The sequence below is a fragment of the Eretmochelys imbricata genome, chromosome 3 (assembly GCF_965152235.1).
Source record: "Eretmochelys imbricata isolate rEreImb1 chromosome 3, rEreImb1.hap1, whole genome shotgun sequence".
Lineage (NCBI taxonomy): Eukaryota > Metazoa > Chordata > Testudines > Cheloniidae > Eretmochelys > Eretmochelys imbricata.
Window position 1 is genome coordinate 80,184,754 of NC_135574.1, and position 133,581 is coordinate 80,318,334.

Sequence of the window (133,581 nt, forward strand, 5' to 3'; positions counted from 1 at the left end):
TAGGTTTGTGGTTTTGTTTGTTTTAAATGAACAAATTTTGCTGAGTTTCAAGAGCACCTCGAATGAAAGGCAGTAAAAGGCCAACTCCTGAAAATCATGTGTTTTCCACAATGGTAAAGAAATATTTTCTAGTAGAAAATAAACCATGAAATTGTTGGGTTTGTGTGTTCAGAGATCGAAGAGCAAGTTATTTAAATGAGTAATGCTCAAATGTGTGATCAGCTAAGAGCCTTTCCCTGTAGAAAAAGACAAATCGTTCTCTTTAATGTTTGTCAGAAAGGACTAAGATTTTCCACTATATCACGGGTATTAATGCAATCCTTGGATGTATCAATAAGGAGTAGTAAGTAGGAGTAAGGAAGTGATTTTACCTCTGTCTTCAGCATTGGTACTAGAATAATGCATACAGCTCTGGTGTCCACATTTTTAAAAGAATGTGGAAAAATTGGACAGGATGCAGAAAAAGCCACGCAGAGTTATTAGACACTGGAAAAATGCCTTACAGGGATACTTTAAAAGTTCTGTTTACCTTATGAGAAAGAAAGGTCAAGAGGTGACTTGATCATAGTGTAATAATTATCTTCCCAGGGCGAAAATACCAGGTGTTAGAGAGCCCTCTAGCACAGTAGAGAAAGGCATAACAAGAACCAATGACTGAAGTTGGGTGGGTTTTTTTGTTTTGTTTTTTTAAAATAGTTTTTAGAAACATTACCTTAACTTCAGAACAAAACAAGTAAGTTGAAGCAATTAAGTTCCCTGCTCCCTGAAGTCCATGTAAATGCTAGTAAAAACAGAGAGCTAGAATGCCAAGTTGGATCAGTGTTCAGTTAAGGCCTCATGGCATTAACTCGGTTTTCTGTTTTTAGTGGACTTATCAACTTGTCAGACCAGACTTCTAGACTGCTTTAATGTGTTCCAAAAAGAAACAAACTTCTTCTTTTTAGAAAAGGACACCCATGACTTCTTACCTTGCTGATAAAATATATAATTTACAAAAGGGGTTAAAGACAGAACCTTCGCAATTATAAATGCCATTTAAACACTTTTCTAAAGTATCAACAAAACCAGAACATCAGCATAATTCTATTTGTTAATTTAAACTTGATTTACTAGGAATAATCCCCTTGAGCCAGTAGCTGACCTCCAAAACATTGATGTTTCCTGTGGGATATCAAGGAATAATAAGAAACATGTTACTGTAAAGAAAAAGCAAGCCTGGTGATGTGTGAAGTTTGTTCCTATGTTGTCAGTTAGACAAGCTTGTAGCAAGTACTCAGCAATAATAAGATAAATGTCCAGAGACCTTTTTCTAACAGACAAGCAGACAACTCAGCAGTTCAAAGAGATTTTTTTTAAGCTAATTCACCAGCGGTATGGGCTGATAAAGCAGTATTAATCTCCTGCTTTAAATCAAGTTTCCGTCATAAGGATCCATTAATCTCTCTAATGTTATCAAGTGTCGCAGTGGCAGGAAATTATATTTCCAAATTGAATTTTGTTCTGTTTCGGTGTAGTAAAGAAATATTTTCCAAACTACTAATAGGATGCATAAAGCTGTGACTCTGACAATACCTCTGAATAAATACAAGCTATAAATTAAAGCTACTTTCTTCCAAGAGCCAATGTTATAGCAAAATAGAGGACAATGATTACCCAGAAAAGAGTAAGCAAATACTGTACAAGATTTTAAATGAAATATAAGGCAGCAGATGGTTAACTTTTTAAATTTACCTTTTTCGAACAATTGGCTGTAAAGGTTAAAAACAATCCAGCTAGTTTCCTGGTGCTAATAAAACACATATTAATTCTTACCGCATACGCTTACTCTACAAGATGTCGTATCTTGCAGCTACCTCCATTAATGGAAACCGATATAGTTTACAGGAGTCTTGGCATCTAGTGTCCTTTTGTTTCAGTGGAGACAAATTTACTGTAAGTAAATGTCTATGGGTTAAATGGATTATGCTAGGACTACAATGTATAACCCCAAGCAACAAAGCAACTTCATTTTATGACCAGTAATAGAGTTACAGTGAAGATGGGGTGGATGGCAGAATTGTAGCAGCCCTTACGTATTTTACAGCCTTCTTTTCCCAAGAACAATACAGCAATTTCAATAATGTTTCAATAGATTTGTCCTGCAGACTTCTTTGGATTTTATCTATTACTGATCATGACCATCTTGCTGAGTGCTATTAAACAGCACTTGTAAGAGTGAAGCCAAATAGCAAGTTTTTGATCAGAGGCAATATCTACAAAATTGCATAATGCTTACCACAAGAAAGTAAAAATACATACCTATAAGTTAGAACAATCTAATTCAGCAATGGACACTGGAATGTTTCCTAAGCTATTTCTGTGCATCAAGACTCTGAATATACAGTGGATTTGGGGACAGATCCAAAGCCAATGGAAGTGGATGAAAAGACTCATTTACTTCATTGGGCTTTGATATAATCTAAGATGCTGATCCAAAGTTAAATTGTTTATTTTTTTTAATAGAAAATTGTAAATGGAGATTACCCCACTCACCCACAGCAACACACGCTGTGTTATAGACACAACATGATTTAGTTGGGGATTGGTCCTGCTTTGAGCAGGGGGTTGGACTAGATGACCTCCTGAGGTCCCTTCCAACCCTGATATTCTATGATTCTATGAAAATAGAAATACATGATCTTTACCACTAAGAACTTACACGTCTTTGTTTTTCCGTGATCTCTGATGTGATGAGGGAGGGTAACAGGCAGCAAGGCAGGCATGGGGTGAGGAATGATGAACAATATAACTGTACGTTGACTCAATTTAGAGCTCAGTTATTACATGATAGTGATTGTCTTGCTTCTTGTGGATGTTGTAATGCCTTACACAATAGAGCTCTTACTCTTACTTCATTGAAAGTCTATTATAGGTACCTCGATGGCACTCATCACTGTAGCAAACTGATCACCTCTTGGTCTTTATCGTATTTATATCGCAACACCCCTGTGAGGCAGGGAATTACTATCATCATTTTACATATGGGGAAGTGAGGCACACGGAGACTAAGTTACTTGCCCAAGGTCACACAGGAAGTGTGGGGAAGAGCAGGGAACTGAAACCAGATCTCCCAGATACCAGGCTAGTATCTTAACCACTGGATCTCCCTTCCTTTCCCTGTAAGTCAGTGGTTCTCAACTCTGGTCCACCGCTTGTTCAGGGAAAGCTGCTGGCAGGCTGGGACGGTTTGTTTACCTGCCACATCCGCAGGTTTGGCCAATCGCGGCTCAAACTGCCCGCTGTTTGCCGCTCCAGGCCAATGGGGGCTGTGGGAAGGGCAGCCAACACATCCCTCAGCCCATGCCACTTCCCGCAGTCCCCACTGGCCTAGAGCGGCAAACCGCAGCCAGTGGGAGCCACGATCGACTGAACCTGTGGACGCGGCAGATAAACAAACCATCCCGCCCTGCCAGGGGCTTTCCCTGAACAAGCAGTGGACCAGAGTTGAGAACCACTGCTGTAAGTGAACAAGTATGAAAGGAACCTGTTCTTTCCAGGTCACCAGAGAAGCTGCTTTGCTACACCCCTCCTGAAAGAGTCTGCAGCTACACTGCCAAAGTGTCTCACATGTGAAGCTCCAGTCAGGAATCTGGGAGTAGCACACTTCTTCATAACCACAACAAGGTGTTTTGCTCCAAGTATCTCTCATAATATGCCAATGGCATTTTGGGATGTATATGTAGGGGCATTGCCAGCAGATCGAGGGACGTGATCGTTCCCCTCTATTCAACATTGGTGAGGCCTCATCTGGAGTACTGTGTCCAGTTTTGGGCCCCACACTACAAGAAGGATGTGGAAAAATTGGAAAGAGTCCAGCAGAGAGCAACAAAAATGATTAGGGGACTGGAACACATGACTTATGAGGAGAGGCTGAGGGAACTGGGATTGTTTAGTCTGCAGAAGAGAAGAATGAGGGGGGATTTGATAGCTGCTTTCAACTACCTGAAAGAGGGTTCCAAAGAGGATGGATCTAGACTGTTCTCAGTGGTAGCTGATGACAGAACAAGGAGTAATGGTCTCAAGCTGCAGTGGGGGAGGTTTAGATTGGATATTAGGAAAAACTTTTTCACTAGGAGGGTGGTGAAGCACTGGAATGCCTTACCTAGGGAGGTGGTGGAATCTCCTTCCTTAGATATTTTTAAGGTCAGGCTTGACAAAGCCCCTGGCTGGGATGATTTAGTTGGGGATTGGTCCTGCTTTGAGCAGGGGGTTGGACTAGATGACCTCCTGAGGTCCCTTCCAACCCTGATAGTCTCTGATTCTATGATTAATTGAGGAGACTTCATTCTCAACTCACCAATACTTTTCTTGGAAGACACCAGATCAGTGTCTTTTTCCTATACTAACTCGTGTCCAATGATAAGGAAAAAAATATAACCAGGATCACATGCTCTTCTAAACAACACAGCTTGAAAGTCACCCTGAAGGGCTTTTCAAAATATATTATGAGGGGCAGATATTAACTTTTCAGGGTCATTTTTCGGTATGGAGTGGAGTCCCAACAAGAGACCTCAATGGCTTGCAATTCCTCTATTTTGTGTTGCCCAAATTCAGCAAAAGTACATATAAATCATAATCAGAGCAGAAGCATATCAGACTTGGAGTCCTCCAGCAGGAAAGCATGGCCTGCATTCTTTGTTTTACATTTAGTAGTCTGAAAACACACATTTTACCAAGTTATCTAGAATTTTCTTGATTAGTGACCTATCCTCTTCATTGTTTACCACTCCCCCAATTTATGTGTCATCTGCAAACTTTATCAGTGATGATTGTGTTGTTTTTTCCCCCCAGATCATTGATAAAAATGTTTAATAGTGTAGGGACGATAATCAATCCCTGCAGCTACTGGGAACTAATTAAAACTCCGTAAAGAAAGAACCATTGTTTATTACATTGTCAGGGCTGGCTCTAGGGTTTTTGCCAGCCCAAGCAAAAAATTTGCTCCCCCAAGCTCCAAGAGCACAACTGCCCAAGCAAAAAAAAAAAAAAAGGGGGGGGGGGGGCGCGGAATGGCTGGAACGCCACCCCTGGAATTGTGCCGCCCCAAGCATGTGCTTGCTTTGCTGGTGCCTAGAGCCGGTCCTGTACATTGTTCATAATTGTCTCACTGTGACCTTGTCTTTCCTCTGTCTTTTTGTTGTAGCCTGTTATCGCTTGTCTAATATGTAGATTGTAAATTCATCAGGGCAGGGATTATTTTTCATGCAGGTACAGTATCTAGCACTATAGAGCTCTAATCCCTGATTGGGGCCCATTACTGCTACTGCAACACAAATAATAAATTGATTCCAGAGTTCTCCATATAGTATGCACTACAATAGAAGAAAATGACCTACACCTCCCGTCCCAAGGTCCTCTCATTCTGGTTTGCAAATAGATGGGCCCTTTTCTACACCCATAATTTGGTGGAAATGCCCTCCCCCCCATTTAAAGTATCTTAGGAAGCCATCCCACCAGAAAACATTCCCGAATGTGGAACCCCATTTCGCTCCCCCACCAAATTACACTGGCCTGAGGTGCAGGATGTACAAAAGTTAGTCCGGCCCTGTGCCAGTGACAGGTTTAAGGTCAGACATCCTGCAAAGACAGAAGTCAGAGCTGTCTGATGCTGCAAAAGGAGAGGTAACAGCAAATAATTCATGATAATTACACTTAAAAGCATTCCCATAGCTTAACAATTCTTCACATAAAACCACTCCGAAAAACAAAACCAGATGTCTACCCCGGCACTAATTTTACCTCACTAACAACTGCTTTCAGCCCCTGAAAGATGTAGTTTTAAAATATTTTATTGGAACTATTTGTTGTATCCTTCCACCTGTAATGCCAGGTCTCTTCAATATCAGAATCCAAATTCTTGATGGCTCTAAAGTAGAAAGTTATAACAAAAACATTTATAATAATCAAATAGTTACACAATAGGTTTTCTATACAGAAAACTGTCCACTTTGAAGTCTGATATTTTGGGAACTTCCACTTGCTCTATATTCCACTGGAAATGTCCCAGGGTGGCAATAATCCGAACATTTATATAAAACTGGAGTTTCAGATAACCAGGGACCTCCAGGGCTGATGAGATGGGAGAGAAAGAGGGGATGACAGTTGTACCAGGGTCCAGAATTATGGGGTGAGGCCCAAAACATCTGTAATATCTGTGTAAATAAAGTACCAGTATTTAGGTTAAAAAAATCAATTCAACTGATTAGTAGAAGCAACAAGATGAATACAAGACTGAAATATGAGTTAAAGATAAGCAAAGAGAATGCTGTAAGTCTGTGATAATAAACAATGCAGTGAAGAATAAAAGGTTTCTGTATGATTTATTTTAAGATTCTCAACTTATAATGGTGTTTTCTTGCCTTTTTTTTTTCAGCAAATGAATCAATAATGTCATTATACTGACCTATCTTGCCAGATCACTTTCAGTTGCAAGAGTTGCTAAGTTATTAACTCTTCACTGACCCATGATTGCATGGCGGTAATTCTTCACATGTTTGACCACACTAATGATCTTTCTGCACTGGCTACAGACTCTGGCATGCAGCAAAATATTGGAAGTGCAACAATCAGGTTGGGGAAAAGGTTCTGCAGAGAGATTTCATGCAGTCAGTGAAATGGCGATTATGATAAATGAAGGCGGGGTAGGGATTGGGGTAGCTCCCTTTTAGGGACACCCAGCCAGCCAGCTATAAAATCCCACTTAGTAGTTGTTCTCCACTTGGTAGTTGTTCTCCACTTGCTTTACCTGTAAAGGGTTAAAAAGTCTCCCTGCATAGGTAAAAGAAAGGGAGTGGGCACTTCACCAAAAGAGCCAATGGAAAGGCTAGAACTTTTTAAAATTTGGAAAAAACATCCCCTTTGTCCATCTGTGTTGTTCTCCTGGATAGAAGGGACAGAGCAGCAATGCTGTAAGAAGCTTTGGGCCAGGTATGAAAAATCATCAGATCATATCTAGAAACTACTCATTTAAAACCCCAGATGTGTAAGTAGATCAGAAAATGTCTAGGAAGACATGATTAGGTTTATTTCTTTATGGTTAGTGGATTCCTCTGTGCTAACCCCAAATGCTTTTGTTTTGCTTGTAACCTTTAAACTGGACCTCAAGAAAGTTATTCTTGATGTTGAATTTTTGTAAGTGGGTTTTTTAAATTTAGCAATAACCTGAGTTTTCAAATGTATTTTCTTTCTTTTTTGTTTTTAATAAAATTTACCTTTTTTAAGAACGGGGGGGTAAAAGAACTTGAGGGTACCCCACAGGAAAGAATTCCCAACTGAGCCTTCCTGGGTTCTCAAAGGGGTTTTTGCACTTGGGTGGTGGCAGTATCTACCCATCCAAGGTCAGAGAAAAGCTGTAACCTTGGGAGTTTAATACAAGTCTGGAGCGGCCAGTATTAATTAGTAAAATCCTTGTGAGCCCCCATCTTCTGCACTTTAAGTGCCAGAGTGGGGAAATCAGCCTTGACAGCGACAGTACTTCGGGGCCACTCTTTTCTTTGTCAGTGCATCTGAGAAACACTAATTCCTCTTTTACGTCACCAGAGATGTCAGTGGAATAAAATATTCAGAAAGTCACTGAGGACAACTTCATCCTTTTCCTGAAAGGTCCATAGAAATTCAATTTTTTGACAGAAACATGCAAATGCAGCAAAACACCTTTTGAGGCCACCTATGACAAAGTCCACAAGGAGAAAGAAAATACGGTCCTAAAGACGGTCCTTTACAGGCTTGTCTTGATCACCTCCATCATCTCCTCTGTTTTTGGATGGGTGTATTGCTCCTAGAGGATTGATGTCAGTGTTTGCTGCAACACATGCTTTGTAAATTTAATTCCATTTCTCATACAATTGTTCAGTGAGAAGACCCTCAATGTTGTCTCTTTCAACATCAAGTGTAGCATCTCAGTGCTGAAGGACCAGATTCTTTTCACTGATGGGGATTCGAATTTTCAGCCAAACTGAAGCAAATAGAACACTTACATTTTGACATGTATTTTACTAGTCTAGGAATATCACTTCTGCTTTTAACAGTCAGGCTCAATTCAGTCAACTCATTCTATGTCACTTGTAAGCCTTTCAGGTTCTTGGCAAAAGAATGAATACAATCAATATGTGCAGTCCACCATGTACTACACATTGAATGGAGTTAATCAGGAACATTTTTTTCAAAATTTCCCATCACTGTCAACTTGTGTTAAAAATCTTGTACAATGACTGGGAGATATCCAAAGAATACACTGTAATACAGCCAATGGACAACTCAGCTGAGTCAGCATGACCAAGTTCAGTGTATGTGATGCACATGTTGGGGGTGGGGGAGGGGGAGAGGGGTTTGGAAAGTGCCTGAGGATTCAGTCAAAGAAGCCTGAGCTCTAGTGTACTTTTCTGGCATATTGGCACCATTCTCATAAATTTGTCCATGACAAAGTTAGAAATCTAATTCATGTTCTGCTGTGATGTTGTGAATCAGTACAGCTATTTCCTCATCAGTCTTCTTGGTCAAGTCTCTCAAGCACAAAAATTGTTCCTGAATCACAAAGTGACCAGCAAGTATTTGAAGAATGTTTGTTCCTCGTGGGAGCTGGGTGGTGTTGCACTGGAAATTATTGAAAAGCATGTGGCTTATTTAACCTCATCTAGGATTGTTTTCATGACTTCCCTGTGCATTCTTGAATAAAATTTATTTTGCCTCTCAGGTAGTAAGTAATGTACCTGAACTCTCTGATCTTACACCTGTGCCTTTTACCCACAGTCAGCATGGTCACTGAAAATCTGGCCCTGCTTGGCTAATGAATCAATAATACCCAAGAAATTGCCATTAGATTTATCACTCAGCTTGCAACTTGTGCCACAGAAAGCTAATCCTCATTCTCCAAGAAACAAAATAACATCTAAAATACATTTCAGAATTTTCTTCCACTTTTCTTTTACATTTGCAAAATCTGTCTCCCATAACAAGTGGATGGTTTTATCACCTTTCAATCTTCTTGGGTCCATCCATTTAATACGGCAAGCTCTGTGTGTGCTGTTTTTTCCATAGTCAGGGATTCACCTGTACAGCTGGTGCCAGCTGCAACCTGCAGCCACCCAATTAGCTTGGCTAATGTTGGAAGAACACCTTGTGTTGTTGCACCCTGTGGGAAAAGTTGACCTGGAATGCAATAAATAGCATGTCACATCACACTATCCAGACATGGTTAACTATTTCTCTGTTAGGAAGAGTACAGGGGAGAAGTGCATAAGGAAACAGCTTTTCTTTGGTATCCCTTTCTGGATGGATTTTTATCTTCCAGTTATGAAGCACAAGTCTACCTATCTATGTCATCCTGTTTTACAGGTCCTGCACTTGAAAGGATGTTCTCAATGGAAAAATGAGGTAGTTCACGTCCATCCTTATCCTATAGATGTTGTTCCTTCTTCTCCTAGTCCTGGTCTAGATGAAGTGCATCAGGAGGAGGATTACTGTCATCTTTCTCTTCTTCACCACTCCCTAATTTCCATCCAAAGCATTCTAAAGTTTGATGTTGTGAAGGCAAAGGCTCTAACAGGGTTCAAAAAAGAACTAGATCAGTTCATGGAGGATAGTTCCATCAATGGCTATTAGCCAGGATGGGCAGAGATGGCGTCCGTAGCCTCTGTTTGCCAGAAGCTGGGAATGAGCGACAGGGGATGGATCACTTGATGATTCCCTGTTCTGTTCATTCCCTCTGAAGCACCTGGCATTGGCCACTGTTGGAAGATAAGATACTGGGCTAGATGGACCTTTGGTCTGACCCAGTATGGCCATTTTTATGTTTTTAAAGTTATTTTCCCTGCTTCTTGTTCTGCAATTTTTCTCTGCTTTTCCTTTCTTTTTTTCCCCTGAACCTGACTTGTATATACTTGTATTTGACTGAATTCAACTCTATGAGGGTAAACAAAGTTCAGTGCTGTGTTGCCAGCATAAATGCAATGTTTCTACATGGTTTTACAAAAGGTAGATCGTGCCAGACCAACTTGATCTCCCTCTTTGAGAAGATCACTGATTTTTTAGACAAAGGAAATACAATAAATCTAATCTACCTGGATTTCAGTAAGGCATTTGATACAATTCCGCATGGGAAATTAAGTAAATTGGAGAAGATAAGGATTAATATGAGAATTGAAAGGTGGATAAGGAGCTGGTTTAAGGGAAGACAACAACAGGTCATGCTGAAAGGTGGACTGTCAGGCTGGAGGGAGGTTACTGGTGGGGTTCCTCAGGGATCAGTTTTGGGACCAATTTTATTACTGACTTTGGCACAAAAAGTGAGACCACGCTAATAAAATTTGTGGATGACACAATGTTGGGAACTACTGCCAATAGGGAGGAGGACTGGAATATCTTGTATGATATTCCAGTCCTCCTCCCTATTGGCAATAGTTCTGGGCACCTTGTAAACTGGAATAATAGAAATGAGAAATGAGATTTAATAGTGAAAAGTGCATTTAGGAACTAATAAGAATTTTTGCTATACGCTGGGGACATATCAGTTGAAAGTGACAAAGAAGGAGAAAGACCTGGGTGTATTAGTTGATCACAGGATGACTATGAGCTGCCAATGTGCTGCAGCTGTGATAAAGGCTAATGCAGTCCTAGGATGCATCAGGTGAGGTATTTCCAAAAGAGACAGGGTAGTCACTCTCTCACCATTATACAAAGCACTGGTGAGACCTCATCGGGAATACTGTGTTTAATTCTGGTCTCCTGTGGCCAAGAAAGAAGTCAAATTGGAACACGTGCAGAGAAGGGCTACTAGGATGATCCAAGGAATGAAAAACCTATCTTATGAGAGGAGTCTCAAGGAGCTTGGCTTATTTAGCCTAACTGAAAGAAGGCTGAGGGGAGATACGATTGTTCTCTATAAATACAACAGAGGGATAAATACCAGGGAGGGAGAGGAGTTATTTAAGTTAAGTACCAATGTGGACACAAGAACAAATGGATATAAACTGGCCATCAACCAGTTTAAGCTTGAAATTAGGTGAAGGTTTCTAACCATCAGAGGATCGAAGTTCTGAAACAGCCTTACAAGGGGAGCAGTGGGGGAAAAAAATGAACTGGCTTCAAGACTGAGCTTAATAAGTTTATGAAGGGACTAGTATGATGAAATTGCCTAAAATGGCATGTCGCTGATCTGCAACAGCTAGTGACAAATATTTCCAATGGCTGGTGATAGGATATTAGATAGGGAGCACTCTAAGTCACTACAGACAGTTCTTTCCCAGGTATCTGCCTGGGGGATCTTGCCCCCATGCTCAGGGTCTAACTGACCACCATATTTGGGGTCGGGAAGGAATTTTCCCTGGGAGATTTTCACCTTCCTCTTCAGCATAGGACACAGGTTACTTGCAGGTTTAAACTAGTGTAAATTGTGGATTCTCTGTAACTTGAAGTCTTTAAATCATGATTTGAGGACTCAGTAACTCAGCCAGAGGTTAGGAGTCTATTAGAGGAGTGGGTGGCTGAGTTTCTGGGGCCTGCAATGTGCAGGGTCAGACTAGATTATCACAATGGTCCTTTCTGACCTTAAAGTCTAGGAGTCTCTGACAACATGGACAATGTCCCTACATCTAGGGCAGTGGCTACCAAACGGTGGTTTCCAATCAGAGCTGCTGCCAAGCTCTCTCTCTCTCTCTTTCATCTGCTCTTTCCCCTACCTCCTCCTCTCCCTGCAGCATGCCAACGAGAAAGGGGAAGGAGGAAGCCCTTGGAGCAGTCCTTCCCCCGGCCTAGAAGTGGGAGAGGGGACTGGGAACCCTGAAGCAGTCACCCCTGGCCTGGGAAATGGTGATGAAGAACCCTAGGAGCAAAGTTAAGCAGGGTGAACAAAATTGATGGGGCACTGGGAGCTGAAGTGGGCACATGGGGCCAGAATTATGGAAATGGGGGTGGGGGGCAGCCTGGAATGCCTAGTTTTTAGATTCCACAGTCACAGAAGAATGGTACATTTTACAAAGCCAGCTTCCCCTGCAATGTTGTGGGATGGCCTCCACATACCAAGACAAAGAAGTTCCACAAGACTGCAGCAAATGTAGCTATATTTTTTCCTTTTCAAATGAGCTTTTTTTTATTATTAAATGCTGCTCATTTCGACTGTGGAGTTAAATATTTGTTCCAATACAATGGTCAAGCTAGCGGAAATACTGCAAACGGAACACAATTTAAAACTGAGAAAATAGCACTAGTCACTGGGCTTAAAGATTTGTCCTTACACGAGGAAACCAGTGTTTCATTTTGTAGCTGATGTAAGGAGCCAAAGGACTTTCTCCCCCCAGAGAATCTTTTTGAAGGCTGAAGGTGTATGACTGCATCTGTTGTTCCAGCAGAAGGCTTTAAAATACACTGTACTGCTGGCGGAGGGAATGGGGGAGGGAGAACAAAGCTATTTCAATCTATGAATAAAAATTCTGACATACAGATACAAAGTGTTTTTTATTAAAATAATTCAGCATCCTCTGACTACCTAAAATAATCCCACCCGGAATAACTCCAAGATGAGTGACCATATTTTGGAAAAAAACAGTTGTCATGTATTGGATTGAGAATCACAGCCTGTAAGAAGCAAGGAAAGATCCCAGATTTTCTTAGGCAGAGACTGTGTAAGTAACAGATTGGATCTAAAAAGATCAGCTCTAGTTCAGCTACAAGGTGTTGGGCTCGACAGAGTTAAGGACTGGGTAAAATTCTATGGTCTGAGTTATTTATCCAGGTGGCCAGTCAAGATGATCACAATGGTCTCTTTTGGCCTTAAATTCTATGGCCGAGGACTTGGTTTATATAAGACATTGGACATAAAAATAGATTTAAAGGAAGGGTTGGATCAAAAAGTCACCAGAAAGGGATTACAGAGTTAGCACTGATGCACTAGCCAAGTAAGCAGCGTCCTTTTCTTTTGGATGGAAACTTCATGATTGCTATCGATCTTTCACCTTGACGTTGGATTAGTGCAGTATACTCCACATGGTGCTAAGCCTTTCAGCCCTCTGAAGACTGCAGACAGTAGAAATGCAGTTGCCCACCTATCAAGCAGTATTTCTGAAAGGAAACACACTACTCCAGTAATCTGAAAGTTAGGAACTCTGTTTTAACCTACTAAATCCTAGATAGTTTGGGATCTACCTGCCTTATAAACTGCCTCTCACCTCCCAATTCCGTGGCAGGTGTGTTTTTCTGATGTGCTGAAGGTAAAAAACCCCAACTGTAAATGATGGGGTCTGCTGAGAGGATGGTCTTCGTAGGGCAATTTCTGAACTTGAATGTATTTTTTTCTTATCTTTCCCCATTGGCTCACCAGATCCAAAGGTGATTGTCTCCAAAGCAGACTGCAAGAACATCTGCTCTTCAGTGAAATGGGATGATTCATTAGCTACTGTGTTTTGCCACTAAAGGCATTGAGTTGTGGGAGGGAGAGGGTCAGCAACTGATGTCTGGGAAAATATTTTGTTGGCAGGGTGCCATTTTCTAGTGTTGATCAATGTATTAAACTATAGCTAGATTAATAAAATTCCTGGTTAATTTTTTTTTTTTGTATTACAGTAGCACATAGAGGCCCCGTGGGCCCATTGAGATCCTTATTGTACAAACATAATAAGATAAGCCCCTGCCCCAAAGAACTTGCAATATCGAAAGACCAAAACACACACACACCAAAAAACACTGTGGAAGAAAAACATGCACAAAAAGACAAAAGTGACTTGACCAGATCAGTAGCAAAGCCAGGAATAGAACTGCAGTGTCCCGAGGCCCAATGCACTACCTGCAATCACTGGACCATGCTGCTTCTCAAGCATAAAGACAGCTGAAAGAGGCTAAAAGCCCTTACTGCCTCTGTGGAGCAAGGCAGTCAAAACTTGTATAACTGGGGTATAGGGTCTGGAGGCAAGTTAGTCACTTTTCTGACTGGGTTGATTTGAAGCAGAAGCAAGATCTGCAGCCTAACACTTCAAGGAAAGGCCAGGGATGTTTTCTGTGGAATGGGGTCTGCAATGAGAACAGGGTTTCTTATTTTTATGCTACTGAAAAAAGTACACATAGCTAAGAGCTGTAATTCAATTAACGTAATGATCTCTTCAATAGTCTAAATCAAATCAAAATATTAATACAAATTATTGCAATGTATTGGAAAAGGATGACTTTTTACATTAAAGGGTTATCATAGTTTTTAATGCACTTTTTCATTACCTCAGCTCACTTTGCATTTGATAACACTATTATTAGAGTCACAACAGATCATCATCAAATAGAAAAGAAACCTTAATGAATTTTAAAAAGGCTGTAAGTAGGCTTGTCCAGTGTTTTGAATGTCATTCTTAAACCACCAGGACCTGTTCAAAGCGACACAGATTCCAGCTCTGTTCAAAAAAGTCATTTCCATCAAGAATGATAAACTTAATGCAAGAAAGCACCGTCTGTTTGAATTTCAACTAGCTTGAGTTTCAATCTTTGTATGGAAATTGCTTTAGAGTAAGGTCAGGAGAGATTCTCTCTTCTTAAAGGGAAGACAGACTACCACTGTTCTAAGTAGTTTTTAAACCACACACACAATTAATATTTCAAAGGCCTTTTCTAGACTAGGAAGGTGGGGTTGAAAATGTTTGAGCTAGATAAGGCTCAAAGGTGTAGATGTGGTAATGAACCATTAAGTTCTCTGCCCGCAGAATTTATGTTCACAGGAGTTACCGTAAATAACCTAGTCAGGTGATTTTTAATTATAAATGCTCCTAATAGTCAAAGAATGATGCACTCTAAGAATGGGAGTTCTTTCATATTGGCAACCTGTGCCCCATCACTAGAAGCCCAATAGGCTACAGCAAACACTATAGAAAAAAATGCATCTCACAGCAGGGTAGGAAAAACTCACGCTAAGCAAAAAACTCTCTGCTGAATTAGCAAAAGGCCCACTATAGACTGGAGTCAATTGTAAAGAAACAAACCCTGCCAAACCCTATTTATTGGTCTTTCCTTTCTCTCCAGGTGGCTCTCCCAATTTCTGTGGTTGTGAACAACTTTTACACTCCAAACAGGGGGTGGGGGGAAGGGGAAAATCTACAGACTCAAGAATTTCTTTACCTCAGGGAGACCTGGCCAGTCCTCCCACTCACCAGCTAGACCAGGGGTGGCCAACCTGAGCCTGAGAAGGAGCCAGAATTTACCAACGTACATTGCCAAAGAGCCACAGTAATACGTCATCAGCTCCCCATCAGCCCCCCCCGGCCCGTGGCTTCCATCATTGGCAGCTCCACCGATCAGCGCCTCCCCCTCCTTCCCTGCACCTCCTGATCAGCTGTTTCGTGGCCTGCGGGAAGCTTGGAAGGGAAGGAGAGAGGGCAGAAAGGGGTGGAGTGGGAGCAGGGCCTGTGGCAGAGCAGTGAGCACCCCTTGGCACATTGGAAAGTTGGCGTCTGTAGCTCCAGCCCCGGGGTCGGTGCCTATACAAGGAGCCGTACATTAACTTCTGAAGAGCCGCATGTGGCTCCGGAGCCAGAGGTTGGCCACCCCCGAGCTAGCAGTATCTGTGGCCGAAGCATCCCCATCATTTCAGACATTAATTCTCAGAGCCATGAGATCTAATTTCTCACAGGCATCATTCTACCAGGGCAAACAACCCTTTGTAGTCTGCTTCCTGCCTTTAATTTCCTGTTTCTCCCCTGCTCATGCCATCCAGCTGGAGTGTTTCTGGCAGATTTTGCAAGGCAAAGCTCATTGCAATGCCTATCTGTAGGTCAGATCATTAACCCAGTCCTGCGTGGGGTTTGTATACCCTATCATATATTGCCATTCTGCGCCGCAATAGCACACAAATATTCAGAACAAGTCCAAATCCTAACAAAACCTGCATCTATTTACATTCCTAGCAGTATGGGGTATGCTTGGAAGCGTTAGTCTCTAAATATTTGTATAGTAGACTCACAATATATAGTATTTTTCTAGCATTAAATGCACAGACAAAGCACATTAGCCACTTGTGTATTTGTTGAAATCTTTGCACATCCACCCCACCCCCCCATATCACTCTTCAAATATGCAGAGTTTTCTTTCCACTTCACATAATTTGTAGACCAAGATGTTTTTTTTATATTGGACAATGCTAGGGTTCAGTTTCCTGTCACCAAAGTGTTTAAATTTGACTTGACAGTAGCAATTGCTTTTTAATCTAAGCAAACTGATCTGTCAAAGGCAATCAGTACAGTGAAGTTATCCCTTGAGAATCCTAATAATCCAACAGTTGAACTCTTGGCATAGAATGTCACAAGCACTTAATGCAGTACGTATATACAGCTACACAACATTCCTCCACAAAAACTACAGGCTCAGTTGTGCACCACTTAATAGTTCCGGCACTTCTTATGAAACAATAGACCTGGTTTTGGCCTTTGTCTATTTCTAATTATATTAGTATGAAATTCTCAGGCAAAAGTAAGGACACATTCAATGCCATGAAGATATTTATTACTAAGCTTCTAAATCAGTTAATATTCAAAAAGTGTTTGAGAGAGCTCTCCCTCGGGGCAGAGTAAGAGTTAGGAGTAAGGAGTAAGAAGGTACAGTGAAAACTGGCCTTAGAGGAAACATCTCTTGATGGCTCATTACAGCCCCCCGACATTTAGGTCCCAATCCTGTAGACACTAAGGTATGCGTTGCACTCTAAATGCATGAGAAGGTCATTGAAAAGGAATGTGTTCTACCCACATGACATGGCACAAAGGGAAAGATTAGAAATAATGGGCATCTAATAACTTTCTTTGCAATCAAAATAGAATGGAAAATTTTTGACCTCCAAATCAAAGCTGTCATGGTCTCAAAATTACAAATTAAACATTTTACTCACTCGAGCCGTCATCTTAACTCAGTGGTTTATGTCAAAGTTTTTATCTTACCTAAAATAGCTCAGCTATCTTTAAGTAAACTAAAAGAATTGCAAAATAAACGGCCGCATCATTTCCTAGCTCCCCCCCCCCCGCCGCCGCCCCTCATTCTGTGGTCCCTCTTGTCTGTACACCATGCTTAGTCGGTAGAGAAGTTAGTTCCTTGATTTAAATTTTGCTGATCTTAGACAAACTGGAGTGGGTTTCTTGAATTGGTTTGTGTACTGTATGCCTATAAAACAGATCACGGTCTCTGCCCTATCGCTGTGTATTACCTCTGGTCATAAACCGATGTGTTGAACTGAAGAGAATACTTGTATTCTTACAGCCCAAGGACCCCTAAGGAACTTGAATTATTTTAATTTGAAGCTTTGACTCCTAATATCAATTTACAGCTGCAAGTGGCTAATTTTATGTTTTAACTGGACAAATAACTCTGTTGTGTGGCATGCTCAGAAGTTCATTGTACCATCTCATGTGTAAAAAAGTTAATCTGGGGTTTACTAAAGTGCTGGTGATTTCAAAAGGTTCACTGAAAAGTTATCCAGTTTCAAAACACTGTACAAGCTAATAAAGGCATAAATTCAGTACAAAAATCTCTCTGTCCATGCTGAAAACAAAGCTTCCTTTTCTCTGCGCAAAAGTAGCTCAGTTACAAGTAATTAAAAAAAAAAAAAAAAACAAGAAAGTTAGATTCCTCACAGCCTGGAAGAAATAATCAAATTTACAGTACTTTGCATTCTCTTTAATGTGTTTATTTCATTTTATAAACATAATTAAGAAAATAGTACAAGCTTGCTTGAAAAACACAAAGATTTTTCTCTTGTGAAACTGTCTCCCCAATTCCCCATTCTCTGTCCCAAGGGCCTCAGATTAATTCAAAAAACACTTAGAAACGGGCCACAGGCCACCACACCTGTATAGCTTGGCACTGAGACAAAGCACATAGCTCCTTCTCCCTCAGTTCTTGTTTAGCAGCCTGTTGACTGACCTTGCAATCAGCCACACAGCTGGATTTTTCAAACATTTTTCTGAAGCGGGAGGAAAGTTTTCTCTAAGACTGTGTCATCTCAGGAATAAGAAAAGGAAAACACAGAGGGAACTGAGCACTTAACAGTGGGAAACAAGAGATTCCAAAAACAACAGCCAGTTGCTAAATGACCACTTTAGGGCTGCAGATGCTTGGCTCTGTTAAATGTAAAGGGTCTGCCCCAGAAAGGTTCCCTGGGGAAAAGGTTCCTATTGGAGGACAACCCTGAAAACCTTGTGTAACTTGTCTACTGACAGCAGCCAGTGCCAGATTCTTCAGAGGGAATTAACAGAACAGGGAAGTTATCAAGTGATCCATCCCTGGCTGTCCAGTGCCAGCTTCTGGCAGTCAGTTGTTTAGGGACACCCAGATCATGGGGTTGTATCCCTGCCCATCCTGGCTAATAGCCATTGGTGGACCTAGCCTCCATGAGCTTATCTAATTCTTTTTTGAACCCAGTTATAGTTTTGGCCTTCACAACATCCCCAGGCAATGAGTTCCACAGATTGGTTCTGTGAAGAAATACTTCCTCATGTTTATTTTAAACCTGCTGCCTATTAATTTCATCATGTGAGCCCTAATTCTTGTGTTATGTGAAAGGGTAAATATCACTTCCCTATTCACTTTCTCCACATCATTCATAATTTTATAGACCTCTATCATAACCCCCTTTAATCATCTCTTTTCTAAGATGAATGGGCCTAGTCTTTTTAATATCACCTTGTATGGAAGCTGTTCTATATCACTAATTATTGTTGTTGCTCATCTCTGTACTTTTTCCAATTTTTAATATATCTTTCCTGAGATGGGACGATGCAGTATTCATTAATACATGGATTTCTATAGTGGCATTATGATATTTTTTGTCATATTATCTATCCCTTTCCTTATGGTTCCTGACATTGTTAGCTTTTTTTAAATGCTGCTGCACATTGAACAGATATTTTCAGAGAACTATCCCCAAGACTTCAAGATCTCTTTCTCAAGTGCTAATTTAGAACCCATCATTTTGTATGTATAATTGGAATTATGTTTTGCAATGTGCATTACTTTGCATTTATCATCATTGAATTCATCTGTCATTCTGTTGTCCAATCATAGCGTTTTGAGAGATCCCTTTGTAACTCATCGCAGTCAGCTTTGGACTTATCTTGAGAAATTTTGTATCCTCTGCAAATTTTTCCACCTCACACCCTTTCCCAGATCATTTATGAATATGTTGAACAATCCAGGTCCTACTACAGGTCCTTGAAGTACCCACAGTTTAGCTTCTTTCCATTCGAAAGCTAACCATTTATTCCTACCCTTTGTTTCCCATCTTTTAACCAGTTACTGATCCATGAGAAGACCTTCTCTTTTATTCCATGACTGCGTAGTTTGCTAAAGAGCCTTTGGGGAAGGATCTTGTCAAAGGCTTTCTGAAAGTCCAAGTACAATATATCCACTAGATTGCCCTTGTTCGCATGTTGACACCCTCAGAAATTCTAACAGATTGGTAAGGCATGACTTCCCTTTCTAAAAGCCATGTTGACTCTTCCCTAACATACTGTATAGGAAGCTGTAGCAAAGTGCGGCAGGGCCCCTCTGGCTCCTGCCTCTGCTAGGTCCACAAAGTCACTCTGAGACCCTGGGGTAGTCACCACTGATGCAGTTTGTTCACAGACTTCTTCCCACCACCATTTCACCATGTACAGTTGGCCCTTCCCTCCCTCTAGCCTGCAGATGGTGAAGAGCTACTTCCCCACTTCCACTCCCTGCCTTTTCCCTTTCTTTCTGCTTCTCTTCCCTTTCTTTCCCCCTTGGCTTCCTTCCCCTGAGGCTTTTATATAGCCCCAGGCTAATTAGCCAACAGCTGTCTCTGCTTCCCCAATTCGGGCCAGGTCATCTCCAGCCCGCTCTAATTTAGTTCCCTAAAAAGAAGCTGGTGCAACAGAGGGCTGAATCAGCAACGTTTTGCCCAGCACCCTGTCACACACCTCCCCACCTTCTCCAACTGCCTGGTTCGCCCCTCCATGTCCTTCCCTTCCTCTACCGAGGGGGAGAGGGCTTTACGGGGGGAGTCTCTTTCCCTCTTTCAGGTCAATTCCAGGGTTTGCAAACTACACTACATGGGGTGGACAGCCCCACAGCTCTGCTGAAACCCACAGGTCCTTGTGCCATTCACAGCCCCTGAGTGTGCCCCCGTTTTTCCCCCCTTCCCTTCTGTCATGGGTTTGTGGTTGGTCCCAGCCCTCTCTCAGACACTCAGGGCCTCCTGTCTCCAAAGCTTGTCCACTGGGGCCTGGTCTCTTCCTTTGGGAGTCCGCTAATAAGGGCCTCTGCTGGGCCTTGCTCTCCAGTCAAAGACTCTGGGGTGGACATTTCGTCCATACCTTCCCTCTCCCTTTTCAGGCTCTATTGGCTTTTTTGCTCGGGGGTCTCTACCCCCATCCTCAGGGAATCTCCTCTTTTTCTTATCTTGGGCTCGAGGGGCACCTGGGCCGTAGTGTATTGCCTCCTATCCCCAGAGATGCATTCTATGTCCATCTTCTCACCAGGAATCCACCAGTGGGCCTCACCAGCTTCCTTTGTGCCAGAGAGCAGGCCAAGGCAGAGTCCACCAAGCATTGCTGGGGTTTCCTCCCCACCATTACCGTAATGGTGGACAGCTTCCGCCCCTTCCCCTGCCCTCCAACATTTGCCCAGCCATAATCCATGTCCGGGCAATCCCCCTTCTTGTGTCCCGGTCATCTGCACTGCCAGAGACCGCCAGTCTGAACCCCATGGGGGCCCCTCGGGAATCCTCCTGTTTGTTCTTTGGGCCCTTCCCGGGTGGGGGTTTTCTGGACAGTCTCCCAGTCTCCACTTCCCTGCTCTGCCATCTCTCCTTCCTGGTGAAGTCAGTCTCCACATGCTCCTCCGTAAGCTTTAGAGCAACCTCGACCATATTCGGCTGGTGCCTACTCACCCACACCTGTATGTTCTCGGGAAGGCCCCATAAAAACTGCTCTAGGAGGAGCTCATCCATGATCTCCCCCACTGTCTGGGCATCCGGCCTCAGCAGCAGATAGCCCAGTCCATTAACTTTTGGGTAAATGCCCAGGGCCGCAAACCCCCCCATCTACCTCGCCAACCAGAACTTCTGGTGGTACTTCTCTGCGGACACAATCCAGGATGGCTGCCTTTACTGCTTCACGATTCCATGTAGGCTGCTTGGCCTTCGCCGGCTAGGTAGAGAACCAGTCGCAGGGCTCAGGTTGCCCTGTCCCATCCAGCCCCCATAGCTACTAGTTCAGATATGCCTAGGAAAGCATTGGGGTCATTGGTCAGGCCCATTTTACACAGTCCTAAGCCCAGTACCCGAACACCATTCTCTCCCATGAGACTCACCACTTTCTGCAAGAGCTGCTGTTGGATGCCGGCCTGCTCCCAAATGAAGTCCTGCAGGCTCTTCTGCTGTTCTGCCTTTCAGGTGAGCAAGGCCTGTCTCTCCAGCTGCTGGGCTTGCTGAAAACTCTGCATTGCCTTCTTCACCTCCTCTTGCTGCTTAAACCAGCCATTGCAGGGTCTCCTCCATCTCTGGGCTACCAAACACTTGCTCTAGCATGGAATCCTGGACAAGCCCCCATTTGTAGCAGAGCATGGCAAGGCCCCTCAGGCTCCTGCTTCTGCTAAGTCCACAAAGTCACTCTGAGACTCTCAAGTTAGTCACCACTAGTGCAGTTTATTCATAAGCTTGTTCCCACCATGTAAAGTTGGCCCTTCACCATCTACAGATGGGAGGGAAGCGCTACCTCCCCTCTTCTACTCCCTGCCTTTTCTTTCTGCTCCCCCCCCCCCCTTGGCTTCCTTCCCCTAAGGCTTTTATACAACCCCAAGCTAATCAGGCAACAGCTGTCTCTGCTTCGCCAATTAGGGCCACATCATCTCCAGCCAGCTCTAATTTATTCCCCTAAATGAGAGCTGGCATGACAGAGGGCTGAATCAGCAACCCTTTGCCCAGCACCCTCTAACAGAAGCCTATATGCCTGACTCAGGCATTGTTGTTCTAGTGGTTTTATAAATCAGGCACTGCAACGCTCAGCATCACAATGCCTAAGTCCCTTTGTGGATTCAGGCCTTAGTTAAAGTTGTAGTGACCTATGCTTTTAGCTTTGGAGATGCCCGCTTCAACCCCCAGTCATGGCCAAGATGGCAGTCACCACCAAAGCAGGGACTTGTCTGGGAGGAGTTTCAAAATCTGTAACGTTTTGGCAACAGGCAAGATTTCCTAGCTGACTCCAAAAAACTGAGAACAAGTCAACTATTAACAGAGGACTGCTGCTAGCCAGAAAGAGGCTAAATTTTCTGTTTGCTCATTAGGTAAATTAAACTGGTGGTCTCTAAGGCTCAAAGGGGGAGAGGGTGTAGAGAGAGAGCGTAGCTAGATGTGAGAAAACAGAAGTGTAAATGTTATTCTGAAATCCTACCTCATGATACAAATGCTACAAACGAAATTTTTATTCCATGAACATGCATTGCTATAGCAGCAGAAAGAGTTTGGAGAAGTCTATATTGGAAGAACATAGTGGTGGGCTTAACAATGTCTGTTTAAAAAATGTAATGTTTTTCAAATTGCTTACAATGATTTTATTAAATGTAAATATTTGTACAGTAAGCAGTTGTTTGGTACTCTCTCTTTAATAAGACCTGCAGTCAGGATTTTGACTACAATTGCCCTGGGATTTGACTAATCTTTCTGAGACAGAACTTTGGCCTGTGCTACATCAAAGAGTTAACCAGAGGTGCAGAAAGGGGAGTGTAAAAGTTTGCTCCTGCGGGAATCTGTGCCATTGCACACAGGCAGAATTCATGTCCCTTGCAGAATTTTTTTTCTCTGCAGAAAATGCATTCTGCCAGAGAGGCACTGCAGTTATGCCTTTCGCCCACCAGGGGCTGCTATGGTGCCAGAACAGAGAGCAGCTCCCACATGGGAGCAGCCCAGCTTTGGATAGGGAGAAGAGGCTACTTTCCTCCAGTGCCCTACCCCTGGGGCCAGGTGAGGAGACATGGGTTATGGAGGGAAGGGACTACTTAGGGTACATGGGACTGCTACATGGTCCCACACTTGAGAAAGGCTTTGAAAACTGCCCAACGTAAATACAACCACAAAGGATTTTTTTAAACATGAATTGCCAGATTTCTTAAGTGGAATTGGCATTAAATATTTTTAATAGTACAATCTTAGAATCCTCAGAAATTAGCCTACAGAAGATTTAGCTCAAAGAAGTTATTTCCCTCCTTCTTCCACTTTTAGCCCGTTACTGTATATTCCATGTGAATTACAACAGTCGTAGTCATTAGGTTACTTCTCACAGTTTATGGTTTTAATGATTTTTGCAACATTAGACGCACAACATTTTCAAGCATCAAAAACCAGCCTTTCCTATCTAACATTTTTATAAAGATAATAAAAGCTAATGAGCACTCATGATCTATGATCTGACAAGACATCTGTTCTTTTCTTTCTGAGATGATAAAACACCTACTGTGTCTTGTTCTGGCACAGTGGGAGAGAACAAATATGATCCAATTAATCATTTTAAACTATAAGCTATATTAAGTTATAGTTTCTCAACAGGCTTGTCATACTCTGTTAATAGCTTGCAGGTGTTCTAAAATAGCCTTTGCAATATGATTATTAAATCTTGCTTTCATCATGTGGTCAGCTCCACCTAGTAATCCTGTTTATGTATATTAAATACAAAAAAAAATGGTTAATGCACATTTAAGGCTGAGCTTCAAAACCTGCAGAAGCAAGGATAGGGAATTCTACATATCATGGCAACAAAAGCTCTACTTCCTAACACGTATTTTGATACAGTTTTTCATTACATACTCATAAAAAACTTGGCACTGATACATACATATTTATAGAATATTTGCCTGCTAGTGTAACAGAATAGAGCCCTTTATCCACACCCTATTGTAATAATTTTGTACAAGCATGTCTTGTAAGGTGTCATTTGAAAACTCAGTTTGCTGGAATCATCCTGATAAAATATGTATGGCAACATATAATTTTACATACAAAGATTTCCCTGTATGATAACACATGTTCCCAATCCCACAGCTCTGACTAAACAGAAGTTGGTAAACAGGTCCATCAAAAACAAAGGAACATGTGTTCCGCTTAATTTGCATTTAAGCAGTAAACAGCAAGTAGGGAGGGAAGACAACAAAAGTTCAAACAGGTGAGAAAAAAGCAACAGGGACCATCCTTCCACATAGACTTTTTGTCTCCAGGTGCCCAGCTAGAAATGTTTCTCAAGACAGGGACTGAAACTACAAAAAAGGAGGGACAAACACCCCCAGGCACTCCACTCTTCCCGCCCATTGCACTCACTGCACCTGAAGGGACAAAGGAAGCAGTCAGACTCTAGGGGAGGGGTCCAGACCTACAAGGTTTGGTCAGTAAGACTGCTGTGAAAGCATGTGGTGAGAAACTTTGCTTCAATCTGATATAGTTTGTTAAGTTAGGTAGTAGTAGGTGTCTTATCTTTATTTTTCTTGTAACCATTTCTGTCTTTTATACCTCATTACTTGTACTCACTTTAAAATCTATTTTAATAGTTAATAAACCTGTTTTACCTAATCCAGTGTGTTTAAACTGAAGTGTCTGAATAACTATTTGAGATAATCAACTGGCATATTATTCCCTTTAAGAAATAACAGACTTAAAATATTTTGTTCTGTCCAGGAGAGGGCTGGACATATATTTTGGGAGGGAAATCGGAGACTGCGGTGTGTTGGGATCATCCTGCAGTATAACCAAGGCTGATGAGAGCCAGAGTGCAACCCAAGTGTGGCCGGAAGGCTGCATTACACACAGACATTCAGGGTGTAGCTTGCATGCTGGAAGGCTGTTTGTGAGCAGCCCCAGTGGGAGCTACTTCAGCAAGGCATTGCAAGGCACTCAGGGTTGCAGGGCAGCTGCTCATTAGTCTGGATTGTACCCTGGTATGTCACAACAGATTAATTAAGTGGAAGTACAGACATGTGGACAGTGAAATATTTTATTTCTCACCATTTATCTGTGTCAGAAATGGTGTGATTGGTGACACTGTAGAACATAACAGAAAACAGTTGCCCTTTGCAATTTATCATACATGTATACCACCGTCCAAATACTTTAGGAATATTTTTCTGAGAAGAGCATTTATTTAGCTCAACTAATATTTACACTGTTTATGTTTAGTGTATTGTATGTAGACATCTGTGACCTTTTAAAAGGGGAGGGGCAGGGATGCCACCTTTGAAATTAGAATATAATAATTAGCTCCGATCTTTTTAAAGAAAGATATTTAAAAGGTAGTATCCCTCAACATAGGAGAAGTATGGTAAAATATGCAAGTCTCTATCTTTCTGTAGAATAAAACTGCAACACGTTTGCTCAGCCACCTATAATTATACAAGAATCCATGTATAAATCAAGTTATTTTAAAACAATGTTTACTATTTGTTTGACAACACTATTATGCCAACAGGTAAAATCCCTTTAATACATTACCCCTGTATGTTTTGGTACAAAGTGGTTAGATTGTCCTATGGATCAAAGTATTTACTTCTTTGATAAGAAATTACTTTTAAAAATAGTGGATTACTTGTGTGAGCTTTGTCCTCCTTTTCCTATGTCAATTACTGTCCTTTTAACATCACTGCTTGCTGTCCAGGATCGTTAAGAATATGTAGGGATTTAAAGACTCATTTGAAGATTTTTCAGACCTCCCTCCATATACATGATAATATTTCTGCATCAATGGACTGTTGCAAATCCATTAACAGAAAAGTATAAGACAAATATAAATACAACTTTGAAAATTGTGCATTCAGTCTTATGCCATTTGATGTTTAGTGTTTTAGATATTTCTTTTTAGCAGGCAGAGTTTTATGCTCTTTGCAAACAGCTGTACTCCACAATGAAAGAGAAAATGTGAGAAGTAAATGTTTGACAGAAATTGCTTAGTCATTACAAACCAAAAGCACTTGCAAGTTAAACGCCTGACATAAGCAAAAAAATCCCAGGTTAGCTAGAAAAGGCAAAAAGTACAATTTTGTAGGGAGTAATGCTTATTTTACAGAAGGAAAACAAGATGGCAGTAACACTATTCAAAAGTCTTATGGTGTAGGACTTCATGTACAACCAGGGAAAAAACTCTTATCAAGATGGATGAACTGTGCTTGTGTGTAGGTGGGTTGCCCTCTATACAAGCATCTTAGGGGAAAAAATGTCAAGACAGGAGAGTCCTCCAATAGTTTAAAGAAGCTTTTTTCAATGTAATGTGAAGTATTACTCAGGAGTGGTATGTTTTCTTTGCTAATTCTCTATGAGATGTGGCATAGGATTCTTAGTTATTACAGTCTCCTTGGTATCTCCACACATTCAAGCTTTTTCCTTTGTGCAATGTGAAAGCCTACTCAAAGCAACAGTCTTTGTCAACACAATGAAAGGTATATACTCATGCAAATGATGGTGCAATATGATTGTTCAGACCATTAATATATGAATTCGGTCCAGACAAAAACCAAACACTGGACAGTCACAGATTCTGCTAAAATATTAAAATTTAATTATACCCTTTCCACAGAGGACTATCTCAAGGCATGAGAAAAGGTATTCTTCGAATAAAGAACAGATATACATCTAAAACAATATATATAAGTTCTAAACGGCAAATTGACAACAAAGTCACAAATACTTTAATATTTAGTATAATATAGTGTACATGTTCATATAGAATATAAATTAGATCTTAATTCCATCCGCCGTTTACTTTTTCAGTGACAATGGTCTAAATTTTTACATTATATACATTAAAATACTAAAATGTTAAAAACCTTTTAATATAGGTACAATTCAATAACTGGGAAAATACATTAGATCTGTCATTTTGTACACTATCTAAATCAAACTTTCTATACAGTGTTCTCTGCAAAAATAAATGGCACTTTTACATGCAACAAGACACACAATACAAGTGTGTGTGTTAACAGCATATTATGTGAGTAGGAGGGAAACTATAAAACTCATTCACTCACACAGTTGAGAATCAGAAATAAAATTGGTGGGAAACATTGTGACAAACCTTCTCTTCTTCGTGTTATTTTAATGCTAATGAAAGTATACTGCTTTCAATACTAATCTAACATTAAAAAACAAAGATACAGTGTACTATGAAATTTAAGTCATGTAACAGTATCACAGACTTACTTAGACAACATAATGGACAGCAAACAGATCCTTTATGAATTTAAAAAAAAAAGTCAGCCCTGTCTCTGGGTCACAGCATCTAGGCTGCTTTTGTGTTGACAGTTTCCAAAATTACTTCTGCCACTCTGAATTGTGCATCAGTAGTCAGGTGAGTTTTCCGGACTTCATTATGCCATTGTGTAACCATAGCTTCCACAGTGTAATGCCACAAGAAGCCTGTTCTTAAGGGTTTCTTTGCTTGGGTATTCAGGTAACTTGAGCATGTTGATACTAAAATAAAAGCATCACCATTAAATAGGAGAAGTAGAAGTAAAAATTTGATTGTTTTGTACTAGGTAATTAACATGAAACTGTCCTCTCAAATATGTATTCAAATCAGAAAACCCTGAAGTTGTCATATTTATGAAAAAAAGCAGTGCTGCATTGCAGTACCCGTCAGCATTCAAATGTACTGCAAGAAAATAAGTTCCTTGTGGTTTAAAGTAAAAAGCAATACAGTAATTTAGCTTGAAGCGTCCCTTAGTGATATTGTACTGCCTTCCATTAACTACATGGGAGTAGTTAAGGTTTCTCCTTCAAAAATATACCTACTTATGGCTTAACAACCAGTTTTATGTTGGATCGTGGGTATGCTCCAAACTGACCAAAGGTTTTCCTTTTAATTAGGTTGTACAAGAGGGTTGTACCTGAAGTGTAAAACAAATAATGAAAACAATGAAAGGATTCTGCTCAGTTTCTTAATGCATTTAAATGAAACTATTTAACATACCATGTACTTGATGTTGGTAGCAAATTTGGAGTGTATGGCACAGCTGCAATTGTGAAATTCTGCAATCCACTGCCACCCATTATATGGGCAAAGCCACCATGAGGAACCCTGGAACTGAAAGCATCCACCAATTATTAAAACATTAAAAGGGTACTTGGGAGCTGAAAAACCAGCACACTGTAGAAATCTTGTATTGCCACGGCTAATGACCACCTGCTAAAAAATGGTTACCGACCTTTCCGCAACTATTGTTCTTCGAGATGTGTTGCACATGTCCACTCCATTAGAGGTGCATGTACAACTCATATACAGTTCGCAGATAACGTTTTCCCCCTCAGCAGTACTCACTGGGGCAGCTCAAGCACCCTCTACGGCCAAGCGCCACTGCATGCCAGTAGAAGAGGACAGAGTCGCCCCCAATCCTCCTCAGCTCCTTCTTACTGGATAGATTCTGATAGAGAGAGGAAGGAGGGCGGGTTGTAGAATGGACTGGGCAACACATCTGAAAGAACGACAGTTACAGAAAGGTAGGTAACAGCTTTTTCTTCAAGTGATTGCACATGTTCATTCCATTATAGGTGATTCACAAGCAGATTAACATGGAGGTGGACTTGGAGTCTACCCGATCATTGTAAAACTGGCATTGTTCCCGGACTGATGGGAAACTGCATAATGCGCAGTAAAAGCGAGTACCGATGACCAGGCTGCTGCTTTGCAAATATCTAAATAGGTACTTGGACTAGAAAAGCTCCTGAAGATGTATGTTCTCTACTCAAACGAGCCAACAATCGTGACATGACATTAGCTAACTGGCAGCACAAACAAATACGAGAGAAAATCCTCTGAGTGGAAACTAGCATGCCTTTCACCCTGTCCACAAATCACAACAAATGACTGCATTGAAGTTCTAAAGGGTCTGGTGCTATCCAAGAATACGGCTTTCCTCGCACCCAACAAATAAAGCTTCTCCTCATCTGTATGCATGGTGAGGCTTCAGGAAAAACATCAGGCAATGTATTTGCTAATGTGGAAACTGGAAGCCACCTTGGTCAAGAATTTTGGGTGAGGGTACAGGTAAATTTTATCCCCATGGAAAATTGTACAAGGATGTTCTGAAACCACGGCTCAAAATTCACCCAATCTCCTTGTTGATGTTATAGGAACCAGAGAAAACACTTTCACAGAGAGGTAGAGTAGGGAGAGCATGTCGCAAGAGGTGCAAAGAGAGGTCCCCCTGATTTTGTTAGTAAAGTTGAGATCCCACGGGGGAACAAGTCTTATACTCAAGGGTATAATCTGTTCAACTCTTAGAAATCTGGGCACTGCCTTGAGAGGTGGGCGGCTGCGGAGCAGTGGCTGTTGGCTGGGCATCAAGCTCTGAAGGCAGCGTCCTGCCAGCAGCAGTGCAGAAGTAAGGGTAGCAGTACTTCAACCCCCACTTCAATAAACTTGCAACTCGCCCCTCCCCACAACTCCTTTTTGGGTTAGGACCCCTACAATTACAATAATGTGAAATTTCGATTTAAATAGCTGAAATAATAAACTTTACGATTTTTAAAATCCTATGACTGTGAAATTGACCAAAATAGACTGTGAATTTGTCCAGACGTCGTGACCATTCATGGTGAGGGAGAGAGACCTGTGTCGGTGATCTGCCAACTTGTTCTACTCTCCTGGAAGGCAAACAACTTTGAGGTGAATGGAGTTAGTTATGCAGACTTCCCAAAATAGAACTGCCTCTGGCACAGTTGGGCGGAACATGATCCTTCTTGTCTATTTATATAAAACAGTGTTTAACAGACAAGATATCAACAGATTTTTTTTCCCAGAATACGTGGATTAAAGACAGAGAAGGCTAGACGACATGTAGTTTCCTGATGTTTATTCGAGTCCTCAGATTCCCATTCTTCTCAGATAAGCAGCTATCAGTGCCATTCACTTTGTAAAAAAAGCAAGGGGCTGCTGATATGGCAAATGGATGTTGTCAAGGTTCCTTCCCCACTCTGAATTCTAGGGTACAGATGTGGGGACCTGCATGAAAACCCCCCAAGCTTACTTTTACCAGCTTAGGTTAAAACTTTCCCAATGTACAAACTATTTTACCTTTTGCCCTTGGACTTATCGCTGCCACCACCAAACGTCTAACAGGGATATAATTTGGAAAGAGTCTGTTTGGAAACGTCTTTCCCCCCAAAATCCTCCCAAACGTTACATCCCCTTTCCTGGGGAAGGTTTGATAAAAATCCTCACCAATTTGCATAGGTGACCACAGACCCAAATCCTTGGATCTTAAGAACAATGAAAAAAAATTCAGTTTCTTAAAAGAAGAATTTTAATAGAAGAAAAAGTAAAAAGAATCACCTCTGTAAAATCAAGATGGTAAATACCTTACAGGGTAATCAGATTCAAAACAGAGAATCCCCCTAGGCAAAACCTTAAGTTACAAAAAGACACAAACAGAATATCCATTCCATTCAGCACAGCTTATTTTCTCAGCCATTTAAAGAAACCAGAATCTAACGCATACCTAGCTAGATTACTTACTAAGTTCTAAGACTCCATTCCTGTTCTGTCCCTGGCAAAAACATCACACAGAGAGAGAGAGAGAGAGAAAGAGCGAGAGCGAGAGAGCTTTGTTTCTCCCTCCCCCCAGCTTTTGAAAGTATCTGGTCTCCTCACTGGTCATTTTGTTCAGGTGCCAGCGAGGTTGTCCTAGCTTCTTAACCCTTTACAGGTGAAAGGGTTTTTCCTCTGGCCAGAAGGGATTTTAAAGGGGTTTACCCTTCCCTTTATATTTACGACAGATGTACTGTGAATTGGTAATATGTTCCATTTGCTATGAACCCGAGGAACTTGTGGTTGTCTGGACAGATTGCTATATGGAAGTAAGCATCCTTTAAGATGAGAGCAGTGTAGCAATCACCCTTTTCCAGAGAAGGAATAATGTAAATTGGGTGACTGTGCACAACTTTATTTTCTTCAAGTACTTGTTTAACTCTCAAATCTAAAATAGACTGAGACAACCTTTTGCTTCAGGAATAAGGAAAGAGCAGGAATTAAAAATCCTGCCCTCTGAGGAATAGAGGAACTTCCGCTATTGCTCCCACTAGAAAGAGATTGGTCCTCCTGCTGAAGAACGAACTCATGAGAGTGGTCCGTGAAAAGAGGTGGGGATGTGGAGACAGGAATAAATTGAAGGAAATATCCCACATCCACCATGCGCAGGACCCACTGACCCGATGTGAGTCCTAGCACACAGGAAGTGGGACAGAAGACTGGCAAAGGTATGGGTAGGAACCGATTCATCTGCAAGTACTGGTATGCTGCCCTCAACGAGCCCATCACAATGCATGTTTAGACTGGGCCACTGGTTGAGAGGAACCTGCTGTTGCAGATAACTAGAGGGGTGATGGTAGCTTCCTACAATTCCTGCCTCCTTTTCTTGGCAGGTCTGGGGGACAAAGTACAAAGAGCTGATATCTGCAAGCTTGCTGGAGCCAGAATTGCATCCTCTGTTACCTCTGTGTGTAAATTCCAAGGGATTTTAGTGCTACCCTGGAATCTTTTAGGTAATGCAGCCTAACATCCTGTCTTTTCAGAAAAGAGGGATAAACCCTCAAATGGCAAATCCTGGATGGCCTGCTGTACTTCAGGAGCAAGACTAGAACAGAGGTGGGCAAACTACAGCCCGCAGGACTCTCCTACCCAGCCCCTGAGCTCCTGGCCCAGGAGACTACCCCTGGCTCCTCCCCCGCTGTTCCCCTCCCCCACAGCCTCAGCTCACTGCGCCACCAGTGCAATGCTCTGGGCAACGGGACTGTGAGCTCCTGTGGCAGCGCAGCTGCAGAGCCCGGCCAGACCCGGTGCTCTGTGCTGCATGGCTGCCTGTCCTGGTGCAGCCGCGCCGCTAGCCACTGGTGCTCCAGGCAGCGCAGTAAGGGAGCGGGGAGGAGATTGGATAGAGGGCAAGGGAGTTCGGGGGGTGATCAGGGGCTGGATAGGGGTCGAAGCGGTCAGAAGGCAGGGAACAGGGGGGTTGAATGCAGTCAGGGGACAGGGAGAAGGGGTAGTTGGATGGGGTAGGGGTGCTAGGGGGGCAGTCCCAGGTGGGCCCTCCATACAATTTCAAAAACCCGATGGGGCCCTCAGGCCAAAAAGTTTGCCCGCCCCTGGACTAGAAAATTACAGCGACAAACACCTCCTCATAGAAATAGCAAATGCCATGGAACGAGTCTGGTGCATCCGAACTGTCACAAGCTTACCTTTCGCGACCATGAGAGTGAACTCCTGCCTGGAGTCCTCTGGTAGCCTGTTCTTAAACTTCACGATATTTTCCCATAGGGTGAAGTCATAGCACAGTGATAGACCTCAGTGGTACAAGAGCCAAATTAGCATTCAACATCACCCAAAAGAGCCACAGGTAGCGTGAATTCATTTTTTCATTTACTACAGAACTACATATTCACATTTAAACAGTATAGGAGGGGAAATATTTAGTTTCTATTGGGGTGTCAAATAATCACAGTTAACTCATGTGATTAACTCAAAAAAAGTAATCACGATTAAAAAAAGTAATAGCAATTAATCAGTTTTAATAACACTGTTAAACAATACAATAGCAATTTAAATGTATTAAATATTTTGGATGTTTTTTCTACATTTTCAAATATATTAATTTCAATTACAACACAGTATACAAAGTAGAGAGAGTGCTCACTATATAGTATTTTTATTACAAATATTTGCACTGTAAAAACAACAAAAGAAATAGTATTTTTCAATTCACATCATACAAGTACCATAGTGCAATCTCTTTATAGTGAAAGTGCAACTTACAAATGTAGATTTTTTTTGTTACATTCCTGCAGTCAAAAACAAAACAATGTAAAACTTTAGAGCCTACAAATCCGCTCAGTCCTACTTCTTGTTCAGCCAATCGCTAAGACAAACAAGTTTGTTCACATTTACGGGAGATAATGCTGCCCGCTTCTTATTTACAATGTCACCTGAAAGTGAGAACAGGAGTTCTCATGGCACTTTTGTAGCTGGCACTGCAAGGTATTTACGTGCCAGATATGCTAAACATTTGTATGTCCCTTCATGCTTCAGCCACCATTCCAGAAGACATGCTTCCATGCAGATGATGTTCATTAAAAAAATAATGCATTAATTAAATTTGTGGCTGAACTCCTTGGGGGAGAACTGCATGTCTCCTACTCTGTTTTACCCGCATTCTGCCATTTATTTCATATTACAGCAGTCTTGCACGAAAAGCCAGCACATGTTGTTTGCTTTAAAAACACTTTCACTGCAGATCTGACAAAACGCAAAGAAGATACCAATGTGAGATTTCTAAAGATAGCTACAGTACCCAAGGTTTAAGAATCTGAAGGGCCTTCCAAAATCCAAGCGGGACAAGATGTAGAGCATGCTTTCAGAAGTCTTAAAAGAGTAACATTCTGATACGGAAACTACAAAACCTGAACCACCAAAAAAGAATATCGACCTTCTGCTGGTGGCATCTGATTCAGATGAAAATGAATATTGTCGGACCACACTGCTTTGGATTGTTATCGAGCAGATCATCAGCAGCAGCACGGACACATGTCCTCTGGAATGGTTGTTGAAGAATGAAGGGACATATGAAACTTTAGGGCATCTGGCACACAAATATCTTGTGATGCCAGCTACAAAAATGCCATATGAATGCCTGTTCTCACTTTCAGGTGATATTGTAAACAAGAAGCAGGCAGCATTATCTCCCGCAAAGGTAAACAAACTTGTTTGTCTAAGTCATTGGCTGAACAAGAAATAGAACTGAGTGGACTTATAGGCTCTAAAGTTTTATTTTTGAATGCAGTTATTTTTTTGTACATAATTCTACATTTGTAAGTTCAACTTGCATGATAGAGATTGCACTACAGTACTTCTATTAGGTGAATTGAAAAATATTACTACTTTTGTTTTTTACAGTGCAAATATTTGTAATAAAAAATATAAACTGAGCACTATACACTTTGTATTGGTGTTGTAATTGAAGTCAATATTTTTGAAAATGTGGAAAATATTCCAAACTATTTAAATAAATAGTATTCTATTATTAACAGTATGATTAATCGCAATTATTTTTTAATCGCTTGACAGACTGTTTTTATATATATTATTCTCACAACAAAATGATGAATCAAGTATTATTTTATCAAATACAACTGGCTAACAACACAGTAAAAGCTTCCTGATTGGTTAATAAGTTAGAACGGTTAATAATTAAATCACAGTGTTTTAATATGTGCTGCAAAGAGCCAAAGGAGAGACATTAAAGAGCCACAGTCGGAGTGTCACTGTCATAGCATCTTAGGAGAGCCTGCTGGTAAGCAATTCTTAGTTGTAGACCTCCTGTTGAATAAAGTTATTACTCACTCCTTGGCATTGATGCTTAGTGACCCTGCCTCTTGTGCTCATTAGCTGCTGTCACCACCAACACCTAATGGCAAGTGAGGGTTGAAGCCCTTAGAAGGGGTGGAGTATCTCCTTTCTGCCCATTTTATCATAGGTGAGAGGAAAGAAGGGAATCTGTCAAAGCATTTTATCTAGTTCCAGAAGGGCTTCATTAAATCAGAAGTGCAACTCTGGAGGGTCCAGCAAACGGTAAAATGTCCAGATTGTGGAATTTCTCATGGACCTCTTCCACGTGAAGGTCTAAAACAGAGGGCACCTTTTTAAGCAGTTCCTGGTGAGCCTTGTGATACTCTGGTGGCAGCGAATCACTCACCCATCTCTACAGCCTCATTTGATGATGAGGAAGATGATGCACCAGGATGCAGAGACAATGGCTGGTCTGCCTCTTGCAGGGGAGGAGCTCTCAGACTTCCAGTTGCTCAGTACCTGTACAGGTACTAGGCCTCCAAGACTGTTGCCTATGCTGCCAATTATCTCAGTGCATCCTTGAGGAAGTCAACTCAGATGGGTGAGGAAAAGGTCCTAGCAGAGGGAAGGACACCCCACGGTGTCCAGAGCGATCACTGGTATAGGGTGAGGGGGTGGATCCCATGGTTGACTTGTCACTTGCAACGTGCCTATTATTGAGACTGTCTTGACTTCCATGGATCCCAGGGCTCTAATGGAGGACAACCCTCCCTTCCGGTATGGGACACAAAAGATCCCACTTCCAAATCTGACAAAGGTGACTCAGTCCTGCGATAACGGTGGAGCAGAATCATTGTGCACTGGAGACAGTTAAGCTGAACCCAGAGATGCTGATACCGGGGATATTAATGGTGGCATGCCCCTGGAGTGTACCGGCCTCCTAGGTATCAGAAGCGGCACTGGCATCACAGACTCTTGCAGAGCTGGCATAGAGACCAGATATCAGGAGCAGCTGGAACACTTCCTACACTGCCAGGGACACCGGTGCCAGAGGGTTAAGTAATTCTTTTGCAGTAGCGTACACTTCCAGCATCCTCAGTACCGGGACCGGGTCTGAAACAAACTTCAGGGGTTGGCCTCGACAGACCTGACACTGGCTCTGGAGTTGATTAGCCTCGCTTTGCAGCAGTGAAGCACTCAGGGGAATGTTTGCCTTCAAAGTCCGTCCCACAAATCTTTCTTTTACCTGACGTCAGTACCAAGATCTTACTGGATAAGGTACCATGTCATTGGCAGATGTGTCTCTCTCTTCTTCAGTACTGTCGATACAGAACATGGTGCCAAAGATGTCTTGCGAGGCACACACTGCGCTGATGGTCTAAGAATGTTCTGAACCCAATGGCTCTGATGAAGGGTGAAGTGCCATCCTCATAAAGAGACAGTTAAGTCTCTCTGCTCTGTCTTTTTGAGTAAGGCTTAAATTCTGAGCAAATGTGTTACCTGTCACTGACATGGGACTCCCCCAGATACTTTTGGCAGCTGGGGTGTGGGTCACTAACTGGCATCAGTCTGACACATGACCGGCAAGACTTGAACCCTGGAGAGCAAGGCATGACTTCAGTACCAAATATCAAATTTGGTCCAAAAGGGACCTAACAACTGAAACCTAACTATGTATTACAACTCACTAACTAAGTACTAAATGGAAAAGACTATATACAGAGAGTGAGGGAACTAAACTTGCGATAGCAAGACTGGAAGTGCTCCAACCACTGTCACTGGCTGTAAGAATCATAGAATCATAGAATATCAGGGTTGGAAGGGACCCCTGAAGGTCATCTAGTCCAACCCCCTGCTCGAAGCAGGACCAATTCCCAGTTAAATCATCCCAGCCAGGGCTTTGTCAAGCCTGACCTTAAAAACCTCTAAGGAAGGAGATTCTACTACCTCCCTAGGTAACGCATTCCAGTGTTTCACCACCCTCTTAGTGAAAAAGTTTTTCCTAATATCCAATCTAAACCTCCCCCACTGCAACTTGAGACCATTACTCCTCGTTCTGTCATCTGCTACCATTGAGAACAGTCTAGAGCCATCCTCTTTGGAACCCCCTTTCAGGTAGTTGAAAGCAGCTATCAAATCCCCCCTCATTCTTCTCTTCTGCAGGCTAAACAATCCCAGCTCCCTCAGCCTCTCCTCATAAGTCATGTGTTCTAGACCCCTAATCATTTTTGTTGCCCTTCGCTGGACTCTCTCCAATTTATCCACACCCTTCTTGTAGTGTGGGGCCCAAAACTGGACACAGTACTCCAGATGAGGCCTCACCAATGTCGAATAGAGGGGAACGATCACGTCCCTCGATCTGCTCGCTATGCCCCTACTTATACATCCCAAAATGCCATTGGCCTTCTTGGCAACAAGGGCACACTGCTGACTCATATCCAGCTTCTCATCCACTGTCACCCCTAGGTCCTTTTCCGCAGAACTGCTGCCTAGCCATTCGGTCCCTAGTCTGTAGCGGTGCATTGGATTCTTCCATCCTAAGTGCAGGACCCTCCACTTATCCTTATTGAACCTCATCAGATTTCTTTTGGCCCAATCCTCCAATTTGTCTAGGTCCTTCTGTATCCTATCCCTCCCCTCCAGCGTATCTACCACTCCTCCCAGTTTAGTATCATCCGCAAATTTGCTGAGAGTGCAATCCACACCATCCTCCAGATCATTTATGAAGATATTGAACAAAACCGGCCCCAGGACCGACCCTTGGGGCACTCCACTTGACACTGGCTGCCAACTAGACATGGAGCCATTGATCACTACCCGTTGAGCCCGACAATCTAGCCAGCTTTCTACCCACCTTATAGTGCATTCATCCAGCCCATACTTCCTTAACTTGCTGACAAGAATACTGTGGGAGACCGTATCAAAAGCTTTGCTAAAGTCAAGAAACAATACATTCACTGCTTTCCCTTCATCCACAGAACCAGTAATCTCATCATAAAAGGCAATTAGATTAGTCAGGCATGACCTTCCCTTGGTGAATCCATGCTGGCTGTTCCTGATCACATTCCTCTCATGCAAGTGCATCAGGATTGATTCTTTGAGGACCTGCTCCATGATTTTTCCAGGGACTGAGGTGAGGCTGACTGGCCTGTAGAAGAAGGAACTGAGGGTGGATGAGGGGCAGTTCCAGCCTCTTATATTGGCACGGAGCAGTAGAGGGTGCTCGAGCCACCCTAACAGGTACCTCTGAGGAGGAAAGTTCTCTGACAACTGTGCACAAGGCACACACATACCTACAGTGGAACGGACATGTGCAATCACTCAAGGAAGAATGGTTGTTAGCAATAGGTCCCACTCTTCACCAATAGTGAAAATCTCTGCCTCACTCATGTTTTCTGTAATGCTGTTGAAAATGGGAGTGTCCCATTTATGATAGCTGTTAAATTGTTTAAACGCTAGATAAGAGGGGCAAGCATGTGTTTGAGGAACTCACCCATTGTTAGCACTTGATGATTTTCCTTTATATACATATAAACCTGTTGTCTTTATAGTTGAAGAAACATCAGTTAAAAAACTACCCTTCCATTATAAAAAGTAAGTTAATCTACCAAATATTCTTGACATGTCTTTTCCAGAGCTTTGGCTTTTTTAAGAGTCAAGACTTAACAGTGTGGTATTTCTCACAGTAAAGCCAGTATACTAAAGAAAAGTGACTTAATAGAGTAATTACCAATTGTAATATTGTGGAACACTAAGGAAAATATTAACCGAAGAAATACTGTGAGCTTGACTATAAATCTATAAATTCTCACCCTGAATAATGTGACTCACACTAACCTACAGTATGAGACTCAGCATAGTACCTATACCATTAGAGGCCATCTTTAAAATAGTGGTATAAAAACCTCTTCAATGGTTGGAGTGGGAGGGGTGTTTTGTTTTTTTGTTTTGTATAGTAGTGGTGTTTTCTCTCAGGAGACATGATCCCCCCTCCCATAGTATCCAAAAACAATTAAAAAAAAAAAAAAGACAACCAGATAGAGACATAACTCCAAAGGATCCCTCAACCCAAATTCTCAGTAATGAAAAGTCACAATAGTTTCGTAAAAGTGCAACCATTATTTGATATCAACTTAAATTCTTATGTATACAGTGCACATGAATGTTAAAATATAAATGACATTACTATGAGACCCTCACTTGGAATATTAAAATACTGTTCAGTAAGAGTTGTAGCTAGAATAAAATAATCTGATAAACACAAGGACATTCTTCTAAAGAATCTGAATATGACTTAAAATTCTGGATTTCAGGTACAGTTTTAAAAATATGCTTGCAAAATAATGAAAAAACACTGAGTCTTTGCAAAGATTGAATGCGGAAGGAGAATGAAATACCTTCTCAATTCTAGGGGTCAATCTCTCTTTCAAACAGGGTTAAAGCCTACTGGGTGAAGTAGTGGAAATGGGGAGGGCTTGCATTGCCATGTATGTTTTGTGACTAAATAAAGGATTTTATAGTCTAACAGTAATCCAATTAATGGTACTTAAATATTTAGATGCTAAATATCAGTACTAGCAGATAACCAACAGATAACCAATATAAACTATTACCACGATGAGATTTAACAGACAACTTTCTTCTTCCAGTATTTATGGTCACCCATGGATGTACAGACTTGGGCTTTCACCTTCTGAAGTAACAAAGTTTCTCAAACGGAACTGTGCTTAGAGCTACAATTCAGAATGGTTACAAGTAAAGATTATAAAAGTATCCACTTGTAATGTGCTTATGGTTGTATCTCTCTAACATGATTTTTCCTCCTGAGAATGATGATCTTTTGCTCTACAAACAGTTAGAGTTCCACATTCAAATACAAAATAAAACTCAGGCCTTCTCATTCATCCAGCTATTAGCTACTGATTCTATGGCTTGGCATCTCATGTCAGTAAGTCAAAATGATACAAAATAGCTAGCTAGGGATATTCTGAAAGACTAATTTGCTGCAGAATTGTGCTTCACAGTATAAACTTTCATTCTGAAAAAAGTTTTAGTCATTTTTATGAAGATGTGAACCAAATATAAAGTGGTATTATGATATTAACCTCCTGAGTCTGCAGACAGTCTTCAGCAATAGCTCTCAGGGCATAAACTGTTCCCATTCATTTCAATGGAATCCAAACTTGAAGTTTAATGATAACTAAAATATAAACATTAAATATGTCCATCCTCATGATTAAGAACAAACATATCCATCACTACTGGATGACCCTGAAGCATATTGGGGAAACTGTTGAGCTAAAGAACTACAAGCTAAAGTTCTTCAAAAATTTCTACTCACCAGAAATCACAAGCCTGCTCCCACAAATGGAAGGAAAATGCATATCCTCCTCAGTGATAAAACATTAACCGACTCCTGGTGCAAAATCACTTTTCCTCCCATGACTGCCTCCATGCCAAAAGCCCCAAGTTACCTCCCACCCACAGCAAACGGTAGACTCCTAAGTGAGTATTCAGTTAAGAAAAAATGTGTCTTTCCATTTGCAATCCAGTTGATTCAAGAGTATGAGTAACATGTGAAATATAAACAGAAATGTTTCTCACCTGCCAGTAACAAATTGTAATAGTAACACTCGCTCTTCCTGAGTTAGTTCTTCTACAACATCCCAGAACCACTAAATGAAAAATAAGTTTAAAAAAAGTTTTCATTTTCCATTAATTTGGAAAAAAAGATATAAACAAATAAGGGCACATTTATAAATTTATGGTTTAAATTATGGAAATTAGCTCCGAGTCGGATTCATACCTCATTTTATTATGCGCCATTCCCATCTTAAGTGATTTATAGGAATACTTTGGTTAATGTAAGTTTTCATCCAAAAATAGCAAAAACTTTGAAGGATTAATACACAATATTCTCCATCCATTCAGCTGGGACTTTACCTGAACAACAGGGTCTTCTCTTTCATAGCCACTTGTGTAGTCTGTATTTTTTATCCAATCACTCACATCAATTTCTGGCATACCAGACAGCAACAGCTCCTTCAGGGGAAAAAAAAAAAACAAATCCTGATTAGTCTTCTCGACAAACAATTAATTTTGAAGAGTGCAGTTGCCTTAATTAAAGAATAATCCTGAATGAAACCAAAACGCCTTTTCTGTTCTAATTTGCTTTTAATACTTTATTCCTAATAATAAATAAGATATCAAATCTTATAATACAGGATCCTTGAGTCTCCTACATTTTAAAAAAGACAGGCAAACCTTTGTGTATTATTTAATTCCACCTGCAAGTCATCAGAAGTAGAAATTTAATTACAAGCAAGTGCAGTGTAAGCAAGGGAGCTAGTACAGTCCTGGTACCGGAGTTCCTCTAGAGCCAACCTATCCACCCATCCTGCAGGCAAGGTGGATCTTTGCAGACTACTAGCTCTCCAATGAACAGAAATGGATTGGCTGAAAAACCTCTCTCCTTGACCGGGAAAGTCTTGTACCACAGCTGGAGGTAGTTTTTTCTTTGGCCTTCTCTCCTGGCAAGGGGGAAGCAACTTTCATCCTTTTTGGCAGAGATAATCCAAATTCATATCTGATCTACTGTGAGACAGAAGGAAGACTAGCATCTTTCTAAACAGGCTGTTCTCAGTAGAGGGATGCCAAAAATCCATTAGAGTTGGAGGATCAACCTACGCTGAGACAATGAGGAGGGGCACCATACTAATTCATTACTTCCAGACTAAGACAATTTAATATTTTAGATATGAAAGTAGAAGTCAAAGATACAATGTCAAAGTAGGTAAAAGCATTCTCAGACACCAGGACCCCTTTTAATAAAACAGATTCTAAGGGGAATAGTTAAGTGTATGAGGGCTGCAAAGTTTGTCTGCACTGAACTACATATTCAACCTTACTATAAAATGCATCAGATCCCTTATATAAGAATGAGAAATCCTTTGTGTTTTATGGTTGCACAGACCTCTGATAATGGAAGAAATCCTCTTAAAAAGCATACTTGAATATTAAAAACCAAAACACTTGCATAACTGGAAGACTGTGGTGTTAATTTCATTTTGAAAGGTCTGAATCAGTTGCTATCTCTACAATAAAACCTGCTAAAGATTTTACAGGTTAAGAAATTTTAAGTCTGTAAGTGATCACCTGATACGACAGGTTTTCCTTTTTAATAATAATAAAACATTCTTTAAATTTTAATATAATATTTTGAATGCTATATTAAAATATCAATGTTGGTTTTAAATTTAGAGAAGTACAGGTTAGTGGCTGTACCACAAACTACTATTCAGAAGGCCAAATTTGGAGCTTAAAGCTGTGTTTTGTTCCTTGCCCAGCAGGAGCTGAATGCATTGTGGAGAAGAAGAAAAGGGAGCAAAAGAGGCACACTGTTCTTAACACTTGTCTGACACACCTTGCTGATATGAGGATTGAAGATCAGGTTCTAGACTGACCCCACCACCTTAATCGAGGTGACAGGGACAGAACAGACATGAGGGGAGGAGATACCCAATGATCAAAAAAGCATCCCTGAGAGGGGACAGAAGAAAATAAAATGCTTAATGAACAGCAGCAAAACTTTTGTGAAGGCCTCCAGTTAGAACTCAGTGGACTGGCAGAACAGCATAATCTACAATATGGGGGGTGGGGGGTGTAATTTCAACATTCTACAAAAAATAGCACATATGACGAATCAAAGGGCAATATTTCAGCTCCTTCAGATAGTGTGTCTAATGAACTGGTGTCCCTAACATGACAACTTGGAATTGTATTTAAGCTTGCATGTGTGCGCACATGTGTACTATGTACAACAGGATCTTAGATGTACATAGATAGGGGGCAGCAAGACAAAGGACAAAATGCTGAAGAAATTAAAGTCTGCATTTCTTTAAGAACAAGGGAAGCAAATTAATTTTCAGTGGCTTCTCTGTTCCCCCTCCAATGACACCCCAAATGTGTGTACAAATACACATACACTTTGCAGGAGAAAACATGAGAGCATTTTAGAAATTTGTAACATCAGCACATGCAAGTGTTGGTTTCACAAGTACAAATATTAGAACACAAGCTGAACTTTTAAATATGTACACGTAGTGGAGGCTAGAACTCTAATTTACCCTTCGGAATAAAATAAATGGGGCAAGACTGCATAAGAAGGATTTTTTATGAAATTTCTGCTCTGAATTTTCTGGTTTTAGTAAAAGATTTGGGTGTTAATTTAACTACAAAACTCCAGTAGAAGTAAAATTTCCAATCTTAACTATTTTACATTAAATAATATTTAATGCTTGTAGTTTGATCTATATTTTTACATTCAGTGAGACTTGGGCTCCTAAATCATTATGAAAATTTTGGAAGAAGGAAAGAAGAGAAACATCCAGATAGGGAAACAAATCATGGAATATCATGGAAAACAGGCAGAAAAGACCGAGACTGGTCATTTTCTCCAAGGTATTAAGTAGGTATATATGTAGTCAGAGATGAAAAATGCAGCAACTCCACAAAGATTTTTTAGGAAAGTAAATTTGAATTTGATTCAGAGAGTAGGAAATGGGTGAAGATGATAAATAAACTAGGCAATAGGAGCGTTTCCTGAAGTTTACTGAAGGGAATTATGGACACCACAAGACACATGCACTTTCTATCTTGGGTATTACAAAGCAAGACTTTACTCTTATAATGAGTGATCAATACTACCATCTTTCAGGAAAATGCTCACCTAAGGTAATCAGCATGAACAAGGACAGATATTTCAGAGCAGGTGTACAGAAGTGAAAACCAAAGCATGGATATCAAATTATCATCTTTCAAAACACTGAGCTTTACTTTTACCTCATTACATTAGTGATCAAGTGCTGAATGCTGTCAGTTACAAATATAGGCACTGCTGCTTACCAGTTCATATTCATCAAAAAGCTGTATAAGAGAAGGTGGTATGAACATATGAAATCCTTGCAAAAAAGCATTTATCTGAGGTTGAATGGCTCTTGTCATTCGAAGTTCAGTAACAAGTTGGACATACTCAGCCTGCAAAGAAAGATACTGAACATTAAAACGAGATATTTTATGGTAAAAATACATGAACATACATATGCACAAACAAAGTTCTGCCTACATTAAGATTATCATTAAAAGTAAATTCTAGCTGCGACTTTGAATGCATCCTTCACTCACCTAACCGAGACTGGCAACTGCAGCACACACATGGCCACATTTTCAAAAGGCCTCTTAAAAAGAGGGAGAGAGACCTACGAAGTTTGAGCAAGCACCCTTCTGTTTCCTTTTTGCCCATACAAATGTACGTAGCACAGCCATATTTTGTGGGGCATGTTTTTGGAGACTACTTCTGGAATGACAGTGCAGCACAGTCCCAGCAGGGGTTTGGATCTAGTCCAGGGGTTTGGATCTATACCAGGGGTGACCTATCTGAGCTTGAGAAGGAGCCAGAATTTACCAATGTACATTGCCAAAGATCCATAGTAATATGTCAGCAGCCCCCCACTGGCTCCCCCCTCACTCCCAGCGGCAGCCCCACCGATCAGCGCCTCTCCCTCCCTCCCCACACCTCCCAATCAGCTGTTTCATGGCATGCAGGAGGCGGGGGGGACGGGGAGGAAGAGGAGGAGCGAGGGCACGGCCTGCGAAAGAGCCAGGGGTTGAGCAGTGAGTATCCCCAGCACATTGGAAAGTTGGCACCTGTAGCTTCAGCCCCGGAGTCGGTGCCTATACAAGGAGCCGTACATTAACTTCTGAAGAGCCGTACATTAACTTCTGGCCACTCCAATCTAGACCATGAATGTTAATGGAATTTTACCTTGTCATTTTCTGACTGAATGAACAATACAACCTCAACGTTCTTAAAATCAGTTTGGATGGAATTTCCTTTTCTTGTTTTTTAACAAACAGGAGAAAAACAGAAGACTCACAATATGAAAATATTCAGTTGGACACCACTGAAATACTGTATCCCATACATTTTAAGCAATTGCCAGTGGGAACTTCTTACTCGCCACCTTCCAAGATACACACTAAATGAAACAAGGCCTTGGCTCACTCCCATTTTATCATTCAAAACTGCTACTACTATGGAGCAGACAAAAAGGAAAAGGGACTTTCAGATGGGGGCAGAAAGACAGCCCCTTCCAGCTTTACACTGCCTGGACCATGTACATAGCACCATGTGCTTGTGCACAGCCTGCCAGTCTATTCCAGCTCATCTTGATGCACAATATATAAGTCTTTAACACATTCTCTTTACTCAATGCAGACATCTTTCTACTTGGGAACCGAAAACTTATGCCAAGACTTCTCAAAACTAAGTTAAATCAACTTTGACTCCAAGCGATGCATGATTTCTAATTATTGGAAAAAAAAAAAGGCATTTCCAGGCTTACCCACCAAACAGATTAACTGAGTTACTGTCTGTGATGATTTGGGGAATCTGTCTATGTACAGTTTATAAATTCTGCTTGGATGTTATGAAGTTGCTATAAAAATTTAATCAGGGAATTCTATGTGGACGTGGAATCCATCATGTGCTAACATGGACCGTAGCACATTCCTTCCAGACCAGGGTCAATAGAAAGTCATTAACTTTAACGTGTACTGGACTGAAAAACTGCTTTGCTAAAGAGGCTGACTGGAACTGGAAGACGCTTCTTCCTCCAACTTGTCTGAAAGGATGGAAAAGTAGAGAGAAACTGGAAAATTCCCCAAACAGAACAAAGGGATAGAGGTGACAGAGCAGGATTTAAAAAGGACTCCCAGGGAGAAGCCTTTTAGAGGGACAGAAAGCTTGGGACAGGCATAGAAGAGACAAGTATGCTTTTGTAGCAGCGGTGTGTTTGAACTGTGGGACGAACCAAGGTCAGAGAAAGCAAGCTGAGCTGGAAAGATTCCATGTTTCTGAAGAAAAGAAAAAGTTGCAGGGAAAGGATCCTGGGCACCCCAGGGGACTCTGCCCAAGGGCAAAGAACTCTCAAAATGGTGAAGAACCCAAGACAGGGAAATTAATATAGGTTTATTTTATACACATCTATATATTTCTTGTGCTAAGTGGAGATCAATGGTGTTTTTGGATCCTGTACAAAGTCTGTCTGTTGGCTTTCACTGTCACACACCTCTTAAGAGGTGAATTGTAAACCAGAAGGTTCACAGCTTTGGTAGGATTCTGGGGACTGTTCAAGAGCTGCTGGGGATGTCTGGGGCAGACTGCACTAATTTAAGGGCTTAGACAATGGAGTACCCACTCCCATGAGGGGCATCACACACGAAGTCTGCATCTTGAGTGTGTGCTTAGAGGCCCAAAGCCACAAACAGTGCCTAAACTCTGCCCAATCCCATCAAGTGAAGGGCACAGAGGATTCAGCATTGAATTCCCTCACAGCTGTCTAGTGAAAGTCCAACAGCAAGAGCTCAGCCAGATCTGAGACACCATCTTGTTCCAAAACAACAAGTTTGGACACAGTTTCTACTTAAGTTTTTATACCATACCCATCACCACAGCATCTAAGCATCTGGTTTCTTGAAGAATCAATTAACCTCTCTGCCTCCAGTTCCCCATTTACACACTGAAGATACAATAGAAACTCAGAGTTACGAACACCAGAGTTACAAACTGACCAGTCAACCACACATCTCATTTGGAACTGGAAGTACGCAATCAGGCAGCAGCAAAGAAAAAAAGCAATACAGTACAGTACTGTATTAAACATAAAGTACTAAAAAATAACGGGAACGTGTAAAAAAAGATTTGTCAAGGTAAGGAAACTGTTTTCGTGCTGATTTCGTTTAAATTAACATGGTTAAAAGCAGCATTTTTTTTTTCTGCACAGTAAAGTTTCAAAGCTGAATTACGTCAATGGTCAGCTGTAAACTTTTGAAAGAACAACCATAATGTTTTGTTCAGCGTTACAAACATTTCAGAGTTACAAACAACCTCCATTCCCGAGGTGTTTGTAACTCCGAGGTTCTACTGTAAGTTGATATCTAAAGTGACATTTTAAAAATATCCCCATTTTGAAAGCCTGCCCAATTTCAGAGAAATCCCTTATACACCTCTGCCCCAATATAACATGGGTTTGCATACAACACAGTAAAGCAGGCCTCCTCCCCTGCACCCCAGGATCTGGGAGCTGGGGGGGGGCACTTTTGGGGGCCCCGCAGGCCCAGGTGATTAGCAGGGGGCCAGGAGCAGCCCGCTCCACTTCCCTCGCCTCGGCCCCAGCTGTGTCGCTCGGGGGAGGGAGCTTGGGGGAAGAGATCTCTCCCACCCCCCACCCTCACCGGCAGCAGCGGAAGCGGAGCAGCCCGACCCCAGCCCTCTCCACTCTGCCAGCTCCCAGCCACGGCGCTTTGCTCCCAGCCGCCAATGAGTGCGGTGGGCATCCTTTCCCCAACCTCCCTGCACTCCCCGGCGGCAGGAAGTGGAGACCTGCGGCTGAGAGCTGGAGGAGTGCAGCGGGCTGGGGCTGCATCGCTCCACTTCCCGCCGCAGGTGAGTGCGGGGGGCATCCTTTCCCCAACCTCCGTGCACTCACCGGCAGCAGCGGAAGCGAAGCAGACCGGTCCCAGCCCGCTCCACTCCGCCAGCTCCCAGCTGCAGTGGGAAGCGGAGCGCCGCTAGTGAGTGTGGGGGGTGTCCTTTCCCCAACCTCCCCGCACTGACCAACGGAGGGAAGCAGAGCGCCACAGCTGGGAGCTGACGGAGTGCAGCGGGCTGGGGCCACATTTCTCTGCTTTCCACCGCTGCCGGTGAGTGACTGTCAGGGGACAGGGATGTGGATAGGGGTCGGGGCAGTCAGGGGACAGGGAGGTTGGGTAGGGGGTGGGGTCCTGGGGTGATTAGGGACGGGGGTCTCTGGAGGGGACGGTCAGGGAACAAGGAGCAGGGGGGCCAAAGCAAGTTCGATATAACGCGGTTTCACATATAACACGGTAAGATTTTTTTGGCTCCTGCGGACCGCGTTACATCGGGATAGAGGTGTACTTTATCCTAACAAGAACTGGTAGCCTCTTCAAAATTGGAAGAAATTCTTTTTTCAGTGTAAATGTGAGATGAATGATTAGTTAAATGTTTGTGAAGTGCTTGCAAGAGGAGAAGGGTTACTTAAGTACATCTTCAACCAAGATTCCGGTCTCTTCCAAGGTCACCACTGAATGGTAGGCTAAACCAGGTTGAGGGAACCCATGGGGGGAGTGTCAAGGTTCCCCCCCAACTCTGAACTCTAGGGTACAGATGTGGGGACCTGCATGAAAAACCTCCTAAGCTTATCTTTACCAGCTTAGGTCAAAACTTCCCCAAGGTACAAAATATTCCCCCCATTGTCCTTGGACTGGCCGCTACCACCACCAAACTAATACTGGTTACTGGGGAAGAGCTGTTTGGACGCGTCCTTCCCCCCAAAATACTTCCCAAAACCCTGCACCCCACTTCCTGGACAAGGTTTGGTAAAAAGCCTCACCAATTTGCCTAGGTGACTACAGACCCAGACCCTTGGATCTTAAGAACAATGAACAATCCTCCCAACACTTGCACCCCCCCTTTCCTGGGAAATGTTGGATAAAAAGCCTCACCAATTTGCATAGGTGACCACAGACCCAAACCCTTGGATCTGAGAACAATGAAAAAGCATTCAGTTTTTTACAAGAAGACTTTTAATAAAAATAGAAGTAAATAGAAATAAAGAAATCCCCCCTGCAAAATCAGGATGGTAGATATCTTACAGGGTAATTAGATTCAAAAACATAGAGAACCCCTCTAGGCAAAACCTTAAGTTACAAAAAAGATACACAGACAGAAATAGTTATTCTATTCAGCACAATTCTTTTCTCAGCCATTTAAAGAAATCATAATCTAACACATACCTAGCTAGATTACTTACTAAAAGTTCTAAGACTCCATTCCTGGTCTATCCCTGGCAAAGACCAGCATACAGACAGACACAGACCCTTTGTTTCTCTCCCTCCTCCCAGCTTTTGAAAGTATCTTGTCTCCTCATTGGTCATTTTGGTCAGGTGCCAGCGAGGTTACCTTTAGCTTCTTAACCCTTTACAGGTGAGAGGAGCTTTCCCCTGGCCAGGAGGGATTTCAAAGGGGTTTACCCTTCCCTTTATATTTATGACAGGGAGAGACACCTCTGGTGAGAAAAAATGCTAATCTCCAACATGCATGGGACTGGGAATGGTTTAAGAACACTTTTCTAGATGCCCAAAAAGCCACAATCCCACAGTCGAGGAAGGCGGCCATAATGGTTTTTAAAACCAAAAAACCAAAACTGATTTAACAGGGAAGTGAAGACGGCTATAAAAAAAATTCATTTGTATATCAGGAGGATGTTAAATAGCGGCTACTAAAGTTAAGCATTTTAAAATAAGCAGTTCCAGACAATCTGCATCCAAGGGTCTTAAAAGCTGGCTGAAGAGTTCACTGGATTGGTAATGATTATTTTCAGTTAAGTTAACATACCGCGGAAGTTCCAGTAGACTGGAAGAAAGCTCATTATGTGCCAATATATGAAAAGAAACAGGATGACCCAGGTAATTATAGGCCTGTCTGTCTGACATTGACCCTGGGCAAGATAGTGGAACAGTTGGTACAGGAAAGAATTCAAGAAGGGTAATATGGGTTTATGGAAACATGGGTTCATGGAAAATAGTCTATCAAACTAACTTGATATCTTTTTCTTATGAGATTACAGGTTTGCTTGACTAAGGCAATAGTGTTGATGTAGTATACTTTGACTTAGTCCCAACATGATATTTTGATAAAAAAATAGAAAGATATAAAATGTACCTGTCACTCGTTAAATGAATTAAAATCAGGCTAACTGATAGGTCTCAAAATGTATCTGTACATAGGACATAATCAAGTGGGTGTGTTTTTAGTGGGGTACCGCAGGGATCAGTTCTTGACCCTTACTATAACGTTCTTATTGAACGACATGGAATAAAACAAAGGTCAATCACTAATAAAGTTTTCAGACGACACAAAAATTGGGGAGTGGTAAATAATGAAGAGGACAGGTTACTGATACAGAGCAATCTACATCGCTTAGTAAACTGGGCACAAGCAAACAATATGCACTTTAACAGGGCTAAATGTAAACATTTTCTTACATAGTGGAAGACTCTCTCCTGGGAAAAGGATTTGGGGATTGTGGTGGATAATCAGCTGAACATGAGCTCCCAGTGTGCCGCTATGGCCAAAAGGGCTAATGTAGTCCTTGGATGCATAATAAACAGGGGAATCTCAAGTAGGACCAGAGAGGTTATTTTACCTCATCTGCTGGAATACCATGTCCAGTTCTGGTATCCACCATTCAAGGTGGTTGATAAATTGGAGAGGCTTCAGAGAAAAGCCACAAGAATCACTGAAGGATCAAAAACCCTTCCTCATAGTGACTGAGCTCCTTGAGTCTATTAGCTTAACAAAGAGAAGTTTAAACGATGACTTGATTACAGACTAAGTACCTACATGGGGAACATATTTAAGAATGGACTCTTCAATCTAACAGAGAAAGGTATACCATGATCCAATGGCTGGAAGTGAAGCTAAACAAATTCAGACTGAAAATAAGGTGTAAAGTACAATGAGAGTAATTAACCACTGAAGAAACTTAACAAGGTCATGGTGTCTTGTCCATCACTGAAAATTTTTAAATCAAAACCATATGATCCAGTTCTACAGCCTGTGTTATACAGGAGGTCAGACTACATGATCACAATGATCCCTTCTGGACTTGGACTCTATGAATCTATACTAAGTCTGCTTTGGTGGTCAGGGAGGAGGAATCCTTTTGGTCCAACAGAAGGAAAGGTACTGCAGCCACATTCCATGATATATGCACCGCTTGACAAGACACAAAAGACATCAGTGGCTATTCACTGTAGCTAATGAAGTTCCTAGTCTTTATGACCCTTCAAGCCACTGGTCTTTGATTTCAGCAGCCCAGAGACCAAGATTGCCTTTTACACATCATAGAAAGGAAGTCCTCCAGCAATGCCAAGAGGTGAAATGTCAGGTGTAGGTGCATACTGGAAGTCAGTCACAAACCTTCATCCTTGGCACCAAGGATGTTAGGCAACATCCCAGGTGACTGAATAACCCCTTTTAAGACAGCACCGCTCACCCCCATAAAGGAAAAGGCCAGCAAAAGTGCCATAATATTGCCTGCCCAACTCTAATCTGGACAGTTTACCATATCTGGTGAATCATCCACACACTTGGTCATTCTATAAGCAAAAGAAGAGCTCTCACCATGAGGATATGGAACATATGGACTTTAATGGATAATAACAAATCAAGACCTGAAAGGTGTACATTATTAATTGCAAGGGAACTTGCAAGATGCAGCATCAATATAGCTGCCCTCAGCAAAAGAATACTTGCAGAAGGAGGCTCCAGAAAGGAACTAGGACAGAGGTCCCCAAAGTGTGGGGTGTGCCCCCCCCAGGGGGGGCATGGAGGAAAATCCAGGGCCCAGGCCAGCCCACACAGAGGCAGGGAGGGAGCACCATCCAGCCCCGTCCTGTCCCTGGCTCCTGGCCCTGTGCCTTGGCCCCATCACCAGCCTCAGTGTGGCTCTGCTCCTGTCCCCCCTCTCCCCGCCAACCCCCAGCCTCAGCCACAGCTCCATTCCTGGCCCGGGGCAAAGCCGGGAGCAGAGCAGCACCAGGCCAGGGGCTGGCTTCTGGCCCCCAGTACAACCCAGTTGCTGCTCCACTTCCGTCCCCAGCCTCGCCACTGCTCCTGGCCCCAGACCCACCCATCAGCTGCGGCCCCAGCCTTGGCCCCCTTACCCAATCTGCGTCTTCCCCCTCCCTGTCCCATGAGCCACGTCCCCGTTCCCAGCTCCGGGGAGATGGGGGGATGCGCACGGCAGGGGGATGGGGGGGGGAGGAGGACTGTCAAAAGTTTGGGGATCTCTGAACTAGTAGGTGGCTAATCTTTTGGAAAAAAGGAAAAACAGCAGAGGAAGAAACGATTTATGGCATTTATTTTGCCATTAGAAACAGCTTTCTGAAGTCACTGAAAGATTTACCTGTGGGAGACTAATACCAGAGTAGGAAAAGATAGGAAGACTTGGAACGGTATAATAAAGACCAATGGAGTTGGAAAAATGAACAGCAATGGTCTCCTACTTCAGCAAGTGTGCTGAGCATGAGCTCTATTACCAACACAGTATTTAAGCAAGCAGAAAAATATAAAACATCTTGGATGCATATCTGAGATCAAAGCACTGGCACCTGAATGATTCATTATATACGGCAAAGGGACGCTAATATCACAAGAGCAATGCAAGGGGCGAACAGCTGGAATCACCACACAATGATCAGAGCCATTTTTAAATTACATGCGGCTGAAGATATTAAATCTAAAATTGAACATAGCAAAGCTGAGACATCCATTTCTTCAAGAAAAACTAAGGGAAGACTTAATGGAAAAGTCTGATAACCTTACATCATCAACCAATAATGTACTGCAAAAGTGGAATATATTCAAGATCGGCCATTCTTCAAGGCTCAGAAGATATTCTAGCTATACATCAAAGATGGCACCAGGATTGTTTCAATGAAAAAATCCTCAAGCAAAAGGATAGTGTGTGTGTCTTGGCAAAATGACAAACACAACATTAAAGAAAGATAAATTCAAGTACCTGCAAGCCAAGGGTTAAAGACTGCATTCATTCCTACAGGAGAACTGGTGGGAAAAGAAAGCAGAAGAAACACTGCATTATGTCAATACTAACATAACATTGTTTTAGGATTTCCTGAAAGCTATTTATGACCATCAAAATCTGGACCAGCTCCACTAAAGAATTTACGTGGATCTATCTTAATCAAGGACAAATGAGGCATCTCTGAAAGATGAGTACAACACTTCACTGAGCCACTGAATCACCCTTTACTATCAACCCACAGGTGCTCGAGGAATTGACCCCATATATGAAGAAATCACCCAAACCTACCATTGAGGAGTGCAAAGAGCTATCAAACAAATGAAGTCAGGTAAATCATCTGGCAAAGATGACATATCAGATGAAATCTTTAAAACCTGCAGGCCTAAATGCTGTCAACTATCCACATGAAATCATCAAAGATGGGAAGCCAAGCAAATTCCTCAGGGCTTCAAAGATGCAATCAGTTACACTATACAAAAATAAAGGCATCAAATCTGACTGTGGTAACTACTGGGGTATTACTCTGCTATCTGTTAGTAGAAAAATTCTCACCACCCATATTTTGCTCAATCAGCTTGTCACAACAGTATCAGAGAAGTTTCTACCAGAGACCCACTCTGGATTTAGGTCAGGTCAGGGCACCAAAGACATGGTTTTTGTTGAGACAGAGATTCAGGAAAAAAAAATCTGAACACAGAACTGTATACTGTCTTCATTTATCTAAAAATAGCACTCGATACTGTGAGCAGAAATGGCCTCTGCAAAATTCTAGAAAAGTTTGGCTGCTCCACCAAATCTGCCAACATCATATATCAATTTCACAAAGGCGCAAGTGGTCAAGTCCTCTCAGATAGTGACCTTTTAAACAATTTCCCACACATAATGGAGTGAAGCAAACCTGTGTGCTGGCACTGGCCCTTTCTGGTCTCTTTGCAGCTGTTCTGAATTACGCAATGACCAGCCTTCCAAAGGGCATCTACGTAAGGTACGGAACTGATGGAAAACTATTCAATTTCCAAAGGCTTACTGCAAAGACAAAAATTCTTGAACAACTCATATGTGAAGCCTTTTTCGTGGATGACTGTACGCCACTTCGCCATAGTGAAACTGATCTACAGTTTATCCTTGGCAGGTTCTCTGAGGCAACTAAACAGTTTCAACTCAACATCAGCCTGGAAAAAAAAAAGTCTTCTTCCAACCAACCACCAGGCAAATATCACCACTTATTGTTTAAGCCAAAGACTGAATAACTTTACATACCTGGGCAGTACTATCTTAAGAGATGGTTCGCTGGATCAAGAAATAGCAAGTTGAATATAAAAGGCAAGCCAGGCCTTCAGAAGACACTGCCATAGGATACTCAACCAGCACACCATCCAACACTTAAAACTGATAATTCCCAATGCAGCACTATTAGCATCCCTTTTAGACAGGTGTGAAACATCAGTTTACTGCAGACATATTAAGCAACTTGAAAAATTTCACACATGCCGCCTCTACTCTATTCTGAAAGTCAACTGGCAAGACAGTCTCAAACATTAATGTCCTTGAAAGAACAAAAACAGTAATTGAGGCCAGTTGAGGCCAAGTAAATTATCAAAGCTCAGCTTAAACTGACAGATCATGTTATCAGAGTGTGCTACAACAGACTCCAGCAAAAAAAGTTTTCTATGAGCTGGTACTCTTGAAAGCACAGGCATTTTTCAAATCTGCCAGAACCATTAAGTTATACAGTACAAATCCAGGTCATTAAGAAAATATTGAATGAATAGGTACAGAGTCCTTGACTTTTAAATCATTAGACTGTATCTAGCGCAGATCAGTAGAAAGCTCATGAAATAGTTTGATAATCTCCACATTCCTAAGGGACTAACATCCATATTTCAAAAGTCACCACAACAATTAGCAACATCAAAAGGTGCTACGGACAATAAGGGAATAGAGATATCACCTCTAGAGGTGATCTCTGCAGGTCAGCGTTGATCATGTAGTTGAAGTAGTATGAGAATATTTATAAAGCAAATATACATAAAACTATCAAACTAAAATATGTAAAATTCTTGTAGGGTAAGTCAAACAGAAGAATTTAAATATTAGATTAGGGATAACATGTTAGCAAATTTCTAACTTCATTCATATTGAAAAGAGCATTGTAAACAGACGATAGACTTTATAATGGCAACACTGAAACCACCAATTATTGTAGGATATATTATATTATATTAAAATATTATAATATATACAAGGAGAATTTAAAAGACTGGAAACAAGCAACAGTGTATTTGTTCCCTGACTCCATCCATGTAGAATATTGATAAAGGGGCCAAATCTCCACTGACTTGCATTGTGTAGTCATTTATACCTGTGCAAAGTGGGTGGAAAACCAATTCTGAATGGTACAAGACAGTGGAGAATCAGTCTCATAACATGCATGTTAGTTATCTGAATGACATTTCTGCCCTGATAGAAAGGAAGAGTATGCATGTAAGCATTCACTGTCAAAGTCCCAGAAACAAGAAAACGTTAAAATAAATGACGACACCAAGTGGTCATTTGCCAATATAACAGCCTAGTATCATACCAACAAAAACCTAGACAAATACTATATACCAGGGATACCTTGGGCATGCAACCAGTCAGGGAAATCTGCTGGCGGGCCGGAATGGTTTGTTTACCTGCAGCGTCCGCAGGTTTGGCCGATCGCAGCTCCCAGTGGCCGCAGTTCGCTGTTCCAGGCCAATGGGGGCTGTGGGAAGTGGTGTGGGCTGAGGGATGTGCCGGCCACTGCTTCCCGTAGCCCCCATTGGCCTGGAACAGCGAACTGCGGCCAGTGGGAGCTGCAAATCGGAAGAACCTGCAGACGCTGCAGGTAAACAAACTGTCCCGCCAGCAGATTTCTCTGATGGGACCAGTTGCCAAAGGTTGCCGATCCCTGCTATACATACATCGTATGCTGAAGTCAGAACCAGTGCAAAGAAAGAACAGAATTTGATTGGAACAATGTCTGCTTTACCCTTCTACAAAGTGTTAAAGTTATAACACCAACTACATTGATGCTCGTTTGCTTAACAATGAAAAGGATTATATGACTCTACGATGCTGGACTCCCAGACTCTCAATGTCACAAATAAAACTGTGATTAAAACTATTTTCATATATACTAAACAATTTATATATGGTTGGAAATGCTTCTCCTGGGAACTTTCAGATCACTACATTGAATAAACTGAGCACAGTTTTCCTTTTAAATCTATTCATACACAGTGTGCTTGTACTGGTAACAGAACCACCACCAAACAACCATTTAATACATATGGAAAGATTAATGAAGAAAACACATATGGTAAATTTCTGAAGTGTCAGTAACATGAAGGCATATTACCAAATACAGAACATGAAGTGTATTCTTCATGCAGCCTTTAGCTATTGAATAAAGGACAAAATTCAATAAAAAGGAAAGTTATATCATAATTTAGAACTAATTTTTTTTAAGAAGAGCTGGGCAAAGGATACTATTTTAACCCGTGTTATGGTAATTACACACCAGACTAATGACTTTCTTCATGTAGGCAGTGCAGGAAACAAATCTCAGTACTAAATTTTAGAAGTCTACATTACTTTATATCTTTTCCAAAAAAAATTCTCTTTAGATTTCACTATTCCATTCCATTTTCAAGGGTTTATAGCCACAGGGTATACTGTACATATTTAATTTAGGTTTAGTTTTTATGTAGCACAACCAGCAGCAAGTTGCTTACAAAATATTTAGCACATAGAACAGAAACAGACTTTGCTTTAGTACTGTATTTAAATATTAGGCCCACCTGCGCTACCACACAGATTTTAACCCAGTTATAATTCTGTTTGTCAGCTTCCGCTTTACACAGATCAAAATGTTCTACGGTTAAACTCTGTTTTTGGCTCATAAAATATGCCTGGAATTGTTGAAAGATGAAAGGCCTAATAAGTTTATTTCAAAATCCTACTCCTTTCCATTAAGTGAATGAATTCACACCATGTTTTGTTCAATGATAACATAAGGCCAAACTGTCTGGGTAGCTGAGCAGCACAATTCCTACCGACTTCAAATGGAGTTTTGGGTGCTCTGCACTTCTCTGTCCCAACATACCTTAAATACGCCACTGCTCAGTGAACAGGCCATGTTTAACAGTGAATTTTGCAACACTTAAGCAACATTACCTACAGCTGTATTTTTGAAAGGCACCACAGGTGTTCCTTGTTAATATTCCCCTTCCTCCCCCCCGCCAAGAGCCTGACCATGTGCAATACAGGTATGATGTCACTTCTAAAAAGTCCTTCATTTGAGTTTTACCTTGTTTTTCTTCATAAAAACTCCAACAAAAGAGGAGACAGACAATTTCGGAGAGCTGTTTAAAAGAACTTTCTTCAGAAGAGTGGCCCAATTTACTGACACATACGAATGCGGACCATTTTGCCAGCTACTTTTTAATATTGTGGGTATGATTACTTTAAGTACATAATTTATGCTTCTACTCACTCATAAGTCAGTTCAATTGTTCTTATCAGTAACTTCTGGATAAACATGAACACTCACTTTGTTGTCTTGTGTAACAAGAATACTTGCACCCCCTGGTTTCAAAGGCACTTCTTCCATTGCTCCAAACACATCAGTCTCGACAGAAAAGGTCAGTTCCAGCCCAAGATCACCGATATCATTATCTAAAATCCACTGCAAGTTCTTTGCATACTCTGGATCAATAGATGCCACATCCTGATAATTTACAGGAATACCTGAGAAAATAAAATCAAAATCCACATATTCAGTTTGCCTTAGCCTGCTTGTTCTATGGTAGAAGATTGCCCTCTAGAGAGAGACTGGAATAATGCAAGGATAAAAAAACATTTATAGTCATGATACACCGCAGAATTTAAACTTGCCATATCTTCTGTATTTTGGACACAGCCATAGAAAGTAAAACATGTCCTTTGATATAGACTCTCCTGGTGAACCAAAAAGTTACACACCATTTACTCAAACTACAACAAGTGTACATTCCTGGAACACTGACTCAAGCCTCACTGTGAAGCCCAAGGCTTTCAACCCCATACACCTTCAGCCTCATGAAAATACACCAGTCCAACAGGTGTTTACAACCAGTAAGTTTTACAAAACCAGTTGCTTTAGTATATTTAAAAAATGTCTCTTTTCACTAAAAAGCAGTTTGTAGTTGGAAGAAAAATACTAAGAAAGTAGTTATGGAGATCTTTTATATACTCAGAATAAATTAATTTCCTTGGCTCTTTAGATTTCTTTTTTCTACAATTTCCTATGAGACTTGCTGCTCTTTCAGCAACAATTGTGGTCTAGCTACAAATCATTTTTAGTACAAAAACTAAGTTGTGAAACTCTAAACCAACTTCCAGATTTGCTTTTATAATGTAAAGAGACTGAAAAGCAAAAGTTGTTAGAGGCTCAGCTGAGTACAGAAAGAAGTTTTAGAATTTCCTATTTTTATCCCCCTTCCCAAATACACATCTAAATTACAGCTTACATTTTGCAAGCACCACTGCTAACCTGATCCTTCCCCATCTTCCCCCCCCAACCCCCGTGAATCCTTGGAGAAAGAGGGAAGATCAACAGCTCCTCCAATCTCAGACCTGGTCACTCCTTGCCTATCACACAGTCATAGCCAGAGCCAAAGAAATGACTTTAATTTTTAGTTCCAACTTTCTTCTCTGCCGGCACAGTAATGTGAACGAGATTACTTACTAGTAACTATTAAAGAGCTACCTCTGTGCAGTTCACTGCAATGTGTCACCCCTGGTGTCAAGCTACTTTGCAAAACTACATCCACTGGCAGGTGCACAAGAGTTCTTGTGTATGAGTGACATCACCACCTTACTCTACATAAGGAATTACCCCAGTTCCTTCTTCCAAACTACAGTGTCCTGATGTTACTCCACAGCAAAGAGGAAGGGGGGCCGGTAGCATGAATACAGAGAGTTAACTCTGTAACCACAGTAGTTACCAGCCTATATGCTTCTCATATATGGGAGTTTACCAAGCATGGCTCAACCAGGTAGATAGTGGGTGAGAAGTTCTTAGCTAAATATGGACAATTTAACTGCTACACGAAACCAGGCACTGGAGCATGATGCTAAGTCTAAGGAGAAGCATCTGGTGAAAGTGTACACTGAATTCTCAATTGGCTTCTTTGCAAGTCTCCACCAGGGGAAGCCAGCCTAAGATGGGCCACTGACACTGAGGTGATGGTTGTGGAGTGAGTCTTCGAACGAGGCACTGTTTTCCTAGCGAAGGTAATATATGGAACATAGCAACATGTAATCTCGTGGAGAGTGTCTGGTAATAGGTTCTCCCACATGCTACAAATAACCAATTTGATTATTGAAAGGTCTTAATTTTTTTCCAGGTAAAGCACCCTCATATCTAGTGTATCTGCTTCCCCTGGGTGGGAATGAGGTGTTAGAAAGGAAATAGACTAAGATAGATGGAAATCTGAGACTAACTTAGGCATGAAGTTGGGATGCAGCCTCAGGATGATTTTGTCCTTTATGAGCACAGCATAGAGTGGAGTGGTGATCCAGGCACTAAGCTCACTTGCTCATCTTCCTACCAATTACCTCTGCTATCAAGAAGGCCACTTTGATTGATATATGCTTGAGAGAAGCCTGAGCGAGAGGCTCATAAGGAGGGTCCCAATAGCTTTACTAGGACAAGATTTAGATCCCGTGTTGACAGGGACTCTCTAATTGGCGAGAGGGTGGAACATTTAATATGCCCTTGAGGAATCTGTAAAGTGAAAGAAGGGTTTGTCCTTAACAAAACATTCTGATAAGCAGATATTGGTGCCACATGGACCTTCAGGGAGAGGTGAAGACTACTAAATCCTGAGACTAAGTTTAGAAGGAACTCAAAGATTGAAGTAACTTCAGCTTCAGATATAGCAAAGCCACCCAGACAACAGTTGCCATTTTTATTTATAACATTTCAAAGTAAAAGCTGTAAGAGAATGGCTTGAGGTCATTGAGATCAGGAACTGTTCACATTAGTCCCAGAGTAGCTTAGAAGTTAGATAACAAGTGGAGTGTCTCTATGCTAGGATGAAGAGTCCTTCCTTGCTGTTGAGACAAGAAGTCTGGGGACAGAAGCCAATGAAAAAGCAGCACCATGGCCAGCAGCAGGAGATCTAGATACAAGTGCTGACAAGACCATGTTGCAGCTATTACTATGATGTTTGCTCTGTCCAACCTGATCTTCCTTATATGACCCTGGGAATCAGGGAAATGGAAGAGATGTTCTTATGTATCTGTTGAGGTTTGTGAGATCCAGAATGGACCTCAGACATTCACTCTTCTTGGGAATCAGGAAACCAAGGTGTTAAAATCCTTTCCCACAGTATTCCTCTGGAAACTCCTTTATGGTTCCCTTCTTGAGGAGGGAATCCACCTCTTCCATAGGACTCTCTCATGAGATGGGAGAGAATGGTGAAGTGGCCTCATGCAGAACTGGATGGAGCATCCATCATCAGTGCTGTTCACTATCCACTGATCCAAAGTAATCGTGCACCAGAAGCTGTAGGAGGAGAAACTAAGCCATTGTCCTTGCACTCAAGTCTGAGGCACCATATGCTGGTCTTAAGAGTGTCTTGTGAGCATACAACTATCTGTAACCAAGGACTTAGCCACTTCCTTCTGTTCTTCCGGTCAAGATTCCAAGATGGGGCTCATGGCATCCCAGAGTGTAACTGCAGAAGGACAAGATGGTTTAGTCATCAGCCATTTGGGAGGTCTAGACATGTAGGCTCTCCTGCCAAAAGCATCCAGCTTACATCCCTCGGTCAGGAGCAGAAAGAGAGGTTTTGTTGCCTCTAACTTTCTCTAATGCTGCAGACACCACCAGGGAATTGGCTGGAAAAAGTTGTTTGATGTCCATTGTTTGCTGGACTGTACATCCTGTCTGCTCACCTGGTCGCAGACAAGAAAGAAAAAGGAGATAGTCAAATAGTTCTGTTATCCTCAACCCATCAAAGAATAAGAGGCAGAGACTACTCCTCACTAGTCTGTACCTGTAATATGTCAAACGGGATTGGATATCTCTGGTGCCATGACCCATTTGCAGCGGACGTGTATCTGACATTCTTCCCAGGAGCCCCTGAAACAGTCTGATTGTTTGGAGTGTAAACAGATGAGGAACCAATTTGGTCTTCAGGAAAGGTACTATCTGTATGTTCCTCCGAAGGGGACTCAGATGGTTACTCTGAAGGAGTCTCATCCCATTCCTTAGATATGGGCAGGTCCTCCTGCACATCTACTGGATTCAGTGGCAGCATCAGTGCTGATGAGGAAGGTTATTTTGGCACTGGATGAATGATAGGTACTATGAGGGCATCAATGCCAAGTGGGGCCCTGGTGCCAGATAGGGCATTGGAACCAGTGCCACAATCAGTGCCGGGTCTTCAGAGTCCTGTATGTATGGCCACATGAGCAGCTGAAGAAAGCCTATGCAGATTTCCATGACTTCTGGACCTAAGACAAGAGAAGAGGTCCAGTGCCCTGAGATCAATTCTGGGGACCCTGTAAAGTTCATCTCCAAAGGGGTCAGAGATATTCAGAGGCACCTGTTGATTGGGACTGGAGGATTAAGTTTCAGTTTAGAGTCAAGCAGTGGAAAAGCATGCTGTAGGGTGGTTATTAGATTCAGACACAGAAAGATCCAAAGTATTATTGGGATCTGAACTGGTTAGAAGTCCAAGTTAACTGGTGCTGAGATGTCCGACTCGAAAGGAGCTTTGAAGAGAGATGAGAGTGGTACCATTTGAGAATTTCTGAGGCAGTTGTGTCAGCGAATATAGGAGAGACACAACAAATCCTCTTTTCTTTTTTGTGTCTCATGAGGAGGTGCTGCTTCTCCTTTCTTTTACCTGAATGGACCTCTGAATGAACCCTTGTAGAGCTGAGACAGTAGATGAACAGAAGGAGTGCCAAATCATCATGTGAGGAGCGGGTGGCAAGATGGGCACTTCTTGTGTTAGCACTGGAGCTAAAGAAACTTTTAAGGTGGTGCCAACTTGGTCTTTGGTGCTAGGTGAAGGATTCATTCCCAGCATGCAACCAAGGAGATTCTGGTCTCAAGCCCATGGTAAAAAGCTGGCACTGATGCCAGAGCAGTAAAACCCATCTTGGGTCCTGCATAAGACAACCTCTGCACTGAGGCTGGGGTCTCTGCACCATCAATTAGCCCAGGCTATCCAGGCTGTAGGCACACTGAGACACTAGATGAGCCTAGTAGGAAATGAAGTCACCTTCATCCAAGACTTCTCGTGCACTCCCCAAAGGACACTGCTTTTCATGGCTCTTCTGCAGCTCAATGCCAGAGACAACATATCCCATAAGGGTACTGCACAGAGGTCCTCAAAGAAGAACAGATGTGTGCTTTTTCCTCAGGGAGGAGTCAAAGACACCAGAGTTCTTAGTTTCCCCATTTCTAAAGAAGAAAGAACAGAACTCCAGCACCTTTCTGGGGACTGGAACAGTGCTGTTGCATCTGGGGCAATCTTTGAGACACTAGGGTTCTCCCACGGGAGAAAGACTTGAGGTTTTGGTGGACATGGTTATGCTGAGGCAGCTATGGCAGCCAGGAGACTCTTATGGAAAAATCCCATAGAATTTAAGGTGGGTGAAACCAAAAGGGTACTATAGAAATTGGTATGAAATTCTTTGGAAACTTGAGCAAGAATAATCTCCTTTCTATTAAGAGTTGTTAGATTCCGAGAGGATAGTTTATAGAAAGGACACAAAACTTACATTCTAAATGACGACTCAAAAATAGTTCCATTGAAAAGAAAAAGAGGGTGAGAAGGCTACTGCAGCAGCATCAACGAGCCACTACTGAGAAGTAATAAATTTGTCAGGGGAAGGAATGGTTAGTATTGGTGGTGGTAAAAATACAATTTACTTTGGTGCAATGGGATGAGAACCTGAGTGTGTATGTGGGTGTTTATGGTAAGAGTGGAGTAGTAGATTTTTTTCCCCTAGATCTGGCAAGTTTCTTAGTTAAGACAACGTTGCAAATTTATCAAAGTGGGGGGGGGCGAGAGGGGAACTATTTTCATTCACTGGAAAAACTTCTTAGTCAATCTTTTTCATAAGTTATCAAATCAAGCACCCTTCACTGAGGGATAGAGTTTTAAGTTAAAACCCCGAATGTTTGAATTAGAGTTCACGGATCCACTATGAAGAGATTTTTGTCAGAATTCCTGAAAGGTCTCATACTTCTAGGCTAAGGAACATAAGTAATTTCAGACCAGAACATATCTAAGAAATTACAAACCTTGGAAAACAAGGTTTAGAATGAACGTGCCATTTAAATATCAACAGGGTGTTATTACATGATAAAACTAATAAACTTGCTGGCTATAATGCCTGTACTTCTGGTCTCTGAACTAAGAATGTTTTTAAAAAGACAATCGAATGCAAAGTGGCAGTGGCCACTAATTATATATTTATACTTGAAAGGTGTTATAGCAGTGGCACTGAAATTTTTTCTTAAGAAAAATCCACAAGTGAGCTTCATATATTGGTTAATAAGAGTGAAGGACGAGCTATTTGCTCCAGTTGATATAGCGCAAAAGTTGCTCTACTAAGATTCCCCGTACAGAAGTACCCAGTATACTTCCATTTTCAACAACTTTAGTATTCCAATCTAAGTCTTTCTTCAGAGAATGCCAGTCATGACGTATTGTGCTGCAACTCTGATGCACGCAAAAAAAGACTTACTTTCACATCCACCATTTTTTACCATAGGTCACCAAAGATGAAAGCCTAGTGCATAAGTAACTGTACCACCAAGCCACATCATTTATATCATTTACTGAAATGAATTTGTTGTCTAAAACAGGATTTTAATAGAACCATACCAAGAATATGCTTGTAGAATGACCTTGTGAAGTAAATGTTGACCAGCTGCCTGTGATTCAGAGCTAAACCCAAGATCTGTCCAGCAAATCGAAAGTAGTTCAAGTGATCAGGATTTACAGAAGAGTTGCTGTTTGGCTGGAAGGTTGTTCCTATGAAACAAAAGGGTGCTATTATATTTAGTCATAGTTTTAGCCTGTATCTTACAACTGCAGCCTATATAATTTTTACTGTAATTTGAATCTCTCAAATATATTCAACAGTTGCAATTTGTTCGTAGGACAACAAAAACAAAAACACACCCACACTACCCCCTTTTCTGAGCAATCTATTGTGACCAAAAGCAAAAAGCAAAAAAACAGGATAAAACTTGTAATTACTGATTAAAACTGAAACTTTGATATTTCTTACTGAACATATACATTCTTAACATTTCAAACAAAAACAACATTTCCCAGGGCCAAAGTGTGTGTACCTTCTTCGCCTCAATCTACTAAATTTACAAAAATTTGAATATTTTTCAGAAATATTTACATTCTTGCTGGTTTGGAGTTAAAGTATAAAGGCCATCTAGAGCGAATATAAAACACGCATAGCCAAAACTTGGGCACAACTTACAATAGGCAAGGTCTGACACTATGAAAAAGGAGGAGGAAATGTTCCTCTGTATAATTAAAATTTAATTATGTAATTTCAAGTTCTCGGTAACTTTCTACATAATAAAAAGTTGAAGCAAGTTCTCCAGACATTTAGAATTAGCGTGCATTGTTCAATAGACTATAATTAGAGCCAAACAACTTGCTTAAGTGTAGCTGTACTTACCTGTGGTCTATTTCAAAGTTATTTTTCTTCTACCTAAGTAATCAGCTTGTTTGATTATCTGAAACACTGAAGTAAAAATTTGTTCTGGTTTTTGTGTGTGTTTGTTTTTAGCATATTCTAATTCAGATTGTAATTTCTGTACTACATTCAGCAGGACTAAAGTGATTTAGGAAAGAAATGGGTTAAAATGGAATTTTAATAGACTATCAGGGATGACTCTGAATTATGCCCTCATCGTAAGGGTAATAATGATCTACTACATATAGGCCCCAATACCGACAATCCTTATGCACAGGCATCATTTTACTCACATAAGCAGTTCCATGGCTATTCACATGGCTAAAGTTCTGAACATACTTTAAGTGTTTGCAGGATTAAAGCCTAACAGCTCCTCTTCATCTATTAAAGCATGGTGACAGAAAGTTCAGTCTCTCTCACACACCTTCCTAAATCCTTTTTCCCAGCTTTCAGGATGCAACATTTGCTGGCTGGGTTCTCTTTGCAGTTTCCTAAGAAACTGGTAGAAGGAGTGAGACAGACAATCCCTACTGCTGAAGAAAGCTTTACAGCTAGAAGATCTGTTGGGTACCCAAGAGACAAGACGCTAGGCACTGAAGAGCAATTCCAGGGAGATGAATAGCTGTTTTTACTGCAGAAACCAGTTGTGGGGCTGATGTCAAGACGTGATGAAAAACTCCCCATATCCTGCCTGCATCAGCCCAGACATACAAGTAACTGCAAGGGGAAAGACTGCACCCTTTTGCTGCTGATGCATGAGGTATGTCTTCTTACTACCAAGAAAAAGACAGGAAGATTAAACTGGAAAGTCAAAAAGACCTAAAATAGAATTTCTCCACCCATGCCAAAGAAAGAGCAATACTGGCAGGTCAGTCAGCAACACTTCAACTAATAAAAGTTGCTTAGTTCTCAGTTGTAGTTAATGGACAGTGCACACTATTTCTTTAATAGCAAAGGATTTTTTCTGTTCTTTATATCTTAATTGATAACGGTTTGCATTATGAATAATTTATCTGACCTTTTCCTTAGATTATGATCATTTGCTGAAGCAAAATGTAAAGTTAGAAGAACAAGAGATACCAACATACCATCAGCTGACTGGGTGAACAGTGCATAATCTGGATTAACTATCTCATTGGATAAGATATCAAACCATTCACGTACCACACCTTGACCCTACATGTCAAAAGGATAACAATACAGCACAAAGAAATTTAATTTTACAAATAGTTTAACAAAATGAGTAACCAAATATATTTCTTAAGCAAAAGTATAAGAGTATTGTTAAAATTTCATTTAGATTAAAATTTTAGTTAGAATTAGTATAAATGATTTATATGTATATCAAAAAATTGTTTATGAAGGTTTTACCCACCATGCCTTCTTCGCCATGGAATCGCACCGCAATCCCCTGCTTTAGCTTTGCACAATTTGCTTTAAACACAACTTCACAGCTACTCCTAAAAATAGAATCTAAATATGAAACACTAGTTAATTTTATATCTTAAAAGAAAGAATCACAAAAATATTACGCACTTTATACATGCACTCCTTCTCCTTGTAGTCTAATACCTCTGTGAACCAACAGGATGTCATTTTCATTGACTGGTCTGTGCACCATGTCTGAATCTGGCTGTCCAGAGTGCAAATGTTCATAGAACCACTCACAACGATCTTTAAAGGGCTACAAAACAAAACAGGTGAAAAATGCCCAATGTATTAGTCAATCATACTCAAGGCTAGTAATCAAAGCATTCTGTTAAATTCACTTTAAATATTAAGCTCCAGTAAGGGACTTCATTAAAGAGTAATTAGACATTTCAACAAGATTTCACAAAGGAACTAAAAGCAAAATCAAGCACTAATCCTGAGAAAAGAAAATACAAACATTCTGTATAGCTCATTTTTGTATTTGGAAAAGACGACACTTAACAATTCAAGTGCTTATGTCCAGGCACTTTGAACATTAGATCTGTAATTGAATACATTTGCAACCAATTAGCTCACTTTTAAGTTCAATAATGAATTCTCACGAATAATGTTTTCTTTGAAACTATCCTCCACATGGTCTATTTAACATATTAACACAAGCATATGCTTCCATTCTTATTCCTCATTGATCCCCTATGCTAAAGAGGCCATAATCAATAGTACCAGACAATAATAGGACTTTACCGAATATGATGATGGAAGAGGTCTTCGGTAAAAGTGAGCAAATTCAGAATGGTTTTTGGTTGGTTGGTTTTTTTAAGTCAGTTATTTTCTTCAGCTTTGAGAGAAATTCAGTATGTCTGATTTGGTTTTGACCGAAGTTAGGCCCTGATCATACAACAAGTACAGCCATGTTTTTGTAACCAGTTCATGACACCCATGTGACCCAGTTATGTGTTTGTCTTTCAGTACATCACTTCTATCTCACAACCATAGTTAAAATACAATTATGCATGTGCACTTACTATGCTATCTGCATCAGTGCATTCTGGGAAATGTGGGCAGCTATCTCACATCTCAGCAGACAGAACGCTTAGAGAAAATGCCAGAAGCAGCATTGCGGGTTCCGTGTTCAGACAAGGAGGACTGGCCTCACCATTTACACCGTCAAGCTTTGAAGTCCTTTCCACACAGGACCGGGGGGGGGCGGGGGGAGGGCTAAGGGGGGAGATGCACTGAAGATGCTTTATTTGAGATGCACTGAAGAAGTGGGTTCTTTACCCACAAAAGCTTATGCTCAAATAAATCTGTTAGTCTTTAAGGTGCCTTGTTGTTTTTGTGGGTATAGACTAACACAGCTACCCCCTGATACTTGACAGGTTATCAACTGTGGCAGCTGACAGTGAACAGAGAGTTGTGGAGACAAATCATGTTTATGGCCAACCATGCTGCTAAGTGGTTACAAACTTATTTAAATTATGTAGCATAGACAGGGCCTTAATGTGAAACTGCTCTGGTTTTTAAGAAGCTGTTTGATGAAAGAGGTTTTCCTCATTTAGGGTACTGATTCTGTTTCCTCAATTTAATGAAGGAAAAAGTCTCATAGACCCACCTCCCCTCACAACACCCAAAACCCCCACTGTTGGATTCTCAGAATGTTTTATTGTAGAGTCCCCTGATACTCCAGAGACTATAATGAGAATTACTGACTCAGAAATTCAATATTTTAAATCCTTATTCATATGGTGTTTTGTCCACCATTGCAGGTTTATCTTAAAACTAAAAGTAGAAGCTGTTCTAAGATACAAACAAAAAACCAAATATAACTCTCGATAGAAAAGTCAACACTGTCATTAAAATGACAGCAACAATGAAAGGTATGATTTACAGTAATTCAAAGTACTTTTGTGACCTCTAATTCAATAGCAAATAAGAGCTATGGAAATGGAAACAGCCAGGATTCCCTAGAAATCTATACAAAATGACATTTTTCAGCAGATCTCACCAGAAAGGTAGTTCCATCTTGTTTGACTCATAAGATTCAAACAATTGTGGCGACTGTTAGGGATTTTGCTTAGAACAAGGCCTGACACGAGGTGTGTTCTCTCCCCACTGATCATCACTTGGGGGAAGCAGAACATGCCTTTACTTGCTTCAGTGGATAGGATACCAGAATACGGGGCTTGGCTGGGTACAATATGGAATAGAATTGAAAATCATCTAGGGCACTGACAGCTAGCACACACCTCACACCCTACCCTGAAAAGTTAGTCACATGGCAATGGACGTGGGTTCATAAACTCTAGTTCTTAAAATAATTTTTTTCCTTTGTGGACTATGGAGGAGAGGGGAATCCTCTCCAGACCTTTATAACTCTCAAAATACAGAATTTCTTTAAAGAGATTTTTGCTACTCAGGCAGCATGGCCCAGAGCTGGCCTCCATGCCTTCTTAGGATTTGAGCAAATCTTTAGAGAAACTTGTCTAAAGGACCAACAAAAATGGTTTCTTATCACAGGTCTTTCTAATGAGCAGGACTACACAGAATATTAGGAAATCACCAGACTATCCCCAGGAGTAAAGGTGCTCTCTTGTGCAATTTGTTGAAGATTAAAAGAAACACAAAGTGCTGGCCACAAGCCACCCACCAGCAGTCCTAATGCAGACTTGGATAATGATCACATTGCAGCCGATGCTAACATGTGTGGCCTTGTTTGCAGCAGTAATACACTGACTGTACTGGGTTTTGTTTCGTGCCCTTTTACTTAACTCACAGGAACACAAAAAAGAAAGAAAGCAACTGCAATAATACCCAAGTTTTTTAACCTCAGATGGCACGTGACAGGTGGTAGGAGGTATACTACAGAGAGCAAGAGTGTCCTGGCAACATATCTGACTGAAGTGAGCAGCCATAGCAGAATTATAAATTGAAGACTCAGACTAATCATTGCGCAGCTACAGGCCAGAAACAGTTGGTCACAATTGTCCTCAAAGTACTTCAGTTATATTTTAAGTGGAAAAGATAGCAGTTAAAAAGTTCACCCTGACAACTATCACAATCTATTTGTTTAAGCTCAAATACTAGAGGTAGTTAACCTCCACTGTTTAGAGTTAATCAGTACTTTATGGCTGTGCAAATGAAAAAAAAGAGTGTTGTATTGAAGATGTAAATAAGCAGTGCTTAACATTTACCTGTGCTTTTATGATGTGCATGAATCTTGACATCAGTTCAGGGCACTCAAGGAGAAAATGAAAGTGGTCAAAAATTATTTTGGGGTTTCTGAAAAAAAAACGTTTTAGGTTGGAAGTTTACTAGTTGCAGGTGCACAGATCTAACCAAAGTCTCATGACAGAAATGAGCATACCTAAAAAGGTATTTTAAAAAGTCTAACAAACCAAAAATGATTACAGGATATTTTCAAGAAACAAGGTCATTGCATAAAGTGTGTTTTCCTGACTCATTTCGCGGGAGGCTTGCATTACCTCACCTCACCTAAAGAGGCTCTTTAGAGAGAGGACAAGGGAGTAGACGGAGCAATCCTCAGAGGAACTATGGGAGCAGCCAAGCATAAGGAGAAGACAAACTAGGCTACATGTTTCATTCAACATTCCTTTTGTGAGTAAACCAAACTCTTGGGAGATGGAGGGTAATTCTGACCGCTCGTGTGGGCTGTGTTTGGAGCAGCGTAGGAAATGGCACCTACTCACAGACCAATAGTTCTAGTTCTTTCTTGACAAGCTTTGGGATACGAAACATACAGAACAGTTGCTTACATACATATTCATTCAAGCCTCGTTCCTACAAACGCTTGTGGACATGCATCATTTATGCACAGGAGTACTTCCACAGAGTGCAATGGGCCTACTAATGTGCATAGTTAGATGTGTATGAATACATGCTAGATCAGGATTGTACCCAGCAACGAACACCTCTGAATCACAATTAAATATGAATTTGTAACTAACATTTTAGTCAAGTAAAAACAAACTTTTGAAGGCCTACCGGTTAACGAAGCACTTAAGAACATTGTCATGTTTGCAGACAAATTCTATAAAACGAGGTGATGTCATCCTGTAATACAAACAAAATGTACTTAGTTGTAAATAATTTTTGTTCAATGAAAATAAAACAAATGGAGAATTTAAGATTATACAACAAACCTTGTAATTTTAAGTAAAAAAATCCTATGCAATCCCTGTATCATGTTGAGGTAAAGGATTTTTCAAGTATATAACTAACTAGATATACTATAAGTTTAAACACCACCACTGTGGATGCAATCAAGAAGCAATCAAGAAGCAAAGCAATCAAGAAGGCAAGAAGAGTCAAAGAGTCATGCAGCCTGACTAGTAACTGCTCTCCTGGGCATATGATTTATATTACAGCCTAACTGATCACATGCTTTTTCTGCAGAATTTTTGCTTCTTTCACTATGCAGGTGGGAATACACGCTAAATTGTATCATCCAGTGCATACATCCTTTCTACTATTACGTTAAGAGCACCTAACATCTTGAGTTTATATTTAAATATACAGAGAATGTTAACATTACTATGTTTTTAGTGGAGCTTTTAACTGTTTAAGATAGATCTCAAAAGGTATTAACATCTGAAGATGAACTAAAACATTTAATACAAACACAGATACCAAAGGTTTGTCTACACATACAGAGCTGCAGCTGCACCACTGTAGCACTTAGTGGAGATGCTACCTACATCCCTGGTAGGTACTCTGCCTCCCTGAGAGGCGGTAGCTATGCTGACAGGAGAAGCCCTCCTGTTGACATAGCACTGTCTGCACTGGGAGTTAAGTTAGCATAACTGCGTCGCTCAGAGATGTGGATTTTCCAAACCCATGAGCAATGTAGTTATAGCGACATAAGTCTGTAGTATCGACCAAGCCAAAAGACATTAATATGATCATGACCTTTCACCTGCCCACACCTGAACTCAGAAACCTGTATTTCTCCAGCAAGAGGTGATGACATAAAAGACCTCAAACATTTTAGGGAACTGCATCTTTTACACTGCTTTAGGCTTCTGATTTATCAGTTCTTGCAGGAGAACAGTTCTGGAACTTCCTCTTAACTGCCAAGACCTGAAGTTATTTTAAAATATATTAAATGCTTTTAAAAGTTTTTATGGTTTTAAGCCTACCCTATATCTACATCCAGTATTGTGCTAACCATTGAGTGGCTAAGAGTTTTGTGCAATCATTATAATCCTCACTTAGAGGGGGAACCCTATTTTTAACCTATTTTTCTAGTTTTCTTTAATCTATTTTCCAAAGTATACTCAATATTTAGAAAGAGTTGGAGACTGTAAAAGTTTGACTCCCTTCTCAACTTAAAAAAGAGGACATGTTGCCCGTGTCAAAAAACTTCCATCTACAACTGATCAGCCTTCAATTAATTTTGCTCTGTTGGGAATATCCTCTGGATTCTAATCTAATCTTGTAGAGTTAGACAAGAAGTTTTTTTTTATTACTCCTACTGCTAAGTATATTTATGAAAGCAGAAACATTTTCTTTTAGATTTGAATTTGTGAAAGAAGTGTTGCATGGACAATACTATTCAATGAAATTCTAGCCTTAGTAAAACTGAGGGAGCAGCAATACAAGCTCTCTTACACTATCCCACTAATACCAACAGTGTTATGCTTCCAGGGCAAGTAGCATATTATCAAGCCAAGTTCAATCCTTTATGTCCAATAGATTAACAAGAAGAGTTCAGTTATAATGGAGACACTTGTCTACTAACTAGGTATTGGACTGCATCCAACAAAGTGGGTATTCACCCACAAAAGCTTATGCTCCAATACCCCTGTTAGTCTATAAGGTGCCACAGGACTCTTTGCCATTTTTATAGGTATTGGACTGAGACCACCAATCTATTTCACATGGGCCATTAGAACAGATGTCATAGGGTAACAGCTTTTTAATGTCTGCTAACCTGGGACTGAATTCATAATGGGCATGACCTAGAGATAAAGGTTTTGTACACCATTACAATTCTCTGCAACATCAAGTCAGATGAGTTCTGCCACCGGTGCTTATTTTTGCATGAATGACAGTTCTGATTTTTCTGACATCACAATTATAGTAGCAGTTATTAACATAATTATGTGAAACTAGGGAGGACTTCACATGTAGAATATAAAGTGGAAGTAGTTGAATCCCAGGAGATCACGTTTTCCCACAACTATCACATGTAATAAGACAAAAAAGGCAAAAACTACTCAAGATACTCAATGTGAGCAGAATCGCACTGAGAATTTTCATGAGACAGCAGCAACACTAAGAAAAGGAAGGTAAGCTACATTGTTTAGAAGCGTTAGGAAAATAAAATACTTGAACAAATGAAAGAAGCACAGAGCAATCCCTTCATTGTCGTTAGTTTAATATGTCAGTATTCATATTTTCACAAGAAATCAGACTAATTTTAAAAAATAAAATTTTAGATAACGAGCAGAATCCTCCTTACCCTTGAGGCATCTGACAGGAGCAGCACATATAAAACGCTTGAATGACAGCACTCAGCCTGTTCGCTGTCACTGAGATAACATCCTGGCAATCCGCACAAGCTTCCTGCTTCCTTGCAACATCATATGCTTTAGAATCCCCTGTGTCAGTAGATAGCTTTTCTCTGCTCTCAGTTCCTGCAGCATCAAAGGCAGGCTTAAGAGTATCATCCTGCTGATTTGGCCCTTTCTGCTTTAGTAAAATGGATGTAATGTTGGCAGAGTCTCTCTTGTTTTTCATCAATTCTGTAGCTATTAGAACTAGCCATTCATCTAATGAGTGCCAGAGTAATTCCAGCGGCTGCAATGCACAAGGAAATGACAAAAATGTAATTGGACATATTCGTGAATATTAGAAATAAGATCACACCATAAATAAAGACAAGTACAGCATGACTTCCATGCAAATGGTGAAGCTGCTGAATTAAATTCTAATAAAGCTTATCTCATAGATGAGTCAAGTACTTGTTCAAGTAAAATCTTTTCACATATCCATACAATAATCTAAAAAACCTACATACAACCGTGGAGAAAGGAGCAGGGGAGGGGAATCAAGTAGTAGATAAAGAAAAGATATATGATCACCTGGTGTTTTATACCAACTTTAATTTATAACTCTCTCACACATGCGTGCTGGTCCAGCAGTTGCTATGTACACACCACTGACCAGAAGTAGCACTATCCTAACTGCTAGGGTCAGGCAGTGAGACAGATGAAATTCAAGTCTTAACAATCCTGAGTATACTATTTGAAATGTTGGAAGTCTGAACAAGTCTGTTCTTTTTTATATCTAGATCAAGCAAGCTGCTCCAATCAGGTAGACCCTTGCACCTATACAGAGCCCCAGTTAAGTCAACAGGGCTCTATGCAAGCGCACACTAACCATCAACATACAGTTTGCCAGAGCAGGACCAAAATTAGTATTTTTATGAGTAGTTCTGCTAGTATCACCAACATCTCAGTTCATATGGCTAATATGATCATTTCACCAGCTAGAAATAAGTTTATTGGTATAATTATGGAAGTTTCCCCACTGCCCTTTAAAAACCAATCTCATTCACTATTTTGCAACCTGATACATAGAGCAGTTTAATTTGTTGTTTTTTGTTTTGTTTTTGTTTTTTTTTTTTACAGGACAAGATATTTAGTATCTATTTTGTTTAAGACCATAGCTCACTAGAGGTGTAACTGAAGAGTATGGATTAAGTAAGGCAGCTTTTGTATGCACACACGTATTATCAGTTCATCCCCCATCTTAAAAGCATTATTGCAGAGGTACAGTTATGAGGTATTTCCCCATTAATCTGGTCAAACTGGAACCGGAACCAGATCAGATAATCCAAATTCTGGAAAAAACAGAAAATGGGAAAATGTGATGCTGCAGCACCATCTAGTGGCCACAGGAGAGATTGCCCACTTCTGATCCTGGAGTCCTGGTTCATCTGGTAAAATGTGTAGAGCCTGTTAAGGGAGGGTCAGTAAACAGGGTTCTGCTGTGCTTGAGAAGTGGGATCTGGACCTTATAACTTCAGTACTCTGTTCCTGCCACTGACTGATACCTGTTTTCTTTGCACCCATGCTGACAAAACAGCATACGGATGACACTTCTTAGGGGTCACATCAACTGAGTGCTTCAACATAGGAGTCATTTTTACCTCAATTATTTCTCACAAGAGATCAGAAGGTTAGCTTCCCTTCAAGGATGCATGACAGACTTTACCACAAAACAATGTAAGACTTAAATGTTTTAATTAAAAACAAGATTTACTGAATTACAGAAAAATCAGATTAAAAAGTAGCTGTATACATAACATATATACTCAGAAAGACAAATCTAGCCTTGCATTTCTAAAGCGTGCTTTCTCCTAAGTATTTCAGATGCTTATCAGACACCCTTCTTGATTTCTTAGGACTCCTGTTTTTAATTCTCTGTTCCATTATGCCCTTAAGGCATCAAATTGGTATTCCTGGAGGTCTGACCCAAAATTCATTCCGATTGTATTCAGAGCTGTGGTCAAGACAGTTTCAGTTCCTGTTTTCCTATTTCAACATTATAACTTACCAAATGTGAATCCGCCTCACCCACACACACTTCCAAAGCGGTCTACGTTTTATGCCAGCATTAATGACCATGCCTAAGCAGGATGACTTAGTTGAAGTGGTCACCAAGAAACCAACTTCATTGGCTTTTAAAAATGTAGACCTTACACTTCATTCTATAATGGTAAGAATTAATTTAATTCTATTCTATATCCAATATGAATAAGGAAAAAGTAACTGATCTCCATTTTCTCCTTGCGCAAGGGGCTGTACTTGACCTCTCAAAGCCCCTTCCAGTTTTATATTTCTATGATTCTAGCACATATATCAAACATCCTTTGAGTCACATCATTTTTATTTTGTGTGTCCAGAAAGGCTACCGTTCAGTAACACACGGCACTACCCCTTCCCTTAAACCTATTCACGTTGCTTGTGCAGCACTTTTATTCTCTACAACAGTGGTTCTCAACCAGGGGTACGTGTACAATATTTCAATAATAGCGTACTGTGACACTTTTGTATTTCTATGTCGGATTTGTAAGCAAGTACTTTAAGTGAGGTGAAACTTGCAGGTACGAAAGACAAATCAGACTCTTGAAAGGGGTACAGTAATCCAGAAAGGTTGAGAGCCACTTCTCTACTGATCTGGAATGCCAGAAATCAAACCCAGCTCTCATGCTGCAGTATACAGCAATACCTTCCAGTCAACTGACAAATGTTTTAGTTTTAACAAGTTTTAGAGCAGGGAACCACTAGTCCATAAAAGCGATAACCATATGACAACAAAAAATCATAATTTGATTCTAGAAATGAGAGAATCAAATGTTACAGGCTTCTCTGATTAGGACAAGGAGATTATGCAAAGAGGTTCATTAGTACACTGTCATATTTAACAAAACTATCAGAAAAAAATCAAAGACTTCTTAAAAAAAATCAGCAGAACAAGAGGATTAAAAACTTAATACAGGCACTGAAGCCTACAGAATACTAAGCCACAATTCAGGCATAGCATGTCTAACATTTATTTGTCCCAGTGATCTCTTAGTGTATGTCTACACTACGGAATAAGGTCGAATTATAGAAGTCGTTTTTTTAGAAATCAGTTTTATATATTTGAGTGTGTGTGTCCCCACAGAAAATGCTCTAAGTGCATTAACTCGGCGGAGTGCTTCCACAGTACCGAGGCAAGCGTAGACTTCCAGAGTGTTGCACTGTGGGTAGCTATCCCACAGTTCCCACAGTCTCCGCTGCCCATTAGAATTCTGGGTTGAGATCCCAATGCCTGATGGGGCTAAAACATTGTCGCGGGTGGTTCTGGGTACATATCGTCAGGCCCCCGTTCCCTCCCTCCCTCCGTGAAAGCAAGGGCAGACAATCGTTTCGCGTCTTTTTTCCTAAGTTACCTGTGCAGACGCCATACCACGGCAAGCATGGAGCCCGCTCAGGTAACCGTCACCCTATGTCTCCTGGGTGCTGGCAGACGCGGTACTGCATTGCTACACAGTAGCAGCAACCCATTGCCTTGTGGCAGCAGACGGTGCAATATGACTGGTAGCCGTCATCGTCATGTCCGAGGTGCTCCTGGCCACGTCGGCCAGGAGCGCCTGGGCAGACATGGGCGCAGGGACTAAATTTGGAGTGACTTGACCAGGTCATGCTCTTTAGTCCTGCAGTCAGTCCTATTGAACTGTCTTATGGTGAGCAGGCAGGCGATATGGATTGCTAGCAGTCGCACTGTACCATCTTCTGCGGGCAGGCAAGAGATGTGGATGGCATGCAGTCCTTTTGCACCGTCTGCTGCCAGCCAAAGATCTAAAAGATAGATGGAGTGGATCAAAACAAAAAATAGACCAGATTTGTTTTGTACTCATTTGCTTCCTCCCCCCCCCCCCGCTCCCCTGTCTAGGGGACTCATTCCTCTAGGTCACACTGCAGTCACTCACAGAGAAGGTGCAGTGAGGTAAATCTAGCCATGTATCAATCAGAGGCCAGACTAACCTGCTTGTTCCAATAAGAACAATAACTTAGGTGCACCATTTCTTATTGGAACCCTCCGTGAAGTCCTGCCTGAAATACTCCTTGATGTAAAGACACCCCCTTTGTTGATTTTAGCTCCCTGAAGCCAACCCTGTAAGCCATGTCGTTAGTCGCCCCTCCCTCCGTCAGAGCAATGGCAGACATTGTTCCGCGCCTTTTTTCTGTGCGGACGCCATACCAAGGCAAGCATGGAGGCCGCTCAGCTCACTTTGGCAATTAGGAGCACATTAAACACCACACGCATTATCCAGCAGTATATGCAGCACCAGAATCTGGCAGAGCAATACCGGGCGAGGAGGCGACGTCAGCGCGGTCACATGAGTGATCAGGACATGGACACAGATTTCTCTGAAAGCATGGGCCCTGCCGATGCATGCATCATGGTGCTAATGGGGCGGGTTCATGCTGTGGAACGCCGATTCTGGGCTCGGGAAACCAGCACAGACTGGTGGGATCGCATAGTGTTGCAGGTCTGGGACGATTCCCAGTGGCTGCGAAACTTTCGCATGCGTAAGGGCACTTTCATGGAACTTTGTGACTTGCTTTCCCCTGCCCTGAAGAGCATGAATACCAAGATGAGAGCAGCCCTCACAGTTGAGAAGTGAGTGGCGACAACCCTGTGGAAGCTTGCAATGCCAGACAGCTACTGGTCAGCTGGGAATCAATTTGGAGTGGGCAAGTCTACTGTTGGGGCTGCTGTGATGCAAGTAGCCCACGCAATCAAAGATCTGCTGATATCAAGGGTAGTGACCCTGGGAAATGTGCAGGTCACAGTGGATGGCTTTGCTGCAATGGGATTCCCTAACTGTGGTGGGGCCATAGACGGAACCCATATCGCTATCTTGGCACCGGAGCACCAAGCTGGTGAGTACATAAACCGCAAGGGGTACTTTTCAATAGTGCTGCAAGCTCTGGTGGATCACAAGGGACGTTTCACCAACATCAACGTGGGATGGCCGGGAAAGGTACATGACGCTTGCATCTTCAGGAACTCTGGTCTGTTTCAAAAGCTGCAAGAAGGGACTTTATTCCCAGACCAGAAAATAACCTTTGGGGATGTTGAAATGCCTATATGTATCCTTGGGGACCCAGCCTACCCCTTAATGCCATGGCTCATGAAGCCATACACAGGCAGCCTGGACAGTAGTCAGGAGCTGTTCAACTACAGGCTGAGCAAGTACAAAATGGTGGTAGAATGTGCATTTGGACGTTTAAAGGCGTGCTGGCGCAATTTACTGACTCGCTTAGACCTCAGCGAAACCAATATTCCCACTGTTATTACTGCTTGTTGTGTGCTCCACAATATCTGTGAGAGTAAGGGGGAGACGTTTATGGCGGGGTGGGAGGTTGAGGCAAATCGCCTGGCTGCTGGTTACACGCAGCCAGACACCAAGGCGGTTAGAAGAGCACAGGAGGGTGCGGTACGCATCAGAGAAGCTCTGAAAACAAGTTTCATGACTGGCCAGGCTATAGTGTGAAAGTTCTGTTTGTTTTTCCTTGATGAAACCCCCCGCCCCTTGGTTCACTCTACTTCCCTGCAAGCTAACCACCCTCCCTTCCTCCCTTTAATCATTGCTTGCAGAGGCAATAAGGTCATTGTTGCGTCACATTCATGCATTCTTTATTCATTCATCACACAAATAGGGGGATGACTACCAAGGTAGCCCAGGAGGGGTGGTGGAGGAGGGAAGGAAAATGCCACACAGCACTTTAAAAGTTTACAACTTTAAAATTTATTGAATGCCAGCCTTCTTTTTTTTGGGCAATCCTCTGTGGTGGAGTGGCTGGTTGGCCAGTGGCCCCCCCACCGCGTTCTTGGGCGTCTGGGTGTGGAAGCTATGGAACTTGGGGAGGAGGGCGGTTGGTTGCACAGGAGCTGTAGTGGCAGTCTGTGCTCCAGCTGCCTTTGCTGCAGCTCAACCATACACTGGAGCATACTGGTTTGGTCCTCCAGCAGCTTCAGCATTGAATCCTGCCTCCTCTCATCACGCTGCCACCACATTTGAGCTTCAGCCCTGTCTTCAGCCCACCACTTACTCTCTTCAGCCCGCCACCTCTCCTCCCGGTCATTTTGTGCTTTCCTGCACTCTGACATTATTTGCCTCCACGCATTCGTCTGTGCTCTGTCAGTGTGGGAGGACAGCATGAGCTCAGAGAACATTTCATCATGAGTGTGTTTTTTTTTTCTTTCTAATCTTCACTAGCCTCTGGGAAGGAGAAGATCCTGTGTTCATTGAAACACATGCAGCTGGTGGAGAAAAAAAAAGGGACAGCGGTATTTAAAGACACATTTTATAAAACAGTGGCTACACTCTTTCAGGGTAAACCTTGCTGTTAACATTACATACATAGCACATGTGCTTTCGTTACAAGGTCGTATTTTGCCTCCCCCCACCGCGTGGCTACCCCCTCCCCCCTCCCCGTGGCTAACAGCGGGGAACATTTCTGTTCAGCCACAGGCAAACAGCTCAGCAGGAACAGGCTCCTCTGAATGTCCCCTGAAGAAAAGCACTCTATTTCAACCAGGAGACCATGAATGATATCTCACTCTCCTGAGGATAACACAGAGAGATAAAGAACGGATGTTGCTTGAACGCCAGCAAACATACACTGCAATGCTTTGTTGTACAATGATTCCCGAGTACGTGTTACTGGCCTGGAGTGGTAAAGTGTCCTACCATGAAGGACGCAATAAGGCTGCCCTCCCCAGAAACCTTTTGCAAAAGCTTTGGGAGTAAATCCAGGAGAGCCGCGAATGCCAGGGCAAATTAATCCTTTCACATGCTTGCTTTTAAACCATGTATAGTATTTTAAAAGGTACACTCACCGGAAGTCCCTTCTCCACCTGCCGGGTCCAGGAGGCAGCCTTGGGTGGGTTCGGGGGGTACTGGCTCCAGGTCCAGGGTGAGAAACAGTTCCTGGCTGTCGGGAAAACCAGTTTCTCCGCTTGCTTGCTGTGAGCTATCTACAACCTCCTCCTCCTCATCATCGTCCCCAAAACCTGCTTCCGTGTTGCCTCCATCTCCACTGAAGGAGTCAAACAACACGGCTGGGGTAGTGGTGGCTGAACCCCCTAAAATGGCATGCAGCTCATCATAGAAGCGGCATGTTTGGGGCTCTGACCCGGAGCGGCCGTTGGCCTCTCTGGTTTTCTGGTAGGCTTGCCTCAGCTCCTTAAGTTTCATGCGGCACTGCTTCGGATCCCTGTTATGGCCTCTGTCCTTCATGCCCTGGGAGATTTTGACAAAGGTTTTGGCATTTCGAAAACTAGAACAGAGTTCTGATAGCACGGATTCCTCTCCCCATACAGCGATCAGATCCTGTACCTCCCGTTCAGTCCACGCTGGAGCTCTTTTGCGATTCTGGGACTCCATCATGGTCACCTCTGCTGATGAGCTCTGCATGGTCACCTGCAGCTTGCCACGCTGGCCAAACAGGAAATGAGATTCAAAAGTTCGCAGTTCTTTTTCTGTCTACCTGGCCAGTGCATCTGAGTTGAGAGTGCTGTCCAGAGCGGTCACAATGGAGCACTCTGGGATAGCTCCCAGAGGCCAATACCGTCGAATTGTGTCCACAGTACCCCAAATTCGACCCGGCAAGGCCGATTTAAGCGCTAATCCACTTGTCAGGGTGGAGTATAGAAATCGATTTTAAGACCCCTTTAAGTCGAACTAAAGGGCTTCATCGTGTGGACGGGTGCAGGTTTACATCGATTTAACGCTGCTAAATTCGACCTAAAGTCCTAGTGTAGACCAGGGCTTAAAGGATATTGCTTTGGATGCACAGGGAAATTGGTCAACACCAACATCAACTTTGGGCTATTTAATGCTTAATCAATAACAAGACCATCATATTTAATTTACCCATGGATGAGGCATCTGACCTTGCATATACTACCACCACTTACTTGGATTGCATTGTGTTAGTACCTGGCTGGAATAAGATGAGCTAAGTCCATTGTGAACTGAATTTGGACCAGGAAAGAGGTATTGCTACATTTTTTGTATTCGATCTCAGGTTTAGAAGATGCCCACTCTCAAGGACATGACTATCAAGTTCAAGTGTCCTGGAATACAATTAATTTGTAAATCTGGAAGTGTGCAGATCACATCAGTATTTATTGGAATTACTAGCCAAGTTTATTGAGTTCTACAGTCTTAAAATTGTCCCAGTGTTAGACCCAGATAAAAGCAAACTGGCTATGACTTAAGCAATGTAAGACAGAAGCATGCTTGCAGGGAGAAACATTTAGCATAAGCAAAAGTAGCGCCTGCATGATTTTTTCAAAGATAGTTTGCTCTTTTAGGGTCCTATTGGACAAATTGTTGCCTCCAGTTTACAAGGTAGCAAAGGTAATCTATAGTGAGCTTGAACACACAATGCAGAACAAGAAGTTCTGATCCTTTTCTAATGACTACCTCAAAGCAGCCATCCATGCCTGTTACTGACAAACTAAAGCTGCAATTTGATGTGGGACCATTACTTCAGTCTTGAATCTGAAATAATTTGAGGTATTCAATGGAATATAATGGAGAGGAGACTAGAGCCTGGTCAAAGTAAACAGAAAAGGGGCTTCTCACAGGCAGACTTTTAATTTGAGTTAAAAGGGATTTTCCTTCAAAACTTGGGTTTCTAAACAAAATGTATATTAGCCAAAGGACTTCCTTGCACAGCCAAAGTTGAGTATAATCAAGCAGTGAGTTTTAATTAGCTAGTGATTCCTTCACCCACGAAGTGGGGCTGACTCCTAGTGCATTCTATCATCTGCATGACACAGGTAATACACCCACTTTTAGTACCTTTGGAATAGCTTAAATGAAGCTTGCTCCAGTAAGATCACAGCTATTCTCTTCCCTCAAACTGTGAGCTTTTTCCATGTTAGCCCATGCTCAGGGTCTATCCAAACCCTTTTCACCTCTCCATGCCAGATTACTGTGGCCATTTTTTTTTTTTTTTTTACTTAAGTGTATAAGCAGGGATGGGTAAACTGCAGCCCGGGGGTAACGTCTGGCCCGTCGGCCCTTTTAATCTGACCCTTGAGCTCCCGCCGGGGAGCAGGGTCGAGGGCTTGCCCCGCTCCAGCGCTCCAGTTGGGGAGTGGGGCCAGGGATTTTCATGTAGGGGCAGCCAGGGAGCTCCACATGCTGCCCCGCCCCAAGCGCCCGTCCCCTCCTCCACCTGCAGTTCCCATTGGCTGGGAACCATGGCCAATGGGACCTGCAGGGATGGCGCCTGCAGATAGGACGGCCATGGCGCTGCTTCCGGGAGCAGCTTGAAGTAAGCGACACCCAGAGCCTGCACCCCTGACCCTCCCCGTACCCCAGCCCTGATCCCCCTCCTGGCCTCTGAATCTCTTGGTCCGAGCCTGGAACACCCTCCTGCACCCCAAACCACTCATCCCCAGCCCCACCCCAGAGCCCACATCCCTAGCTGGAGCCCTCACCCACTCCCGCACTCCAACCCCCTGCCCCAGAATGGAGCCTCCTCCCACAGCCTGAACGCCTCATTTCTGGCCCCACCCCAGAGCTCTCACCCCCTCCCACACTCCAACCCCCATTTCGGGGGCATTCATGGCCCAAGACCTTAAGCACTTCTGAAAATTTTAAAATATAATAAATCAGTATATTAAGAGGAGTAACCAGATTGCATATGATCATATTTATTAAACCACACATTTCCCTACACAGCAACATGGGTAACATTTGCTCCATCTACAGCCTTTTTAAACAGTCTTGCAACATGTCCAAAAGGTCAGCAGATTCAGGGTCCTTTGAACCCTGAGGATTACATTCCAAAGGAAAGGGCTCCTTTACAGAGGACACCCTGCTATTCTTTTATACTTAGGGGTAGGAGGGGGAAGAGAGGACCAGTTCCCATGCCTGTACTCATCTTCACAGCACAACATGACACAGGAAGGTGGTTTCTCAAAAAGGAAATTTCTAGAGTTGCTCTTTCCTTGAAGGGCACCCAGCGGCTTCACCTAGTGAAGAATACATCCACCTGCCTACAAGAGGGAACACTTGCATACAATATCTGTTCTCAGAGCTCTGCACTAGTTCAAATGAATGCACAGCATTCATCCTTTGCACTAGTTCTTCTCACTGCTTGGTGCAATTCAAAGCAAAGCCCTAATGGTTTGAAAGCCAGCTACATAAGACTACTACTTTCGTAACAGCAGTCATGAAAGTTAAGATCAACTGGAATCCTATATCAACTCCGTAGCGTACTTAGGGGAGGAGCGGGGCAGCGGCTGCTCCCCCACCAACCACAAGTGGCGCCTTTTTAATTTTCACTCACCCAGCAGTGAGCCGGGTCTTCGGCAGCTCTTCAGCAGGTTCTTCAATCGCTCCGGTCTTCGGCAGCGGGGGGTATCCTTCAGTGCCACCGAAGACTGGAGTGAGTGAAGCACCCAATGCTGAAGTGCCGCTGAAGACCCGGAGCGCTGCCAGGTGTGTACAAGCGGGTGGCGCCTTTTTTTTTTTTATCTCCGCTCCCCGTTTTCTCCACCTAGCTACGCCACTGGATAAACTGTAAAGCCAGTGGCAGAACTCTAAGTTAAGGACCTTTGCCTTTAAGTATCTTCCAATCTAAAGCCTAAATTTAGCAATGTTGAGGGTACTATGGAAGATATTTTAATATGATTTGACATGGTGCTTATTTCACCTTTGCATGGATTTATATTTTGACTTGTGGCAGTAACTTTTGCTACTCACTGTAGTTATTTCAGAAGCTTGTACTGATATGTATCAATCAATCGATTTTGGCCCCACTGAAGTTAACAGCAGCAGTCAGTTTTATCATTGACTTCAGTAGGGCCAGAATGTCACCCAAGACATACATTTTAAAATGTATTAAATATGTACACATTGTTTGGTACCATTGAGAGATCTTAAGCAGCCTCCACTTGAAACAGTATCCACTGCTAACTGGCAGGCACATTATGACGTCTTCCTTCCCAAAAGATTAAAGTGATCAGGACCACTACATACCTAAGAGAAGGATTAAAGAGGAAAACATGCCTTCTGGGAGCCAAATACTTTCTGGCCCCCACCACCTAAGCTATCTGAATACTGTGAGTCCAAAAGAAGCATACTCCTTGCAACATACCACTGAAGATTTTTAAACTAGCCTTCCCTGTTGCTTGTAAAGTAAAATGTAAAACTGGAGATGAGGGCTAACACCTGAAAGTGAAAATGAATCTGTCCTAAAAATGCCCAGACAGAAAAGCCATCAGAAGCCAAGGCAGAATCCTCTCTTCAAAATTTAAGGTTTCTAAACACAGACAAACTTCGCTAAAAACAAACAAAACAAAACAGAGACCCATCATGCAATTCTCACTTTTGCTAATTAGCAAGTTAAGATTTAAAGCCATGTTAGTACAGAACATCGTTAAATATACTCAGCTCATGTATTTGAAAATATAAGTTTTGCTTTATATAGTGTAAAAAGGCTATTACCAGTGTATTTTGAGAAGCAATGTGATCTTAGTAACACAAACCTTCCCCACAGCACTCTGCCATTAAATCTTTGCTGACAATAAGGGAGGGCACTGTGAGTAGAGTTTAGTGATGTTCACCTGCATATCAAGTTATTCAACTGTAATATTTCAGTTTTAGGAAAAAGCTTTAGTTATATTAGCAATATTTCTTCTGCAGTAGATTTCATATTTCCCAGTAGAGTCCACTGAGAAAAAGGACAGACTATTTTACCAACAAGAATCAGACATCATCTGAAACAGAGAGGCTTTTTAATTTATATATTTTCTCCCCTCCTTCTGTAGGTAACACTATTCAACAAAATGAAGAATTACAAGGTTCAAATTTTGAGTATTCTCTTTTGGGGCTGCTTTGTTTCTACCAATATATTCATCTCTCAACAAAGATACATACCTACCTCAATGCTAACGTGATTTTCACGTCATTAAGAAAATGTAACAACTCTGTTTTGAAAAGATGAAATTTAGCGGATAGCAAAAACGGAATGCTTTACAAAATAGCAAGTTACGCAATTTCCTACAGAAGTATCATATACATGAAAAATATACATTCAGAGGTGAGACTTCATTAACCAGAGCTTTGTACAGATGTGTCAAGATAGTAGAAAGCCAATAAGCTTTAAAGTATTCAGTAATAAAGTTATTGACTGAAAGTTCTTAAACAAGATTACTTCAGAAAAGACTTGGTGATGAAAGCGAAGAAAGAAACAAATTAAATTTAATCTATTTTGAGAAATATAAAAGAAGTGATAAAAACCTGATAAACCTCTAATTATCATATTTTGGATTTACATTTATGCATTCTAGTATATTTCTTAATATTACAGCATTGAGATTACAAGCTATACTACTAAACCTAAAACAGAAATTAAAAACTAAGATCTACCATTACAAACACAGAGTGATAATAAGACATTTTAAATGTTTTAAAATGACATGAGATTATTGGTAGGAGAAATTAAGAAAAGAAAAAGAAAAGGTAAGTTGTAGGTCAATAAAAAAATGTAAAAAAATTGATTACACAAAACGTAAAGAGGTGGGCCTAGCTTAAAAACAGATATGGGTATCAACCAAACTTACTTCCTGTTCATGAGATGTCTGATTAATGAATGCATGCTTTGTGAAATTCATCTCTTTAACGTCTATCTTCCTAACAACGTCATATACTTTTCTGACCTTGAACACCTGACTTCTTGGAGTTTTATTTCCATTGTAGCCCATGTCATTTCCATTATTGGGAGAGGATGGGCCTATGCGAAAGACATGACAAAATATCCTCACGATCCTTAAGAGACTCTTCATTTGAGCTTCATAGTTACTTGACAAGCTGGGGGGAAAAAAATTGAAGTATTTTTCCGTAAATTAAATGATTCAGTATATAAAGGGGTAAACACAGCCCAACACTTCGGGATTTAACAGTTCTCCAACACACATGGCTAACAGATGATGGACCTATTTCCCATCCCAAAAGGACAAGGAACACATGCTGTAATTTTTACTGATTTCTAACCATATTTAAATTCCAGATATTTTGCAATAATAGCTAAATAAAAATAGCAAATACAAACTTTTAGGGTATATTTTGTTAGTGTTTGTATATACCTAAACCATTTCTGAAGCATGGTAAGAGATAACATCTACAACAGTAAGGTCTTAACACACCACTAATCATAAACCAAGTTGACTCAGAAGAAAATGTTTTCTCCAAGTGAAATTATCTTTCAGCCTACTACTAGAACTGTGCCAGCCAAAGAGACTGTGCTAAAGTCCAGTATTAGCAAAATACTTGTGCTGAATACATCAAATTAGACCAATCTGCTTATGGGCCAGGATGATAGAAATCACACTGCTTCCACAAAAAAAAAGTTGTGATGAACAGCATGCTAGCTATTATTTTGCCCCATATGTAATATATGTAATAATACTCAAAAAAGTCACTAAATAAATAAAAAGTTTAATACCTGTGTGACTACTTTGGCCAGAACTTCAACTGTAGACCAGTATCCCTGCACCATCAGTGTAATTATTAATATATAATCTAGATATCAGTGAATTCATTCAACACCACAGACTCAATCATGTTCAGATTGCTTTCTGTTAACAAGTTGTACAACCAAGCTTCAAGAATTTTTCAAGCCTGGTAAAAAGGATGCTTGTCCTCTATGAAAAATCTGAAGACACCATAACAGTTTTAAACAACTTCAAGGAGTTAAACTTAGCATTCAACATATTAAAATACAGGTGTTGAGTGCCAACTCTGACTTTAAATACAATAAATCAGTGGTTCTCAACCAAGGGTCTAGGGCGAAGCAGGTTTCAGGGAGTCCGCCAAGCAGGGTCGACATTACACTTGCTAGGACCCTGGGCAGAAAGCCAATGCCCCACCACATGGGGCTGAAGCTCATGGCCCCGAGCCCTGCCAACGAGCCCTGAGCAACTTAGCTTCATGGAGGCCCAAGCAACTGCCCTGCTTGCTACCCCCAACACTGGCCCTGGCTTTTATATGCAGAAAAACAGTTGTGGCACAAGTGGGCCATGGAATTTTTTTCGCATGTTGGGGAGGGCCTCAGAAAGAAAAAGGTTGACAACCCCTGCAATAAATTATACCCTCTAATTTTTGAGATGCATGTGGTGACATAGCTATAAAAAGCCATATACCTACTATCTTGAAGGGTGTTGTGATAGTGCCCTGACTAGGTTACTGAACCAGTGAATATTAATGTTATAGCATAGGTTGTTCCAATCTATGCAGCATACCAAATAACAATCATGCCCCAACAGTATTATAATATTCCTTAAAGAAGATTTGTCAGTGAGGAAGCAGCCTAGATCTGCTGCAATGGCCTATACATAGTATATAAACACTTGGTATTAAAATGTTGTATTAGCCAGTTTTCAGTATTTCTTAAAACATGGTTTGCCTGTCCGTCGCAGAAGGTAGCATAACCATTTTTAAATAATAACCTAAACCAGACCAAACCACATATAAAATTGGATCAAGCAACATTAGAGTGCCAACAGCATATGAAGCACTGTACTAAACAAAACACTTCTTCTGATTTTGATTGGGTCTGAAAGAGTTCATCCTCTAAAAAAGGAAACAAAGAAGGGGGGAAACTACATTTTTTTTAAAAAAGACTGCCTTTTTTAAATAAAAGGTACTACTAAAATATTTGAGTATTTAAATTAACACCTTTTCGGAAAAGTGATATGTTGAGTTCACATCTTTCCTGCTGTTATTTGATCTTTGACCAGGGAGCTTTTTTGTAAGCCAGGATTAACAAAAAACAGTATTACAATGTGACAGAAAAGGCTGCATTTTCCCTGGTTAAATTTTAAAAAAGGAAAAAGAAAAACAAATGTACAGGTTCAAAATCGTGGTCACCTAAGGCCTTGGTCATAGCCACACATTTATCATTTTGGAGATTCTTATCTAGCCACCACCAAAGTTTCTGAACACAAGATTTTTTAATTTAGATATGAGACAAACTTAATCCATCCATGTGGATCAGCCTAACGGCAATGCTTTCCACATTAGAATTTGGTTCCAATCTTTTGCTTCCCAGGCTGAGAATGCTTCATAAGTATATGACCAGCCCAAAAGAAGAAATAAGCCTACATTTTCCCTAAACTAGTATTAATTAATCCTGGATTGAGTTCCATCCAGTCCTCTTCTGCAAATAGTATCCCACCACATCTGCTATATATGTTTCAGAAAAGCTATACTAGACATGCTGAGTATTAAAAAGAGATACTACTTGCATTGCTCCACCTGCAAAACTAGCTTCCCTTAGTTACAAAGGTTAATTATACAAGCATCAGCATGCATTGTCTAGGTACTCATGACCCCCAACACTAATACCTGACTACCTCATAATTTATTTGAAACACTTCCGTGCATGGAGAGGTATTATGCCCATTTTACATATGGGGAACTGAGGCACAGAGATTCAACTGTGACCTTAGGCAAATCACCTAAAGCTTGTGGCAGGGAACTAAACCCAGGATCTCTCAAGTACCATTTCTTCACCTGCACAATGCTGGTAACAAAATAACCGCTATAAAACCTTGCTGAAGTATAGAGATGGCTTACAATGTAGGAAGTGGGAATAACCAACAAAGTTTTTTTGAAAATCTGAAAGTATTTTGCCAAATTTTTTCATTATACCCCTTGAGATATAAAATATTAAGATTTTTTTTTAAACTACTCCACATTACATATACAAAAATGTCACTCCATTTCTGTTAGCTGACTCCTATAGGTTGCTTTCATGTTTCAGCAGGATTATGTGCCGTTTGTGACACTACCATCTTACACGGTGGTACATTTGTTGTGACTCCATGAATTTAGAGACCTAAAACAATGCATTGCAAAAATGTATACATTTAATCTGGTGTTCAACTCAAAAGTCTACAGGTCTTTTAAAACAAGAACAAAAAAAAACCAAAAAAACAAAAAGTGAGCTTATCTTTGTATGCAATACATAAAATTAAAATGGCATTAAACCAATGCACTTTAATGTTGTTTAACTTGCGATGAATTAATATATTTTTTAAATATACCTTTAATGTTTTTCTAGTGAAGTAGATCCATGTCAAAAGGAGAAGGCAACAAATGCGTTTGTGGAAGAATCTGAAGTTCTAGACATAGTAGGAAGCTCTGACCTGCTACCTACAAATTGGATCCATACTCGACAATGCTGGTAAAACAAATTTAGTTGGGAGTGGAAGGGGACCTATTTGATCCCCTGTTGATTGAAAGGACAAGCTGCCAACTTCCCTCAAACTGTTCATGAGCATTGCCCAAATAAGTCCTTTCCTTTCCTTGATACAGAGAATCTATCCAATTAATACCCTCTCTCTAAATCACTCCTTTTCCAGAAAGGTTTCAAGAAGGTTTTAATGAGGCAATTCCACTCTGGAGTTATCTTATTTCAGTTAGCCCTTTCAGAGAAAGTCTCACTCACTTCTCTAGCAAGGGACAAGAGAGTCTGTGCCAATCCATTACTACTGAAAGCAATGAAATCTGGTAAACTTTCCTGTAAAAAGTAAGAGGTGTTGTATGCCAACAACAAGATTGCGTGAAGTAACAAAGAAGGTCAGTGCAAGACAGAGTTAGCAAGTAGCTTACAAGGTCTGAGGTAAAACCTATATCCCACCACACACTGTACAGCAATGAAAGAAGTAGAACACCAGAGGAAGAATGGACTGAGGTGGAGAAAGGTGCAGGAAAGATATTGCCAATGGCAGGAGCTGCTTCTCGGAAGTGCTCCTAATAGCAAATTCAAAGAAAGAACCAGCTTCTTCTGGGTGTCAGCAGACATATCCAGAGGCAAGATCCTACCAGGACATTTTAGTAGGCTTACAAAGAAAAATCTTCTTTAAATGGAGTTCTCTAACGTACAGGGAGCCAGCATAATAATTTGACACTAGAGAAGTGAGTACACTTGTATGCAAGACTACTGACATCCACTTTTTGCACATTAGTCTGAAGAATGGGGACATAAGATACTTATACGGGTGTTATTAAAGGAGCAAGAGGAGGTGAGGGAATGGATGAGGATGGCAACAAACGAAGTTGAGGCAGTGGCATAATAGCCATACAGGATCAGACATGAGGCCCATGTAGACCAAGATCCAGCCTGCAATAGCAACATGATTCAGATGCTTCAGAGGAATACTTAAGACAATGCTGTCAAACAGCAGAAGCCTGATTTGTGGAGTAGCTAGATGCGAGAAGAGAATTCAACTTAAGGAAAATGCTAGTGTTAGACAGCAGAAGCAAAATGAAGCATGGGAGATAGGAGTACCTTGTATGTGAGGATACTCTTGCCTTGCAGAAGCAGCTATGTTAGGGCAACATTTAGCTGAAGGAACATGAAGCAACAAGTTATAGCTACACTGTATCAAAATGGTAGACATGGCCTGTAACGTTACACCCAATATTCTTCATAGAAATATTGTTATGATATGAATATAGCATAACAAAGATATGTTTTATGCAAGAGGAGTCATGTGAGATTAATGGATAGGTTATGATTTACTGAATGTGATTATCCAGTGCATATGCAGGTATCATTTCTGTACCTAAAGTTAGGAATATGGACTATGTAACTATTACAACTGGGTGTTTTTGGAAGACACCCACCATACAACAGGCCATCACATTTGATGGTCCATTAGGCAGAAACAACAAGACTGAAGATACTAATCTCTCTCCTTCCTGAGAAGCATCCTGGGACGTAGCTGTGACGCTACCAGGCCAGGTGGCCTTGTCACTTGATATTAAACATTATCTTGGACTTGTAACTTTCCACTAAAAGAAGGGGGGTGAGGGGGTCTGTCAAGTTGGAAAACAAAAAGAGTCCAGCCTTATGTAAATATTATTGAAGGGTGGGGAGGAGGGCAAATGGGACTCTACTCCATTGCCTGCCTGCCCAAGAAGAAAGACAGCTAAAAGACACCTGAAGGGATGGCAAGGGGGGAGTCCAGACTGAGACAGTGGTCCAGTCTGAAAAGAGGTATAACTGGAACTCTAAGCTACAGAAACTTTGCAACCTGCCTAAAACAACATTTAGAGTAAGAAATTACATTTTGTTACCTGTTTCTTGAGTGTATTAAGCTTAGCTTGCGTATTTTGTTTTATTTGCTTTGTTCTGTTTATCTCTTATACTCACTTAAAATCCACCTTTTAGGGTTAATAATTTTTTTTTGTTTATTATTAAACTCAGCTTGTGCAATTTCTAACTGGGAGGGACAGGGGGGCAAGAAGTTGTGCATCTCTCTCTTCACATTGAGGTAGAGGGTGAATTTTTATGAGTTTGCATTGTACAGATCCTTGTATACAATGCAAGTCAGTATTATTTTGGGGTTATTTCCGAAAAGGGGTGTACACGTGAGTGCTTGGTGAATCCTCTCACACAGAGCTGACTTCGGTCTGTGTCTGCAGCTGGGTGTGGCCCTACATGTGTGTGTGGAGCCCAGAGAGCTGAATTCAGCAAAACAGAGAGAGGGATTCCAGGCTAGTGGAGCAGGAGGCGGGGCTTAATACATCAGATGGCATCCCAAAGGGGGTCTAACCCATCACACAGTCATTAAGGATTCTAAAGACACATGGTTGAGTATTATCAACATAGGTACATAAAAATCTTAAAATTAAAAAGGTACAAATGAGATGACTAGGGAATAGGCAGCAGGAAAGGGCCAGGAGATGATGTGTCTTTCACAGCTCGGCAGACAGCTTGTTGAATTTGGATGATCTTGACACACCAAACAAAACGCATTAGCCCATAATAAACCCATCCTAAAGATCTACTTACCTTAAATCTCAAAGAATGACTATGGACCCCATGCTTTGCAGCTTACTACCTGACCCTAATCTGCCTTTTCAAGTGAAAAGAGGTGGCAGAAAACTCCACTAGATCCTAGATCCGTCACTACAGAGCCCCCAAAATCATAATGCCTACCTGATCTCCACTTAAAAAAAAAATGCACTGTTTCTTTTAAAGAGCCTTTTAAAGAGATTCGTTTAAAATGCAAAATGAAAGCCCCACTAGGATGGTCTTTCTTCATATGTTTCTACCAAGTATGACTGATATTTGTCTTCATGCCAGTCGGGCAAGAAATCAAATGAAAATAAATATTCTGTTCTTGATATAACAAGTGGAACTAAGTATCTTTAAGCATATTTTTCATTACTGACCTACTTGCATATTTTGACACTTACCTAAGTAGTTTGTGACCATTTGTTGTAGCAACTTCAGCAAGGCTTGTTAGGATCTTAAGGTACTGGCTTTCACTCTGCTGGGATAAGTGTTCTAGAACTTGCCGTAACTGGATATGGTAAAATAAAATAGATAACATGTTCTATTACAGATTAATCCAAAATAGAACATATAGCTAGGTGAGGCAGGAAACCCATAGAAACGGTAATATGTATGTGCCCAACCATTTCATAATTAGCACCTAATACTCAAAAAGATCTTTTAAACTGAAAATGTATTCAAAAATTTATTTTAGAAGTTGGTTTTTGTATTATAGGACTTGAGAATATAGCATGAATAAATGCTCTGAAAGTACTAATAAAAAAATCATCATTATGCAAAGTGCCATTTTTTTTTGGTATGAAAATCCATCAAGTACATTTTAGAATTTATGAACATGTAAGAAGGCAAATTCAAGATTAGCACAAGCTTCATCACTCTGCCGATATGACTAAGTTTCTTGATTTGTTCCTTTGCTGCCCTATAATGTTACATTGATAGCCTGGCTGATCCCTAACTTTCACTACCTCCATTCTTATTCAAATAGTGATGAGCTCCAAAGTCCAAATTGTGCTAACCACCAGTTCTTTAAATTCATTCTCTCCTCTTCCTTGCTAAACAACTTTACTTCTCCCAAGCAGACTTATCTTGCCAACAACCAGAATCTCTTCTCTACCTTCAGTTCCTCCTTTCACCCCTCATCTGCACCCTTCACTGTCCAGGACCTTGAAAGTTTTCCCAGTCACAAAAATTCTCTAACTCTTCTATTTGTGCTCTTCACTACATCCTTTCATGCCTGCTGTCATCCCTTGTTACTTTTCCTATTCCCTTCTCTTCATGCATATTTTTGCATCCATCCCCCTCCAAAAAAACCTGTTCCTCAAACAAACTAAAAAAACCTTCAGCCCTGCTGAGCTCACTTTCAACCCCCTTCTTTTCATACACACCCCAGCTGCAGCTTCTTGCCTTAATGCACACCAGGGAACTTCTGGTAACCATTCAAATGAACAGTGGGTCAGGCCTACCCTCCCGCAGGGAGTCTTTGGCACACCACAGTCTTCCGTCAGTTTCCAGTCCTAGCCAGCTTTCTTGCATGATGTGGTAGCTGCCAGCCTACTCTCATGCCAGGTCAGCATCCAGTTGAGCTGTGCTTCTTCCTTCCAACTCCTCCTTCCAGCCTGACACCCAGGCTGACTGGGGTCACTGAAGCTTAACAACCCCTTCCTAACGCATATGGGGTTTGTATACCCCATCACAGCTACTTTATTCTCAGGACCCAACTTTGGGGTGGGTTGGGTCACTGACCCTGGCGCCTTGCTGAGAGGGGCACTTTCAAAGCAGGATGTCCTGTCCCTCCTCCCCCTGGCTGCTCTGTGGCCATCTGCAGCTGCTGCTTCTCCTGCCTCTACCTCAGCTTGGAGCTGCCCCGGCCAAGCTGCTCCTGAGAACCTCCTGTCTGCTGTGCAGAGCACAGGTGGACGGCTGATGTTGGGGTGTTCCCATCTTCCCACCGTGTACCCACTCTCCATTGAGCTGGGGGGGAGGGGCAGGAGTCTGTGCTGCTACCAATTTCACAACCTGAAGAACATGTCAGTGACTGTGAAATAATCCCTTCCCAGTGAAATCTGATCTCCCTGAAATTAGCTGGACTGCAGAGGGACAGGACTTGTCTTTCCCCTGCACAGCTGTTACCAGAGGGAGATCAGTCCTACCTCCACAGCACCCTCACTTCTGCGCTACAGCAGCCCCAGAGCTGGGCTGGGGGCTGCCTCCCCCCAGCAGCTCCTACCCATGCTCGGATGGGCCCGGGCTGGGGGCTGCCACCCCCCCCCCCGCAGCCCCGTCCAAGCTCAGGGTGCCCTGCCCAGACTTGGGGCTGCCACCCCCCAGAGCTGCTCCTGCCAGGGCTGTAGGCAGACAGGCTCCAGCCGGAACTCGGGGCTCCTGACCCTGCAACTCTTGCCCAGGCTCAGGGTTGCCGACCCCCCGCCCATCCCCCTCAGCTCCTGCCCGGGCTCAGGGACTTGGGCTGGGGGCTGCCACCTCTTGCTGCTCCAACTGGAACTAAGGGCTTTCACCCCCCATAGCTCCTGTCTGAGCTCCAGGCTTCCGCCCCCTCTGCCTGTGAAATTGACCAAACTGAACTGTGAATTTGGTAGGGCCCTAGTCATGAGTGGGAGCTGCCGGCTGCTGCTGTACTTCAGACTAATGAGTTCTGTGCTTAAAGAGACAGCTCACTATCTCTCTCTCATACACACACTCTCCCCCCCAACACATACTTGTATTACTGTTGTTGTTACTTCTTGGTACTTCCTCTCAAAATGCACAATGCACATATATTCTCTGTAACTTTATTCTTTCAAAGTTAGTTAAGGATTACAGTACTGTTATTTTACTTTATTGGTCTGCACATTTCATAATTTTATTTCTCTTTTATGTTTAAAATTCTTTGAGTAGTGAGTTCTAAAATGCCTGGCTGGAGTAATTATCATTACTACCTTTATTACCATATTGTGCTTTGTAATTCATTATTTAAAGTGGTACAACCAAATAATAGTATCCTTCTAGAATGTAAATTAGGTTTGTATTCACTTTAGCAGAGCCAGTTTAAAAAATATTAGCTAAACACATAACTTTAGACACTGTGCACATGGAGGTCACTTATTTTTAGTTATATCTGTAAAATAACTTAAAATTTGTATGAAAATAAATGCAGTTTCAAGTATGGTACTCATAGCAAGGATGGAGTCAAATGCTAGTGAGTCACGTACATGATTGTGATCAGTAAACAAATTCCAAAATAAATTAGGAAAATTCCCATTCTTAATAAAAGAGAAGAATCCTTAATCACATATGTTAAAATTAAATAAATACATTTTTAATGGAGTGAAAAACAATGGACTAAAATACAGTAGATAATGGCGCTAACAGAGTGTGTTAGAGAAAGTAAGGAGAGAGAGACTGATGTAGACACAGCATAGAAAATATGTATTACCATGTTTTCCCGTAGCTCTTCATTCTGTGTCATTTGAATAATTGCCTGGAAGAGTCTAGGATGATGCTGTATTAAAACTTCACAAGTCTCTCCATACCCACCCTGTAAGACAGCATTTTTAAAGCAAGAAACTATTATAAAACAATTTTAAGAACAAGTGCTATATACATCCTTACAGACAGGCAATCCATCCTCAGGGACCTATACTAAAGAGCAAACGCAAAAGACTCAAAGTCCTCATCTCAAAGTAAAGACTTGAAAGTTAAATAAAAAGTGAGCTTCAGGTGTTGAGTGGATTTTTTGTTAATACAGATAAATGAACATTCTTGTGTCAAGCATTAGTAGTCTCAGTTTCTCTTCTCAAGGTAATCAATTTCATCTTTGAAAAACTACAATAACTTTACATTCCAGCAGCCATTTTAACTGATAATTAAGAAGAATGCTGAAAACAACAGAGTTATACATAAATCATATTAGCTCCTGCTTTCACATTTGGTGGGTATTGCTATTCTAGCTTGTTGCACCCAGAAAACTAAATTTCCCAAAACAGGATTAAGATGCCTTAGTTAAAGATTCCCAAATCCCAAGCTCATGGGACACAATTTTTTTTTTATCTTATAGATCCCGGCAATAGGATAATCCCATAAACAATGTATAACTTTTTAAATTAAAATGAACAAGACAAGAAAATTGAAGTATTATGACTAGATATGCGCCCAAGACACAAGGTTTAAAAATGAACTTCCCAAAAGCTTCCCAAAATCTGGAGTTCTGAATTGTATCACATCACTAATTTTGTTTCAGGAAATCTACCCTAGATGACTTTTTGGATTTCTCTACCAGTCAACAGCACTTATGCTTCAGTTATATTTAACAGTATTAGAATATTAATATAGGTCTTTATAACACTCAGTTTCCTCAACAGTATCACACCAGCACAATCTTCAAGGTCCTGTGTCACAAACATCTTTACAGACAAAGCTCACTAGCCAGGACTCCTTTAAGCACCAGTAAATGACACTTTAGAAGTCGGCCAAGTATAATCCTCCAGAACTAAGCACTTGCACAAACACACCCCAAGTTCCTGTAAGCCCACAGAGGACAGTACTTCAGGTATCCAACTAGAGTCATGCCAGACTATGCTGACTGATGAAGAAAATATACAAAAGTAAGCAGCTACACATATTAGAGGAATCCCCAGCTTGCGTTCCTTTCACAGCTCACTCAACACAGAACTGAATCCAGGCAGAGTTTAGCTGGCTGACTATTAGAGCCTAAAAACTAGTCTCAGTTCTGCCATCTGATTTCTCAGATGTGGGGGGGAGGGGTGGAGGGAAGAGAAGAAGAATATATTCAAAATTAAATGCACCAAAGGATCAGTAACCACTCCCTTCTCATCACAAATGAGTTGAGCTACCAACGCAGAACTATTAAGAGTGAGCAATAAAAATCAGTAGTGATTAGGAAATATAGTTTTGATAACTATATAAGAAAGCCACATGCTAAGGATGGCCTAGTGTGCTATTTTAAAGGATATAAAGTACAAGTGAGTTAAAAAAGAATTGGGTAAGTTCATGGAGGACAGGTGGCTATTAGCCAAGATGGTCAGGGATGCAACCCCAGACTCTGGGTGTCCCTAAGCCTCTGCCAGATGCTGGGACTGGATGGCAGGGGACGGATCATTCAATAATTGTTCTGTTCATTCCTTCCGAAGTGTCTGGCATTTACCACTGTCAGAAGACAGGATACAAGACTAGATGGGCCATCGCCATTTTTATAAAGCCTCTAACTATTCTCTTCAGTACTGTCCTAGAGGCAGCAACATCCTTAATACTCTTTCCTATCTCTAGGATTCCAATGTATCATTACCCACTTTCTAACTTACACTGTATAGATTCCACCTACTTTTCTGGCAAATAACCAGCTATTTGTTTAATTTTTCTAATTAATGTCAACATTTTCCACTTACAGAGAATCTTGCATATGCTAAATGGTGTCACATGAGTTCTTCCAGTCTGATCTCATGTTTGATAAACTAAAAGACACTTTACAGGTTAAACCCGATTTGGAATTATACTAAGGTATGTTACTCCCTAAGGTTTTTGTAGAACCAAAAGAAATGCTAGCAAAAATGTAGACCAGGGATTGGCAACCTTTGGCACGCAGCCCGTTAGGGAAAGCCGCTGGTGGGCTGGGACGGTTTGTTTACCTGCAGTGTCTGCAGGTTCGGCCGATCGTAGCTCCCACTGGTTCACTGTGGTTCACCGTCCCAGGCCAATAGGGGCTGCGGGAAGGGCAGCCAGCATATCCCTTGGCCCACACCGCTTCCCACAACCCCCATTGGCCTGGGACAGTGAACTGCTGCCAGTGGGAGCTGCGATCGGCCAAACCTGTAGAAGCTGTAGGTAAACAAGCCATCCCTGCCCACCAGCGGCTTTCCCTGGCAGGCCACATGCCAAAGGTTGCCAATCCCTGATGTAGACTGAGGGAAAGCAGCGTACTGGAGCAGAGGGAACTGTGCCCAAAGTGATAGTAATTAAAGCCCGTAGACTTATTAGATACAAAGGTGATTCTAAAAGTGCTACAAATTGAGCAAGACATTTTACAGATTAATCTATTAAACAACTCGTTCAGAATCATCCCTCTTTAAAAGATTCCAGAAGCATGAATAGCAGAATTGCTGCCAAACACATGTAGACATTCTTTAACTGTAAGTGACCAGGCATGAATCTGTCTGTGCAGTCTTCAGAAGGTAGAAGGCAATAAGAGAGCTTGCCTAACTTTTAAAGATGACTTGGAAATAGTGTATTTAATATCCTGAATCTTGACCCTTTGTCTTGCCAGACAAAAAGAAACAGGTCACTGGAGTTACAAGATACTCACTAACATACATTCTATAAAACGTCTAGTTTTAATGACAAAACTAGATTTTGTTTTGCATGGCAGCTGAAAATATGTAGGAACAGGAAGTCATAACATCCTCATCCTTTTTAAAATAGAGGCCTGGATGTAGAGATTGCAATACCTTTGGAAAAACTGAAGGCTCAGCAGCAAAATCTTCATCTCCTTGAAAAGTTAACATCTGAAGTAATAAGTTACTCTTACGTAGAGGCCTTCGGCTCTTAGCTGTTATAGCAGTTTACACATGAACACCTAAAAGAGAATGTATTACCCCAAGATGATATAATTATGGTCTGAATAAATGTGGCCTTTAAGAAGAGACTAACTGAATGGCTGTCTGTTTACTTCTTTTAAGACCCTAACCTTGTGAGCAGCTATTTTGTGACAGAAGCATCAATCTTCTATATGCCTACCCTAATAAGAAGGTAATCTTGGTTGATCTAGATTATAGCAAGAATATACATTCTTCCTAATTACTCAGGAGAAGAAAAATAAAACATTTTCTAATGGAATTAATAGACAAAAAATAGCATATGTTGTGCTATTCTGAACTAATCCAAGAAGTCAAACCAAAAGAGTCAGGTGGAGCTGCTTCCCTGTAACTCCTCAAAAGAGGTCTCTGACCTCTAGGGATGAAGTCCTTGTTTTCAGATAGCAGAAACAAAGGAGGAGAAAAAAAATCATTCCATATCAATTGTACACAAAACACTGGTTAATGTAAAGCACATGTATACCTGTACACAGAGATCCAGTGGTGTAACTCCATTTTTGTCTGGTAAGTATTTGGCTCCTCTCATCAAAAGGATTTGTGCGGTGTCTCTTTGACCATGGCTGCATGAAACACAGAAGGTTTACCAAAATGTATTTAGCCCCTGAGTGGTACATGTGTCTACATTAAATAGCTAATTAACAGTGCAATACGTGTTCCTCCCAAACTTTGATTCCCAGCCCAATACAAACTAGAGACCAAATGCATAAAGTTACATTACAGAAATCCATAAGCAGAAGCACAGCATGGAAGATGACACCTCTTCTGGTCCCTCTGACATACTGCTAAGTGGCTGTTCTCCAGCCTGCTTCAAAGGTATATTACAAGCACTGGCCTGGCCTGGAATTTTTTGCCTATTCATGCAGGAACAGTCTGACCACAAGTAGCCCCTAGGCCCATTTGATGGTTCCTGAGTTTAATACAGTGCACAAGGAAAAATATAGGCATTTTTAATGATACTTTTACACTGGAAAAGTGTACTTAGAGAAGATGAGATATTATGATTCTTTCCAGATGCCTAGTAAGCTTTCATCCAATAAATTTTAAATAAAAGAATCACTTACATAATTTGTTTCTAACTAACCATGTTCTTACAATAGACTGTAAGGGTAGGAAAACAGAAGTTATCCGTTATTAAAAAACTCTTGCCAAATACAGCAATGTTAAATATACTATATTTGCATTAGTGTTTGAAAGATAGAACAGACCTATTCTGTCATCTAGTACCTCATCCTGACAGTGCAATAACATGGTGTATGCGTGTGGTTTTTTAACAATAAGTTTTTAGTGTCTAATCTAGATAAAAGTATTCAGAGTGATGGGCTTTACTACTTCCCTTGGGAGACTATTTCACAGTCTAATACATCTCATTGTCAAAGCTCTGGGTCAAGGAAACAATATAACTACTTTATGTAACATATAATCAGCTATTTTCTCGCAGCCAGTGGTGGCACATTAAAGACCAAAAAGCGGTAAGTATGCCACACATCCCATACAGTTGCACTTAAGAAAATTAATTTTCCAAGTAAATTTTAAAGGAGAAAGGAAAAATTAGATATAAGTGCTTCTATAGTCACCAGAATACTATAATAGGATGTTATATTATATTGGCGTTAGCCTTTATAACTGCTCACTTTTTAGACATATATCATCCATTACAGTAGTTTTTAATTCAGAATGGGTGAAATTCAGCCCTCCAGGAAGACCTGGCACAAAGACTTCTACACCAATCAAGGACTGTCTTTACTCTCTGCAAATGAGGCAGTTGCACAGAAGAGGATTACTTGGTTGACTACTACTCAAAACCAATTGGCCTAAAACCATGCATAAGAGCTTCCATTACTACTCCAGCTACAGAGGCTCTATGCTGCATTCTAATGCTCTAACCCTAGATTTGTTCAGCCCTTAAACATCTCCTACAAAGCCCAAGTAATGTGGCTTTAAGTGTATTACATGAATTTCATTTTGCAAATAATTAGTCTTAACCCCTGTATGCCCTTAAACATAGAAATTATTTAGCAGTCTTATTGGGGATATACACAATATTACAATGCAAATGGAATACAGAATTAGCATTTCAGGGTTCTCCCCTTAAATTTACCTGAACCAGGCAGAATAAACCAGGTTTATTCTCAACCGAGGATTTTTCATTGTTAGAAGTTACCATTGTACCCACCACACACTCCTTTCTTTTCTGAAAGGTTTAAATGCCTCTAATCTGGAGCAACTCAGCTGCTTCTTCTAATATCAATACCAGTCCCTAAATTGAGTGCCAGAAGACATTCAATTAGCTAGCCACTATTTATTCTCTCCTTCCCCTCTCCCCAACTGTCAGCATATGTCTGACCTCCAGCAGACCAGTCTCCCACAATCTAGCTCTTAGCAGGCCAATGGGTCAGCTCATTTCTCACTTTGTTTACATTTATAATTTCACCACAGGTGAACTATTTAACCTGTAATCAAAGCACCAGGATTACAGAATTGTAGATGTCCTAACAAACAGCTGAAAGGATCCAATTAGAATCAGAAGCTATTGGAAATTGAATTAATCAATGTAGAAAACAAAATTTCACTCCAATACAAAGTCTTTAGGACATAATGTGTATTTTATGACAGATTAGTTTAGATAGCTGATTCACTTTATGTTGGTTAGTTTATAATGGCATGATTTATAAAGGCGTATTTGACCATATTATAGGTTAGCATCCATTACAGCAATGATTCCAAACCATTTCCATTATAATCCACCTTTTTCACATGTTCAATTTGCAACCCCCTGAAATTTTTTTTTTTAAATGTACTGTTTAAATAAACTGTTTTAAAAACAGAACTGGAACACAATTAGTCTTCCAATGAAGTCTTAAACTTGCCACAGATATAACCTTCCTGGAAGTGTAGTACCATTGATTGTCTGAATTTTTTTTCCATAGTGTTGTTTGAGAATTGTATACAAAGAATAAATTGTATACCTAGAATATTGACCCAGTATACAAAGCTGGTTAAATACTGGTTATTTTAACAGCTTCCTTATTTTAAATCTAAAATTATGATTCATTAGTTTATTAGGGTATACCCTGGTACAGGTGTAGAAAGGTGCTTAGCCTGCAATATTGACAGACATGTATCTTATACACATGTGCATGTCTGAAAATGTTGACAAAATATTCAAATACTATACCATACAGCATTCCAGCAAGAGGGAGAGCTTAGACGAAATACATTCTTCGTTTTTGTATTTCCTGATTTGAGTTCTTTGCTATGGATTGAATTAGTGTAGTTTTGTGTATTTAAAAATTAAAATTTTAAATTTTGTACAGTATTAGGAAGTCAAACATACCATACCTGCAAGCAAAATAGAGTGGAGTTGCTCCTGACACGTTTGGCCTGTTAATATCTGCACCACTGTCTAATAAACACTGCACTGTCTTTTGGGTAAAGGAAAAAAGTAGCGTCAGAACCAGAAATTAACAAAGATATCACTTGGCTTGAAACTTAGTTTTATGCATCTCTCTTCAGTTATATGAGTACATTTAATTTCCAGTAATACATCTCAAAAGCAAGATACCTAAAAATTAGGAAAAGGATTATGACAGTTACACCCTGAAATGCTTTCGCATTCTCTAGTCTCTATTTCTAGGACTTGGCTTTTTAATTAAAATGCCTTTTATAGGACTTGGCCATTCTGTAAGACCCCTGAAATCAGATTCCCCCCCCAAAAAAAGCTTATACTGACGTTTAAATATTTATCAGTAAATTGAGGTTAAAAAAGATATTGCCTTTTTGAAAAATATATTAAGAGGAAATTCTAAGTAAAAACAAACACTGTAAAGTATGAAAATGCTGAGCTAAGGTACCTAAACAACTTCAACTCTATCCCATCCACACGAGGCAGATGTGTCTATAATTATCAGTCTGATTACTAGCTGATGTCTTGAACCTTGTAACCCTTGACAGCTTGTCTTCAGGAGCCCTTTCTGGTGGTTCACAGAGTAACTTTCTGACCGCAGCAGAATGGAGAATTGGGTTGGGAAATAGTCCAGAGACCATTTCTTACTCAAAGTGGTCTATATCATTGGATAACAGGATCACTGTTCCATATGATCTTAAAAAAAAAAATTTATTTTAAAGGTCCAAATCTGCAAAATCTATTCTGCATGTATATGCTTAATCCTAATGCAAAATCAGTCCCCAAAAGTACAAACACTTAACTGTATCTGATTAAAAGTTGTCATATACGCTTTTCTGTATGTAGTCATTCTGACAAACATGGCTCAAAATACTACACATTATAGTGAGTAATGCATGAACAAATATTCAAGAACATTTAACACTACACCAATATCTGCAATCAACTATGTAATAATACATTAATCAATTGTATGAACAGCTGTAGGATGTGCATTAAATTATTTAAACTCTCAAAGGAGACTGCAGGTTTTAACAATTACAGTCAGTTCAAATGAGTTTTACGAACTTACTGTCTTGTGACCATTCTGGCAAGCCACGTGTAGCGCTGTCTGTCCCATTGCATCTTCAACATCTACGTTATTGACATGCTGTACAAGATCATGAAGTAGTTCTGTTCGCCCATTGACAGCAAGCCAGTGAATCTAAGTAAAAAAAAATCAAATTACTAATATTCTTAGTAGTCAATACATACATATATTTCATAAACACAAGTGTACAAAACTTAAGGCTATGGGGCCAAGATTTTCATAAAAAGGATCCTAGAATTACCTGCCTAAATATGCATCTAGAAGTCTAAATCTGTGCCTGAATTCACAGCAGCTCCCTTTGAACACGAGTAGATTGCAAGAATGTGTTTAAGAAAGGATCCTCAAACACCATACCTGCTGAGGAACGTAACCAGTAGACTGAACACCCTATTGATAGGCGGTACAACCAGAGGACAGAGTTAAATTTAGATTCTTGGACTCATGAGGTGCACGAGAGGGACTGGTGCCAGCTAAGACAATCAAGAATGTTTGAGGGAGGAGCCCTCTGCTTTGATATCAGAAGTCCACATTCATTGTTCAGGTCAGCAAAACTAGTAGTTACAAATATAATACCATGTGGTGCCACAACTTTACCCTCCTTAATTTCAAGTCAAAGCAGTTTGCTACAATACCAGTTACACAAAGGAAAAAAGTTAAAATCCTGTATAAAAGTGAAATTTTGTTATGTTGCCTGCTCACTGACGAAGGAGGTAGAAAAATAAAAAAGAACCTTGAGCATATAAAGTTGCATTTCTGAAAGTGTTTTATTTGAATCAAAGATTTTACTGTTTTAGAAATATTTTGATCAATTTTAATCACTGGTAAATTAACAGTTCCACAATACTTTACAATTATATATTAACGGGGACCCTTCCAGTTTTAATGATAGCCGAGCTCGTCAAACGCTTATCAGGCACAAGGTACAGGTGTTTTCAGTAAAGTTAGCATATCACTGGTTTATTAATTTCAAGAGAAGCACTTCAGTAACTTAACTAAAATGGATAGCACTTACTGCAGTCAGACCTTCATTATTGCAAATATTGACATCTGCACTATATTCTAAGAGCTTGCTCATACATTTCTTCTGCCTGTAAAGGAAAGAACATATTCAGTTCCAGTCACGAAAGAAGAAAAAGGGTCTGCAGAAAACAAATATCTTCCCCATGCCCCTTTCAGACTAATTCATCACATGCATCAACTGCAGTATGTAAGTTTTCTTCATAACAGTGCACCATTAACTGATATTTAAAGACAAGCAAATGGTCACCAATGCCATAGACTCACACAGCCATGAGTTTTAGCTTACAGGAGATAGAGGGAGAATGCTGGGTTGATTAGACAGGTTTCTATGTTACAAATATCAGAATACTTAAGTGTCCTGTTCTAACACATCATTTCAAAATCCATAAAAGCATGTTGGGAGAATAGAGGCTGCCGGTGAACGAAAAATGACAGTTAAAGAGGGAGGGAGTTTGGGTGCATGAGGCGATGCAGGGCACAGGCTCTGGGAGGGAGTTTATGTGCAGGAGGGTGCTTGGGGCACAGGAAGAGGTGCGGGGTGCTCAACTCGGGTGGCTCCCTGCAAGCGGCGACCTATCTCGGCTGCTACTAGGCAGAGGCACAGCAGGTGGCTCTGCGCGGTGCCCCCGCTCTGCCCTGAGTGCTGCTTTGGCAGCTCCCATTGGCTATGAACAGCAGTCAGTGGAAGCTGTGGGGGCCGTGCCTGCGGCCGAATGCAGCACGCAAAGCCTCCTGCCGCACGTCTGCCTAGGACCCGCCCGAGGTGAGCAGCCCCCAATCCAGCACCCCACACCTCCTCCTATGCCCAAACTCCCTCCCAGAGCCCACGCGCCACACCCCCTCCCATGCCCCAACCGGCCCTGTGCCAACCAGACTATTAACCAGACTTTCAATGAAGATCAGAAATGCCGGTTTATAGAGCTTTCCAGTTGGTGAAGTGCCAGATAAAACAGCTTTTACTCTATATGGAAGGAAGGACGATCCACTGACATGTCACGCTCAGAAGACCTCAGATAAGTTCCCTGCTCCATGACACTTTACCTGTGTTACCTTAGGCAAGCTACTTAGGCCCTTTGGATATGTCAACGCAGCATGCAGCAGCACGTGCCCAAGCTCAGGTCAACCAATTCAGGCTCGCACTTCAAATAGCTGCAGGGACAGTACCTTCAAGTTGCAGCTCAGGCTGCAGCTTGGGCTATGAAGTTTATCTCCCGCCCCAGGCTTCAAAGAGCAAAGCGGTCAGGGTAATAGGCACATGTCTTCTTAATTTCATGTGGATTTTTGCTTTAGTGCAAGCAAGTGTGATTGCTGACAGCAATAACCTGTTCTTTTAACAAAATAACCCAGCCCTAGAATCACTGCTAATATTGCACCTACCTTTAAAAGGGACAACTTGAAGAGTCAGATTTCCTTCTGAAAATTCTGTAACTATTACCTTTACAACCACCACTTAAGATAACTGAAAAGTATTTTCTTCATTTTTTTTCATTTCACTTTGTATACTTGACATAGCATATTTTCAGTTCCACTTCTTCACTGATGGTTAATTGCATTTCCCATCATCTTCACTATCATAACATAACTCACATATGCTGCCCTAGAGAACTTATAAGTATATTCTTTCCCAGGCCCTTGAACAGGCTGTCTGCCAGTCACACGATAAGACAAGCGGAAAGTGAAGAGGCATCAGGCATGCATGTACACAGAGAAAAGGGTTGGATGGGAGGCAGCGAGTCAGAGCTTTTAAGAGGCGTTATTCTCAAGATGCCCCAAAAAAACCCACACTTAACCAGCCATCAGCAGGATGGCTAGAGAAATCCACTACCAGATAAGAGGGAGCCCAGGTAGGCCAAGCCCTCTTGTCCTATTAATACCATACATGTAATACTACGCTATGTCTACACTACTAAGATAAATTGACCTATGTTAGGTCAACTTATAGCCACAGCATTAGTTACTATGGTGGCTAATGTTCACACTACCTCACTTCTGTCAGTGGTGCACATCCTCACCAGGAGCATTTCTACCAACTGAAGAGGGGCAGTGTGGGAGGACTGAGAGCCAGGCCAAACGTGTCAGAGGGGTCGAGGAGAGAAGAGAAGAGATTCACACCTAGAGTCGTCAGCTGCTGTGCGCCAGAGTTCCCAGTGTGGAGCCCAGGTGACAGCCCGGTTTGGAGGGGAGACCAGGCAGCAACAGGGCTCAGGAGCCAGGAATCTGCTTCTTATCCATTTCACACCTCCAGCAGCCAAGAGTGACAGCCAACATAAGGACTGCAGTGTCAGGACATACACTGCATCTCCCTAACTATGTCAACGTAAGCCCTAAGCCTCTTGTTGAGGTGGTTGTTTTATGTCAGCAAAGCAGGGGGTTACATTGGCGGGAGGAGCATTTCAGGGTGTACACCTACACCATTTATTCAACAAAAGCTCACTTTTGTCAACAAAATTGTGTAGTGTAGACAAGGCCTGAGTCTTTTTGTCTTGCAGAAGATGCTCCTTCAGGGAACACAGTTAATTTCTTGATATCTAAATACCAATCCAAACAGTGAAACCCCTTCAACTTCGTCTTCCAGATCCTGAATAATCCAATCCATGCTTTACACCTTTAATGTATTTACCTTGTTCATTGTCAAGTGTTGTATTACATACAATTACAATATTGCAATAAGAGTTTTATTATTATTAGTCACTAAATAAAATCTCTCCAACTATCAAACTGATGATTAGCAAAAATGTTTAAATGGTCATAGAAGTTTATGTTTCTTGCTTGGTTGTATTTAGATAGATCAATATTCTAAAATTAAAAAATTAAATATCCTACAAATTCATGGTTCACATTCTGGTTTTACTTACATTTTCGAAAGTGCAAAACATAATTTAACCAGTATGCAAACCAAAATTATAAAACATTCTTAAAACAGGTCTATAATCTGTGTTAAGTAAAATCAGCATGCTTTGAGAAGGTAATAGTTTTCTTACCCATTTCTAGCTGCCAAATGAAGGGGTGTACATCCTGAAATATCCTGGTAGTTAGGATTTGCTCCCTTTTTTAACAGCAGAACTAGACATTCAACTGATCCACAGCTTGGATGGAGGTATGGAAAGAAAGAAAGGAAATGGCAAAATCAGTAAAATGAAAATTTAATGGTAAACCATAGCAAGAATCTTTAAGAGAGTCAAATTCTACACTGATGTACACTATCATGCAACTTCAATAACTTCCACAGGTTGAAGCCAACATAAAATTTGGCTTTAATGTCACTAGGTTTTTTACAACTTGAAAACTTAGGTTACTAAAAAAAAAAAAAAGGACACTCCACTGGAGTGAGAGCTGATAATACAACATTTGGTTAACATTACAGGGAAAGAGTTACTAATCTTAGTTTAATTGACTCAAGACCAAATCGCAGAAGCATGTGCAAGGAAACTTCAAAGATATCGGATTTGCACACCCTTGGCATTATGTTTATGTTTCCCCTCAACTAATGTCCTTTCGCAGTATTGGACTGGCCAAACCTCTAACTTACTTTAATTACAACACTACTTGTTAAAAAATACATGCTAAAAAAGTTTAGTTTTCAGAAGAAAGGTAGATACTCAAATATAAGCATAGCAAAAAGAAAAAACAAAGACTGAGGGTTACATGATACATCCAAATATCTGAGTCTGTCATAGTTTTGTTACATAACTGCTTTCTCTTTATTTTCTGTTTGCAACTTAATTGGTCATTATTCATAGAATATCAGGGTTGGAAGGGACCTCAGGAGGTCATCTAGTCCAACCCCCTGCTCAAAGCAGGACCAATCCCCAACTAAATCATCCCAGCCAGGGCTTTGTCAAGACTGACCTTAAAAATATCTAAGGAAGGAGATTCCACCACCTCCCTAGGTAACCCATTCCAGTGCTTCACCACCCTCCTAGTGAAACGGTGTTTCCTAATATCCAACTTAAACCTCCCCCACTGCAACTTGAGACCATTGCTTCTTGTTCTGTCATCTGCTACCATTGAGAACAGTCTAGATCCATTCTCCTTGGAACCCCCTTTCAGGTAGTTGAAAGCAGCTATCAAATCCCCCCTCATTCTTCTCTTCTGCAGACTAAATAATCCCAGTTCCCTCAGCCTCTCCTCATAAGTCATGTGCTCCAGCCCCCTAATCATTTTTGATGCCCTCAGCTGGACTCTTCCCAATTTGTCCACATCCTTCTTGTGGTGTGGGGCCCAAAATTGGACACAGTACTCCAGATGTGGCCTCACCAGTGTCAAATAGAGGGGAACGATCACGTCCCTTGATCTACTGGCAATGCTCCTACTTATACAGCCCAAAATGCCGTTAGCCTTCTTGGCAACAAGGGCACAATGTTGACTCATATCCAGCTTCTCATCCACTGTAACCCCTAGGTCCTTTTCTGCAGAACTGCTGCGTAGCCACTCAGTCCCTAGTCTGTAGCAGTGCATGGGATTCCTCCGTCCTAAGTACAGGACTCTGCACTTGTCCTTGTTGAACCTCATCAGATTTCTTTTGGCCCAATCCTCTAATTTGTCTAGGGCCCTCTGTATCCCTATCCCTACCCCTACCCTCCAGTGTATCTACCACTCCTCCCAGTTTAGTGTCATCCGCAAATTTGCTGAGGGTGCAATCCATGCCGTCCTCCAGATCATTAATGAAGATATTGAACAAAACCGGCCGCAGGACCAACCCTTGGGGCACTCCACTTGATACCATCTGCCAACTAGACATGGAGCCATTGATCACTACCCGTTGAGCCCGATGATCTAGCCAGCTTTCTATCCACCTTATAGTCCATTCATCCAGCCCAAACTACTCTAACTTGTTGGCAAGAATACTGTGGGAGACCAGATCAAAAGCTTTGCTGAAGTCAAGGAATAACACATCCACGGCTTTCTCCTCATCCACAGAGCCAGTTATTTCATCATAGAAGGCAATTAGGCTAGTTAGGGATAACCTGCCCTTGGTGAATCCATGCTGACTGTTCCTGATCACTTTCCTCTCCTTGCAAGTTGGGGCTGTCAAGCGATTAAAAAAAATTAATCGCATTATTAAACAGCAGAATACCATTTAAATATTTTTGATGTTTTCTACATTTTCAAACATATTTATTTCAGTTACACAGAATACAGAGTGTACAGTGCTCACTATGTTTATTTTTATTACAAATATTTGAACTGTAAAAAATAGTACATTTCAAGTATATTTCAGTATATTTCACCTAATACAAGTACTGTAGTGCAATCTCTATATAATGAAAGTTGAACTTACAAATGTAGAATTATGTACAAAAAATAACTGCATTCAAAAATAGAACAATGTAAAACTTTAGAGCCTTCAAGTCCACTCAGTCCTACTTCAGCCAATAATTCAGTCAAACAAGTTTGGTTACAGTTTGCAGGAGATAAATGCTGCCCACATCTTGTTTACAATGTCACCTGAAAGTGAGAACAGGCATTTGCATGGCACTGCTATAGCCAGCATCGCAAGATATTTACGTGCCAGATGCACTAAAGATTCAAAATGCCCCTTCATGCTTCAACCACCATTCCAGAATATGAGTCCATGCTGATGACGGGTTCTGCTCGATAACGATCCAAAGCAGAGCGGACTAATGCATGTCCATTTTCATCATCTGAGTCCGATGCCACCAGAAGATAGATTTTCCTTTCTTGGTGGTTCGGCTTCTGTAGTTTCCATATCGGAGTGTTGCTCTTTTAAGACATCTGAAACCATTCTCCACACCTCATCCCAGTCAGATTTTGGATGGCACTTCAGATTCTTAAACCTTGGGCTGAGTGTGTGACAGGTTTGGCATAGCAATTGGCTGAACAAGAAGTAGAACTGAGTGGACTTGTAGGCTCTAAAGTTTTACAGTGTTTTGTTTTTGAGTGCAGTTAAGTAACAACAAAAAATATCTACATTTGTAAGTTACATTTTCACAGTAAAGAGATTGTATTATAGTATTTGTATGAGATGAATTAAAAAACACATTCTTTATCATTTTTACAATGAAAATATTTGTAATCAAAAATAATGTAAAGTGAGCTCTGTACACTTTGTATTCTGTGTTGTAACAAATCCATATATTCGAAAATGTAGGAAAAAAACAAAAATATTTAATAAATTTCCATTGGCATTCCATTGTTTAACAGTGTGATTAATCACAGTTAATTTTTTTTAGTTAATTGCGTGCGTTAACTGTGATTAATCAACAGCCTTAATCATCAGATCAAGAATATCCAGCATTACTTGCCATCAAGAAAGTTTTAAATGGGCATGAGGAGTAGTTGATTAACTTTCTGATTTTCATTATATCTTGGTCATAAGGAACATTATTAAAAAATTGGATACATATTTTAGGTTTATTGTTATGGCCAGGTTCAGAGCTTAGGCCTGGTCTACAGAACGCAGTTATTTCAGAATTAGCCGAGTCACCTCGAAATAAAATTGATTCCGTCCACACGACCAAACCAGTTTTTTTCAATTTAAAGGGCTCATTAATCCAATTTCTTTACTCCACCTCAGCAAGTGGAGTAGCGCTAAAATTGAGATCGCAGGTCCGGGTTACAGGTACTGTGGACGCAATTCGACGATATTGGACTCCGGGAGCTATCCCAGAACGCTCCCTTGTGACCGCTCTGGACAACACTCTGAACTCCGATGCACTAGCCAGGTAGGCAGTAAAAGCCCCGGGAACTTTTGAATTTCCTGTTTGGTCACCATCAGCACAGGTGACCATCAGCACAGTCCACCATCACAGGCGACCACGCAGAGTCCACCATCACAGGCGACCACGCAGTCCCAGATTCGCAGACGAGCTCCAGCATGGTCCGAACGGGAGGTACTGGATCTCATTGCATGCTGGGGAGATTAATCTGTTATGGCAAAATTACATTCCAAAAAAAGAAACGCAAATACGTACACTAAAGTCTCCAGGGCCATGACGGAAAGAGGCTACTCCAGGGACACAGAGCAGTGTCATACAAAAAATCAAGGAGCTCAGGCAAGCATACCAAAAAGCCAGGGAGGCGAACAGGCACTCTGGATCACAGCCCCATACATGCCACTTCTACCGTGAGCTGCATGCAATTATGGTGGGTGACGCCACCACTAACCCACCACTGTCCATGGCCACCTACAAGGGAAGAGTAGCACAGAGCGAGGAAGATGAGTTTTTAAGAGGACAAAGAGGAGCAGGACAGTGCACAGGCAGCAAGTGGGGAATCTGTTTTCCCCCCTAGCCAGGAACTATTCTTAACACTGAAGCCAATAGCCTCCCCCCACTCCCAAAGCATGCTCCCGGACCATGACCCTGGAGAAGGCACTTCTGGTGAGTGAGAGCTTGATCGGAACCATGGAATGGGGGGAAACCCAGCCACACTGGGCTGTTCGCGTTTAGTTTGAAGGGCTCATCCCTGCTCAGAGCCTCATCGGAGCCCCGCGGTGGGTGGCTGTGTATGAAGCGATCATCCCAGAGAGCCCCCAGACCCTCCTTTTATATGGCAAATCCACCATGCATTGCTTACTATAGGAAAGGGGGCCCAGCAGTTTGAAAGCATTGAAATGAATGCAGAAGAAGCAGAACCCCGCGTACCCCAGGGCTTACCATGGCTGCCTGCAAGCTGAATTCTGTTGCCTAGCGGCATGTGATGGCTTACTCACACCAAAGTGGCAGGCACTTCAGTATAAGAGGCAAAACGAGACCTTGTACAGAAAGAACATGTACTATGAATTGCCGGTTTCACTGAGAAAGTGTGTCCCCTTTGTTCTCTAAAATGTATCTTTTAAAATACTACCCTCCCTTTTTCTCCTCCCGCAGCAGGTGCAAATGTTTCAACGCAGCCCCTATCTACTCCATCCCAGAGGCTGGTCCAGATTAGAAGGCGGGAAAAACGAACTTGGGATGACATGTTTGCGGAGCTCATGCAGTCCTCCTGTACTGATAAGGCCCAGTTGAATGCGTAGAGGCAAACAATTGTGGAGTCACGTAAAGCATTACATGAATACGAAGAGAGGAGGGACACGTGCAATGAGAACAGGCAGGATGCTATGGTCAAGCTCATGGGGGAGCAAACTGACATGCTCCACTGGATGGTGGAGCTAATGCGGGAAAGGCAGTTAGACCACAGACTGCCGCTGCACTCCTGTATAACCGCCCTCCCTTCTCCCCAAGTTCCATAGCCTCCTCACCCAGACACCCAAGAACATGGCGGGGGAGGCTACGGGGACCCACACAGTCCACCCCAGAAGATAGCACAAGCAGCAGAAAGCTGGCATATCCTAAATTTTGATTTGGTTTCTGCACTTGTCCTTCCCTCCTCCTCCAGCCCACTAACCCAATTACCCCACACACACTTCTAGCTTCTAATTTCTCTCAATGTTTTGTGCAACAAATAATAAAGAACGGTTTTTAAACAATTTGACTTTATTTCCTATATCTATCTGGGGTGGGCAACTTTAAGAGAAACAAACACAACTGTCGCACCGTACCCTGGCCAGTCATGAAAGCGGCTTTCAAAGCTTCTCTGATGTGCAGCGCGCCCTGCTGCGCTCTTCTAATCACCCTGTTGTCTAGCTGTGCGAAACTGGCCACCAGGCAAGTTGCCTCAACCTCCCACCCCGCCATAAAGGTCTCCCCCTTACTCTCACAGATATTGTGGAGCACACAACAAGCAGCAATTACAATTGGAATACTGGTTGTGCTGAGATCTAACCAAGTCAGTAAACTGCACCAGTGCGCTTTCAAACGTCCAAACGCACATTCTACCACCATTCTGCACTTGCTCAGCCTACAGTTGAACTGCTCCTTACTACTGTCCAGGGTGCTTGTATACGGCTTCATGAGCCATGGCATTAAGTGGCAGGCTGGGTCCCCGAGGATAACTATAGGCATTTCAACATCCCCAACAGTAATTTTCTGGTCTGGGAAGCAAGTTCCTTCCTGCAGCTGTTCAAACAGACCAGAGTTCCTGTAGATGCGAGCATCATGCACCTTTACCAGCCATCCATGCTGATGTCAGTGAAACGTCCCTTGTGATCCACCACTGCTTGCAGCACCATGGAAAAGTACCCCTTGCGGTTTATGTACTAGCTGCTCCAGTGTTCCGGGGTCAAGATAGGTGATAGACTGAACACATATCCGCCGCTGCAGTTAGGGAACCCCAGCGCATTAAAGCCATCCACAATGGTCTGCACATTTCCCAAAATCACTACCCTTGAGAGCAGCCGGTCAATGATTGCACTGGCTACTTGCAGCACAGCAGCCCCCACAGTAGATTTGCCCACTTCAAACTGATTCACGACTGACCAGTAGCTATCGGGTGTTGCAAGCTTCCACAGGGTTATGGCCACTCGCTTCTCAACTGTGAGGGCTGCTCTCATTTTGGTGTCGTTGCACTTCAGGGCAGGGGACAGCAAGTCACAAAGTTCCATGAAAGTGGCCCTACACACATGAAAGTTTCTTGGCCACTGGGAATCATCCCATACCTGCAACACTATGTGGTCCCACCAGTCCAAGAATGGGCATTCCACGGCATGAACCTGGCCCAACACCCCCATGATCTCCCAATCGCCACATGCCGTGCTTCTAGGAACGTCTGTGTCCATGTTCTCATCAGTATGGTAATCGCGCTATCATCACTTCCTCCAGTTCTGCGGGTACTGCACATACTGCTGGATAATGCGCGAGGTATTTACAACGGTCAAAACAGCAGCGGACATCTGATCGGGCTCCATGGCTATGGCACCTGCATGGGTTATCCTAGAAAAAGGGCGCGAAACGTAGGAGAGCAGAGTGGCAGAGGAAGCTGTGCTGTTCTGTTCACGGTAGCCGAAAAAAGGAGGAAAATGGTTGTTTTTTGTAGTTTCTGTAGTGGGAGCCCAGGACAGACAACATGGAAAAGCTCAGAAGCGCGGCAATAGCGGGAGAGCAGAGTTGGCGGCGGAAGCGTTCGATGAGGAAGAGAAAGAGTAGATAGTAGAGATTACATAGGAAGATGAGAGGTGGATTCATAGTAGCAGGAGAGCAGCGGTGCACCACCTCCTGAAAGCAGTATGGCGTCTGCACGCCAAAAAGGCGCGAAACGATTGTCTGCCGTAGCTTTCACGATGGGAGGAGCAACTGACAACACATACCCAGAAACACCCGCGAGAATATTTTTGTCATCATGCATTTCATATTTACAGGCAAGGACTTCAGCCTGGATAGAAATGTTCAGCATACAGCCTAAAATTCTTCCCTGTCTGCTCATAATTGAGCAAAGTACCAACCCACCATATTATGACAGCAAAGCACCTAATGAATAGTGCAGCGCTTCTCACTTCCTTGATGTCATTATCATGAGACAGAATGACTGAATGCTTCCCAAAAAAAGCCAACTGTCTACTACAGAGGGAAAAAGCAAGTCTGGAATAGCAAAGCTCAGGCAGCTAGCAACTGCAGAGGTAACTCTTTAACCAACATACACCGTAAACAGGCTTTATTCCTCCCACAGCAGTCCTATTTCAAAAAGGATGAAAAAGCAACCATCAGTAGTTAATGTTGCCTATCCACAAGCTTGTCAGGATATGGAAGCCCACTTGAAATCCTGAGTGTAAGCTGCCTGGTTTTGTGTTAAAAGTTATTCTTGAAGGGGTAAGTGTGCACACTGGTAATTCAAGAAAGGTTAGGGAAAAAATATAGCAACAAATATGCACTGAAGGGTTTTCCCGTTTAATGGTCTAGATTTCTGTGGTAATGTAATCCTTTAAGTGATCTCCCAGACAACTTAAAAGTGCTAAATCTTACTTTGCTGCAATATGAAGCAAGCTCCTCTTCACACGTCCAAATGCATAATTCACATCAAATTTTGAATTTGACAGCAGCTCTGAAACAGACCTTAAGCAGATAAAACTGTGTGTTAGGGAAAAAAGTCTAAAGATAGTTTTACCCACTTTCAGATACACATCACAAAACATTTGCATGACTGAATACTTTATCTGTTTTACCATCATCTCAGTGTACCACTTTTCTCCCTTACAGCCTATAAACAAGGCAGGGCTCCACAGCTCAGTTAAAATACCTGAATACTAACCTGCAATGCCCCTTGCTCTTCCACTTCCTAGTTCAAACTGACATCAACAAATATGTCATATTGTGTGGTTATTTTGGATGTACATTAATGTGGACTAGGACAAGATGTTCAAGACATTTCTTTACTCTGGTAAGCACTGACTTTGCTTTGAGCAATTATAAATAAATGTATACCAATACTTCTCCCCACTCCTCTACATGTTCCCTGTCCACATTTCTGGCAAGTTCCCTATGCATACACCAAGTTTAGAAGGAAAAAGCGCCAATATAATAAAATTTAAGGCAGACTGTTCGACTGAACTTCCATGATTATGGAAGAAGTCTGACATGTAAGACACACAGCCGTATAAACCTGGATGGATCACAGCATTAACTACAAGACACACATTTCAAATTAGGCTCAGGTTGAAACAACCTGGTGACTTGGTGTCCAGGAGGCTGCATAACTGAAACTCTAGTATTTGTGGAGAAGGAACATACATACACGCTGATATCAGATCAACAAATTTCAGTGCTTCTTACTTGCCTACAAAACTCAACAGGGGTAGGGAAGTAGCAGCAAACTCGTTTGACACATCCCTCAGACAGATTCCAACAGCTTCCCCGCTTCCCAAACAACTGTCATTTAAGAAGGCCCCCAGCCATCAGTCTTGTCTGATCAACACATGTTGGACAATCTCCCCTAGAGATAGATACTATGAGTTTCAATACCAACAGTACATCAACTCCTAGTGCTACATCTCATTCACAAAGAAACTACCATTGTTCTGTTCTCCCAGTATTCATTACATACTGGCTCCTTCTCCATCACTGGACCTACTTCAAACGCCTGGTCTTAAGCGCACACACAGGCATTTCCAGGATTGAGTCAACCGGATTTCTCAGGTACATAAAGTATATACATAGTCTTTTGCAGGTTTGGGCATTCAGTGGGCTGGGCCCCAGCTATGCAAGAATCTTCTCTTTAGGCAGGTCTACACTACAAACTTGCATCAGCACAGCTATACCAATGCAGATGTGCCACTGCAGCACTTCTGGAGAAGACGCTCTAGGCAGAAAACACCTCTGCAAAAGGCAATAGCTATGTCTGGAGGAAAAACTCTCCCACCGACATTCTGCTGCCTATACAGGGGGTTAAGGTCAATATAACTATGTTGATAGGGGTGTGAAAAATCCAGACCAGTAAGCAACGTAGTTATATCAAAGAAAGTATGTAGTACAGACCTGGCCTCTGTGACCCTGGATGGCAGCTCAGCAACAGAAACCCTGGAGCCAACACTACTTTAATAAATAAAGCTCTACTAAACATGTTGCTTCCTATGCCCTTAAAAATATTTAGCTGCAGACTACTACTATGGAGGATGTTTATAGTTATTACCATTTAGACGCATGTTACAGACAGGCTAATGGTTGTAACCTTACAAGTAAGATAATTTAAAAAGTAGTAATTTACGCACAAACCTGTAGGAAGAAACACTCACCTGTGCTGGTCAGCCATAACCATTGGCATTAGTGTGTAGACAGCAGTTTCATTATCTGTGCAGAAATTAGATTATTCAGTTACCATAAAATCTTGTGTGTAAATTTATCCAGTAATTATTGTCTGTTTTTAGAAGTTACTGTAGATGAATAGAATTTTTACTCTGTATGATAGACCTAGATATATATATGACAAATTATTGAATAATTCTAAAAGAAAAGCTACTGCTGTTTATATGGAAAATATATGATGAATTAATGAGATTACTGTAGGTGAAAAACTACTCTTCCTAAGTAAGAAAAATGTACGTTACTAATTTTATTTTTAATTTTTGTCTATCCTTTTATCCTTCAGATTGCTGCTAAGTTCTCATTACTGAATAGTCTCAGTATCATGCAAGTTAATTTAAAAGTGAAGATATTCTAGATTTCCTGTATTTACATATTATTTCCATAGTTGTGTTACTGATGTTACTAAAATGATTTTTTTTTAAACCTAATCTACTTAATAGTATTAATGCTGTCGACTTTTTTGTTTCAACTTATACGCTGAAAAATAGTCAATTTCCCCTTTTGTTTCTAGACCTTTTCACCTTTTTGGTTCTGACAAGCACAAATCTACAGTGTTTGGGTTCAAACACTGTAGCAGAATTACTCCTGAGGGAAATTCTGCACCAAAAAATAAAAATTCAGCACACAATATTTTAAAATTCTATGAAATTCTGCATATTTTATTTGTCAATAAATAAATGTGGAGGCGCCTACATGGCCATGGGAAGCACAGGTCAACGGGTGGGAGATCACCCAGCAGCCCTCCCGCTCAGGGACACAGACTGAACGGTGAGGCTGTACCCGACCCTGGCAGTGCAAGGCCCGAGCCTGGCCCAGAAACACCCTAGGGCCCTGCACCTCCACACCAGGCCCACCAAGATAGGGAGCAAGAGGGACAGAGTTTCACATGCATGCCCAGTCTGGCCTCTGATCCAGGTGTGTGGCAAGCAGGCTCAGCCTGGCAGGATCCAACTGGGGAGGGACTTAGTATGGGGAGGATCCAGGTGAGGGGCAATCTGGATGCACAGGAACTCACTGGGGGGGTTCTGGGTGCAGGTGAAGGGGGTGGGGGTTCAGCGAAGAGGTATGGGGGGAATGAGCTCAGAAAGCAGGGGGATGCTGGGGAAGTGGGGCTCGGCATCCAGGTGCAGCTGTTTGGGGCTTAATGGGGTGGGGGTCTAGGTGCAGCTAGTTGGGGCTCAGTGGGGTGGGGGTCCAGGTGCAGGGAGTTCATCAGGGTAGTTCAGGTGCAGAGGAGGTGGGCTCGTCAGGGGGAATGGAGGTAGGGGTCCAGATGTAGGCAGAGATGCTCTGTGGGAGGGTTCTGGGTACAGGCGACTCGGGTGGGGGGGTTCTGGGTGGACTGGGAAGCAACTCCCCATACAGAGTGGCCCTCCTCCAGCAGCTGAAGAACGATGCCCGGAGGAGAGGCACACCTTGTGAGGTTTCTAGGGGTAGGTCTGAACCAGCCCTAACCCCGCCTTGCAGGGGAAGAGGAAGTCCTGTCCTCCCCTGCCCCCAGCCCAGCCAGGACTAGCAGCTGAGCCTAGCAAAGAATTGGAGCCACTGACCAGTGCATCTCCAACCCCCCCTCCCCAAGATTTACCTCTCCGTCAGCTGCTCCAGGTGCCCAAAATGACGCACCAGTGCTGTTGGGGAGGGGCACATGACTGCTCTTGCAGCTTCCCTTTGCTTCCCAGTTAGAAGTCATTTTTCTTCAAGGAAACAAAGAAATCTGCAGGGGACATTAATTCCGCATGTGTGCAGTGGTGCAGAATTCCCCCAGGAGTACTGGAATGTTATTCTTTTTAAAAAGTTAATGCTTTCAAAACATGTAAAAAAAAACAAAACCCAGAACCTTTATTGCAATACCTAAACTGATTTTTTATATAGTATAAGATATGAAGGAATCAAAATATCTAGCATTAACAAAAGAATATAAAGTAGAAACAGGTGAATTTGTATGAAATATATTTTGTAAATGCTTTTTCTCTCATAATTTTAAACTTGGCTCGGAAACTTAAGGCTGGTCTTGCTCCATATACAGTTTGTGCCAATTTAACTATACCAATTTAGAAACAGACATATAGCAGTTAAATCTGCACAATCTCTCATAAGCACCTTTATATCAGTGTAACTGCTTCCATACTAGATGGTTGTGCAGATTTAACTATGTCAATTAACCAACACAGCTAAATCACTAAAAAAAACCTGTGCATAGACAAGCTCTTAGAAAGTGTGGTTTAAAGTTGGTTTTGTAAAGTTTTTGGTAAATCTAGCCCTTAAGAGGAAGTAGTAAACAAAATCCTATTAATTCAAAGAACAGGTACAGCACAAAGAAGAGAGAAATCTGTTCTTTACTTAGCTAAATAATGAAACTTAACAATGCGACTCTTCCTTGTCCATGAAACTAACCTTTTTATTCAACCTTTGTGCAGAACGATATACACTTGAAGACAAAGAGCATATACATTTTAAACTTCATTTAGTCCTGCACAGCTAACACAACTAAGAGTGAAGGAGCTGGATTCTCCTCCATTTTGCATATCAGCAACAGCACTTGTTTACTATCGAAGATTTGGGGGATGTTCTAGTATCACTAAGGGCATAATTTTCCCTGAAGAACCATTATTACTAATGATGATATTGGAGATGAAAACACAATTTGACTCAAAACCCCGGTTGAGTTTGCAGGGCTGTCAGTTACAAAAAACAAAACACTGATTTACTTGTAAAGTTTGAATATTTTGTAACAAAATTAAGCAATGAACAAAGCCCTAAAAAGAGTTTTGTTTTTAATTAAGGAGTGACAAGTCAGAGTAGACACAAAGCCTTGCATTAAAACGGTTTAAAGAGATATTTGCCTACCCATTACTGGTGAATGCCAAGTTGAGGGGGCCTAAGCCATTAGCTTCTGAGAATTAAAGCTTTCATTTAAAAATGAAGTTTCTAGCCATTACAGATTACAACAATGTTCTAAACATGAACAGATACTATCTTCCTGAGTCTGCAGATATACACTCATGCCTCTGCACAGATTTCCCAAACAGCTGCAGAATGAAAATAAGGGCTTAACTGCACACAGACATTGCATTAGTTTACTATAACCTCCTTTAAATCAGTGCAACTTTTGCACCTGAACTCTTTAGTATCCATTTAAAACTGACCCGAAGAAGAGCTCTTTGTAACCTTGAAAGTTTGTCTCTCTCATCACCAGAAGTTGGTTCAAGAAAAAAATATTACCTCACCCACCTTGTCTCTCTAATGCCTGGGACCAACCCAACTATGACAACATTGCATAGAACTGTTTATGTCAATTCAGAGAGCACCTGTGTAAACATCCACACAAAGTTGCACCCGTTTAAGTCAGTCAGTATAACTGAAGGCGTGATTTTATGTCAGTACAACTTCCTGTTTAGACCAAGTCTAAAAGGATTATTCAGTTTTTACTACTGCTCTTCAGAAGCCAGAGGTTAACTCCTTTCCCCTCAGTACTATTTGTTTGTATTATCATAGTAACTAAAAGCATGAGGGAAGACACACACCCCACCCACCCCCCAGAGTAGCAAGGATGCTTGAGACAGGGCGAGGGGCGAAAAGGAAAAGAAATTCTTCCTCCCTTCCAGTAGGAAAAGAGGGGAATGGAGAGCCACTAGACAGAGAACAGTCTAAAACCAGCCCTGGAGTAGGGTCCAGGGACAGTACATCAGTAAGGTTGTCCACACTACAAGCGCTACTATCCTGCTTGTAGCACGGACACCTGCTACAGCAAGGGAAGGGTTTTTTCCACTGCTGTAGTAAATCCATCCCCTCAAGAGATGCTAGTTAGGTCGACAGAAGAATTGTTCTGTCCACCTACCGGTGCCTACCCTGGCTCAGCCGAACTACATCTTTTTTCACACCCCTGAGCAACGTAGCTAAATTAACCTACATTTTAGGTGCAGACCAGGTTTCAGAATCCCAGCCACCTCCCCAGGCCCAAAAGCAGCCTGGTGGGGCCGGGACTTCTCACTGGAGCTCTGCCCTATCGCCCGTCGGGGCATCGAGTCCTAGATGGGGGACCTGGGGGAGCGGAGGGCAGCGGGATCCCCTCGCCGGGGGATGGCGCTGGACCGAGGAACCGCCCCCGGCACCGCTCCCCTCTTACCTTCGGGCAGCTCCACGGTGCGGGCGCGGCGCAGGGACCTGGTGAGACGGTTGAGCTGTTCCATGGCTCTCTCCATCCTCGGGGGGGGGGGGGCCGCTCCACCCAGCCCCGCGGACCCGCCTCAGCCCATCGCAGCGCCGCTTGCGTGCGGCCAGAGCGGGGCCCGCGGCCCTCTTCGCAGGCTCCCACCTACACGGTCCCAGAGCCACGGCGCATGCGCGCTCCTACGCGCGTGCCCACCGGCGGAAGGGCACCTCATTGAAGTGGCTGCCCTTACCCGCAACAGCGCCCCGCCCACCCAGCGTTGCCAACGGTACTACGGGGGGCCGGAGGGGGAGGGACGAGGAGCGGGGGCGCGGCTAGGAGCTGTGGGCGGGGCAGGAGCCGAGGGGCTGAGCTCGGTAGGAGCTGGCTCAGCAGCGGGGGAGGGGGGCGGGAGTGAGTGAGTGAGGACGGAGCAGGCGCAGGCGCAGGCGCTCCTCTCTCCCTTCGCTTTGGAGGCTGGGGCTCGAGGAAGCAAACTCTCTGCCCTGGGGCTTATAGGGAGCCACCCCTGTAGCTCCTGCACCCCTCAAAATATTAGTGCCCCCTCCCGCCCACCCTTCGGTTTCCTTCCCATGTCCTCAAGGGCGGGAGGGTGCTTGTGTCGCTGTGTGCTGTTGCGAGAAGACTGCGTCCTCCGGTGATTGTGCGTTGTGAAATAGAAAATGACTGTGGCGATCAGCTGACTGAATAAAGATCATAGTAGACACTAAAAGAAAAGGAGGACTTGTGGCACCTTAGGGACTAACCAATTTGTCTGAGCGTAAGCTTTCGTGAGCTACAGTATGCATCCGATGAAGTGAGCTGTAGCTCACGAAAGCTTACGCTCAGACAAATTGGTTAGTCTCTAAGGTGCTACAAGTCCTCCGTTTCTTTTTGCGAATACAGACTAACACGGCTGTTACTCTGAAATAGACACTAGAAGACCAGGAGAGGCACATGCATATTTGCAGGATTCAGGTCTACACCCAGAAATTGCACTGAATTATGCAATTTCTGGGTGTAGAGCTGAACCCTGCAAATATGCATGAGCTACGCCTTACTGCCAGGAGTAGTCCAACTGAAATCAGTATACTACTCCCAGTAAAAGTCAGACTTATGTAAGTGTAAACAGTATCAGGCCCCCAAGCTACTGCTAAAATTCTTTGAGTAGGTCTCTTCTTTTAGTTAGACAAGTCCTTGGTGGTGTGATGAGTAGATTATTTTCACAAAAGGACATTGGAAAACTTGAGTGGTATTAGCATCAAGAATACTGAAAAGAAAGAGGCTGCAGTAGTTAGGTATGAAGATGACATTGATCACTGACTTGAAAAGGACTTCTGCAGTGAAAAAGGAGAATTAAGGGCAGATTTGGGAGTTATTACAGAGATTAAACCCTCAGGATTTGATAACAGTAACCATAATGCAATGGAGAATAGAGTGACATGAGAAGTAAAGAACATGAACATATGAAAATACATACTTTCAAAATATATTGTTTGTTGCTTGTATTGCAGTAGAAAATAGAGGTCCCAATTAAGGATCATTGAGCTAGGTACTGTATATACATAAAAGTCTAAAAGACTGAGGGGAAACTTCATGTTAAAAAAAGAAAATATAGAACTGATGTAGAGGCACACAAACATATTCATAAACTGATGTAGTAAGTTTTAATATTGAAAAATGACATTAAATGTAATTTACCAGAGGATAAAATGTACTGGCAATGCTGAAAAATCCACTCCATTTTTGTATAAGTAAATGCAATTTTAAAAAATATTCACAGCATTATAAAAATTGTGTAATTACATTTATTTAAAAATGTATGTAGCATGTAAGCTATTTTGAAAGTCCTAACACAGTTGGAACCTGATGATTACACATAGAAATATAAATGAAAGGCTACATATATGTGCTTTGTTAACAGCCATTCATTTATTGTGTTTATTTTGTTGACTCAAAAGAATTAGTTAAAAGTATGCACAAGTAGCTGATCTGTTGCACAGTCAATTGTGTACTTGCATATAACTGATTAGCATACTTACACTGATTTTAAGAAGTTAAGAATGATCAACTATAAGTGTATAGTGTTGTGTGCCCAACTTCAAATATTTGACTATATGATGTTTACATTTTTGATCAGTCTAAAAAAGGAAAAATTATGGTATCTGGTGTCAATCCAATCCTGACTCAAACAAAACTCTAGATGTTTATGGCCAGACTGCTGTCAACTCTTAGCCCTGGTCGATGTAAAGCAGCTTTTGTCGACTTAACTCTGTAAACATCTACACTAAATTGTTGCTCCCACTGATGTAATTTGCCCAGTACACTGATTAATAACTCCTCAGGAGGTGTAGAGTCAATGTTAATGTAGTTAGGTCAACTCAGTGTCAGTGTAGACACTGCATTACTTACATCAACTGTTGCTACCTCTCAGAAATCATCCCACAGTGCCCCGAACTGACACTTAAATCAATGCAAGCACTCCCATTGAGGACGTGCACCGCCAACACAAGGAGCATAGTGTGGACATGCAAAAGCAATGTAATTACTGCGGTGGCTGTATGTTGATGTAACTTAGGTCAACATAATTTTGTCATGTAGACATACTCTTAGAAGTTATCAGATGGCTTCTAGTTTTTGTATCATATTTATTCACAACATTTTTAAAAGGTAATTGAGATGCTGATTGTGCAGACAAGACTATAAAGTAAACACCCAACTGATGATGAATAAGGGAAATTCACTCTTTCTAAGGCTCGGTTTTCCTTTACATATAACTGATAAAAATAAAGCAGATGTTTAAATTCTGAAGGCTGCCTTCAACAAGAGAGAAAAAGGTAGAAATGAAATGAAGGATCAGACTCAGGCTTGGTCTACACTACAGAGTTAGGTCGTGTCAAGGTTCCTTCCCCACTCTGAACGCTAGGGTACAGATGTGGGACCTGCATGAAAAACCTCCTAAGCTTCTCTTTACCAGCTTAGGTCAAAACTTTCCCAAGATACAAAATATTCCACCCTTTGTCCTTGGATTGGCCGCTACCACCACCAAACAAATACTGGTTACTGGGGAAGAGCTGTTTGGACACGTCTTTCCCCCCAAAATACTTCCCAAAACCTTGCACCCCACTTTCTGGGGAAGCTTTGGTAAAAAGCCTCACCAATTTGCCTAGGTGACTACAGACCCAGACCCTTGGATCTTAAGAACAATGAACAATCCTCCCAACACTTGCATCCCCCCCCTTTCCTAGGAAATGTTGGATAAAAAGCCTCACCAATTTGCATAGGTGACCACAGACCCAAACCCTTGGATCTGAGAACAATGAAAAAGCATTCAGTTTTCTTACAAGACGACTTTTAATAGAAATAGAAGTAAATAGAAATAAAGAAATCCCCTCTGTAAAATCAGGATGGTAGATACCTTACAGGGTAATTAGATTCAAAACATAGAGAACCCCTCTAGGCAAAACCTTAAGTTACAAAAAAGATACACAGGCAGAAATAGTTATTCTATTCAGCACAATTCTTTTCTCAGCCATTTAAAGAAATCATAATCTAACACATACCTAGCTAGATTACTTACTAAAAGTTCTAAGACTCCATTCCTGGTCTATCCACAGCAGAAACCAGCATATAGACAGACTGAGACCCTTTGTTTCTCTCCCTCCTCCCAGCTTTCGAAAGTATCTTGTCTCATCATTGGTCATTTTGGTCAGGTGCCAGCGAGGTTACCTTTAGCTTCTTAACCCTTTACAGGTGAGAGGATTTTTTTCTCCGGCCAGGAGGGATTTTAATATTCCCTTTATATTTATGACAGGTCGACATAAGCTGTCTTATGTCGACCTAACTATGTCAGTGTCTACACTACAGCCTTGCTCCCACCAATGTAAGTGCCGTACTACCAGCGGTGCTGGAACAATTTTTATAATGGGAGTGGTGAGAGCCATTTAACCAAACTGCAAACCTTGTATATAATGGAAACCATTTCAAGCCAGGGGTTGCAGCAACACCCCCAGCTCCTGCACCTATGCTTACTACACCGACATAATAACTCCACCTCCACAAGAGGCATAGGGCTTATGTTGGTGTAGTTAGGGCAACACCATGTCTGTGTAGACACTGCAATACTTACATAGGCTGCTGGCTGTCTTGTCAATTTCATGGCTCCCCTGGAGGAGCCATGGAATTGACAAGAAAGCCAGCTGCCAGGGGGGCTGCTTCCAGTTCTCCCTGACCTCCAAGCCAGGCTGCCACCCAGGCTCCCCACTCCCCGCTGAGAGCCCTGTTGTCCCCCGGCTACCCACTCCCTGCTGGGAGCACTGTGGCCAATTGGACTCCGGGCACAGATCTCCCTGCCAGAGGCAAGAAGCCCTGGGCAGCTGCCACCTCCCACCTCACTTCTGGCTGGGAGTGGGGAGGCAAGAAACACTGGGAAGCAGCTGGGCTCATGGTGGGGAGCTGCGCAGAGCTGAGAGCCCTGGCTCTAAGCCCCCCACACTGCTCCTCTTCAGTTGGTGGAAGCTTTCAGAAGGAAGGTAGTGTGGACATCAGCCACCACAGTAATTACTGAGGTGGCTGTAAATCGACCTAACTTAGTGTAACCCACAAACCTCCTGAGTATGGTATTCTGTGCAATCTAGTGGCACTGAGACCACTTAGAGAGAGAGAGATTAATGAGTCTGCTCTACAGCCTTATTTAAGAGCCGCATGGCTTTTAGCTCATGAAGTAGAGGTTCATGCACTAAGTTCCAAGGGCCCCACGTTCTATCCTGACGACCGTGGTCTGTTGGTGTTACAAGTGGGTGCTCGTCCAGGATTTCAACTGGGAAGTTTCTGAAGCTCGGGATGCGCTTCCTCAGCTAAGGGAAGTATGTAACCCACATGCCTCCTGGGTGTGATGTTCTGTCCCATCTACTGGTACTGAGAGCATGTAGAGCAGGGATCTCAAACTCAAATTACCACGAGGGCCACATGAGGACTAGTACACTGACCACATCACTGACACCTTTTCGTACAAAGATACAAAAGGCTGCCCGCCCACTCCTGTTCCCACTCCACCCCTTCCCCAAAGTCTCCGCCCCCTCCTTGCCCCTATTCCAACCCCTTCCCCAAATCCCCGCCCCAGCCCTGCCTCTTCTCCACCTCCTCCCCTGAGCGCATGGTTCCTGCTCCTCCCCCTCCCTCCTGGAAAGTCCTAAGCGCCGCCAAACAGTTGTTTGGTGGAGGGAAGCGCTGGGAGGTAGGCAGAGGAGCAGGGACACGGCGCGGTTGGGCGGGGAGTGAGAGCAGGGCCGGCTCCAGGCACCAGCAAAGGAAGCAGGTGCCTGGGGTGGCTAATAGAAAGGGGCCATGCATCATTGGGGCAGCACGTCCGGGTCTTCGGCGGCAAGTCAGCGGTGGTCCATGCAGTGCCTCTCTTCCTCTTCGGCGGCAGCTCAACCAGGCTGGGTTTGTTTGTTTTTTTCTTTCGCTGCTTGGGGCAGCAAAAAAGCTGGAGCCAGCCCTGGGTGAGGGGCAGAGTGGGGGGAGTCTGCTCCTATGGCAGGCTGCAGGAAATAGCTCTGCAGGCCGCATGGGGCCTGTGGGCCGCGTGTTTGAGACTCCTGACTTAGAGAGAGAGAGAGAGAGATTAATGAGTCTGCTCTATGGCCTTAGTTAAGAACCACATGGCTTTTGGCTCATGCGCTAAGCTCCAGAGGTCCCAGGTTCGATCCCACCCACCGACAACTGGGGTCTGTCAGTGTTACAATAGGTCTACTTAAGATTGTAGTGAAGGCATGCCCTTAGAAAAAAGGGAAGCACTGACCATTTTAACAGACCTGTGGCAGGGAGAGGAAGGATGGTCTAGTGGTTAAGGTTCCAAGCCATAACATAGGAGATGTGGGGTCAGTTACTTGTTTCACCAAAGACTTCTTGTGTGGCTTGGCCAAGCCTCACTTCCCTATGGGGACAATAGTACTTCTTCCTTACCTCATGGGTGCTGTGAAGATGAATAAATTCAAGACTATAAGGTGCTCAGAGACTCAGATAATGGGGGTCAGATACCTCACCTTAGATAGACATGGATGAATGTGGATCTATGACTTCAAGGATTTATTTGAAAATAAAATAAAAATACTTCCTGACATTATTCAAACCCTAAGTATTTAAATGTATGCTATTATTGTGTTCCAAATATTTGCCCAAAAATATAATAATATCTAAAATATGATGAAACAACGGTTAATCAGAGAAAGATAAAGTCTCTCCACTCGAAGTACTTCAGCTCTTATTTTAAAATTTCTGGGCTGAACATGGAGTTTAAATTTACAATTTTTTCTATAGTTATCCCAAATCACATGCATCCAGAAAGGAGGATTAAATACCTTGAAAAGTATCAATTCTAGCTGTTAAGTGAATTGAGCACTTCTTGAAAGCCTGAATATTTGAAATAGGAAAGAAAACAAAGTTTCTTATTAAAATTGCACCAAATGCAGTTATTTTACTTTTACATAAATTCAATTAACGAATAAGGGTCACAGCATTGAAAGAACACTAATGCAGTGGAAAGCAGCAAGATGTATTAGCAGGAGTATTGTAAGCAAGACACGAGAAGTAATTCTTCCACTCTACTCCACTCTGATTAGGCCTCAACTGGAGTATTGTGTCCACTTCTGGGCGCCACATTTCAGGAAAGATGTGGACAAATTGGAGAAAGTCCAGAGAAGAGCAACAAAAGTGATTAAAGGTCTAGAAAACGTGACCTATGAGGGAAGATTGAAAAAAATGGGTTTGTTTAGTCGAGAGAAGAGAAGACAGAGAGGGGACAGGATAACAGTTTTCAAGTACATAACAGGTTATTACAAGGAGGAGGGAGAAAAATTGTTTTTCTTAACCTCTGAGGATAGGACAAGAAGCAATGGGCTTAAATTGCAGCAAGGGTGGTTTAGGTTGGACATTAGGAAAAACTTCCTAACTGTCAGAGTGGTTAAGCACTGGAATAAATTGCCTTGGGAGGTCATGGAATCTCCATCATTGGGGATTTTTAAGAGCAGGTTGGACAAACACCTGTCAGGGATGGTCTAGATCAGTGGTTCTCAAAGCCAGTCCACCGCTTGTTCAGGGACAGCCCCTGGCGGGCTGGGCCGGTTTGTTTACCTGCCGTGTCCGCAGGTTTGGCTGATCGCGGTTCCCACTGGCCGCGGTTCGCCTGAAGCTCCAGGCCAATGGGGGCTTCAGGAAGGGCAGCCAGCATATCCCTCGGCCCGCACCACTTCCTGCAGCCCCCATTGTGACTTAAGATTCAGAAGGAGTGAAAGAAACTATTAAGCCCCTTTTGGAAAAGCTGAGCATCTTTAGGAATAATACTGTTTTCCTTATGCTTATTAAGTTTCTCGTTCTGTGTTAGAAGAAAATAATGCTTTATAACATTCTTTATCATTTTCATGACAACCTCAGCTCCTATTAGCATATTTATCTTTATATTCCTCTTTTTTGGCTTTAACTTTAATTCCTTTAAGACAAAAGATGTAATTTTGAAATAATATGTCAGGTTACTTAAATAGTAAATTATAGGGATTTAGGAATTGCCATACTGAAGGTCTGTCTACTCCAGTATACTGTCTCCCAACAATGACCAGCACTAGATGCTTCAGAGGAAGATGCAAGAAAAACCTCACAGTAGGCAGATGTAAAATAATCTGCCTGACATGAACGTCATGTCCCAATCCCTGATAGTTAGCGATTGGTTTAAGTCCTGAAACCTGCTTGTTAAGGATAGGTAAGTGTTGTAGCTGCATAAGGAATATGGTTGTCTGAAGGATACCCTTTGTGTGAAGAAGTGTTCTCTCTCCCTTCCCTTCCTCTCCCAGCTACATAAACGAGCTCGGGCTCATGGCCCCTTCCTCCCTCCCCTGTGAACTTCTGATTAAGGGAATTTGTGTCTACAATTACCTCAAAGAAATGTATCTTCAAGGTAAAAATGTCTGTGTAATATGTTTAATGCTGTAAACAGGGGCAGGTATAATTATATTCAGTATATAGCTATTAATATTAATTATATGGGCGTTCATATAGTTAAAGAAGGGTTTTGGGGGCATTGTAGTAAATGTGAGTACTTACATATTTACTTAGATAAAAAAGAGTGTGATGTGATTAATTTGGGGCTTACTCAACAACTGGGTCGAGGGGAACAAGTACCACAATAAAGAAATCTGTTTACTCAATCCATCTCTGGGTCCTTCTGCTCCTTCTTTCTCTCTCTAACACTTAACTCCATGTTAATGTAGGTTTTTGCCACTGAATATCCATATAGTACTACTCATGTAAAAAAGTTAGTCATTAACTTAGCCAGCCCTTTCCTGCCATTGTAATGAACAAAACTGCAGTCAAAATATCATTAAGGGGTGATTCAAAATTGTTCTAGTTGTTTTAGGCTTTACAGCACGAGACTAGTGATGTGGAGAAGGTACCAGAAAACCTGTGGAGGGAAGTAATGGAGTTTTAGTGTGACATGGTTCAGAAGCCAGCATGTGACTGATTAAAAGTGCCTCTGATCTAGCCATATTTTATAATTACCTCTTGGAAGATTTGTGTGCTGCCAGAATAAGGACCGTGTTTGGGAGCACCTCCAAAGAACTATTTTCCCTCTGTGATGGGATTCCCACACATCATAAAAAGGGTAAAAATAGGCTTGAGAGGCAAATTAACCTGCCTGCTTGCACGAGGATGGTGGGCCTGGCCTAATTAGTGATAAAGCACAGCTGGAGAAAGGGTTGGAAGGAGGTTCTGTGACCCTGAGGCTCCTTGGCAAAGAATCCCTTGCTCTTTACAACCAACTTTCATCTCAGGCCTCACAAACTCGCTACACCAAGCACATCCTGCAGGGTATTCATCCATCAAGAACAGCAAGTGAGGTATCTACAGAAAGCTGATAACTGATCAAGACTCAATCATGGTGAAATGCATTTCTAATACATTTATTCTTAATATTTAAGGAATAATGTAACTATATTGAAAATATGCTTAGAGTAAAAGTTAGTCACCAGTGGATAACATGTCTCGGTGATGGCCCATTCACGCAGGAGGGAGTTGCTACCCCAACTTGGTTAGCCAGAGATGTAATGCAAGGCTCAATTGTCTAGCTTTGCTCCACCCCAAGACTATTAATGGAAAACCATCAGACACCACTGCAAACAATTGACACCACTTGGAGGTAAAAATGGAACATTACAACAAGCAGAGGTTTGTCCTGTCTATGAATAAAAAACAGTATAATAGAGGAGAAGGAAAGATCCTCCGCATCTTTTCCCTGAGGAGACATGTTGGAGAGCTCTCATGAAAAATTGGATCCTTGTTCCTGAAGTCAGCCAGCTCTGCAACAGACTGAAGTTTGCAGGAGGGGAAAACCTACTTTATTAAATAGGAAAGGTAACTACTGATAAGTGTAGACCCAGGGTCATGTTTTATGATTCTCTTTTATATTGTAACCATTTGTTTCCACCACTCTCCTGGTTCTAGTTAACTCTCCATTGTTTCTTCTATAGCCTACTGTTGTTTTAATGTAAGTGCTCACAAATGCTGTAGGGATTACAGAAGTGGTGGTTTAAGGTAAAACCAGAAAACTGAGATGCATTGCAATTTTGGTGCAGAGGATTTGGGATTTCTGAGAATAACCCATGTCAGTGTCTGGATATCACAGGGGAATGACTCAAAGGGACTTGAGGACTGTGATGCACCTATAATTAACCTGTAAGGCGAAGATAGGGCTGGCATAGCCCAAAGGAGAGTACTTGAGTAGCTAATAGGCTGGTGGTGTTAGGTCGCTAACACCTAGCCACCACAAGCAAAACTACCTCTATCTGGAGGCAGAGGATGACAAGGTGATTCACAGTCCTTGGTACCCCAAGAACCATCACAGGTTCCCATAAAAGGAATGAGCAAGCTCAATTAGGGAGAGAAGTTAGAAAGCTCCTTCTCTCTCCCCGGAAGTATGACTGAAAATGGCTACACAGATGGGATCAATCCCTGGGGTAGATCTGCAAGCCCATCAGCACAGGAAGTGGCCCAGAGAAATCACAGTGCATCTGAAGGAGCTGACCTAACAGCTCAATACAGGGTCCCTGGGCTGAATTCCCCTACCAGGGGAGGGGCATACAAGCCCATCTTAAGTACTGTTGAGTCCAGCATGGGGCTGTAGACTGAGCCTCAAGGATGGGCTGAGGAATTGCCCAAAGGTGGGAAAGAAAAATGTTTTGGGGAACTTCCGTTGTTACCCTGGAAGGGGTGGATGGAAAAAGTGACTTGGCTGGAGGGCCAAGTCAAGGGAAGAGAGATCACTGTAGGGCTGGAACTCCAGTTAACATGGGGTGCTAAATAACAAACAAGCTGCTGTGCCAATCCCAGCCACGGGATGTGAGTGCATTCTTTACATCGCTGCTTGTGAACATTAACAAGGCAAATTTCAGGTCACAGCTGAAATCAATAATGAAATTAGCTTCTCCAGAAAAGCTGAAACCCAGACATTGATGCACTTGTTCATAACAGATGCTACTACATGTGAGAGTGGTCCAATTCACATAAATAATTGAAACCTGCTGTTTTCACAGATTTTTCTCATTGGTATATTTGTACAACAGCAGGACTTTACAACACCTTTGAATAGACCTAGAATTTTGTCCACAGGCACACCAAAAGAGAGCCATCTATTTTGTTACTTGTGCTTGACCACATGGTAAAACCACCTGAGAGACTGAATCTATAAACACTTGTTACGAAGGTAATATTTGAATAATATTGTTTCACCTTAAATAGCAATGTTCTGAAAAATCTGGTCAGAACTAATGTCAAGTCTGTATTAAATAGTGAACTTAATTAGTTTTGTGATGATGATGTTGAGTCCCTGTTACATATAGCCTTGCATGTTCTGTTTATGCAAATGTACAGACAGTTCTGGTGCAATTTTTATTTTATTTGCAGCTGAGCTTAACATGGTTATTCCTTGCCTTAGTCTGTCTGTCTCGTTCTTAGGGGCAGAGCTTTTGCTCTCAGATTATAACCTCACAAGCAAACAAAAACATTACTTTAGTGGCAGAATACCTTATTCCAGTGGTCCCCAAACTGTGGGGCACACACACACCCCTAGGGGAGTGTGGAGGAACATTCAGGGGGTGCACAGCAGGGGCCAGGCCAGACCCCATAGGGGGCAGGGAGGGAATGCCCCCCCCCCCCTCCAACCACAGCTGTCCCTTGCTCGGCTCCACCTCCAACCCAGCTCTGCCCTCATTCCTTCTTGCCCCTAGGCCAGCTCTACTTCTAGCCCCAGTTCCTCCCCCCTCTCCTGTTCTGCCCCCAGCTCCACCTTGAGCCCAAGCTGTGCTGAGGAAGCCTTGGCTGTGCAGTAATGGGGGGAGGGGTGCAGACAGATTCCATTACTGGTAAGGGGTGGCATTACAGGAAAAGTTTGGACACCATTTCCTTACATGTACAGGGGGCTTTCAAAGGGAATAAGATGGCCCCAAGTTTAGTGTGAAGTAACTGGCATGGTGGTTTTACAGTTCTGCACATCTTAAGTGACCAATTTCAGCTTGAACTAGGACAACCCTAAAAAGTCTGTTGTCTATATAAGTTTTTAGACCATGCTCAGTATTGTAGTATCTGATTGTCACCTAGAAGGACATTAAGCAATTTGCCTACACATCTGTCACATGTTGTTCTCTCAGCCTCTTCCCAGAAGGAGAAGCATGTGCAGGGAAGTAACTTGTTTTGATTAGAAGTTTCTCTTTTAAATAATAATAATTGTAGCTGTTAGGTATTTATATTAGAGATGTCAAGGTCAAGGTTGTGTGCCTAACCCTTGATGCAGAAAGTGGTGATGTTTGTGATGGCCCTTAGTTCTTGAGGCAAGTCATTCCACAGTCCTGAAATCAGTCTGTTGGCCAGTTGTTTCCTGGTCAGTGCCCTAAGTCCTCTGTTGCCATACCAAATTGTTGAGGCGGGGAGGGGGCGTTGAATGTTTGCTTGTTTCAGTTTAGCAGCTTTAGATGTTTAAGCTACTTGGGGGTTATTTTAGTTTAAAAAAAGGGGGGGGGGGCTTAAAGCAACTTAAAACCTAACCCTCCATCTGTCCTCCACCTCCTGAAAAATCCACACCCTTCTGGGAACAGGAAGGGGGCTGGAGAAATGGACTTGCACTGCCTTAAAAGTGTTCTGAAGTGCATGCTTACAAGGGCATATAACATGCAGAGGGAAAGAAATGTATATCTAGCCTGGAGAGCTAAGAGAAACAAGTTGACCTTTGGCCAACTGGTGCCTGTTAAATCTAAAGGGTACAGTTTACTAATGTTGTTGTTAAAAACCTAGGGAATTAAATAACTGTTAAGGTTAGACAGTTAAGCTACCAAAAGTAAGAAAATGTGAAACTTTTAAGACCAAATGCAAAACTTTCATTCTACCCATTTAAATATAAACGGTGACAGGAGGAGAGCTAGAAGTTGACAGGTCATCATAGCTCCCACCTGTGTCCACCATCAGTCAGGACTTCTGCATGATGACAGATGAGCCCTCTGAGACACAACCACCCCTCTTGCCACAGCTTAGTACCAGAGGCAGTAGTGGTGCTAGAATTTATTGGACCATCATGGCTCCATTCCTTCCATACCTAAACCTAACCCACACCAGCTGGGGCTCTTCCTGGGGGCAGGGGGTGACCTCCTTTAAGAGGGACATGCACACTGCCCCAACCATATGACAGCAGTGAAGCAGAAAGGTTGGGAGCTGCCAAGTCATCATGGCTCCAAACCATTCTGCCTCCTCACCAACTATGACTCTTGCACAGTGAAAGATGAACCTCTTTAAATCCATTCAGTCCCATTTAGGTCAACTCCATTTTGTTCACTGGGGGCTGTGATGGTCTTTGCTCATGGCAATTGTTGCCTAGTGGTCAGGGATTAGGTCCTTCAACATGCAGGAGCGGGATGGTAGGGGAGCCCAGGGCCTCGTGAGGGTCTGACACCTAGGAGCACCTTCAGGCTGCCCTCTGTGGACTACTTCCTACCACCTTGCTATTGTCCAAAGTTTTAGCCTATCACAGGAGGCCGTGTAGAGGGTCAGCTCACCACATGGCACCGCTTTGCAGCCAGGCATGGCATGAAAGCTCTCTCCCTCTTAAGACAGCAGTTTGTCTCCTCTCCTCTAGCCAGGTCAGTTCCAAGTCTTTCCCTTTCAGGGGTGGGCCATAAACACATCACAAGGAATTAACACAAACTGCATGAGAGGGGAAGCTCTTCCTTCTCCAGGTATAACAAAAACCAGCCCTTCCTTCCCTCAGAGAGGGACCTTCAGGCAATTGTTGAGGGAGATAGGCTGCCTTCCCTCAGCCCTTTTCTCAGGAGCAGTAAGGCAGAGTCCTTTTCCTTTCCAGACCTGCACACATGTGAGCTGTTCTGCTCCCTTTTAATTCCTCCTCCAGTCTGTCCATCTCTTGCCCATATGGCTGGACAGGGCTGGCTGATCCCAGAGCCGGGCCCTAACCCCTTGTTGCCCAGTGTGGGGTTTGTCTGTTCCAGGGGTTGGCAACCTGCGGCACACAAGCTGATTTTTTTGTGGCACTCTGCTGCCAGCCAGGGTCCCGGCCGACAGTCCCGCTCAGCCCACTGCTGGCCTGGATGGACGGAACCCCGGGCTGGCAGCAGGTTGAGCAGGGCCGGTGCCGGGACCCTGGCTGGCAGGGGCCGGTGGACGGAACCCCAGACTGGCAGCAGGCTGATCGGCTCAGCGCACTGCCGGTCTGGGGTTCCATCTGCAACCCGCACTGACGGTCTGGGGTTCTGTCTGTCGGCCCCTGCCAGCCAGGATCTCAGCCACCAGCCCCGCTCATCCCGCTGCCGGCCCAGGGTTCTGTCCATCCAGGCCGGCAGCAGGATGAGTGGGGCTAGCAGCTGGGATCCCAGAGCAGCAGTGCGGGTGGCAGATGGAACCCCAGACTGGCAGTGGGCTGAGCGGCTTGTGCTGCTGGTCTGGGGTTCCGGCCGCTGGCCCCTGCCAGCACCGCTCAGCCCGTTGGGTGGGGGGGCCCTGTAAATGTAAAATTTGTT

General features: G+C 42.0%; 1 protein-coding gene across 2 annotated transcripts; it reads right to left on the reverse strand.

Moving 5' to 3' along the window:
• Window positions 1-26,517: 26,517 nt before the first annotated feature.
• Window positions 26,518-119,717, reverse strand: HACE1 (HECT domain and ankyrin repeat containing E3 ubiquitin protein ligase 1). Of its 2 annotated transcripts, none has more exons than XM_077812871.1 (24): window positions 119,489-119,717; window positions 115,293-115,347; window positions 113,527-113,616; window positions 105,709-105,813; window positions 102,720-102,795; window positions 101,690-101,821; window positions 100,554-100,636; window positions 97,678-97,774; window positions 94,043-94,144; window positions 91,011-91,117; window positions 84,461-84,611; window positions 71,676-72,013; window positions 69,197-69,265; window positions 68,386-68,473; window positions 65,336-65,447; window positions 65,139-65,236; window positions 64,852-64,939; window positions 62,926-63,075; window positions 56,583-56,779; window positions 43,221-43,352; window positions 40,260-40,358; window positions 39,921-39,991; window positions 27,951-28,064; window positions 26,518-27,451 (listed from the first exon to the last, which is right to left on the reverse strand). In XM_077812871.1, the coding sequence occupies exons 1-24, from the start codon at window positions 119,562-119,564 to the stop codon at window positions 27,349-27,351; spliced, it is 2,733 nt and encodes a 910-aa protein (XP_077668997.1). In that variant the 5' UTR covers window positions 119,565-119,717; the 3' UTR covers window positions 26,518-27,348. The 2 variants fall into 2 exon arrangements, with proteins under 2 accessions (XP_077668997.1, XP_077668996.1); XM_077812870.1 differs by having other exon boundaries at window positions 84,365-84,611.
• Between the last annotated feature and the right edge of the window lie 13,864 nt (window positions 119,718-133,581).

Bases quoted from the DNA above. Each gene is read 5' to 3' on its own strand.
- HACE1 (XM_077812870.1), bottom strand. From the start codon at position 119,564: ATGGAGAGAGCCATGGAACAGCTCAACCGTCTCACCAGGTCCCTGCGC. The intron at 105,814-113,526 runs GTAAGATTTAGC...CCTCCATCCAAG, and splicing joins TTGCTTCATATTGCAGCAAA to CTGTGGATCAGTTGAATGTC. The intron at 65,237-65,335 runs GTATTAGACTAC...TTTCATATTTAG, and splicing joins CATCCTGTTGGTTCACAGAG to ATTCTATTTTTAGGAGTAGC.